Source organism: Mercenaria mercenaria, chromosome 2, assembly GCF_021730395.1.
Source record: "Mercenaria mercenaria strain notata chromosome 2, MADL_Memer_1, whole genome shotgun sequence".
NCBI lineage: Eukaryota > Metazoa > Mollusca > Bivalvia > Venerida > Veneridae > Mercenaria > Mercenaria mercenaria.
Genome location: NC_069362.1, coordinates 80,397,902 through 80,542,080, shown reverse-complemented (window position 1 = coordinate 80,542,080; position 144,179 = coordinate 80,397,902). Strand labels below are relative to the sequence as shown.

Below are 144,179 nucleotides of genomic sequence, written 5' to 3'. Positions count from 1 at the left end.
TTGCGCTTTATATTTTTCAGACAAGAAAATCAGTTCACCAGTGACGAACGCGCATTCACACCAGATGTCGGTACTCATTGTCGCATTAATCAGAGTAGAAAATGATTGGCAAAAACAGTTAAAAGATATTTTTTTGTGAAAATAGCATTAAATAGGAGTGCATGTAAACATTTTTGATTTTGTTTTATAAGTTTCACAATAAAATATTAAAACTTTTATAATACCATGTAATCACTATTCAGAATAAACATGTCATGAACAACGCGTTCTTCTGTGAACTATATGAAAAGGATATATTTCAACGTGTTCGTTTGGTTTTCAGAAGTCGCGTCTATATTCAAAGTTTTCTTCCTAGCACATCTTGTTTTCATATAGTGCAGCTCTTGTCTGCACGAAGAATCTATACTTTATTATTATTTGTCCGGCCTCAAAACCGGTTTTCAATAAATGACTTCGAAAGTCGCTATATATTTCTAGTATTGTCGTAAGATACATTTTGGCAAATACACACTCATCTGCAGGTCTTGACTTCAACTTCGCATGACACTTGTAGCTAGGAAAGACTGTTGTTTATAAAGAAAAGAAGCGAATAAGTATATATTAACGAACAAACTGTATATTTTGAAGATCACTGTGTGGACGATCAGATGCTAAAGGCTTGAACAAAGTCATTACTTTACCAAACTCTGATTAATTACCTTTAACAAGTGCGATTAATTGCAATCAGATAAAATCATACTTAACAAAAAGTGCACTGATTTCAACCCATAAAACTGACGTGAATCGACAGTACAAATTGTCATTGTCTGTGACATTATTAGCACCTCATGTCATGAAATAATTGATGGAACACTATCAGCATTCCGTGCAAAAGCACAGGTTATACCTTGATTGTAGATAAAGCTGAAGAAACTTTCGCCAAGTTAATTGATTATGCGACACTTGAAAATCAGATAATTATAATCTATAAACAGAAGAACGTTGTGGCCTGAATAAACATTTACAAAAATAAATAAGCGTTGTGCCTAGGATCTCTTCCGCTGCGGGTTTGTGTAGTTGTTAATTTCCAGCATCAGATGCGGATTGGCGAATTATTAAAATAAAGGTAAGTATGAAAACTGGAAGCCCTGTTTTCCTTAAAAATGATATTACATGCGGATTTTGTTCTTTGGTGCTCTGGAAAGGACAGTTCTGATAAGTATATAGCTGACCTTTACGGAGTTAGTGTCCTGAAGTTGGTCAGATGCGAAACAACTAATGTCGATCGGGAGGGGGTTGTGTGCAAGACACTGTGCATGGCTGGAATCATGTTTTTTGCCACAAGGCAAAATATGATAGTATTTTGGAAAGTTGGTCCGTATTTTCGCGAACCTAGGTTTCCTGTTAGCTACGAATGTACTACAGAGTCTCATAAATGACAAATATTGTTAATGGATATTAAGAAAGCATACAAACACGGGATAAGTATATGCTTTACTTCTTTCAAATCCCTGTGTTTAGTTGATTTCTGCTGACTCGAAGGAAGACGGTCTTTGGCCGGCTTGCGAAAAGTCCAAAAACTGACATCTGCTACCTTAAGAATTGAATTGAACGTGTCCTCTAAAATTAAGCAAGAGAGTTGTGAAGTTTATGACAAAGAAAACCGTATTGAAAAATCATTTTATATATGTATATATTAAGAATAAAGGAGAACATGCAGACCATATTATCTGAAATATAAACCATTTACGATATTGTACTGTACTTGGTACAGTTCCAACAATAAGAGGAATATTAATAATATATTGTGTATTTTTTTTTGTATATTTTAGAACGAATAGTTCCATGCTAAATTATATTGTTAATTAATTGCACCTCTAAAATGTCAAAGCCATAGATATATTATTGGGTTGCATATAAGATCAGATTCAGTGTCAAGATCACCACTACTCACAATATTGAAAATGAAATTTCGCTCAATAACGTTTCTGTTGAATGATGTAATGAAATGAAACTTTGCCTTGTTCTCGGTACTTCCGAGGGATCTACGTTTCAGATTTTATTTGTCTGCAGGAAGTATAGGAAAACAGAAGCTTCAAATGATATCTGTAATTTTCTTAAATTTTTTAAATCTCTTTAATACCAGAAAGCACTATGTTCAATTCTGTCAATGTGAATTAATTTTTGTTTAATTTGTATAATGCTGAACAAGAAGTGAATAGATCATACCGTCATGGGGTGAAAATGCTGAAGTGATGTTATATATATAGAACCTACTTCTGAAAGCACTGAACATAAACAGGCAAAATAAAAGCAGATTTGGATTGAATGAGTCAGTTTTTACGAGGTTATGGAATGTGAAACGTCCTACACGTCCTTGAGCACACAGTGAAGAGAAATCTTACTTTACAGATGCACGACTGACTCAAATCTAAATTCTATATTATTCCGTCTTTACTTAAAAGAAGTGGACACACATACATTGTCGGATGATTGTCCCATACATTTTTGTGGATCAGACGGTTAATATATTTAGATTAATTAGCTTAAAAATATTATATATCATACATCATTATCATGGTATCATTTTGGACATCGAGTTTTCTGTAGGCCCTATGTAATATTATAGTATTTGAAGTAGTACAAAGGACATTTTATGTAGATATGTGATACAGGCAGTTGGTTAATAGACACCTGATTGGTTTATATTATATGTAGCATACACCTAGTGCTATTATATATCATAAAAGTCAGTGATGAATTAAAAAGTATGGTCGTGACCAAAGTGTAGCTCAAACCCGCGGCCTCCGAGTAGAGCGGTTGACCCTTTAACAACTAAACCACCGCTCCCTCATTCTATTTATTGCAACAATAAACAAAAAATGTAATCCCTGGTATTGCAAGGCCAGGCAATTTATTGTTTTTTTTCGTTATGCACTCTATGATAAGTCCACAAGATATATACCATTTTTTGGTTTCAGGGACAGGGGTAACTCTTAAGTAATAGTGTTAGTTGTCAACAAAAATCATCCCAAAAATCAGTAATTTGATGCGTGTTTGTAAATATGTATCGCATATTTCTACTGCAGTAAATAGGACAGCTTTATTATTGTTTAGACATATTTTTCGACCTAATAGCAAATGAAGTAATAGTTAAACACCCGTACTTTCCATCACTGCGCATTTTACAAAGTTTACATGTCTACATTACTTCTAGCATTTAAATATGTGCGTGAAAAGTAGGATAATCTAGTTATTTCGAGTACTGTCGTATACATGATATATCTGTTTATCAAGACCAATCTCTGTGGATATTTATAATGTTTATTGTCATATAGTATGATTTGAAAGCCTGGAATGATTCATCTAAACTGTCGACTTATCAAAGCAGATTTTAGTTTGATCTTTGTGCTATAAAAGTAGATTGATGTCGTGTTCATTCTCTTGTGGTTTCAAACGGCGCTTGTACAAGAAGACTGATGAAATCTTTGATGTGTCTTTGTTTAACACCATTTTTATCATATATTCCTTTTAACATTACGGTACGTCACGTGCTACATATTTCTTATATCTATTAAGTTTGACCAACCGTTTGGTATTCAGCCATTTTACAGTAGACATTATGCTTTCCTCTTTTAGTGTGTCTGTCGGAACAGTTGTTATACCCTTCTTTAAGTCCTGTTGTTTAAGGATCTGTTTTGATAAAATGTCTTTTCCGCACATGTTTTCGCATATTTACTTCTGTGTTTATGTCAAAACGAACGTTTATTGACATTCATACCAATCACATATGTTCAGAAATACGCAGTTCTCATTTCTACTAAAACGTGAAACAAGATAAATCCCCAATAATGTTATTGATACGATACCGCTTTCTTGCAATAAAAAAATTCGTCATGTAATAATAGAATATTTTCTCGTAAAAATCGAGATGTTTTAAATCTTAGTAACAAAAAAATGATATCGTTATTTTTTCTGAATGAATCTCTTCGGATTTTGTAGTTTGTCGTCAAACTTCCATTTTCTGTTTTGTAAACACCAGATTTAAAATTGCAGTTTTCGTTACATTTGATGATCGAGACTCTTATTCAAATTTAAGCCGTAAAAGTAAAATTTACAAGAAGACGTTTGTAAAACAGAATGTTGCAATTAACATGGAATTTCTGATTAAAAATATATTTGTCTTAATTCACGTCAGTATTCAAAATCAACCTTATTTTACCTATTGATACCTTTAGAATGGTGCATATGTTTCTGGTTTTTGCGAAGAAAAGTGCATAAACTCTGTTGCAGATTTTTTAAATCAAGCAGTAAGGCTTCCATCCCTCAACATGCTACAGAAGAATTTCAAAAGCAGGTATAAAACTGACTCATGCTTTATAACGATAGGGAAAAAGCATTTTATGGTAAAATAACATTTTCTGAACATGTCTGTTTCACATTGATTAAAGTCTAATTTAATATTTGGAAACTATATACGTACGAGTTAGATTGATTTCACCTGAAACAATCATTGTGTTTAATTACTGTAACACTGCAAATTCTGACAAAGCATGGACAGCTATTGATATATATTATGGTGGAATATTTCTGCCAACCACATATCAACTTATTTATGTAGACAGTTCTCTAAAAATGTCACATATCCAGTTATTATCTGACAAGTGGCAAAACTGCGTGTTATCCAGATAATTATGTTGACAGGACAAAACTGCCCATTATCTCTAAGATTCAGCATTGATTACAGTCAGTGTTAAATTCTGTTCATTGGATTAAATGTTTATGAAATTTTACTTTACCCCGAACCGAGTCTGCTATTACTTGGATTAGTTGCATTGTTTGCTTAAAAAAGATCCTCTAACAGATTTTATTGTTTTGTACAGAGAGTACATAGACACAAATCAATGAATTGTCCTTGGCCTTTAAACACTAATTTCGTACGTGTATATCAGGAAAGTCTTGACGTTTTCTGTAGAACCATTGTTTACGTCAGAGAAAAGCCTCATGCTGCGACCAATTTTCCACATAGTGATTTTCTTCTATACAGTACAGAATTTAAATTGACGCTCATGTAAGGAGGGTGTATTTTGTTAATATATTTGAATATGAAACATTGCTCCGAAGGAAATATTTTGAAACGTTTTGTTTCTAAAAATATTAGTTTAACCAAGTACATATAACCGGTATTGACAACGAATCGTGATTATTTGCTTAAATTTTCTAAAAAATAAATATTTATCACAAATCTTGTAGAAAGTTTCACCGTACATATCATACTTGATATGCCGCTAGACATACCGCATGTTTAGTGTTCAACCCGTTTACAGTTGGACACTTCGCTTCCCTCTTTGATTGCGTCTGACGGAAGAGGGGGAGGACTCTATGATAAGCAGTTTTTAAATCCTACCAGGACTGAACTGTTTTGATATTTGTCTTCTGGCCTGTTTCGTCGGGCCCTTAAGGGTGTTTCTCTTGTTGCTCTGTCTTCTGAAAAGGCATTGAGTACATACGTTTTTGGTTCTTAAGGTTTGTTTTTTATATATTTATACCCGAGCATTTTTGTGTTTTACATGCCATGCCTTTTTGTTTCCATTACGTGTGTAAGAGATTCACCTGGAGGGGATTACTTTTATTTACACTGTCCCATGTCTTTGGAACATGGTGGGGGTAAGAGTGAGGTTAGGTGCACCATAAACCGGTTTAAGCTCCCCAGTGGTGTTTTTGCCACTGACCGTTCCAAGGCGGTGCCCCACTGTGTTCCTTTGTTTGTTCGTTTCGTCTTATGTGTTGGCTTTGTGTGCGTGTGTGTTGTTTGTTTTGTCCTTATGTGTTGGCTTTGTGTGTGTGTGTGTGTGTGTGTGTGCGTGTTTGGTGCACGCGTCTGCGTGCTGGGGGTTTCGTTTTGAGGAGGCTACGTTTTTGGTGCGTGGCATTCCCTGTTTGATATTTTTCTTTGTTTTTTTGATATTAGAATAGAAGTAAATTTCACTTTTTTTCTTTTCTCGGTAAAGACGGGAGACACATTTGTCAATGAAAAAGATGAATGCCCCATTGATATACTTTTATGAAACGTTACACTTATCCAGTATAACAGATGTATAAGCCACCAAAATGGAATTAACTTTTTAATATTTAATGAAGTAACGTATGGAACTGAGTATCAAATTGTTTCATAAAGGATTGTAAGTGTTTGAAATGGCAAAAGAAAGATGACATTTGCTGATTAAACCTCTACGTAAATATGTATTAGCTTTCTATCAAGGAAAAGGCATTTGTTATATTCCGAAAATGCTATGCACGAATATCGAGATACAAATCTAATAACCTGTATTGATCAGACGACCAGATAAATGCTTATATGGAAATTCCTTACATATGCCCTACTACATATTATACCTTTTAAGGTAATTGTAACATTGTTCTTACGAGAACAGATTACCTTGTAAAGGAAGATAAAGTCGGCGTCTGTCTGGCCGTTGAAGTGGTGTCTTGATACTATTGACTCGGAAATCCTCGAAATATAGTAGTGATGCTCGACGTATAGTTTGACTTATGTATTTTCAGACACAGAATATAAGCAAAATTACACACGACTTGTGTGCTAAACGGATAAGGCAATATTCCATATTTGCACAAATAGATGTACAAAAAAAACTTGAAGAAGGGTAGGAAAGGCAATGGATGGGGCGGGTACCTGTGGAAGTTGATTTCATAGAGAGGGGTAAAATATTACGTATTGTTCGAGCTTTTTCATCCTTTTCAAGGGACATTTATGAGTACTGTCTGAGATTGTTTTGTTTATATAAACACACAGATTTAGTTTTGAATTTCACAGTTCAGATATCCCTCAGTCTATCACTCTGCAGATAGAATAGGAGTGGGGATGTCAGCCCGTTAACATGTTCTAAGTTCAGTGGCTAACAGAACCTTATGAAGCCTCACAACACTATAATTACAAAATGTACCCTGTATCAAGGTGGTGTCTTGGCGTTTTTACCGCATTTAATGATATCTCTAGTTGTGTCAGTTTTTATTGTCATAAATATTGCTTGAGAAGGACGAAGTACATGTTCATGTTCTGTAACCAGGATGATGATTGAGAAAGGGGAATTACATGTGGAATTATACAGTAAAATTGTTAATATTTTAGCATTTACGTACTGTTTGAGACTAAAAAGATCACCCTGTTATAGTGCAGTAAGCAGACGAAACTTATTTCAATGTTATCAAGGTAAGTATGGTTCTTATAAACGTAATCAATACAGACACAATATTTTTCTTACAGATAGATTTTAATCCAGAGGTGTATTTCATACCACAATGTGATTAAAAAAACCAGTTGCGTGTATCACTGAAACCCCAACAGAAAAAAGAAAACAAAAAGCGTTTAATGATGAATCCTATCTAAAATTCTTTTAAATCCCATACAGTCTAATTGTACAACACACCACGTACATTAAAAACTACTTGCATAAAAGGACCACCTTTTTCAGTTCCTTTTTTCTGTAAAATAACAAATTGTGTTCTCTTTAGAGACCAATTTTGACGTTTACCTTGGCGGTCGCTTAACTATACTTGAAATGTACAGTAATGTAGGCTGTTACAATATATTATACAAAAGAAGAAGTCAATGATTTAAACTATAAATTGTTATTGCTTTAAATCGTTACAATTTTCAAAAAAAAAAAGATAAAAACAAATGCAAATAGATTTGATATTTGAAGTGTTATATCATAACATACACCATGTATTAACAAAAGAAAGGCAAAACTGAAAGCAAAATTCTGGCTATGTGATATCATTAGATTCTCACAAAACGCATTATAGAATATTCCCTGAAAGTATTTGGTAGATAGGTTACGGAAGGAAGACGACAGATATTGGCTCTCAATTACATTTCACAAATTAGCTTGTTTTCCTTGGAGAATTTGACTGACCATTGTAGTAGTCTGGAGTAATCAGTGTATTCCATAGTGTATACAGTTAATTGACACTTCCTGTAAAGACGTCACGTCCTTATTACAATATATTATGCATTCTCATCAACTAACGAAGATTTCACCATTGTCTTTGTCATCTGGTTAATAATTACTGTCTGATGGGATATTGAAGTAAATTGATAAAAGAATTCAGCAGGTGCATTAAGAGTATTTTTGATTTATCAGTATTGAGCCACCGCCCATTGCGAAGACACTTATTATATAAGCGAAACATTAAAGATTCATTTATCAACTGAATGACATTTCATGTTAAAATAATATATGCATTGATCTTTGCGCTGATCCGGTGTAAGATTCAGGCGTTGAAAAGCCTTACGGCTTATGCTCTATTGCTTACATTGTTCCTACAGAGATAATGAATGTGATTTGGTACCACGTGATTTTATTCATAATCGAATGACTATCTGGAACTAACGCAGATGACATTTTTTGCTGCGTTCATGTAAATGAGTTTGTTATGCACTTCATTTCATTGCAAAAGCTTATTTAAGCGTAATAATAGATTTTGTAATTCTATTTTCGTAGAAACAACATTTATTTAACAGAACCGTAACAATTACATGAGGTTTGTAAGGATATGAAATGCTAAATACTCGCTCCATCATACACTTTACATCTTTTCTAACTCCACACTTGCTCTTTGTTTTTATCTCTGTCATATAACAAGTTTAAAAGAAAATATGACACATATCAAACGATTCTGTAAGTTTGATAACACGTAATACCAGTAAAAGCGAACGTAAAGTCATTCAGCTGTTACGGTTATTACAGGGTAGTCCTAAAATCAAAAGGCCATAATCTGCAAATCCTTACTGACTGCAATGGACTTAGAATGTGGGATTGATGTAATTCGTATTATTACACATTCTTGTTTTCAACTCTGTTAAGTTGTAATGCTACATCCGTCAGTAGTTTCCATATCGACATGTAAGCTTCGTATTGGGTTCGAGTCGTCATTAACTGCATACTTAGCGTTGATGGATGCATTGAGTTACAAATATACGTGTACGTACAAGATAGATTCGAATATATGGGAATTCGGTAAGGGAGAACCATGACACCATTTAGAATATTTTTTATTATCTCCCTGATTTTACCTAGTATTACCGTGTCCATATCACAACTCCAACGACAAAGGTCACACAGGAATAACCTATTCAAAGAATGCTGCCTCCCATACAAAACTCAACATAGAGATACGGGTATGTGCAAATGTAAACACGTACACAACAATAGAGCAATTGTTCACATAAACACAAATGGATGCAATAATAAAAACGTTGAAGTACAAAAACATACGTTAAAATAAAAAACAGAATGGCACAGCCTTTGGACGGTTAGTGGAAACATCACCCCTTTTTAGCTAGACTAAACGAAGTATATAGAGAGCTATCGTACTCGAACCGGCTTCGGCGTCCGTCCTCGTTCACACCTTGGTTAAAGTTTTGATGCACTTTCTCTTTTTTCTCTTTATCTCTGTAATTACGTAATGGATTTGCTTCAGATTTAGAATAGTTATTTTCTGATCATCACCCACATCATCTGACAAAGGGCCAGAACTCTTGCACTAATATTTTATGAATTAGTCCCCCTTTTTACTTAGAATTTCAGGTAAAACTGTTGGTGCACTTTCACACTATCTCAGTTACATGTATTGCAAAAACTCCTACATCATCACCCACATGGTACGACATAAGCAATTTTTCATGAATTATGTCCCCTTTTCACATAGAATTTTTAGGTTCATTTTGATACATTTTCACTATATCTCTGTTATTCAGAAGGGATTTGATTCAAACTTTACAAATGTTTGACATCATCACCCACATCATATGACACAAGGGTTATCAACAGTAATTCCTGGATTATGCTCCCTTTTTACATAAAATTTCATACCAAACGGTCTGATTCAAACTTAAAATAGTTCTACCACATCATCACCCGCATCATCACCCACATCATATGACACGAGGGACATAACCCTGGCACCAGTGTTTCATGAATTATGTCCCCTCTTTACTAAGATTTTCAGGTTAATGTTGGTGCACTTCCACTTTATTTATTTTATTTTATTTCTTAATGAATTTGATTAAAACTTTAAATTCAAACATCCACATCATCGTCCTCATCATATGACACAAGGTCCACAACTCTGGCACAAATATCTAGGACTTATGTCCCCTTTTACTTAGAATTTCAGTTGTTGTTTTTTTGGAACCACGTTTAAGGCCCGTTTTTTCATAAATACATCAATACATCATATACACATGTTTATACAATATTATAATTTTAAATGCACTATAGCTAGAAAAAAGGAAAAAAAAAACAAGAAGAGTATGAAAAGGACAATGTAAAGAAAAAAGGTAACGGCTTTGTTAGTAAACATCGTTTGTACATATTACATATTCAATACTGGCATGAAATTTCTCCAATCATTGTTAAAACTATCAAGAGAAGCGTTTTGAAAAGCCCTATACTTTTCGATTTTTAATCTGTTGGACAGTTTTTGTTTAAAGATGCTTTTTTACTTGATGTCTTTTGTTTCTAAAATGATTTTATTCAAACTTAAAACGGTTGTTCGAAAAAGTCACCCGCAGCATATGACACAGTGTTCATGATGCTGGCACCAAAATGCTATAAGTTATGCTCCCTTTTTACTAGAATTTCAGGGTCTAGTTTAGATGCACTTATGCTAACTTATTTGATTTAAACTTGAAATAGTTGTTCCACATTATTAGCCACATGATATGACACACGGTGCATAACTTTTGCAGAAATTTTCTATGAATTATGTCCCTTTTATAATTATTTAATGTTTTGATACAGATCTGTTTCTCAGTTTTTACTAGTAGTACAGGAGAATTACTAAGCTAACTTAGTTTTTACTAAATACACAAACACAGACTTAATCAAGACAGCTCATGTTTAACTAGTAACCTGGTGCAAAAACTCACCCTTTTACTCCTGTCATAAGAATTTTAGCGATGTTGCCGTGAAATTCAGTCGCGTTGCAAACCAGATGATTTGTGCAAAGTTTCTTGAAATTCCTGATGGTGACGGAGTTTTGGTTCACAAAATCATGTTTCAATGTCCCGTTTCAGTACGTCTTGTCAGATCAAAGTTGAGTTCCTCTCTTCCCTAATATCGGGTAGAGCGAATGTACATTATGAAAGAAATAGAATTAACTATGTGGTCCAAATAACAAGAAATAGCAACACTAAAACGATTTGAACACAGTGTCCAGTTTCAGATAAAGCACTGTGTCACTACAGGAATATCATAAAGTTAAGATTTTGAAATTTAAATTTTTAATTAATAATGTAAATTGTTGGATTATGGATTACTCGGTTATAAACATTTATATTTAGAGATAGACAAAATTCAAATGTGAAATTCATAGCCAGAGCATTTTGTTTTTAATTTTGTGGACTTTCGCTACAGTCAGTATCAAATACAGAAGTTAGATTAAATCAGCGGAAGTGAGTAAATTATATTTCAACCCGATACTTCCCGGTCGCGTTGAAAAGTCAGTTTCATTTGAAGCCGGTCCTTAGAACTACAGCGTAGAAGCCTGCCTTGTTTATGCATATACAGAATATGTGGGCGGAGTTCGATCGCCCAATTTTTTATTGCAGTGAAAATCAGTAATGCATCAATCACAGACGCAATTGACGGAAATTCTTAATTTCGCCCCAAATTTAAATATTTGCCATTTTGAATTCAACGAAATGCTTTTGCATTTTGCCAATAATCTTCGTGTTTTTAGCTGTAGTACAAACATAAACCAGTGTGAGAAATGTAAAACTGCGAATTCGATTTTGCATTCCATATGATGCAAGACGCACAATGAATCAGCATATATTTAAATAATCGAGGTTGAAATACTGCAGATTACAGGCGAGACTGAATTTAGGCGAACCTAAATATATTCATGGATACGTTTGACTGATCGTTTTGATAAAAGATCTGATAAGAAGATAAGAGATTGCAATTGATGTATTGCCTAAGGACTTAAGTCAATAAATATTGGATATACGTCATAGTAACGCGTGTTCAAACAAGTATACCCACTTTTGTCTTCCATCTGTGTGTGCACGTAGTTATTTTGTGTTAATCGTGAACTTATTCATGATTTTATTAAACGTTCGTGTGTGGGGGTGGGAGCGTATATAGGAGTGGGCTTGTCGATCGGCCGCTCGGTCGGTCAGTCTGTCGGTACAATGGTTTTCATTTAAATTAATTTTGGCACACAGATGTAACATCATAAAATACAGGTCAAGTTCGACTTTGCCTACAAACCACCATTTCTGACGTAGTTATGGCCTCTTTCCAACTTAAATAGGCGAACTCGTGGTTTCCGGACAATGACTCATGGCATATTTAAATAATTTTTGGTACACAGGTGTAACATAAAATACAGGTCGAGTTCCGCATTGGCTGCAAACCACCAATTTTTGACGTAGTTATGGCCACTTTCAAACTTAAAAAATTGCAAAACTCATGGTTTCTGGACAATATCTAATGAAAGGCTTGACAGATTAAAAAAAAATTGGTACACATGGTAACAGAATAAAATACAGGTCAATGTCGACTTTGCCTAAAGACCACCATTTTTGACGTAGTTATGGCCCCTTTCCAACGTAAAATTTGTTAAACTAATGGTTTCCGGACTCATGAAAGGGTTGACAGATTTAAATAATTTTTTGATACACATGTCTAACATCATCAAATATAGGACAAATTCGATTTTAACATTGGCTACAGACCACGCTATTTCACATAGTTATAAACCATGGCCACGACTATTTTTTTACGCTACTGGTTTCAAATTTTTCACCGTCTAGGTAAACAACTAAAATTGCACCTTGTTGTGGCCATTTCTTTCTTATGGTTGCCATACTTCTGTGACAAGGCCGTATTGTGGGGCGGGGGGGGGGGGGGGGTATTATTCATCACTCCTGTGACAGTTCTAGTTTGTTTTGTTGACCTAATGCAGCATCAACATAACTGTAGTCCTATTACATGGTTTAAATAATAATACTTAAATATGTTTTTTTCAAGTACAATGCTCATTTATGTTAAAAGACGACAGTAACAGCATCATATATCGCATTTAAATATATGCCATCTACTAATTAAATTGCATCGGTCATTTTGTAAATAGTTATAAGGAAAAAAACATATACTTGGCACATTAAATACATTTATTATTTAAAACTTATAATGAGTGGGTAAACATTAAAATCCGTTGACTATTTCAGCTAATGATTACATTTCACACCACTTTGATAACATTTGAATAAGAAATGTATTTCACATATGTGTGTATTACAACACATTTTGCATGGCATTGATCATTCTTAAAATAGCACATGCTACGTTAAATATCAACAAGTGTCTTTACAGCTTCTCGTTAACTGCTGTGTCCCCAAGCTTTTTTTTTTTTTTGATTACGCAGAATCTCATATACATGTAGTGCATATATGGACATTTAAGACTGAAAAATGAAAAGCGCCCATTTATAATTTTCAAATTATTATTTCTTTTCAGTGATTCATTATCTCATTTATACGATACCAAATGCTACTGACATTTGTTTTTCTTAACACAAGTTTTATCATGTTTTATTGGTTTTATTTATGTTAAGAAATGGATGTTAGTGAGTCCCTTTAGTACAGGTACTAAAACAGTTTTTAGATACATTTTACCTTGCGCTCACAATGCTTACTTTCATGTGAAAACATTATGTATGCAAGCACGCAAGCTAATCCTCGTTTTGATCTGGTCAGACAAAGCAGACAACTCAAACTCTGCTACATGGTTATGTCTTCGACTGAGTTTTTTCTTTGGCATGGAGTCTTATGTAACTTACTATTACTGAAAGCTGCATTAAAATTTTAATGTAATTTTAGACGTTTTGTAATATTTAATGTAACCGAATTTGTGATAATGCAATACATACATAAATAAATAATGCATAGTTTGTCCTATGTATACAGTATATCAAATCTAAAAGTATTCAGTTAATGAAATATAATGCTGTGTCTGTCTATACAAAAACATTTAGCGTATTTCTTTCACCGGAAGACAATATGAATCGAGGCCATGAAGTAATGTAACCTGCCAAATTGGTATCCCGGATGAAATTTTGCCACAAATTATTCGCTTATGTTGTGACTGTAAACAGGTAGTGTTAATTGACAAGCAAAAAATATTATACCCCTTGAGGAAATAAGTTACAAAAATGTATTTTCGGGATATCGTGAACAATTACTACATTTTTAAACAACGGACACTATCTAGCCCGAAACGATTGCCTCTTCGTGACTTTGTTTCCTCAACTATCTAAGCCATTCCGTTTTAGAAGAAATTTTCTGTTTTAATCAATCTCTTAGGATGAATATTCTCAACCATCGGAGGGAAACACCGATAATCCATCTTAAATATATCGTCGAGATAACGCGAAGTGTATTAGAAACTGTGATAATATCCGCCTACGTGTCTGGTGATAAGCTTAGTACAAAATCTTGTTCACAACGCCTTGACAAGTGGTTTGCAATAAGTTCCTACAGGAATACCATAAAACTAGGTAGCCAATGCTCGGATCGCAAATACGGCCCACGGGGTCAGTCTCAATGTCACTATTACTTATACATACAGAAACTAGTTCCCTTTCAATAATAGCTTACTTAATATTTGAATGATAAAATAAAATGGAGCTACAAGTAAACATCGTCGCTTATGACATAAAAAGAAAATATTGAAAAAGACGCTAAACCCGAACACACACACACACACACACACACACACACACACACGCAAACACGCATAAATTACAATCAGATCACACGATGCGTACACATATGTTTATTAAATTTTACTTTCAATATTCAACTCGTTTTTAAAAAGTCGAAAAACGAGTTAATAAATAAATATCATTTACTTTCGTAACTCCGCTAAGGTTTAAGAATTTTGCCAAGTTTTCAGACCAGTAATTGGTGTAACCATCTAAATAAATCGTTAAAAGACGTTATTTCTCCATTTGATAATACATCACGCTAAAGAACATTTTCTTAATATAGATAATTCGTTTTGCTCATATTGTGTTTAGTATTTATCCTGGGTTCAATACGAATAAACTGCGAATTGTTAGGTTTGCATCTCCGAGGAATGTATACAATGTTTTGCAGGAGAGGCGAATAAAAACTGGAAATTTCACCCATTAGGATCGGGATATACCCTGGAGCTTTTGTAATATAACTGTATTAATATGCTGAGTATTTCAATGAGCGCAATCAATGTATTACATGAAATTGTTTTCGTGAATGGTTTCCTTAATTGCCCTATTGTAGTTCAAATCAATAACACTGTAATGACACTTCTGTGACAAGGTATATGAACTCCTGCCGGTTATGGGATGCTGTTTGGGGTTATGGCAACAATTCACTTGTATTTGCGTCATTGCTATGGGTGTATCTAAGAACACAAAGCATTGTAATGTCTTATTAAAGACGTTTCAACGGAATAAAGTTGAAAGTTGTATTTACTTCTACTTGGAGAGAGCGATACACTGATATATAATGGAGGCAGAGAACTCGACGAAAAACTAAATTATGGTAGTACGCTTCTAATGATAAATTAGATTTTACACACGAAGCCACATATTGATCATAAAATGCCATGGTCTTCCCCAGAAAGACTGTCTGACGATTATAACAGTAATATTTGGATTAAAAACGAGAGTATATGTATGCATATAAAACACCCCAGTGCATATATGTGTCTATGTAGTCATGGGACGGCCGGGGAAGGTGACAAAGACAACTACGTCAGTTTGAGATAAAATTCTAAAATGGTTTGCGTTTAGGATATATTGGAATATGGCACCTACTAATAGAGAAAGAATATCTTTTTCGTCGAAAGAGTATAACAAACTAAAACCAAATAGTTCACTAAAACGGAGAAATGTTTCAGGCATACGTAAATAGGCGTTATATTCCTGGCATCTCTTTACTGAAAACTTAATATCTTCATTTAGGTGTTCTCTCTTGATTATTTATCTAATGCCAATTTCCTCGTATTGAATATACTGAATAGTCGGAATCAAGATAAGTCGAAATAATTTGCAATTGGATTAATCAAACTGAATAACTGCTTTAATTACCTACCTGTATAAGCTTGTTTCAGTAACCTAAATCTAATATCTCAATAAAATATTCTGCTAGGTGATATCTATTTTATTCTATCTTATTATTTAAGGGCCAAGAACACATAGATTTATCAGTGACACTTTCTCAGCTTTCCGATTCAGGCGTACTACTTTTATAAGTTGAAGTTGTAAAATACAGTGACACTAAACAAATGAAATCTTACTTCACACAGAACATGTGTTTATTCCTCGAGATACTTTTTCTATCCTTTGAGCTGGGAATTCTGTAAAGCTACTCGTGTGCAACCGTAAGTCAAGTGACATTTTTGTAAGAAGAAAAATTAGGTGCGAACAAATATTCGCACGGCCAATACAAGCACGCAACCAATACTGTAGTATAAATATAGCAGACACTGGTCTTAAACAATTATATGTATAAGTTTTATCCATACATTAGTTTTTCCAGAACCGTAAGAGAGTGCATAAGTGTTGAATAGAGTGTTGAATAAGTCCCCTGTTAATCTTTTAATCTTATTTTGTAACAATTACTTTGCCATGTTTCATATTCAACACCTTTACATGTGGGTAATAAACTTTCGGAATGAGAAAAGTGGAGGAATCCTTGATCATAAATTTGATATTCGTCGTAAGAACATTCTTTGTATTTTCTTCTTCAAAGGCCAGACTACTGAGTACATGCGTGGTTCTTTAGTTCCAGTTTCATAGCATTTATATTGTTTGTCATGTATTTTACTTCTGTAACAATCAGTCCGATTACAATAAATTGTAGTGGGGATCAAGGATGAAGTGTACCTTGTCCATGGGATAAATTCAAGATTACTGAACTGTAGCAATGTATTTAACTTCGTGTAATTCCATGTTTAAGCTTCTAAAGTATTATGTAATGATTGCCTTTTTCCTTTCAAGTACAGAGTTATTCCAGATCTCTAAAGATATTTTATATTGATACACGAAATCTCTTACCTGTAGAAGTATTCCGTAGATGATGATTTCATAAGTGTATGTATTAGCTTTCTGATATAAATCAGGTTTCCATTATAATTACGCATTTTCTCTCATTCAAAATCAAATATAGATAATAACGAGTTTTTTAATGGCTTCAGTAGCATTTTCGTGATAACCTAAATGAAATACCAAAGTGAATTTATGAGTAGAATAAACGGACACTTAACATTTTATCCCATCGTATATGAAAGAATTTAGTTTCCATGGGAACAGGAAAAATAACTGTCTTATATCTTGCATTTTTGTATAGTTTCTTAAAAAAATCAAATAATTTTATTTAGGCAGGTGTTATAATGCTTTAAATATTTTATTTAAACGTTTGTAATGCATTTTTAAATTTTCATTTAAACGAATCCCAAAGCTTAAAATAGTTACAGAAGTACTAGAAGTGCTCTTCATTGGACTAAAAGGAAAAAAATAGGCATTACAAATTAACTGTCAAATTCATTTGAAAATGGGCACGATAACAGAATTAGCAATCTTCCCATTAAAATTAGTCCTCGTGTACCATTTTCTTACATTCCACTTGCTTGCCAGTTACAATACCTAAGGCTGCAAACTAATAGTTATATCTCAAAACTGTACAAACATGAAAATATATCGGAAAGAGTCAGCTAAAATAAAATTGGTTCAAAATCACGTACTTTCAATTAGCTATTAATTTTATGCGGTTACTGACACGTAACGTCATGACATCTATGACGTCGTTTTAACGCAGTACCATTTTTTCACATTTATGCATATTTGGCATAAATTGGAGACAGATTAATGCAAAAATCTGAAAGAAATATACGAACACATCTGTCCTAAATATTTTCGCAAATTCTCAATTCCTTCCAGTTTGACATGCTCACATTTAAGTTAAGTGGTCAACTACTTCCTTACAAGTGAAGGTCTGTGTATGAATATGATTTAAAAACTCACTACTTGACAATTACCAAAGTGTTGCTCCACTTAATCTATGTTAGCTATGTGCTTTGTACGGTATTCCGTTATGTATATCTTTGCTTCGCCGTTCTTATGACGATAGTTCGATATCACGATGCGAAGACGTGTAGATACGATATTGAAGTACACCATTAAGATAAAAACGCGAAAATACAATGCAGATAAATGATGTTTTTCAATTGTGAAAACACTACTCACGCCTCCATCTCCTAGTATCGGCTTAAGAGGAATTCTGTTAAAGTTATAATGAATGTTCTCCCTGATCCAATTAGACCAGAAAATATAAGAACGCTGAATCCAATTAAGGGAGACGTTTCACAGTCGCCATTTGACACTTAAAAGCTGTTGTTGTGGTAGAGCAAGCTCTAGCAAGAAAATCGTTTGGAAGCATAAACGGCAATCAACTACAATAATTAATCTTTCACTGAGTCTTTTGGTGGGAGGTAATTAAACAACGATCTCAGATGACAAGGCAATGTAACAACGCGGAATCCAAGCACGAGGAATCTTTTTACAGCCATCACGCGATACTTAAAGAATGCTATGTGTTTATTTCATAAAATTAAATTTCATGTAACACATTTCAAATACACTTTTACTTTTAGTTTTTAGTTTGCAATTCAAACCATAAACTGCAAAGCAGTCTGAAATATGAATAAGAATTGTTAAATGCAAAATACAACAAATGTATATTTCAATTTGCAAATTCAACTGAGAACTACAAATTTTAAAATACATTTTCATCTGCAATTCTAATGGCGATTGTCAGCTCGAATTGCTGCAAACTGCAAACTACTTTCTAAAGATCACTAAACAGGTTATATCGAGAAATAATATAAATGCTTTATATGAATAAAGGACTATAAAGTTATTTAAATACGGTTATATCTCCTGATAAAAATTAAACTCGAGAACATATGTTAAAACAAACTGATATAGAACGTGAATATTATACCACGGGGTGTTTCTTTTGCATTAACATTAATGTTGTTTATCATTTTCAACGATTCCTCTGACCTGAAACTGTCCTTACAACAAATCACGTATTTTCTTTTCTTTTATAATGTAAAATTGTAAAATTTGATGGAAGGCATGGCTTGTTTCTGTTTCAGTGTTAAACTGAATCAATTATTTATACATCGTTGCCACACGACGTTTCACTACATGATCGTTTGTTGTGGGTTTTTTTTACTGTCAGACTGCGGGGCACGCCGTGTGTTTGTGTGTGAGTGCGTTTGTGTGTGCGCGGGACAGGGGTGTAGGCGTTGAGGTTGGCGGGTTTGGGGAGAGGCTTAGGATGTTGTTGGTTGCAAAAAATGTATTTTCAGTTCTTTGTCATATCTTTTTTTCTCTATCTCACTTTGAAAATCTCTGACTATGTTATTGTAAGTATTCCCCGAAGACTTGTTTTCAAGTTCATGTACCTTTTGCTCATATGTAGTTCACTTGCCGCTTTTCGGGACTAACACGTGTGATTTCGGTGGTGAGAGCTAACCGAATGAAATGGCAAATGAATACTAAAATGCAAAAAGGACTTTTCAACTTGTCAACATATTCAATTGCGGCCTGCGGAAGCATCCTGGTGCCAATCAGAATGTTCTTTTAAAATACCGGTATCTCCTAATGCTAACAAGAACTTTCAAACTCATTATGATTCTATAGCTCCTAAGTATGTTTAACGTCTAATTAGTTTTAATATTGTCTAATTAGGACTATATAACTCATAATTAAGCTTTTATCAACACCTAATTAGGACTTGTAAACTCCTTATAACTCGGAATTTATAATTCCTAGTTAGGAATTTATAACTCCTAATAACACTTAAATCAACGCCTTATTAGGGACTTAGAAACTCCTAATTACGACTTTTTAGCTTTAAAACACTACTTTGCATCAGTATAAGGTTTTCTACAAATTTGTACAAATGGGGGCATTTGGCTCCCTTTCAGGGAGCCGCTTGAGCTAAAGACGCTTAAGATAGAGAAAGAGTTTAAAGACTTCTCATGAACTGCTTCATGGATCTTCATTAAACTTGGTCTGCAGCATCATTGTATGGTCTTCCCCCAATTTCTTTCAAATTTGGGCACTCATGCCCCTAGACCTATAAAAATAATTACCTTCTTTTCTTGAGCCGCTCGTCAGTCTTGGTCTGTAGTCTCTCCCAAGGGATGAGAAGAAGAAGTCGTTTATATCTTTAGATCTAGCGATCCCTAATAGAGGCCAAGTGTCCCCATTTCAGACTACAGGCAAAGATTGAGAATAATAGGCGATGGAGGCGTGAGTAGTGCTGCACATTTTATTACCTTTCTTGTATTACTTGATCAAAGCGAGTCTGCTGTTGTTTTGCTTGGTTGAGATCTATGTTTCCAAACGATCTTCTTTAAGATTAAAGCTTCGCTGGACTAAATTTCGAACAGTAATTTAGTCATAAACAGCTACAGGATTCTAGTTTCAGTGTAGCCAAGTAAGTTGATATCTCGGTTGTAGAGTAGTTTATGACATCACTTTTTACCTACTTTCATGGCGATTATAAATGAAAGCCACGACCCTTAAGATTAACGGCCATTATTGCATATACATAAAATGTACTCGCTTTGCAGCTCTAGAACTATATTATCGTATTTAAAACTATAAACCTTCCGAAAGTTCGACTCTTTCACGGTATCCATGTCTAGATTCTAAGGCATATGTAAATAACTGACAATTCAAATTAGCATTATAAAATATTTATTTTGCGATTTTCATACCAAACCTGTACTTATGCCTTGAATTTTTGTAGTATTATCTTTACGTATAATGTTATACTATTTAAAAACAACTTGGCCTTAAATGCAGTACAAACAGTTGCATATAACAAAGGTCACAGATGTTGAGTGAGAGTCTACTTTTCCATGCTTATACCGATTATATAGTAGAACGTTTGCGTCTATCACAAACCTTTTTTTTTACGAAAATAAAATATGCATCAATCACAGACGCACTTGACAGCAATTCTTAATTTCGCCCCGAATTTAAATATTTGCCATTTTGAAGCCATGAGTTGCTTTTGCACTTTGTCATTAATCTTCATTTTTTCATTGTAGTTCAAACAGAAACCAGTGTGAGAAATATTAAATTGCTATTTCGGATTTGCATTCCATATGATGCAAGACGCGCAATGAATCAGCGTACATTTGAATTGAATATTTGATAAACTGGGATCAAAAATACTTCAGAGTAGAATCAAATATGAGAAAAATAACACGAAACTTTGAAGCACTAAACACGTTCCTTTTCCTTCGATTATAAGAACATGTAAAAGATATTTATGCCATCTTTCGTATTAATTATCAAAATCAAATCAACTGATAAAGTAATAAGCGATAGACGTAAATGCCTTGTGGTTGTTGTATTGCAAAAGGCCTTAAGATATCAGACTGGTCTCTTCACATGTCGCATGCAGGGTAGTTAGTACTGTCATCTTTGTTTTTCATCTCTATTTTGCAGCTTTTCCAATTTGTTTCAGGTGAACACTGGATATTTCGTGCAGGTCAAAGCAATTCAGTCTGTTTTTACAAGTGCACTTCTTAGGTTCTTTAAAAGAATTCTGTAAAATCAACAATGTAGAAACGTTAATCATGTGTTGAGTTCTGTCTTCATGTATTTGGTAGATACCAAAAACGTCTCTCATTTGTAGCAGAAATTGTCATAGCGTTATTTTCTATAACAAATTAGTTATTGGCAGTTCCATACAAGCTAATGTTTAGTTTTATTGGATAAATCTCCGCTATAAGCCAGAAACATTTTCTTACAGGAATTGTTGAAACATGCACTGCACCGGGAACAAAGTTTGTCGTTTGTGTCCTTAGTGATAAATGAATTCCCATAGATTTATTTTTATTTTTACTTTTGTTGGGTTTAACGTCACACCGACACAATCATAGGTCATATGGCGACTTTCCAGCTTTGATGATGGAGGAAGACCCCAGGACCTCCGTACATTATTTCATCACGAGCGGGCACCTGGGTAGAACCACCGACCTTCCGCTTCCGTAAGCCAGCTGGATGGCTTCCTCACATGAAGAATTCAACGCCCCGAGTGAGGCTCGAACCCACTTTGATAAGGGACAAGTGATTTGAAGTCAGCCACCTTAACCACTCGGCCACGGAGGCTCCTACGAATTCTCTTAGAAGAAAAACAAACGGGAGTGGGAAATGTGTCTATATTTACGCAATCACATTGATGGCTTAATTGTGTGATATATTAATATACACGTTATATGTTATCAAACACGTTTAACCCGTCCTTATTCTTATATTCTGTGGCATACCAAAAGCCTTTGATAGAATCTTGTCTAAGGGGCTATTATTATCATGACTGTCGGATAACACTGCACAAAGAAATCAGCAAGTCTGTGTTCAGTCCTATTTTTCATAATTTCCTAAACGCTGACGTTCCTCAAGGGTATATGCTTTATTATTAACTCTTTCATACACATCGCTGGTATTGCAGAGAATTTTTCATGAGACCTTTTGCTGACAGTATCTTCGTCAGACATCAACTATATTGAAACTACTTTGAATAATGATCTTAAGCAAACCAGTGAATGGTTCAACAGTGTTAGCTCAGTTTACTTTAACCAAAATAAACTGAGCCGTAACAGCTAGATTAAAGTAACCCTAAAATGACGAAACATGACTACATATTACAGTGCGGAATGGATGCAATCTATTCAATTGCAAAGGAACATCAATCGACATTTTCCGTTGTTAATGTAAGTTTTATATCGTGTGTGTGGGTTCACTAATTACACCATATAAATAGACTATTAATAGTACATTAAAGTCGCTAACTTTCATTTTGACTTATACGAACAAAAACATGTATCATTTTATCAATTGAGATGAATATGAAACAAAAAGATTTTTAGGTTTAATCTTGAAGATAACACTTCTTGCCGCATCACTTTTGTTATTTTGGGTTACCTTACTTTACGAGTTACGGTTCAGTGAACATATGTCAGACTAAGATAATCCCAATTCTCCGGAAAACAAAATATGAAGTTATAACAATTAAGTGTATTTAATACAATAGAAAAAGTGGGAACTCCACAGGTCGCTCAACACAGCAAAAACGAAAATATTGCAGGCTCGGTTTGATTGAGCCTGTTCATGGACGGTAGTGGAAGTGCATGCTACCGTCCACGCCCTCTAGCCCCGGGTTGAGCAGAACTCAAAATTTACACATGTTAAAAGTACAAAAAACAATTTACAGGCATACGCAAATGTATTCATACGGCGGTGTACATGGAACCTTCAATGCTACACTAGTGTGTAATTCCATGAAAAGTGGCGTATGGTCCCCAGTTAAAATAATGGGTTTGCCCTAAACGAGAAAACAATGGGCAGAACTAAACAAACTGGAATTTAGAAAGGGGATCTGAGGTTATGGAGCCTGTATATCACAGGAACTGCCAAAAGACAAAATTAAAAATCAGGCATCATATCCAAGGGGTGATTATACAATACCCAAAGCTATGAAAGCGGGAGTATTAGAACCACCCAGGCCGAAATGGTCATGCTAAGAAACTAAACAGTACCAATAACACAACATAAAAGTCGTGCTGATCGATCTGAGAAGATCGAAATATAACAGCCCTGATTGAATGTACCGGGAGACTTTTTACGGCCGCCACACGGCAGAAGTCAACGTTTGAAAAATGAAGAAAAGGAAAAAGAGAAATAAAATAATTTATTTGTTCAATGTACGAAATACATTACAACGCAAAGAAGTATGATAGATAAATGCATTTTATACAATTCTGTTTTGAACAATATCTGTAGTAAACATACAAGTTCTAGACTTCTAACAATGGCAAATATAGATAATATGATTTAAAAAGAGTTGACAGAAACCTGAATTCAAAAAAGCAAACATACTAACTTGACTTCTATCAAGTTCAGGAATGTTCTAAGCAAATCCGATCTCTTTCAAATAGGATGTGAAAAATTGTGAAGTTCACTTCGAAATATTTAGAATAGTGTATGTTAAACCATACAAAAAGTAAGCAGGATAGTGTCTTTAGATTTTGTCCAATATGACCTCCTCCGAGTAATAAATAAGAAGATATTAAATACCTCCGCTACAATATTAAATGTGAAATAACAATTAATAGCATGTTTTACGAGCATTTCAAGCCTTTCATTTCTTGCAGGTCTGCCTTTGTCTTGAAGATCTGTCTATATCAAATAAATATGGGGTTGACCATAATACAATGAAACCATGGTCACTTGATGAAAAACGTCAATATTGTGTAGGTAGACATCTGGAAATACCTAAGCATCTTTGACACATACGCAGCTTTAAATCCTCCATAGACACTCCGCATTAGTGAAGCTTTTATCTGGCATGAGAATGGCCTTTATTAAGCGGGAAAATGGCACTATATACTGATTTGGACTACATTCGAGGGGACCACAGAGGCATATCCGAAGAATTGCTACCTTTGCAACATAAAGACAAGAATAGCACCTACATGTAATTGTCGCTTTTTCTACATTTAAATAAATATGTTTTTCATAATTTTATTACGCCCACCGTATTCATTCCAAAATTCCAGCTACTACGTTGTGAAATATCTGTTTCTTCTATTTTTAAACATGAGGTGATTAAACTGTGTAGAATATGAATCCATGGAAGCAAAAATGAAACTATTACTATAATAGAACTGCTTAACAATTTGCTAGGGGAGTCGTGATTTTTATTGATTTTTATATATCCTGTTAAACGATTTATTTAAGGAACAAAAAAGACCCACTACATAGAGCAGGTCCCTACTGGAAATGTATATTTTATTTCTTTTCATGAAACTTTGTAATTGCCTCGCTTTAATATAAAAGTATTAAATTAGATTTCAATATAATTTCTAGTTTTACATTTGCAGTTGAATAAATATCGGGATATTTCAACTACACGAAACGAAAGTCAAGTTTTAAAACTGAGCGTGGCTTCGGAATTCATCTATTTTCAATCTAATCTACATGTATTTTGGTTGCAAAATCGAGATAGACAAAGGGAGATAATAATAATAATTCTACAAACTTTGGATTTGTAATTAATGTTGGCAATATTATTTATTTGTCAATGCAGACCTTTGACAATTTAATACAATAGTGCTTATATTCATATTATTCTTAAGGCAAAATTTGTTTATATAATTTATACATATTCTAAAATAACGCTATCTTGGTTACCAGGATAGGAAAATCAAGTCTTAAAGATACTTCCAGTAAAAATATGTCGTGTATCAAAAACTCGGTGAACACAAAGAAGCGTTAATACTCGGTTGATTGAAGTTTTTAACGAATAATTGACAAAAAACTGCAAAACCACCGTTGGTTAATGTATATAACGGATTAGGAAGTTCATACATAAAAGGCCGATGTCAAGATTGACAACACCCAGATAAACCACAAATATCTCGTTAACTTATTGTGGGACAGTGTATAACCTTGTATAACCATATGAACGAGATTACATGCTTAGTTTATCCACTGAGACACAATTTGAAATGATTGAAGCTTTTAATGGAACCTCAAGCTATCTTGATGATATTTTAAATATGGACAACCAATACTTTTCAGAAATGGTGAAATATATTTAACCTAAAGAGTTACAGCTTTACAAGGCCAATACTTCAGATTTAGAAGCGTCATTTCTATATCTAAATTTAAGAATTGTGAATAATAATCTAGAAACGAAAATATATGATAAAAGGGACGATTTAAATTTAGAAATTGTCAACTTTCCCCATCGTGATGGAGATGTCCCTCGAGCAACATCATACGGTGTCTATATTTCACAGCTTATTAGTTTTGCAAGAGCTTGCTCAAAGATAGATGATTCTAATGACAGAAATCTTCATATCACCAAGAAATTGTTGCAACAGGGTTAGCGTTATCATAAGCTACGGAAAGCTTGTAGTAAATTTTACTATTAGAAAAATACAATACGCCCCTTAAAACACTTTTAAAACTTGGACTTACATACCCGGAATACTATGGAGATGTAGTTTATAAAATTCGGAAAATTTAACATACCCCTTATTTTAATCATTTTTTTTTTTATAAAATTGGTTAAAAAGTTTATCAAAAGAGGATACGATGCGAAAATCGTGAAGCACAGTGCATGTTTAGTGATTGACCCCTCTACTGTTAATTGCTACGCTTTCTTATTTGATGGTGCGACGACTAATAAAGTGTAGGACTCCATGATGCTTTTCTCCTAAATCCTACATACAACGGACGGAGGGAGTTGATTTTTGTCTTACAGTTTTCTAAGTCGTGCACTTAAAAGTTAGACTCTTGTTGCTCTGACTTCAGACAAGTTGTTGAGTACATTGGTGTAATTGTATTGCTTTATTTATCTGTTACTTTTGCACTAATGTTAGAGCCTTTCTCAGCGGGGATTTTATTTACATTGTGTTGTTTAACTTGTTAAAAATAGGGTAAATGCGAGGTTGGCATGCCCTAAACGCGTTTAAATCCCCAGTTTCCTTTATTTAGGTTACTGACCGTTCCAAGGCGGTGCCCCTATTATCAACAGGTTGTTTTGTCTGTCTTGTATTTTGTGTTGCGTATGTTTTCTTGTTCGTTGTAAGCGTTTTTCCTCCGCCCCACTCCCCCTTTTGTCCGCTCCTTTCCCTTGCATTTACGCTACCTTTTGCATCTCCTCTCCCTTTACTTTTAGTAAGTTTTCGTGGCTCCTTTTTGTTTTGGTAGCCGAATTCCAAGACGGTACTTGATTGTGCGGGTGCGTTTGTAAGCTTGTGAGTCTACAACGGTGCCCTACTGTTTTCTTATGTGTTGCTTGTTCGTTTTTTTATGTTATTCAGTTGATCGTCGTTGTGTGTTTATCGTTGGTACATGAGTGTCTGTGCTATTGTGGTTTGCGTTGTAGTGCGACTGTTTTTAAAGAACATGGCATTCCCTTGTATATTCGTCCTTGTTCAACTTTCCCCTTCGGATTCCTCACCCAGCCCCGACCCCATTTCGCCCTTTAACACTTCCTTCCTCTTTATCAATATTTAGCTTATATTAATATGTACTTGTTGGATGTTTGAAGCAACCCGTCTGAAATATTTTTCCATTACAGCTTCTTTTTGTTGTGGGCCTACTATGTAAATGCGTGGCTCTGGGGCTGTGATTTTGGTGCTCTGTGCTTCCGAGAAATCTGCCCTTACCTATTATCTTTATCTTTTGTACATGTACGGTGTCAAATATAAAAAAATGTTATTTTTCCGTTTACCAATTATATGCGCGAAAAAAGTTTCGTGTACTAGCCTGAAAAATGAAATAAAACTACATCTCTACCCCACAGAGTACCCAATGTATGTGAAAGCATATATGCACAATAGTTACCAAATGAATTACTAAAACGTTGAACACTCAGTAAAGTTGAAAGTCAGGTCATTTTAAAGAACTTTTGGTACTCTTTGGGGTACAGATGTAGTTTTATTTTAAGAACGTTCAATAAAAGAGAAACAAGCACACAATTTCATATCCTTTTTGTAGGTTAAAAAAAACATTTATAAAAATGTATAAGTATGTAAGAGTACAATGTTCTGATCGTTTGTTTTATACACCTTTGTTAGATCACCAGCAAGGATACTGTATATGATTTGTATCTAAATCGTATTCGTTTAATGCTTCATTGGTAACCCGAGACATTTTGTCACCTGTTTGTTGAGAACGGCGAATAGTTCTGAAATCATTTTCTCTCACAAAAATGCATACCACATAAACTTCAAAATTATAAACACAAGTTACAAGAGTCATTAATTACATATTACATTACATAAACTTTATAATGATATACTGTTCTCATGTATATTACTACATCAAAAGGATCCGCTGAAATACCATACTGGGGAAAAAGACAGGACTGTGCAATTTCAAATAGATCTAATAGCGCTAAATTCATCAATGTTCTCAGAATTTAATGTGACGTAGGTTAAGAACACATAAAAAGATATGGCATTATACGGAGCTAACAAATGGCTACCGATGAAGTTACCATGCAGTATAGGATATAAATTTGTTCGTAATATTCCCGGTTGAGACAACATCATAAACTTACTGAATAGCTTTCCGGTCAGTACTAAAACCTATTGCCCATTTTCACAGTTTTATTTTTATATTTTGACTTATTAGCCAAGTACACGTGTTCAATATAGGTCTGTCATGTAACATGAGCTATGGACCAACGATTTATATAATGAGTTATGTTTAATAACAGATTCCAGGTAACATAGGTTGACAAAACAATCAATCATCTTTAATGAAAAACAATTATTTGCAACAAAAGTGTTCTGCGCTCAAAGAAATTAGGATGTATTCATGCGCAACCAGAATAAAATATTATTAAGCGTTTTCTTTCAAACTATTTTCTGTTTCAGATGCGTCATATTCAAACTTGACTTGATTAATCAGCAAATATATTTATGAACAAATGATATTAAACAGTACCTACACCGACTGCAATAGTGAACACAAGGTTGTAAAAAGAGTTTATATATATGTCGTAATTAATCAACTTGAAGGTTACTAACGTAAAGTACATTCGTCGCCTGAACCCGTAAAAATAAACTTCATTTGGTCTGTTAAAAGACGCTACATTGCGATTTTGAAGGTCAAGTTTATAAACTTCAGGCTGTTATAATACTTGTTGTCTAGTCATTCGAGGAATTTTAGATTGAATGAAATAATTATTATATATCAAAGTACGGTCTGATGTAATTGACAATCACTCACATCTATTGGTACGCGCTGGTTTTTTACCTTATTACATCAAATTATATGATAGGCTGGCAGCTCTTATATTAATTTGCATTGTTAATTCAAATAAAAGCTTGCGGTACAATTTCATAGATTTTAGATTAACCTTTACAACTAGTACCCCATTTTGTAGGTAATATCAATGATTGCAGCGGTTCATGTACAATGTTCTGATAAATTCAATCTTGTGTTTTATTGCAAGTTATTAGATTTCATCGTCTATTCGCCGTGCTATATTACGCGTATTTCTCTAATATAATTCGATAGCCATAAGATGACACTTGGACGCAAAGGGCTTACCTTATTCACTTTTATGTCTTCCTGATCTTGTTTTATTTACAAAATGTCTTAGAGGAAAATGTGATGTATTTAATACACGAGGGATGTTCAGTAATTACGCCTGAAAAGTGCTAATATTTCTTCATATGTCATCAAAAATCGATGAAAGAGTTACATAATGTAAATAAGTACATGTCTAATTGAATCTTTGCTTCGGATATTGTTTTGTACTTCGCTTCAAAATGAATGTTGAACGGAGTTCAGGCAATGTTGTGTGTTCTGAATCGAATATCAAGGCTGAAAGGACAGTGCCCCCGAAGAATTATGCTAATGTTTCACAGATCAGACGCCGTAAACCCGATAAACTCCAGTTACTCCTTGATACGGATCTATGCTTCATATAGTTCAGTGTACCATTTCATTAGTATAACGAGAATTTATATGAATAGTTTTTATTTGTCCATTGAACGTGTAGGATATTCATTCAATGGAGAGAAACATTGAAGGCTTGTATATTGATCAATTTTGTTTGATATGAACGGCGTCACAATGACGCACGACCGCTTTAATAGTCGTGCTGCTGCCGTAATAATGATATAGTATATACTGTTCATATACTGAAATTCGTATTAACTAAGTCAAATTGAATATATCCTACTCTGTAAGATTTTCAAGTTTCAGCAAAGTAGGACCAGCAGCAGTTTCCGGATTTTCATTTAATCTCGTATATTTCGTATTTAGAATGTCACCGTCAATAATACCTGGTACGGTAATGTGCGTATAAAACAATATAATATTATAACATAATATAAGCTATTATTGTCCATTTTCTGCCTCCAGAAATGACGTTTTGTCTGTATTGGATGTTGACTTGCACAAAACAGCACGAGGTTCCACACTACCTGACTCTTGTGGTTTACCTAAGGCGAGCTACAATAAAACATTACACAAACTTTATTAAGTATGACCAACATAATGCCATTAGATTTTTTTCAGAAAGATACCTAAGCTTTGGTTTTATTTGAATACTATTCAAAAACTGTCTTGAAATGTCAAACAAAAGCGAACAGTAAAAGTATAAAATAATAAATACATAAACATTAATTTAATGCTTCATGCAACATTCCTTTCAGAAATAAATACTATATTTTACACACAATTAACTAAACTGTAAGCTGCTACTTAACAGAATGAGATTTTATACAGAGATACGTATCATTTGTTGGTAATTTTTCTATTCCAGAGAATGCGGCATCTGTAGAACAAAAATAAGCAGCCGAACATAGGAGAAATATATGACATGCGCCTATCCTTAAGCACTCCCTAGAAGAATCTACTGATGGTTTATTCAACGTAATGAGCACTGACTACATTTCGAGATATCTTGATAGAGCAAACTTTAATATGTTATTCTGTAACTCGAACAAACGTACATTTCGTGTCATCTTTAAGATCTGCATCCATACTCTATCATGCGTCCTGGCTACACAAGAGCATATACGTTAATAGCCTTATTTGACCAAGTCAAAATTATAAAACATAGAAAAAATAAACATAATTATACAGCTAATATTGTTAAATAAGCATATATATTAACAGCCTTACTAGATCAAGTTAAATGACAAAACATTGAAAAATGAAAAAAATTAAAACAGATATCAGCAGCTTGATATAATAACTGATGAAATAAAGCGTCCCTATACATATGAAGTTACTTTTGGATCTGATAAACTGTTACTTGAACTAACCATTTGAAAAGGATATGACTTTCTTAATTTCCTAGAACTTCCGTTCATATATGAGTGTGCAGCCATTGCACTTGCCAGAGTTCTTGTTCCAAACCTCTCCTCATTCCGCCTGCAACATGATGTTATTGCGTCCTTAAAACCACTCCGATATCTTTTGCTGAAGAAGCAATAAATTATAGGATTCATTCCGCTGTTTGAGGATCCCAGCCATTGGGCAATGGGATTGATAATTTCGTTCACAATTTTCGCAACATTTTTATCTGATGGAACTCCGTACAAGTTAGCTAACCGGATAACATACAACGGTAACCATGAAAATGCAAAAAGAACTACGACAATAGCCAACATTTTTACAGCTTTAACCTTTGACTTATGAACCACTCCTAAACTAGAATTCTTCTCTCCTGGTGCTCGCCGCCGCCAAACTCTTACACCGATAAGCAGGTAACATGCGACGATAAGTACCAAAGGAACCGAATAACAACACAAAAATATTGCTCCAAGAAAATAGTACTTTTTGTTCGCTTCATTCGGCCAGTTTTCATAACACACTGGGAATTCTTGATATTTATTTTTATAAGTTCCAAGCTGGAAGTACACAGCCCATGGGATCATGATTGTAAAGGCAATAATCCATATTACGAGTATAATTATCTTACAAGCCTTTTTACTTATCTTCAGTTCCATCGAATGACATATTGCGAGGTATCTGAAAATAGAATTAAATAGGATATTACAGTTATATAGCTGATTTATTAATTTTGCTGTCAGTGGCGAAATAAATACACTGTACTATAAGTTGCTGTAGCAGCTAGACATGATACATGTGTGTAAGAAAAACTCTTCGTTTTTCTGTAATTTTCAAAGAACAAAATTCAACAACAATATTCGTTTTGCTCCAAATACAACAGCATACTCGTTTTCATTCATATTTCATTTAATGCAACATATTTGCGTAACATTTATGTTATGTATGTGACATATTTTCTTTACCTTAAGTATTACTTCTGCATGTAAAACATATTCTCTGTTAAGTCAAATATCATTTACAAAACATAATAATACATACAGTATGTCATGTTACATAACACTCTAGCTATTATAACACGGTAAAAACCATGCTGGATAATGACTTACAGAAGGAAACAAAGCAATGCATCAAGTCATTAATCAGGATAATACATTCAATGACATTAAAGCATAGAACAATACACTGTTGAGAATAATCATAAAACACTACCAGAGTGAGTAAATCAGGGATAGGCTGTATAGTGAGTCAGGTACCTTTTTGTGTCATTATTTTCTGCTTTGAACATGGATGCGCACTTAAAGTAAATTGTGTTAAGTTGAAAATGTTATAAAACAATCATAAAATTGACATTCAAGTCACAACTGCACGTACCGTTAAATACAGAACTATCAATTCTTCATGTTTTCCGTCACAGAAAGCATGTAATTAATCCAATAATCCTAATTCAGTAATTTAATTAAATTTCAGCAAAACTCGTGTACCGTGTCATTTAACACTTGTTAGTAAAGTAATGTTAGTAATGTTTAGTTTTATATTCATAGTCAAAATATGTTCTATTGTAAATGACATATATTTTGTAGATTAGGAAGTCATAGAATTTATTTGTTGATGGAAATCGATACCACTTCCGCTATATCAGAGTAAAAGGTTTATTTTAAGAAAACTACACTTTTTGTAGTGTTAACATGGAAAATGTTCTTGGCATTCAAGTCACAACTGCACGTAACGTTAAATACAGAACTATCGATTCTTCATGTTTTACGTCACAGAAAGCATGTAATTAATCCAATAATCCTAATTCAGTAATTTAATTAGATTTCAGCAAAACTCTGTATGTATATAATCAATCACTCATTTTCAATATAAGGCAATACCATTCGTATACCGTGTCATTTAACATTTGTTAGTAATGTTTAGTTTTATATTCAAAGTCAAAATATGTTCTATTGTAAATGACATATATTTTGTACATCAGGAAGTCATAGAATTTATTTGTTGATGGAAATCAATATCACTTCCGCTATATCAGAGTAAAAGGTTTATTTTAAGAAAACTACACTTTTTGTAGTGTTAACATGGAGAATGTTCTTGGCCATGAAATTGACATTACGAAAGAAACTTCCCTGTGAGTAATGTAAATTTGTCTTTTAATATAAAGCCCAAATCCACAAAACTAGTCGAATATTTTACGGCTATGTTACAGTTTATCTGAAAAGATTTTATAAACAATACCTATCAACAGCGATAGCAGCCAGCGTATTTACAGAGGCACAGACGGACACGCCCTGGAGATATGGCGTAGCTTTACACATAAACCATCCAAAATGCCAACCTGAAATTAAGAAAGAAAATCATAACATGGCATCCTCTTGAAAGAGATTCCACGACAGTGTAATGTAAGCGAAACATTTCTGTCTATATCTAAATACTTATGAATTGTATATTTAATGGTTATGTCAGGTTTCATATCCGAAATATTTGATTTAACTTTTTCCGGCGACTGAAAATGGAAATCTTATGTTTCCATTTTATATCGGTACTCCAAACATGGACTCAAAATTTAGTAAAAGCAGAAGTTCTATATATGCATAATGACTTTTATACGACGAAGCGAAGGCTCCTCAGCGCTATGGGAAGAAAATTCTTGCAATCGGAGAAATATACTGATAAAAAGTATATTAAGCCTAAATCTAGATATATGTAGTATGTGTTACAGCCCTGCTAGGCTTTTCACTACTCTTTCCGTGCTACAAAACTATTTTTATACAAAAATTGTGCCATTTTGAGTTAATTACGTGTTTAAATGATGTGTATGAATAATTAAGTCAATTCTTCAACTCCAATGTTTCGTGGAATAACTAGGATAACTATTATATGTGGGTCAAGTGTCGACAAAGAATATGCACGTTTTACAAATGCATGCTTTTGACTGACAAATGGAAGAAGTAAATGTACAAAAATTATATAATATAAATGATTTTGTTACAATGTGCTTTAAATTTGCTATCGATTAATGCGTCAGACATATTAAACAATATGAAATTATTGTAACAAAAACTTGCGTAGCTTATCATAAACGCATGCTTTTTTCTTTTTCTCTGGTTAACTCTTTAGTACTTTGGCGTGTAAGCCTGTAACGTTTATTCATAGAAAGTCATTTCTTATTAAATGTTCTACCAATACTCATTAGTAGTAGTCTTGCGAGAGAAGTTTTTCATGAATAAAAATTCAATTTAGGGCAAAGAAATCTATGTCTTAATTACAAACCTGATATAGATGGAATTTGAAACGCAATGCTATTCCAAATATATATATATATATATCTATTCATATTAAAGAAGAAACACTCGAGGAAATATTAAACATAGTTAGATTTCGCTATGTTATAGATTCATGGCCTCTTTTTCTCCGGAAAAAAAAACTTCTTTAGTCTTCCGTAGTATATTCTCCTATAAGGCTAAACGTCTTTTGTCTCCCGCGAATTACATTTGCGGTTTGGCAACAATGTGAGAGATTCCGTGATATATTTAATTTGAAATAGTCTGGCTTTATTGTACGTAAAATTAGAAGCCAAATAGTTTTCCAATGGTATTTTTTCTTAACAAGTCTGTAAAGTGGAGTCATTTGAAAAGTGATTACAGATATCAATTTGTAGACAAATCCGCTTTCTTTGTACACCATAGCATGCAGATACTATGGAAGTTTCAAGCCGAGTTATATTTACACCCAGAAAAGAATAACTTAACAAAACCTAGTGTTGAAATAATACTCAGGTTTGGCGGTAGCAATATCTTTAGTAATAGATATATATCTATATATAATGTTTCTTATTTATGATATATCAATCAGTCATCATTAATCAGTTCTAATGAATTCAGCCAAGCAGCTACTTTTAACCTTAGTGCTGTTTTAATAAACGTTCTGATCATAACGTTTCTATCAATTTCAATGATGCATTTTTATGACAAAAACATAATAATTATCAATTGTATGAGGAAGACCCTAAAATATTGTGGTATTAAGCAGTAAATTTAAACAACATACAATGGCGATGGATTGCTTAAATCAGCTATAGGTTATATTACTATTTTTAATCGAACTGCTTCCATACCGAAGCAAGTTTTTAGTCAGAAGAACTGTGATGTTCAAGCAAATTAGATCTAAACTTAAATTTCATAAACACCAATACTTGCATCTATTCTGTCTTTTTTGAGATACACGGAAGGCTACAGACAAGTATCCCTAAAAACACCATCTACATTATTTCTAATTATCCTTATGTTGAACCCTACCATTTCTGTCATACGAAGTCCTCCTATGGTTATGACATTTTCGCCGCTCTATTGTGGGATTCTTTTAATTGTTTTTATTAAATAACTATTAATTATTAGGCCCTTAAACACATCATTTGCCTCCTACAATAATACAAAGGCCTCCTCTATAACAGTGCCAATATCTATATCAGTTAGCGGTCCCGGACCGAAAAGTGATATAGATATAAAGCCCGCATTTTAAGGAATTTGATTGGCTAATTAGACAGGGCCAAATAATGATAAAGATTCACAGCTGGAAGTTCGGAAACGGCAGCCATTTTGTCTTTAAAATCAGTAAACGTTGACAGTTTGACATTCTGTTTGTATTAGTACTTTAATACACGGACAAAGTAAAACAGAAACATCGGTTTATTTTCAAAATGCACTGTGATATATATTTTGATTACTTTACTTAATATTTCCATACAAATGGTTAAAACATGTGTATTTTAGAGTTTTTCTTTCAAATTGTTACAATTAATAAATTGAGTGTTTAAATTTTGAATCCTTTATATATATGTAGTTATTTAATAGAAATGTCAATAAATAAGCGAATAGATATTGGCTCTTTTATTTGTCCTCGGGACAGTCGTATTGACCCTCGGCCTTCGGCCAATACGACTGCCCTCAGACAAATAACAGGGCCAATGTCAAATCACTTATTTATTAACATATAAGTACGAATTGAATAAAAAACTAGTTACAGTTCAACTTCATTTGTAGCAAAATAACGGTGGCTTATAATTGAAATACGGCGCAATTAACCAGCACAGACGAACACACATAGTAGAATAAGCAATTTGTCTTTCTCGTATGAAAATATTCTATACTCAAAGAATAGGTATTTGAAATGATTTCCCTTACCAATTGTTAAAAATCAAACAGGTCCTTTTGTACTTGTAGTGCATTTAAGTTTCTAGGCATAAATGAACGAAATAGCATTAATTTTATTCCCAATATTGCACAGTAAGTGAGTGAGTTTATCATTGCCCTAGACTTGGAACTATTCAATTCTATCCAGTCAAACTGTATTGGCTAATTTTGGGAACGTTCGCTTTTTTTCAATTAGTTTGTAGAAATTAATCTGCAAAGACCATAATATGATCATATAAGACTGCCTGACTGAATTTTGTGTTTGATTACAAAGCACATTGGATTACATTAAAATAATTATGCAAGGGTTAATATCAAATAGGAAAAGGCAAGTTCCAGTAGCAGTGTATATAAATTAAAATATGCACACATATACATAGATAACGTAAAACTGTATAAATGGACAAATTAGGGAGCACACTGGGCCACCGCCATGGGACGGTCAGTGGCAAAAACAGCACCGGAAATATTTGAACACCAAACTACTCTTAATCTGTTATAGTGAGAAAAAGATTTTTTAACAGTTATCTCTTACACACGTAATGGTTGAAGGGCGGAAATGTAGTCATGGAAATACAAATACATTTTAATGCCTGACCATTCATATTTATTAATGTTCTCTTTGGCGTAATACACGCTGGAGCATTGTTGGTTGTGTTTGTAAAATACCCACCCCATACCGCTCCCAAAACCCCAAAAATATCAGATGTTTATTTTTGTCTAAACTAATTTGTTTTTAACATACATTTAATATGAACAAAATGCATGTCTAAGGAAAGCAATGAATAGAATATTTGTATTGCATATGTCACAGATTTGCATAGATAATCATAAGTTTATCCACAACTTATAAAAAGTGCATATTTGTAAGAGCATTATCTTCTCGCCCATGTCTATTATAACTGAAGTAAATGATTCTTTGAAGCTTCACATGGTTTCGAAACATGTAGTTTGGTTAAGATTGTTGAAATATCTCAGTATCTGTATTGTTTCAAATGGGTATGTAAAACTACAAATTATATAGAAATAAAAAGAAATACTAACCTGTTTAAAGGGGCATACATGCAATAAAAACATTAAAAGAACAATTTTGAAAGGCTGTAACTCTTATGTACAGAACTGTTTTTATACTATTACAATATATGGATTCTGAAATTAAATTGCTTATATAGTTTCTTCAGTGGGATTGACCCTTTAAGACCATTAATGCCTAATTTTTGCAAGCGAATTCATGCAGACACGTTATGATGATTTATGTTCACATTCTTTCTAAAATAAAACGTTTATTGGCAGTTTTCCTTCTGTGCGAAACAAAAACTCCCTTTGTGGACCTTGTGTCAGAATAGTAAAAAACAGTTGAGCATATGTTTAGAAGTAGAAACTTCATTTCGATGTGAATGAGCTAAAAATATGTATATGTAAATATAAATTAAAGTATCTCCAAATAATCACTAAAAAGACTGAATACAGAAAGATTCAAGTTCACTTTAAAGACTGAACATGAATTAGAAAATGGAGAGTGGTATAATTATGTCCGCTGGCGTTTCTTAAAACCCAAACATTCACTGGGATATACTTTTCATTCAAATTAAATACCAACATGTGACTGTCTGGTTGCCATTACAGAGAATTCCACAGTACTTGTACATTTCTATATTATTAGCATGAAACCTTTTTTTTTAAATTTCTAGTCTATTTTCTACTACATAGTTTGAACTATAAATGTCCCTGACAAATGTGTCTATATGCAGTATTTATTATACCGAACATATCCATTTGTCTACAGTCTTAAATGATTTAATAAAAAGGATGTAAGTGACAATAATAAGAAAACAATAGAAATAATTATTATGAGTGATGAAGTGGTAGTGTCCTGATCTGGGAGTCAAAGATTCGAGGACCGGAAGGTTTAGCGCAGTCTACATATCCCTTAGCAACAAAATTCATAATATCCAATAATTAAAGCCTCGGTCTGACTGAGCCTGTTTATCAACACCGCTCGCGCCTTATGTCATCGCAATAAGCGGATTTGTACATATCGGAAATCCATTGAGCCAAAATATCTATAAATGCTAGAAACAAAAGTTTTCTTCTTTGATGCTACAATATCAAATTATTATTCGTAAGCAACGTTTTTCACTTCTCATAGCTAGTTAGAACGGAAGCCCGTGCTGCATAAAATGAGTTAGTTTTAAGGCTCACAGAACTGACATTTAATTAGTTTGTTAGTTCCTAATCAATGAATTATAACAGGCACTATCTTCATCAATCTTGCCATAGATGAAGAGGACTATTACAGGAATTCGCATTTACTTCGACAAATGTTGAAAAACCCTAATTGTTTATTTCCGTTAACTATGATGCTTACTTAGGAAAAAGAGGACATACTGTAAGTCTAGGCAGCGATAATAAATCGTTTATTTCTTTGACTGAGTAGACAGAGAAATCTTTAACATTGTCCTGTGAAATAATTAAGATTGAGAGATGAGATCTCGTGCAATTTGAAAGAACATCACACTGTCATCAAATTCTCTTCCATCAATTAAAATTTCCTTTTAAGCTCACGATTACGCTAGAAAGATCGATTGATTTATTTTTGTAATGGGTACATAATACATGGCTCAACATGTTGAATAAAACAACATGTGAAGTAATTAAATATTAATCACAACATGAAAATTATAGCAATGTCTTGCTTTGTACAATTATAAAAATCAAATTAAATGATGTAGGAGATGGCGTTTAATGGTAACCTTAAAAACAGTAACATATTCGATCTTAGTATATATTTCAAACACCGCTTACTATTAAACATGTTATAACTGACTTTGTGGACTTCGCTTTACAGCGCAGTGCATACTCTAATGTTCAATCTTTGAAAGAGTTGTTTGAAAAAGTGTCAGTCAGCAATTTGTTATCCTTTTTAAAGCAGATAGGCATTTATCACAAAATTCGAACATCATTTATTCTTATTCACATATTTTATAATATTATTGATAGCCACTGATATTCTAACCCTTTATATGTATATACATTTTTACGTAAATATTTTTAGAGATGCTTAACAATTTACGTTTTCAATACAACTCGGCGATATATGACCTTTTTGTGAATTAAGGTTATCAAAATATAGAATTCCATAAAATAGAAACTTTAGCTAATCTAATCTCGTCAAAAGACCCATACTATTCTATACTCGGTAATTATTGATCTAATACTTTGATTTCAGAGCAGTCGTCAGGGTTTACTAAATATTAATTGACTTCCGCACTTTCATATTTCTAGTTCAAGGTCTTCCAGAGTTTTTCGCCTGTATTTAGGTTTGTTTCAATATTTTTACAGTATTTATTTGTATTCTAATTAGAATCATATGATTTTTTTTATAATTCTTTAAAATGATAACAAATATGTAATGTTTAAGGGTAAATGCCACAGTTGCTTTTATTTCATATTTCTGTTTTTGATTCTCTGTCAGTTAACACAGTTTAAAGAAGAAATTCTGTCTGTAAGAAAATTTTGCCCCATGTCAATATAAAGACTGTGGCAAATGTCCTGATGAACATGACAAAATGATACAGCAATGTCCTGGTCTTTCCCATGTGCCGAATGTCTTTAAACCTTGTATACTGACTGCAAATGAAGCATGGAACAGAAATATAAATTAAAATTGCCTTGATTTGAATTATCTGCCCTTGAAAATTGATTTCTTTAGTATTTTCTGATTTTCAAAGACAGATAATTCAAGATCAAACCTGGGCACCTATGATTTTTATTACATATTTCCGTTTTAAACATGCCTCTTATAGTCAGTACACAAAGTTTAAAGAAATTCTGTTCGCAGGAAAATTTTTGCCTATATACATATAAGTAAATGTGGCATTTACCCATAAAGTTTTCACTCAAATGAAAAAGGCTTTATATGAACCCCCAGAAATAAACAGAAATATTCTTTGGTTGCAAATCTATACACTAAAACCTTGTCCATGTATATACCTCGTTCAGATAACGCTTACAAACTAAAAATGGTACGAATAATTTTTTATGCTCCTTGCTGTGATGATTCGAAATGTCAGCCTCTTAATTTAAGCAATTAGGAACATTTCATTGTGTCATGAAGTAGCAGATAAAGTGCAAATTGCGATAATCAGTGTCAGTAACAGTGATAACATTTTTCCCGAGAACAATTTCTGTTACAAAAAAGCGTGTAATAATTGGGCCGTAGTTTGATTATATACTGAATGCGTTGAGGCTGCAGAATGATTTATGTAGACAAGAAAAGAATTGTTTAATTTGTTTCATTACGTCTGCAACACCACTGCAACGTTCTGTGTGAGATTACAGTATTTCTAAATAGATAGTGGGATCGGGCGGATTACGTTGTTTACGCATTAGATCAGTAATAACTAGATCACTTCTACCTTCTGTAATTCAAAGAAAAGAGCAATATTATACTGGAGTACAAAAGTAAACCTCAATTCAAGGAAAAAATAAATAGTGTCAATTAGATACAGTTTAACATTGCACTACAGCGAGAAGATTATATTGACTCAATATTCAAATTAGTTTGGCATCAGTCCTTAGAGTCCACCAAAACAAATATCTCTACTATAAAATTCTCTTGAATAGCACTTTCTTGAAACATTTACAATATCTTTTATCCCTGACTCTGTAGAGAAAATGGTTTTCTGAGAAAATATCAGTGTCAGTATGAAGAAAGAAATTAACAATTTTATTACAGATTATTTGATCTCAACAGACTTTGTAAGCCTATATTCAGAGTAAAAAGTAATATATAAGCTTTTTAAGGTAGCACATGTTCCCAGATAATTGGTAACCTTTGAAACCATAAAGATATTCATTCTCCCCGTTTTATCAGTAAAAAAAACTTGAAATTAGTTCCCTGACAAAGAAAACAATATGCATCTGTAATAAATGATGGACTTGAAAATTTCAGACATGGAGTATTTTTATTTTTAAAATTTTAAAGTTATTCTCTTTTAAGCTAAATATTATATATCATTTAAAGTATATAATCTGATAAATTTTAAGAAGTAGTTTCAATTTTAATTTCCTTATATGTTTGACCTTGTCTATGTACTTAAGTTTATACATCGAACATGTAAACATACATGCACATATACATACGCTCTCATAGGATTACAGTATGAGATCATGTAAACATACATGCACATATCTATACGCTGTCATAGGACTACGGTATGAGATCATGTAAACATATATACACATATACATACACTGTCATAGGATTACGGTATGAAATGGCTGGATTCTTTGAACGTAACTTTTCAGATAGAGTATTTATGCTTGTTTTTCATTAATATGCACAAAAAAGAAGATAAAATATTTGCAGATATATTGGCATCCTGTTGACCTTTGTGCTTTAGTTTATCTCATCTATATATATTTAGAATAACACAAAATGATAAGCGCGCAGACGCGGACATATTACATCTAAAATTTGACAAGAAGTAATGGATGAGGTTAGAGGTTTAATCCGAAATATGAACACATCAAGAATCATAATGTCATTTACGTAAAACTGAATTTGTTATACTAGTATACTTTTACTTTTCACACATATAAGACTGCTTCAATATGTGTAAATGTTGAGTTCTGCTCAACCCGGGGCTGGAGGGCGTAGATTTCCACTGCCGTCCATGAACAGACTCAGCTAAACTGAGCTGCAACATTTTCGTTTATGTCGTTTTGGGCGACCTGTTTCTTGAGTATTATCTAAAATGTATGATCTTTAATCCTTCAGATGCAAGCAGACTTTGCATATAAGCTACTGAGCATTGTCCCTTCGTGAACTGCAAAACAAATCGTATAAGGGGAAGCTGCGGTCGAACGCTTTAAATCAATTGTCCCGTTACACATTAGGTTTGAAACACCATTAACAGCTATCAAATGTAAAAATTAAGCTTTGCATTTGAGATACTTGATTCGATCGCTTTATTGAAGGACGTTCCTGGACGAGTGGTTCAGTTCGCTCAATTAGACAAATTTCCCCTGAAAACGGTAAGCTCGAAACCCGACAAGATACTCAGAATGTTTTCATGTAAAGCTGCCAAAGAGCTGTCTTATGCAAGAACGATGATGTTTGTCCTACCCTTCAGGAAATATTGTCTAGAGGCGTACCAGGGGGGTCTTAATCTATATTCTAAGTCTTAAAAATGCAACAGCAGCAACAATCTATTATACTTCTTCTATACGTCTTTCAATTTCATTTATCAGATCAGAATAACACTTCGATAAAATACTGGCGTTATACATTTGCACAAGTACTATTATTATCTTAATATGAATCTACCAAAGAGTTCTATTAGTGGAATGATTTATCGTTTTTATATAAAAAACATTGTTTTCGCTAACCACGTCTGTAAAATTGAAAAGGTCTTGTCTCGTGCACTTTGATAGATTAACATCGGGTCACTAGTTTCAATATTTCTAACGGATTTGGTAACAAGGTCCATTATATTTATTTATTTTGCTTTTGCTTCTATGTAGACTTATATGGATATTTAACTAGAACTGTTTGTTAAACATTACATAAGACTGTTTATCTGTGAGCAAAATGTCATTGAGGTTTTTGAAATTGATATTTGTTTATTCGGTATGCAAGTAAAATTGGTACGTCTGGTACCTCAGGGTTAGGTCCACGTTTTGAAAGCAAAATTCAAACAACACCAAATCATATCAAGGCAGTCTATATCCCCCGCGGCTGTTATGGATAGTGAAAGGGTTGATGGTATTTGGAGGAAACATTGACGTTGTAAAATATATTTTATAGTCCACGAATGACGACATCACTGAATTTGAAAATCCTTCAAGGGGTTTAGGAGACACAGAGCGGACACAAAATGAGAGGCTCAAACGTTTGACCCTGACCTTGAGTCAGCATGGCTGACCCATGAGTTCAGTATGTCGTCTTGATGAGGTGATCATTTGACCCAAATTTCATGAAAATCCTTCAAGGGGTTTAGGAGATACAGAACAGACACATTCCTAGATTAAAAAGCATGAAATTTTATGTATATTAATATTTAAAAATGATTGTAAATTTACTAATGTCTGCATTGAATTCCGGAAAGTTGCCACACCTTCGAACAACTCAACGCCTTTTAAAAACTCGCTGTTTTCAAAGAAATGTGATATATCTTCGTTTTGATGCATTGCAATAATGTTTATATGCTGAAATTTACGTAACTTGGTTAAATGTAGTTTTCATCAATAGTTATCTTATGGCATTCTTGTTAAAGGTGGCAACTGTTAGAGAATATCTTAAGTATCCAGTCCAGTCGCACAGGACAGACCACTCCAACATGTTTTAAACAGGTAGATTGTTGGTAAAGTTGTTGTTCGTTGACCAAATATTAATGATATAATTCATGACGTCATACGTATGTTTGTATACATTGTATGTTTGCCTGAAGAAGTATTTTAATACGAAACGCGTTGCAAACTTGAGTTGTATTTTTCCTTAACCATATAATGATGTAATTCTAACTCTTAAAACAGTAAACAGTCTTTATAACATATAATTATTGTGTATATAAAATGAATGCTATATGTACGCGTATTAATACAATTTTTTAAGTTTTAAATCTTGTTTTGTGTTTCTAAATTGACATTATTCACCTTACTAACCTTTGATCAGCTTTACAGCTTAAATGTTATGCATGTTCTGGTGGAAAACACTGTATTACTTTTTTCAACTCGAAACGGTACACGTTATTTATTTCGGAAGACCGAATATACTTCATGACCTACTTCAGTTTCATTCCAGTTCAGTGTCTCATAGCTAGCATCATGCCATTAGATACCAATATATATCTTATTCAATTGTTACAAACGGTACATAATATGTTTTTTAAAAGAAAAAATTAACAGTTCAGATAGTACAATAGTCTCAAATGTTAATAATGAAACGACGTGCTGTGATTGCTTTCAAACAAGTTATGAAATATAAACAAAATATAAACATGCGTTTATATGTAATACGTTTATACTAACAGAAATAACAACATAAGAAACAAACGTAGCCAATTTATAGGCTAATAATGTCCGATCTAATACTTCATTGCCGGATTTGAGTTAGTTGACAATACAGATGACTTTAAGTGGTCTCTGGTTTCCCGTACTTAGACTCAGTTTTATTATCTGGTTCTTTGGGATCGTGGAGTTCATTCAATGTAAATGGATAATAAATTCCGCTTAAGCCGGTGCTAGGGGTCGTGAGAGGTGTTGCACATTTCTTAACCTCTCAAGAGCATACTCAATCAAACCGTGTGTGCTATTATTTTTTGTCTTGTTGCGTTATATGCTTCCAAAAGGATCGTCCTATATATTTTATTGAGCTTGTATATCCTTAACATACAAACAGGAAGCTTCTAACACTAACCTCAGTCTTTAGTTCATGAGAGACACTTGCTTATCTAATAATTGACGCATATCAGATAATGTTCATTCCATTAGTGTTGACATCTCACTTAAATGCTATCTGATGTATTCTACTAATCAAGTAGAAACAACGGAAACATAAACAGAGAACTTAATGATATGAACCATAAAGTAGCGATTCATTAAACTACTTGGGAGTACAAACTAAATGGAAGCACAAATTAACAATAAACAAGCTTTGATTCCGTAAATCATCTATCAGGCGATCAGAAATATTCAGTAAAGTACAAACTTTGGTTGTCCTCGAGTAACAAGTAGGACAAGGGTTTAACCATTCATATTTAGTACTTGTTTACCCTTTAATATTAATCATACATAGATTATATAAATGTCTATATATAACATCTTATATCATATCGACTATATGAAGGAACAACATTGTTCTTTTAAGGTGATAGAAAAGTACACAAACCCTTTTCTGTTTGTGTTGGACCTGTTCATTCTTTGGAATTTTGTGTATTTAAAATAATATATCAGAAGACTATATTATCAAAACAACATGAACGTATTTAATATATTTCATATTTGAAAACATATTTAGGCTCTATTCAACCCATTTAAGTTAAAAAAAATCAAACCTTCAGTCTAGGTTTTCAGGGAATTATATTTTTAAACCGCTTTTTCAAATGGCTATTACCAGAGTTTTCATCTGTGGTTGCTGTCATATCTATTTGTGACAAATTAACCTTTGTTATTATATATAATTGTTTGACACTCAAAAAACAGAAAGAATGTCTTTAAAACAAATTAGTAATCAGACTTGATATGAATTTACGCACTGGAAAACTGAAAAAAAGACCCAAACAGTTCCATTCCAGAGCTTTACCATCTGGGTTACAGAGTCAGTTGGAGACGCTATTCAATGTTTCTCACTATGGCTTTAATTTTCATTGAATACAACATGGAAATTGTTGGGTGAAAATATAAGAAAAAAAAACAGTTATCAGATGGAAAATGAGTTTTCTATTTCTTATACCCTCAGTTGTATAAATATTTAAGATAATGAAAGCTACAACAAAAGGCAAACTGCTTCGCCAGTCACAATTATAGCAAGGTGCCTGATATATTCCACAGAGATGTTTTCATATCTCTCCTGATGCCTACTTCATGTAGTGTACATATAACGTTTCAAATGGTACCAGAATTAGTGCCCAAGCAAACATTGGGAAAATTTCAGCTAGAATTGCGTAATCAATTTTTCAACTGTCAACAAATACTTTATAGAGCTTTTTCAGAGTACAGAATGATTTATTTGTTCTTTAGAATAAACATGTGTAATTTCTGTCTCTATTATGTCTAACGCACAGGAACTTTTCCGCTGAGATTAAAAGTTGTATTGACAAGAGCAAACTGTTGCCCTGATTAAACAGACACACTTATAAGAGAACGTTGAACTCTATGATAAGTTTCTACCACATTAATTTTTGATGTGAAATATATCAAGCACTGTATCAAATTCCTGCATTTTCGTAATTGAACAGCACTGATTTTTGTAATAAAAACAGAAACATCTTATTAAAATTAATTACGGACTTGAAGGATTTTTTAATTAATTTCAAAGCCATTATAGCAGAAAATGCTCTGTCAAAATCCATGTCGTTTTTTACGCAATTACTGAATGATGTATAAATTAACAACCTTAAATTTTCACCAATATTGTGGCTAATTTAATATTGTGGCTAATTTAGTGACAGGCTAATGTTGTAATCGAAGTAAAGAATATATAGTTGAAAATGGGTATCTCGAATTCAAATGGATAGAGCGTTTTCAGGGGCGTAGCGTGATCAATTTAGATGTTACTCAAGGGGAGAGTATGGGAGGAGGAATCCCCTCCTCCGGCGGGGTCCGGGGAGCCTCCCCGTGGAAATTTTAGAGCAAATTTTTGGTGACTTTTCTAACCAAAACTATGCTTCTTTAGTTTAGAACAAAATATTCACAAACGGCTCGGATTTTAAAAAAAAGGTCTATATAAGTTGATAAACGTTACAAATCGGGGTCGGGGAGAGGAGTGGGGCTGACATTTTGGAAGGACTTGGACTAGGCAGGACGAAATTTGTTATTCACAAATTAACAACATGAGTTCTGTTTCCAAACTTATTTGTTGTATACAAAATTTGCATTCACTATACATTTTATATGGAAAGACAAATGCGTTAATTTTCATAAAAACAACATTAGAGTAATAATATCAATGACGACCCTTTCCGCGAGATTGCACGCGTAAACTGACGTCCTTCACCAAAAACATGAACAGAATGGTCACGTTTCAAAAATTATTTCAAAATTAGACGCCAAAACTTTGAAAAAGAACATTTAGTTATAGCTTTAACTAATTTTTCTGGTGTCACAGATCACAGAACACGACTGTATGAATTTTCACTGGAGTTGAAATATTTCAAACAAAAACCAGGAATTGTATTTTTATCGGAAGGCGAATTATATTTGAACGTGGGCGGGCGTTTTTGACTGTTCTGTTATAGGATGGCGGAAAGATCAATATCTTGACCTTTATTTTGATTTTCTGATACTCCTAGAAAGAAAATCAGTTATTTTTGTAGCAAGCTATCGTTAAATGTAAATATAAGAATTGAATGCTATTTTTTGTGTGTTCATATGGGTATGAACCACACTGGAAGGCCAAGAATCGCTTGATCGATTCATGAAATTGCAGGAAGTCCCAATGTGCTTTATACCCATATATACGCACATAAAATAGCATTCAATTCTTAAATAAAGTGCTCATGCGTTCATATATGCAAATTACCTTGTAGTAAATACTCTAAAATGGCTATAAACTGATCAGACTGCTGAGGACAAACTTTGACTTATGCACAATTTCAAAACAGACAAAATGATGAAGCTACTTCAACAGATTCGTTTTTCATTCTTCAACTAAATTTACGGTAAATTCTCTTTTAATTATTGCAGTTACAGGTAAATGTTGTAAGCATTATATTGATTTCTAGACCAAGTTATTGTTTGCCATCTGTTGCATGTTTTTGATATCACAATCGCTTTCCTTTCAAAACTTACAATTTCCATGAAATTATCACTTCATTATTGGAAACCATCAAGTAAATAATGATACAGAGACAAGTCTTGTGACAGGTGTTTAGGCAGGTGTTTAGGCTGAAATATAAAATCTATATCACGAAACAATAATAAAGGAATTGTCAAGGCGATATTAGTAATTAAATATTTGCAGGTTTTGAGTATTTATTACACAGATAGATAGACAGATTGATAGTTTTTTTCAATCAAAAGGCAATATGCACATATGTATATCCTAGGTTTCTAAATTATTTTCTGGTATTTATAACATGTGAAAATGTTTAGTTCTGCTCAACTTGGAGCTAGAGGGCTTGCACTTCCACTACCGTCAATCAAACCGAACCTGCAACATTTTCATTTATGTCGTGTTGGGCGGCCTGTGGATTTCCACTTTTTTATTTTAAAGAAATCGAGGTATTACCGTATTTCAAACGTATTGAGGTGTAGGATGTATACTTATTTCATACGTTAAATAATTTTGATTGATGTATTTTTTCTGCAATAAATTTTGGGAGATGAGTGTAAGGTTATAAGAAGAAGGCGGCTGCAATTGAAATTTGGCTTCTTTATACTACCCCCTCCCTCGACGGAGTGATGTAGGGTTGAGTAGGTGCTTTGCAGTATAATGACCCGGAAATATGTAGTCATAACGGTATGTTTTCCAAGTAGAAATTAATGAATTGATAGTTTATATGACTGAAATTGAGTGTTATACTATGGCAATGTGGATAACAAAGTCTAAATGTTAATTTATGAATCTGTTCTTTTTGCTCTCGTTGATTCTCTTTGATTATGGGATAGATAACTTATTTTTGTTTAGGAAATAATGCTTGGGAATTGATAGTTGTTACAGACACGGTTGCTTATCCTTCCAAATTTTACTAGTGATGGACAATTGCCATTAGGAAGATCGTTCTTATGGTCATACCAGCTATAGTATATATGCATCTGAAATCATATATATATTTAGAAGTTTCAATGTATTTAGATTTAAATATGTATTTACAATAACAAGTGCAAGTGGAGCAAGAAAAAAACAACAAAATATATAAATTTTGATCGAAATTTTGATAAAAGAGCAACAGCAATCTGCCGTCACAAAACTTATTAATCATTGACCAAGACAACAACATACTCGTATGCTATGACATTGTCCCTACCCCCATATCCACTCCAGATCAGTTTTATATTGCTTCTACGGAGTTTTTAGCCTTTTTTAAATGTTACTCAGCCGAGTAACTGAGTACACGCTACTTTACTTTTACTTCTATATAACCGAAATTCGACTTTAGTTCTGCCCATTGTTTTCTCGTTTGGGGCAAACCCTTTACTTTATCTGGGGACCAAACGCCGCTCTTCATGGAATTACACTCCTCAACACGTGTATCATTGAAGGTTCCATGTTCAGCGCCGTTTGAATACATCTGCGGATGTCTCTAAATTGCTTTTTGTACTTTTAGCATGTGTAATATTGAGTTCTGTCAACCCGGGGCTAGAGGGCGTGGACGGTAGAATGCATTTCCACTACCGTCCATGAACAGGCTCAATCAAACCGAGCCTGCAACATTTTCGTTTTTGTTGTGTTGAGCGACCTGTGAAGTTTCCACTTTTCTCTATTTTAAATGAGTTTGTGTACGTTTTTTCGGGATATGAAAGTGCATTGGAGAAATTTGCGAGGCACTTTCAAATCCCGAAAACAGGTACACAAAATATCATTTAGAGTTTTAACTTTATTTGAGGTAAGGAATACTGACAGAATCGTTTGATTCGTAACAGTGTGAGAAAAATTTTGGGAAAAGTTTTCAAAAGTATATATTTTTTTCTTCTCCTTTCCATTCGATAATATGAGACTTCCATCTTTTATGGATTTATTTAATTTTTAGATTCGAGCCCTTATAATATATATAAATAATGCCATTACTTCCTGAGATAGTTTAACGTGGATATCGTGAGTGAATTAAACAACTTGGCGTTTAATTTCAATAGGATTGGAGGGACAAATTATCTGTTCGGGGCAACATACTTACTGCTTTTAATAAAATTATATCACATTAATTAACAGCTGAACGAAATAGAAAACCATTGTTTCGGTTTATGTTATGTTAATTGGGAAAATGACATAAGATACATGTCAGTATAAACAGGATGTAAAGCTATAAATAATACAATACAGTAACATTGTTTCAATTTGCCCTTATAACGATATCACGATATTAAACGACTGGTATAATATTACGATGTCCTACCTTACCCGACAGGTCATACCTTTAACACTCTTGATATAAACATGTCTTTGAATTCGGTCAAGATTAAATAAGAAGTTTGAACCTAACCTTAATATTTATCTGGTAAAAGATAAAAAGAAAACAGAGCTCATTCGATTAGTGTTGTCATTACACGTAATTGCAGTTTGCTGTGCCGTGAGATTATAAAAATACACAGCTCAATGAAATGAGCCATGAAATATCAATTTATTCAATATACTGTGACTTATGCTTTCCCGTAAATGTTCTGTAAATTTATAAATCGCAAATTTAATTAACATTATCGGGAAGGGTCTTACTAGAATAAGTAACGTCAAATAAAATATTTTCTCAGAATCATGGAATATGTTTTCAGTCTCAGCAATACATGTATTATTATGATATTATACCTGATTTATATATATAGCGCCCTTTTCATGATAAACAATTTTAAAGGCGCTTCACAGAACGCAGAGGCAGTCACTCAGGGCTCAAATTTCATGACACAGAGCGATCTGACAAGAGGGATATAGCGAGAGAAAGCCTCCAGAACAGAGAGAGAGAAATCGTTTTTAGATACAGGTCTGTCCAGCTAACTTAGCCTAGCCCTTTTTGAAAAGACAGCCTGGAACAAAAGAAAACAACATTAAATTATACTTCAAACGCTTTTTCTACAGTATAGATCAAAACTGAATTGATAAGACTATATTTTTTTTCCTGGATTTAAAGATATTTTAAAAACAACTTCATGTTAAATGGAACGTTAACTACAATTTAACGTGAGTGGATCTGTTTGCCTTTTCTTTTAAGATATTGAAAAGATCTGCATTCTGATATTTATTTCAATTTTCTGATTCTCGTGGAAGGCAAACCACTTATTTTGGTAGCAAGCAACTGTAAAAAAGATTAGCTATGAATGTTGTTTTTGTGCGCGTTTTGACTAGTAGAAACCACATTAGGACATACAAAGATTGCTAGCGCGAGTCCAAATGCAGTTTATACATGTATAAATGCATCTTAAATACTTACTGACAAATTTATAACTGTTGACCTCCTGTTGTTCTTATTTTTTATGTGATCTGAATTATTAACTGAAAAAAATCATTATTGTCATCGCAAAAGTGCATGTAATATTTCGACTGATACTTAAACGGTCTAAGTTATTCAGGCTTTGTTATTGGCAGAGGGTTGGTTTTGTCTGACTGATATAGACCAGTTCAGTCCAATTATAACTAAGCGACGCGACTGATATTTATTAAGGCGCTAAATGCCAAGTTTAGATATGATGCTGTCACGGTTAACGTAACGTTTTCAGTTTAGTTTTCAGGTACTGTTGGTCATGCCCGCAAGTGAGGTATAATAGGTCTTTTAAATAAAAGAATAAGGATCACATCAAATATTCCTGTACCTGATACATGTGACTATATCTACCCATTTTCTGTAAAATGCAGTACCAGTAAATAAGTCTGTAACGGTCAATGTTAAAATACATTTGATGGCTTTTCTGTCAGCTTTTACACTCTTAATGAATATTTATTGCACATATTATAAGTATAATCTCTGTAGCATTAAGAACACCAATTGTAAACAGTATATCAAGCTCTCGTGAAATGATACTGCTCGATTCGAAAGACAGTATGCTTTAAGAAGATGCAGTCGGTGATACCTCGTTGGCCGAGCGGCCACTGTATTCGCATTTTCCTTTTTCGTCGGGAGTTCGATTTCACAGACCCGTAAAAACTGTATTTTATATCTTTTTTCTTCAATATGATTAAATGAAGACAAAACGAGTAAGTTATTCTAGTTCTAACTTGTTCACTAACTTATATGTGTCACTATTATGTACCGCACCATATTATGGCGTTTTTAGCAATATATAAATAAACAATCAGTAGCACTCTCGTATATATAAAATGTATAGTTGGCTTGATGGCGCAGTAGGTTGAGTGGGTGGATATGCATTCATTTTGCAGTGATAGTGTTGACGGTTCGAACCTTGCATCCGTTCAACATTTTAAGTTTGCATTACATACTTTGTTCAAGTTTGTTTTTCTCTGGTTTCATTGTTTTGTTTCTTGTGTTCGTATAAAATGCGTAGGAACTAAATCAATCGATACTGGAAATATGACCAGGCAATGCTTTTATTAAAGTGAAATGTATGATTGTTATAAAATTAAAAAAAAAAAAACTTTAAACATATCACATAAGATCATATTAAACGCGGAGTGTATTTAAACATGATTACGTGTCAATAGTGGCATATATAAGTTAGTGAACAAGTTAGAACTAGATTTGTCTTCGTTGAATCTTATTCAAGAAAAAGAAATTTAATACAGATTTAAAAAAAAATATTTTTTTTACGGGTCTTGGAATCGAACTTCCGACGAAAAAGTATAATACGAATACCGTAACCGCTCGGCCAACGAGGAATTACTGACTATGTACTGACTTCGTTTTGTTATTGTTTTGTTTGTTTACATTTCAAAACGCCATAATACTGTAGGATACCTATATATGCGCTCTATTGATTATGATGTTTAGTGCTATTTTCTCTCACGATGTTTGTAAGGTGCTAAGTGAACGGAATTCCGTTCTTTTTTTATAAACTTGGAAACCATTTTAAAATCTCACACCAGGATGTGTGGGTTAGTCGCTTTCAATATATACTGTCAGTGATCATAAGGGTATGCCATCATACCTGTTTTAAGATATGGACAGGATAATTGTATTAACTGGTATTAAAGTCTGAGTACCAAGAACTGAAACAAATGCAATATTTTTATATACAAAATGGCTTACAGTGAGATGCACACAGATGTAATCACCGCTTCAACAATTCAACAATGCATTATTTATGATGTGTTTAAATTTTTTATATGAAAATGCAACACTAAAGTGTTTGTTTTCTACAGTGTCACCCCTTGAAAACCAACTTGGACTTCTAAGAATATCTTGCTGATTATCTTCCGGCAACATCGGAATGTATCCTCGTTTGGCTTAAACTCCCAAGGGGGATGCCTTAACAACAAGGCCACGGGTAGTTAGTGATCAGCCTTATGATTTTGATATAACATGTTGATGATGGCAAAATTATTCCTAACCTATATCCTCTACGTGACGTCTACACTACTTTATTGTGACCTTTTTGATATAAAAAATATTTAAACGCGTTTATATTGCTGTTTTGATATTTTGATCAGTTATATAGTACTCGATTGTTACTTTTTTGACATGTTCAGTGCAATGGCAACGAAATTTCATTATATTAAAGCGGTTACAAAATTTCGGAATTTCTCTGTTGATGTCAATTACATCAATCGAAAAGAGACAATAATGGGGATTTAAGTCAATGAAGTGATCCACTGACGTCAACTGCATGTTTACAATATTCCTGTCTATAACTAAAAAAAAAAAAGAAAGGGTCATGCTGACGCTAGGACGCTCATCTAAATTCAACAAAAACTAAGAAAGGTTTTTTGTTCATTGAAGAAATTCTTCAGTCAATTAAGTTAAAAGCTGGCCAGAGGAATCAGAGTAGTCCATGTAGCTATATAGGGAAAACTAACCCGAAATAAAATTGTGACGAACTAAGATGCCCTGAACAGTTTTGTTGGGGTCGCCCAATAAAACAATCTGAGAAATTATTTTGAAATTTGTAAATCTGTATCTGACGACGAGAAGTTTGTTTAAACGTTTTCACTATATAAACGTATATTAACAAGTGAACATTTTGGCCTTGCTTTCCAGGGAATCGGAATAGATTAACAATGTTGGCTGAAAGTCATCTAAAGAAAATTTGTGACAAAAAACTTTAAAATCGGACAACAATGAATGATATTTAAAGCTTCTACAATATGCATGCTATCTAGCGACCGCGTGTTTTGGTAAATCAAAATAATATTAACCATCTTGATAAAGGATTACCCAAGGAACAAGATGATGAAATTATCTTAGGTTAGGGGCAACATTTTCTGACAGGACATTTTAATGTTACAACTATAAACATATAGCGAAACTAGAGCTTCTTTTGAGAAAAGCGCATGTCTCCCACAACTGCCTAATCATTTAGTGATTCAAAGTGGTTTGGGTGAATGGTTCCGATCAGTAATTTTTGGGATGTCTGAATGGTTTGGATGAGTGGTTCCGATCAGTAATTTTTGGGAGGTCTGGTTGTTTAGATGAGTGATTCAGTAATTCAAGGGCCATAATTCAAAAGTGCCTCGGCCGATTTGGCTAGTTATCGAACTTGGCCGAGGACTTATTGGCAAACACATTTTCTTCAAGTTTGGTGAAGATCAAATGAGAAATGTTCGACTTAAAGTGCGGACAAGCTTTATGACAGACAGAACACACAGAGACAGACAGACAAACAGACAGGAGTAAACCATATGTCTCCCACACCACTGTATGGTGGGAGACATAACTAGCGGAATTCGAATAATTAGAATCCTTTTTATAGCGGGTCACTTAAAAAAACTTCCTGTGGAGTTTCTTTTAATTGAACCTGCTGTTCTTTACGAAAAACTGTTTCTAAAATGTTTCTCACTATAAATTTTTAAATAACGAGAATTATTTAACAGTATTTGAAGAAAGGACACTAAAATTGTTTTAAAATTTTATGAATGGTTAAGGGGTTTCTGATAGCAAGAAAAAGTTCAGCAAAGGTTCATTTGTCTTAAAATATTATAAAATCTTGCCAGCTGTTTCTTGCACAAACATTTTAATTTTTTCTGGGAAAAGTGAACACGCCTCCTGGTGGACATGTTTTAACGAGCCATAATAATTAAAAAAAACTTGGTGGAAGGCCACTCAAGAAACTTATTTAAAATTAGACAAGTCGATCCGAAAAATTCCTGTTTTAGCCCTGGCGTCCATCTGTGCAATTAAGCAGAACAGTTGAATTATCAAGGCTAATTGTCAAAAGCTTTTAACATCCATTTCAGAAAAGATATCAGGCGTATGACGAGCGATCATATTAGCTCATCCCGATCAATTCTTGCTAAAATAGCTTATTGGCGAAACTGTTGCTGTCACGCGCATATTTAAAATTATTACTAACTAAAAGACAGATTTAATGACTGCAGTGTATGCGATTTTTGTTTATCTTTAAGGCGGCGTCATAAAAGTTAACACTCCTCGATGTATCGCGGCATAACATCAAATTATATAAGTGTTGAAGATTAACAATAGAAAGACTCACGATTGATATCAAATTGTACACCTATTATAATTATGACGGAGCAAAACATAAAGAATTCTGGTATATCTGTACGACCTACGCATTTGTTTGAAAGTATGTCAAATAAAGCTTAAAATGTTTCAAAATGAAGTAAATAATCCATATGGTAGAGACTTACCCTATGCCTTCTTTACACAAGAGAAACAATCTGTTTATATAGTGAAATTGAGTGAACACCGTTTGTTAAATTAAATCCTAATCCTGTCCATGTTATATCAGTGTAAAGGAAAAGTAACCTATCTATGTTAAATACTATGCATGATAAGTCAGTCATGCAACTATGCATAAGTCAGTCATGCATCTAACAGTCCTGAAATTGATTTCTTTGATTTTCTCATATTTCTAGATATTTTCCCCATATTTTTACGGATATATATGTGGGTAGTAGAGATTGTTTGCTTTCAGCAGTAGCCTTTTCAACATATTTCACCTTGTGAAATTCTGTGGGTTTTGACTTTTAAAAAAAAAAGTATGTTTGTTGACAAATTTCACCACAGAAAATGTCACACTTTCTCCAGGGCATTAACTTGATCTTTACATAGTTTTCTATTCAGGTTGCTAATCCATGTGGCAATTATGCATGCTTTTTCACTGCCTAGAGGTAAAAAGTTCATAGTTTGCATGAGGTTCTAAGTCAATAGCCACATAAGTCTACCATAAAGTCTTAGAGGAGTTGTCTCCATCTTTTCCAAATATTTTACCCGGGATAATTTTTTTTCAGCTCAAATAACTCTTTTTCAGAAAATGGTATTTTAATTTTTTTTCAGTCTACGTACTTTGATGCAGTTAACTACACATATATCTAAAATAGATAGTTCCTACTTGAAGTTTGTATTTTTAGATACACTGCCTACATATGGCGAACGCACATTTTTGTCATAAATAGCTTGGAATGTCCAATGACATTGTTTTAATTTTTTACTAACGATTCTGTATTTGTGTTTTTCTTGTATCTGTATTTCCTTTTCAAGCTGTACATACGTAAGCTCTTCAGTGATTTAAAAAATAATTGTAATTACAAAGACGTAATTCAAGCAATTAAGAACATTTCAATGTGCCATGAAGAAGCAGATAAAGTGAAAATTACAATAATGTTCAAAACACTAAGTGTCAATTATAGAGATATCATCCTCCCCGAGAACAATTTTCTGTTACAAAAGCGCATGTAATTCTTCGACTGCAGTCTGATTATATCTTAATAATCCTTTGCTGAGAGCTGTCAGGCTGCAGAATGATTTATCTGCACACAAGAAAAGAATTGTTTAATTTCTTTCATTACGTCTGCAACATTGCGAAGTTCTGTCTGAGATTACAGGATTTATGTACAGATTGAGCTTAAGGTCTGATTGAGTAGCTCACGCTTCAGTTATTACTTGGTGACTTTTCCATACACTGTTCAAAGATATTTGTAACACTAGAGTTCAATAAGTCATGGCCGTAAAACTTAGAACCGTACTTAAGTTCAATATTGTTATTATTTCTAGGCATTTGTACGTACGTATAAAGCGGTGGATGAGATGCTACTTTCTCATTAACAGATTCAACTCAATTCAATTTGGTTCTAGAATTCGAAAGACAATAGGTAAGGGTAGATTTCTCGGAAGCACAGAGCACCACAAACACAGCCTCAGAGCCACGCATTTGCAAAGTAGGCCCACAACAAAATTTTGAGTTGTTTGTGTAGATAAAACATACCAATAGTTGGCCTTCCTATTTAATATTTAAAAAACACACATCAGGAACCTTTTTTTAAAATAAATGTTACTTACATTATCTTTAGGTACATTGACAATGCTAAAAAACACAAAAGTGTTTGATTCAAGAAAAACACTGCAGTTGAACAAGCATGATAAACAATTATTTCATGTTGAAAACGATGCTTAAATGTATTACTTCGCGCCATTTCCCAGTCTATGACGTCATTATCTCACGCGACCAAATACCAAAACAGAAGTAACAATGACGCTAAAGAGGAGTGGTGGTCTAGTACTTTTTTGTCAATCGCTTAAACCCGATGACAGGATTTGAGGCCACTAAAGGTAGTACTGTTTGTTTCTACCGAGGAGGCGGACTCAGTTGTGGTTTGAATAAGCTTCAAAGCGTTCATCACATCACATAATCCAGCTAATATAAAATAGTATGCTAGAGAAAAACCCATTCAGCTGTACTGTATATTTTACCTAAAATAAGTAACAGAAATAGTATAGTATGTAGGGTGCCGCTCACTTACACATGATAAAATATTCACGACAGTATGTGTTGCAATATAAAAACAAAACATAATGTAAAGATGCTGGGTTTTTATTTTCCATATCTTTATAGCGTTCATATTCTGCTGGGAAGTGATATAGCTATATAATAAAAATGCGGGAATTATTAGAAACTTAAAATTCAGTTTAACTAAAACATGACAGAAAATTATGATATAATGTAGCTATAGAGAGGAGATTTCACATCTTTATGTTCTTTAAATAGGGTAAAGTATCCCGGCATTTTTATAAAGTACATGTTCTTAGATGATTGCTTTGTTTAAAGATAATGCAGCTATTTATCTTCATTGTTTTACTATAAGCAAAGGCAGAAGTCAACCCTCTGTCTACAGAAATAATATTTATATTTAATAATTGACTAAGAAATTATAGACGTAGAGGATTTTTCATTAATAAAATTATTAGTGTTACTGTAGAAGAATTCAAAATTTATTCAGTTCAATGGTAATAAAACAAATTTATTGTGAAAATTAATTCAAAATGTTCGTTCAGTTATCAAATATATAGTGAACGATCAATATAACGAGACTCGGTAATTTGCATTTTCGGAGTTAATCTTTTTTGTCAGATAATATGAATATTTACTGATATAATTTACGCATAAATTGTCTTTTTTTTCAGTTTCGATTCCACCGCATAATATAGACATCAATAGTCATTTTTACATCTTCGATGTGAATTATTGAAAATGTAATAGTTTTTGAACTTGACGGGGAAATAGATTGAATAAAATCTGGAAAGTAGATCCCTCGGAAGCACCGAAAACAAGGCAGACAGTGAAAATTGCAGACTCGGTTTGATTGAAGGTTTGTGCATAATTAATCAGCTTTAAACTAAGTAGTCGTTATATTACTATATTTACCTTTGATTCTTTTTTACGAATTCACAGTTTATTTAAGAATGCACAACTGATTTACAAACCTTTTTGACCAAATTGTTAATATACGTTGCTAGCGGGAATTGAACTCGGTACTCTTTGACTCACCGTACTGTTCTAAAGAAAAAAGCATATGAGCCGTGCCATGGGAAAACCAACATAGTGGGTTTGCAACCAGCATGGACCCAGGATCCATGCTGTCCGCTAACAGTTTCTCTAATTACAATAGGCTTTGAAAGCGAACAGCATGGATCATGACCAGACTGCGCGGATGCGAAGGCTGGTCTGGATCCATGCTGATCGCAAACCCACTATGTTGGTTTTCTCATGCCGCGGCTCATATGTTAAATGATCAATGTTAATGTTACTCTTTAGTGTAATTAATAACATAACGGACTCCAATGCAAAAAAGATAAATAAAATAATATAAGGTCCAAACATTGTTGTTGTTGCTACTATGAGTTAATCTACCAAACGACCAGGATATATACTAGCGATGATTTCATATTCAAGCAGTGGATTTCAAAATGGTCAAATTTAATAAATTGTGTTTATGCAATGAATGGGTTCTGCTTTGAAAATAAGAATATAAGTATGTTTTGTTATTATTGTTTACAGAAAAAAATAACGTGGTTTCAGTTAGAGAAACCACTCATAACTGTGGATGCGGTCGGCCCATTCGTGCATCATGTCACGAATGGAGTTATTCGTGTTTTTTCCTGTACCACCTGGTGGTGATTTCACCGTTTCAAGAGAAGATACTTTATTCAGACCTGTACGCGTCACATCGTCTACAATTCGCATTGTTCATATTTATAGAGTTAACGTGAAAATAAGCATTATATAAAGGAAATATTACAAACAGAAATTAATAAATGGATATAATCAAACAAATATAATAGGATTATTATAATAGTAGCTCGATCTGGGATGCTGCATTTGGCTCGAGTGGATTTTGACAGATCCGTTATCACGAGGCGCGCAAGCGCCGAGAGTGATCCAACCTTCAAAAATCCACGAGAACCGAATATAAATCCCAGATCTAGCTATTAATTTAATGACCCTATTATTATATAACTCCATCGTTTTGTTTGTTGTTTTGTTATTGAACGAAATCTTTAATGTTTATCGATGCTGAAATGGAACTTACTATATAGTGAAGTTTTTATATGGGCTATTTAATGCATAGTGATGAAAGCAGCCCTGCAATATACAATACAAAAGGTACAATACGGAACTTTTTCTGCCTGTTCATATTTACTTGTGAAATACAAATAAAATCTGGAAAGTAGATCCCTCGGAAGCACCGAGAACAAAGCAAACAGTTAAAATTGCAGACTCGGTTTGATTGAGTCTGTTCATGAGCAGTAATGGAAAATGCAACACTGCCCACGCCCCCTAGCACCGGCTTAAGCAGTATTCAATCTTCAAATATAAATGAATTAAAATCAATGATCCCGCAGGAGCAGAAAATATAACAACACTGAGATGAAGTCGGGGCGACTTTTTACGGCCGCCACACAGCACTTAACACCCGCTGTTGTGAAGTAAATAAAATCTGGAAAGTAGATCCCTCGGAAGCACCGAGAACAAGCCGATTTTTTTACAGAATTTATATAGGTATATAATAAAATTGTTTTATATAGTAGAGCTTCTAAAACATATCTGGCTAACTGAATTAATTCTCCTTTGTTATTTGTATTCAAAAGTTGTATTAACTTATATTCTGATGAAGTTCTATAATAATAAACTTTAAAATAAAAATAGTCATGGTCATTGAATTTTCTTTGCTTATTTTGCCCTCGTTGTGTTATATTTCAACGTGCCTGTGTATTTATGTGTGAATATAAAGTCAGGTATGTGTGTATATAAAGTCATTTATGTTTGTATATAATGTCACGTATGTGTGTATATAAAGTCATTTATGTGTGTATATAAAGTCACGTATGTGTGTATATAAAGTCACCTATGTGTGTATATAAAGTCATTTATGTGTTTATATAAAGTCATGTATGTGTGTATATGAAAGCATGTAAGCGTATATATAAAGTCATTTATGTGTATATATAGAGTAATGTATGTGTGTATATAGAGTCTTGTATGTGTGTATATTAAGTCATTTATGTGTGCATATAAAGTAAGTTATACATCCATGCATATAGTGACGTTTGGTTAGGTTTGAGGGAACTGCGTTCTTCCTCTTCATTCCTTGTTTCTCATTAATATGCGTCATAAAAAATAGAAAATATTTGGAGATGTATATCCTTTTGACCCATGCACGTAATTTTATCTCATCTATACACATTTAGACTAACACAAAATGATAAGCGCACAGACGCTGACATATTATATCTTAAATTTGACAAGATGATATTGATGAGGTTAGGTTCTTACGTATCCCCACATCAACTATCCAAATCATAACTAGAAATATTGGACTTAATCTGGCTAATCTGCTATAAGCAAACATTAGTTTCTGTTCATTGTTACGCTCACACTGTATTTATTTTCGTTGTTAAAACATGTTTAATAAGCGATAACAATTCTACGCAGGTCTGCATTAGTAAGAAATTCGCATTTAATGTCATTTTATTATTAAACAAATTCTGTGCTGACTATAGTGCACAACTGATTATGTCGGCAAAATGTACCATTGTTCAATATCACTATTTCGAAGGTGCTACATGTCCATTTTGTAATAATCAGGAACATTGAACAAAGATTGAGTCTAAACACATGTCCCATCAGCACATTCCAGTCGAATGGAATCGAATAAATGGTATGATGTAGGTCGCTAAACCTACCTCATAAAACACCAGTACTGATCCTTCAGTTTCTAAATTACGGATTAGTTTTAAGTATGACTAAGCATCTTTTGCAACACAAGTAAATACAGACGGTATAGTTTTTTCGTAATACAGACATATGTAATTGATGAATCAGAAAAAAAGACAAAAATAGAAATAAACTAGATATGTGTCCACAGGACACAGGTGCCCCCCCCCCCCCCCCCCTCCTGCCACTGTAACATGGTTTAATGACTCAGGTTAAACAATTTTTTAAGATACAACATTCCTGTAAAGTTTTGTGACTCTACGACAAATACTTTTGGAGCTACAGATCAGCTCACGCGGAAAACCCATTCTACTCGATCCTCGGAGGATGGCCAAAACGAGTACCAAGGCTCCGACTCGAAGTTTCTTCGAGTCAGCCATTTTCTGTCTAGGAATTTCGCTATCTGACTCCGAGGATTTATGCGAAGCCACTCGAAAGAAATCCTCGAAGTGACTCGAGATGAAATCCAATTAACGGAATACACACCTACATTTGTATATTGGTTTCTTTTTTTTCCGAGTCACTTGACGGAATTCCTTCGGGTGACTCCGAGACGAATAATTAGTTACCTATACAAATTTAAATGAGCTTTCGAGTTACTTCGAGGACAAATTTCAGATTACTCGGAGCAAGGTTATAATATTTTACATAGTGATACGCGAAATAACACAATATCTGTAAATACAAATAATACTGAATTGTAAATAAAAATTATACTGACGTATTTTTATCTTACTTTAAGATAAACCAAATTTTTCTGTTTACCTATGATATTTTATTACTTTTTGAGTGGATACGGCAGTGGTATTTTTTATCCTGTTTATAATTCCTTCCAAATGAATGAAAGAAAGACCACTTTCATGATGAAAATTAATCATTTCTCCTATAATTTTCATTTATTAATAAAAGTCACTTTTCTTTCACGGCCATTATCTTAACGTTTATCTAGTATTATATAGTTTCTAATTTATTCAATTTAACATCAGTTTATTTCTAAATTTAATTAGCACTGTCAGAAACTATTTCAATATTATATTTAACAAATCACTATTCTTTAACGGCAGTTATTTGAAATTCTGTTTACTTTTAATTTACTTTTCTAGCGGGCGTAATTGTAAAGTTTATCTAGTTATAAAGTGTTCATAATTTAGTGCATTTTCATGACTTTATTTCTAAATTTAAAGTCAGAAATAATTTCTATATCATCATACAATAAAGCAGTTACCTTTAACGGCGCTCATTTGGAAATTTGTTTAATTATATATGATAAATAATTTATTCCGTTCTACATAAATTTACTTCTTAATCTAATTCGCATGTATTTCAATATCATACTTAAACAATTCACTTTTAGCGGATGTTATTTTAAAGTTTATCTAGTTATAAATTATTTTTAATTTAGTGCATAAATTATAAATAATTACACGACATTTTTCCTAAATTTAATTCGCAAAGTCAGAAATTATTTAAATATCAAAATTTAACAAATCACTTTCCTTTAACGGCGGTGATTTCAAAGTTTGTTTAATTTCGTATGATTAATAATTTAATTCATTATAAATAAATATACTTCTTAATCTAATTCGCAGCCCGCCCGCTTAGCTCAGTAGGTAAGAGCGTTGATCTACGGATCGCGGGATCGTGAGTTCGATCCTCGGGCGGGCCGCATGTTCTCCGTGACTATTTGATAAACGACATTGTGTCTGAAATCATTTGTCCTCCACCTCTGATTCATGTGGGGAAGTTGGCAGTTACTTGCGGAGAACAGGTTTGTACTGGTACAGAATCCAGGAACACTGGCTAGGTTAACTGTTGAAAAATGGCGTTAAACCCAAAACAAACAAACAATAATCTAATTCGCATGGTCAGAAACTATTTCAATATCAAAATTCACAACAGTTTCATACATTCAAATAAAAATTTAAAAAAAACAAGCTAATTATGTAAAAACAATCCGTAAGTAAGGAAATACTGCCTCGAAGTGTCTTCAAATCATCTCGCGGCACTCGATATGACCAATTTATTGTTTATTACAGGCTCGGAGTCGCGCGGAGTGGCCATTAAATACCGGAAATCATTAGTGTTACCTGTATATTTTCGACCCGGAGTTCCGTCAAGTAATTTCTCGGAGTGACTCGACGAAATTCCGCTAAAGTAATAAAACTATAACAGTCGGTACTCCGAGTCAAAATTAGGCAATACTCGGAGAAATTCCTCGCTATGCAAGATTTTTCCTTCGAGGAAAAACAGAAAGTGGGTTTTCCGCGTGAGCTGATCTGTACGTACGTGCGACAAAACATTAAATCAGCAATTTTTTCCTAGGTCAGGGGCCATAACTCCTACAATACTGAATGAATCAGGACGCAAAACCCCAGGTTCACAACTGCACATTCTGACCAACATTCCTGTAATCTCTGGTGACTCTAGGTCAGATACGTTTGGAGCTACGCGCAACACAACATTAAAATCACCAATGTTTTACTAAGTCAGGGGCCATAACTCCTACAAGACTGAATGAATCCGGACGCGAAACCCCAGGTTCACAACTGCACATGCTGACCAAAATTCCTGTAAACTTTGGTGACTCTAGGTCAAATATTTTTGGAGCTAGGCGCGACACAACATTAAAATGACCAATTTTTTACTAAGCCAGGGGCCATAACTCCTACACGACCGAATGAATCCGGACGCGAAACCCCAGGTGCACAACTATACATGCTAACCAACATTCCTGTAAAGTTTTGTGACTCTACGTGAAATACTTTTGGAGCTAGGCGCGACACAACACTAAAATGACCATTTTTTACAAAGTCAGGGACCATAACTCCTACAGGACTGAATGAATCCGGACGCGAAACCCCAAGTACACAACTACACATGCTGACCAACATTCCTGTAAAGTTTTGTGACTCTATGTCATATACTTTTGGAGCTAGGCGCGACACAACATTCTCGGAAGGACGGACGGGCGGACGGACGGACGGACAAGAGCAAATCTATATGCCCCCAACACGCATGGACTAACTGAAATTAAAAGCGGCGTATGGGCCCCAGTAATTTGAAACATAACAGAATTGCCCTACAAAACTTGATAGAATAGAATTAAAGCATTGATGCTATCGGCCATATCATAAATTATAACAGAATTTGAAAAACTTGACCGGACTGCTGACTTCACATCACGTGACCCTCAACACAGAAGGTTTGAAAATCACAAACCATGTTACCAAATATTAAATAGATAGTTATTGATAACTTAAAATCGGAAAATTGGAACAAAAACGTATCAGGTCACTTTTAATTCTAATATTTGTTTTATTTTTATACATGGCTAATTTTAAATAGTTTCTCCATAAGCGCTGCAAGGGTGAAGCTTCAGATGATGTTGACCTTTTCATGTAAGACACTCGGTCAAATCTTGTGGACCTACCTATGTATGTGCCATACCTGAAACAAATCCCCGCAGTGACACCGGGAACTCTTTAGAAGGTAGAACGTCGGCATATGACCTTTCTTTTCAACAGTCTTTCAAACAACGTCGAGAGTTAGTCGACGTCGAAAGATAGTCGATATTCAATTCCATTCATCTTCTGAGCACCGTTGATATACAATACTGATGCCGACTAATATATAGCGATCGTTACTTTTATCTTAATAGAGATCCAGCGTTGGAAAGATTTATCGTTATAATGTAACAAACATGGTTCTCACAGAGTCTGTAAAACTGAAAAGGTCTTGTCTAAAACGGTTTGATAGATTAACAACAGGTCATTTCTGTCAATAGTTGTTAAATGCTGAAGTTTATCTATTCATTCGTTACTGCATCTGCCTTGATTTATACATATATTAACGTAGAACTACGCATTTGATAAAAAGAGTCTACCGTTGTATTGGAATGTCATCTCATTTTCTATAGGGGGCTCCGTGGTCGAGTGGTTAAGGTCGCTGACTTCAAATCACTTGCCCCTCATCGATCACTCAGGGCGTTGAATTCTTCATGTGAGGAAGTCATCCAGCTGGCTTACGGAAGGTCAGTGGTTCTACCCTGGTACCCGCTCGTGATAAAATAATGCACGGAGGGGCACCTGAGGTCTTCCTCCACCATCAAAGCTGGAAGTCGCCATATGACCTATAATTGTGTCGGTGCGACGTTAAACCCAACAAAACAAACAAACATTTTCTATAATCGGAAGTTTATTATATTTTTTCTGTTTGTACATGCATCATTTTTATAACAAAATTGATATAATTATAACCTTTCTATTCCGCAATATGAATCTTCATTTCCTTTTACCTGAATCTCATGACTCAATACGTATGTTTTTTTTATCCCCATTAAATACACAGCTGATTAAAAATTAAATGTTGTTTTTGTCACCCAAAATTGAAAATATATAAACGAACCCTCCTTGCCTTTGATCAATTTAACGACATGCACAAACAATAGCTATAAAATTGAATGTTTGTTCTAGTTGAGATCAGTTTATTACATTTTAATACTTTTAATGGTACATGTCATTTAACCAATCGAAAGATAAGGAAAACTTCGTGATCTGATGCGTTTGCATCCCCATCTAGTTTCACATAAAAGCTCCATGCACTAAAAAGAGACCAATTTATGTTTAATTTATAGCCTTCTCCGTCCTTACATAGTGCATTGAGTACAAGCAGTTGTAGATGACGCACGTTGCATGCAAACATTTACATTTAGACAAAATTAGTACAAAACAGAAAATAAAACACATACATGTCGTCATTATTATTGCAATATTTATATCATGTAGAAACAGAAAATAAAACACATACATGTCGTCATTATTATAGCAATATTTATATCATGTAGATTAGAGTAATCAAAGATGTTTTGTGTTTATCACACATTTTAATGTTAACGTTAATCATCTGATTTACCTCAAACCAAAAATATTCTTATAAAAGGGTTATGTTTATAATATGAATACATACTCGCCTCGAAATTGTTGTTAAAACGGTATACTGATATAAACTTCAAATTTCATATGATAAACATTAAAGTAAAGTAACAAGAATGATATAATCGATGAGTACAATTACAGCTCATGGATTGTTATCTAGATATTAATGACGACGTGAGTCGAAATGATTTCACTCGACACTGAAGTTTCCGTTGTATTTATAGAGTAGACAAGACCATGACAGTGTACTTCCTTCGATTTGTATCTGCTATGAAAGATTTGTATCTGCTATGAAATTTGCCTAAGTTCAATTGATTGATGTTCCGCCACGATCATCAACCACCGACTTATAAAGAAAAGTTTTCACTTACATAATTATGAATGATATCTTAGTACTGGTACCGGATTACGTAACACCGAGTAGCTGAGATTCTTTAAATCTGCTATAAAAATTATTGTGCAGAAGAAAATGCGTTGTTTATTAGAGAATACCATTGTTTGTATACTGTGTTACCACGGTTATAATTCGTCCAAATTGTTCAGATGGTCGCAGTTATCCGTTGTGTAAATAATTTAAATGCAGATAATTGATAATTCATCTGTTTCCAATAACGCTGGTGGATGAAATGAAGGTAAACCCATTTAGAACAGCTATATGTGGAACGATATAGCAACATTTACGTTATTGATATACAGGCTAAAATCCGTACTAACAGACGAATTCCGTCGGAAATACGTAAGCTATTATGACTTATTGGTATCCTTTACTCTGCCTGTTAATCTTATTTACGTGTCTCTTTCTTATATCTTGTTTTTCAATTATAATTTACGTTTGCTCATGTTTACACAGTAGTTGTGCACATCCAGAGGCGTATTAGTTTGGTATCGTTGGATTCGGCTCCAAACGCTCTACAACATGCACTTACTTATACGCGTGTAGCTTTAACATGAAGACGGTAAATGGCTGTGCCACAAACGTCTAACTCACCCTTTTAACGTTCCAGTCAGATCTTTAAACTCGTTTTTGCTCTTGCTCAAAACGAAAAAAAAAATTAAGTTATACGCTTCTGGAATTAAGGTGACGACATGTACACATTTCTAGTCCAAATTGGTTCTTTTTATTTCCGAAGTACACAATTTGATAATAGGAAGCTGCTTAAACTATCTTTTTAGGTTCAGGGAGGTATTCGCTTATCAAATAATTGACACATAAAGATAATGTCCATTCCATTAGTGTTGACATCTTACTTAAATGCTATCTGCTGTTTCCTACTAATCTAGTAGTAACTACGGACATAAAGTGGGAACTTAATGATTCATTAAACGTCACTGGAAATGATACAAGGAGTACAAGCTATTTTAGGGAGACACGAGCTCTGTCAGCAGTCACACTACTACAACTGTTTTGTTTAGAACACAGCAAACCTCTTATTGATCGCGATCATATTGAATATGTAAAGTATATGCGCGCTGGGGAAAATATTTCATGATGGACCTGTGAATTCTTTATTTATGGGTGAAACAGGTCTCATAAGCGTTAATACGACTAGCTTCTACTGATTATAAAACATACCGTACGATTTGTTGTGATTTAACTGTTGTTGTTCTTTTAGTAGTTCAACCGCCACCCTTGTTTAAGAGCAACATTTAAAAAACACGTTTTTTTTTCATCCTCAAGTAATAAGTAAGTAGACTCGCCCAGTTTAATCAATCTAGACGCATAATCTAACTCTATACATAGAGCGCCTACTTCACCCGATTTACATTCGGAACATTTTCACGCGTTTCGGGCTTTATCGTATGTTCAACATGTGATTTTTGAACCGTTCAAAGATGTTGGAAATGTTTGTCTCATTGTTTATTTTTTTTTAAATAAAACTGTTACTGCTTTCATTGTCTACCACTTTTTTTCCACCCTTGCCTGAAAAAACAGTAATGAGTTTGTACACTGTTCAGACAATTGTGCTCTGTTGAAATTTAACCAAACACAAGTTTACCTGTATAAACAGAAAGCATGATATGTCACCATGCGCGGGGGGGGGGGGGGGGGGGGACCGGGGGTCCGGAACCCCTCTGGAAAATCTTTAAAAAAGGAAAGAAGACAAGAAGGAAAGAAAATGTTTTTCGAAAAAGGCAACATTAGGACTGCATGTAAAGTATATGCGGCTGCTGCTACATACGACCCCGACATTCATATTATTTATCTAAAAGAAACTAAAAATGTTACCTTCAAGAAAGCTTGATTTTATCATTTTCCCAAATTTAACAGGTTAGTCCATAAAACTGTCCCAGAATGCAAAAAATGAAGTGCTAAATTTCAAAATTTCCAGGGTGTGAGGGGGGGGCAGGGGATCGGACCCCCTCTGAGAAAATTGGCTGTGTCCGTGCATGGTCACTATGCCTGTCCAGTACTGGACATTATGGTAAACGCTTCTTTCCTGCACAAATGACAGTTTCGCAACTTCTGTCCGGTTTGTACAAATTTCTGGCCGCGATAAACCATTTGACTGGGGGGTTCGTTTTGAGGAGGCTGCGCTTTTGGTGCGTGGCACTCCCTGTTTGATATTTTTCTTTGTTTTTGTTTTATTTGGAGTAAAGCAGATACGTTGATTATCCCTATTAAGCTTTAAACGTGCAGGAGGTTTATTAGTTTAGCTTCTATTTCATCAAAGTGTATGCCTTAAAATCGTACTTTCCTACCTATTAGATGAAACAACATATTTACAAAAAACTTTAACGCAGCATTTTCCACGTCTTTGGTATGACGTGGCCGGAGATCGAACCAATAACCTCCCGCACTCGGAGCGGACCTATCGAGGCGGTGAAACTGTCGGTTAAATTCAATCCTTCGATTATACTGCAACGTAAAAGGCGGACAATTTCTAGTCACAACACTATTGGTTCATAACTAACTAATAAAAGAAGTAAAATTTGTAAATTTCATGCATAAATACAGAACAGCTTTAAACATCATACTGAAAGCTTTAGTGAATAATTATATTTAATCGATTTTAGTATTCCAATTCACTCACTTATTTGATAGAGTTGAGAAGTTCATCCGCGAATTTACAGCTTCGGCCCCTTTCCGATCACGCCATTACTTCCTAACAACGCCAATGAGTGATGCATTATGATAAAAGCAAATTAGATATCGTCCGCGAATTAAATAACATGGCGTTTAGTTTTATCAGGATACAGGGGACTAATTAGGTGCTCAGAACTGACATGTTTACTGCTTTTATAAATATTCTGTTGGGTCAACAATAATCTCGTTGTCAGAAAATAATTACACTGATTCTAATTGGTCGAAACAGAATTCACGGTGTTCAGGAAACATATTAATAAGTTCAAGTACATGTAGAAAAATTGAGATTCGAGACACAAGACGGAAATAACGGTTTGCTTATTTGATTGATCGAACGGTTGAGAATAAAAGCTATCTGGATCAGCATATATGTAATATATGTGTTGCCTTGTACAGAACACTTGTTGAGCGGGCCTGTTTTTGTACTGAGAACGATTTTTCAAAACATTCTGGAATGCTTGATTTTTCGACTAACAAGTATATTACGAAAAACGAGCATCATTACCTCGTTAATAAACGATCTTTTCATTCAATGTAGCAGAGCAAGGAGGCGTGAGCCTAGTTTCTCATTTCATTAACACATAAACAGACACGATTAAACCGAGTTTGCTTTTATTTTACTTGGTGGCGTTCCATGCTTCTAAGGATGTTCTTATAGATTTCATATAATGTACCATAAATACCTAACAAATACCAATGGAATGGAAAAATACACAACTTCAACATTATGTATGAGTACATACAAAAAAGACTATACGTCCAAGCGAATCAAGCAGTTGACAACACCTAGCAATCAATGTTGTTTGTGAAAAGATATTATCTCATATTTTACGTTACAAAGTCAAACAAATTAAAGTAATTCATTCAGCTCCTACGCTATAAACATTAATGAACCAGTCTGAAATGATTAGATTGAATATTTGAATAAATACCTCACGCAAAATGGTGACGAGAGCTAACACAAACAAAACGCTCATCAAATAATTGACAAACACACGTGTAATAACAAGATTTCCTTACACAATTTAGTATATTAAATTGTCTATATTATGCCAAAATTTCATATTTATAAAACGGTATCTACTGAATGTATCAATGTAATGTGTCTTAGGTAATTAATATTACATAGGGTAATGAATAAATCTATATCCTTAAAAATACAACTGCAATGGGCAGATTTTTACCAGGTCACGGTTACTGCATGGCATTTATTTGCGAATGCAACTCTATATACACAGTGAAAATTCTTATTTAGTCAAGTTAAATACATTTCATGATGGGTTTTCTTACCGTTTTTTTTAAAGTTTAATGATAGTAATATTTAGTTGATGTCCATATAACAAACCTTATAACTAGCCACATTCTTAATTAAAATCCGTCAGTACAAAAATAATTAAACGTATTAGTTTAAATGACCAAATTAGAATAAGTGATAACATATTGAATTTTACACCTTTGAAACGGTCATTACGGTAGTACTTTAGGGACTGAAAATGGCGCAGTGTGAACCGGAATGTCGGTGCACTCTGACTTCAACGTCATGTAACAGCATCAATATGGTGGATGGCAAGATATTAAATTGTTTTCAGATAGATTCCGGGGTACTGATGGGTTTACCATACAACTTAAACTTTTAAATTTATGGAAGATCTGATAATTCAAAATGCTATAATGTACAAAACAATAAGATCAAAAAACGGCTGCCGAGTGCCTTCAGACATAATGGGAAAATGCCATTGACCTATTATGGTACCAGGTGTGCCGTTATAGCAAGAACCTACAACTAAGCCGTATATTAGTCTTTTAAGGGCCGTTTCGAATTTGTTCAAGTAGTAAAACATAAATTTACATTACATTAGTGTAGTCGTGTAGTCATTAGCAGCAATTTATTTTACATACTAAATGGACATTGCGTACCCGATTCAAAAGTGAAAACATGAAATCTGTATATATATGTGATAGGGCCTAAAATTGTTATGTTTTTATGACCTTGGAGACTTTTTAACAAAATGTTGCAAAACTGCCCTTTTATGCTTAAAACATGGTCAGTAATGTTAGAAATCAACTTACTAATGCTCTAAAGGCATAACCCCCTTATGTGTATTCATTTTTGACACAAAAATAATTTCCTAAAAGTCCAACTTAATTACCGCCCCTCCCCCCTCTCCGTCGCCACCACAAAAAAAAATACCGACCTACCTACCCTATTTTTTTAGCAAGTTACCGGAAACAAACAATCTTTTAGGCCTAACTATATGAAATAAAATTTAGAACGCATTGATAAAAATCGTAAAATATGTACTAAAAATGTGTTAGAAAAACGTTTTATACCTTTGAAATACCATGGTAATTCATTTTATAAAATTTAATGAAACTGTAGTTGTAATCTTGAAACTTAGGCAAAAATGTTCTAAAAGGATTTATTAAGAGGAAATTATACTAAAACCCCTTTCTAGGTAATTAGTTTTAGATATTTAGATAAGGTAGTAAACAACATTGCTAATTATCTTTAATGTAATTAAGATCACATAAAATTCACCAGCCAGTTTATATGCTTAAGAATTCGCAGGAAAAACAAAGTGCTCAACATCCAGTAGACATTCTCATAGAATACATAATATTTATTTACTTGCCAGATGTGAAAATATACGAAAACAGTTTTAAATATAGACCTGGTATTTGTCATACTTATCAATCAAATGAGGTTCTGTTAAATTAAGTTTCGTATGGATACAATAAAATTATCAGAAACGTTGCATTTATGTAAATTAAATATTCCCCGAGAAGAAATCAAACAGTTTTAGTAGTATTTTGGACGTAATTAAGTTCTTTTCACAGAAGACACTACGAAATCAAATTACCTATTCGACAAAAACTTGCTATTCATTATTCCGTATAAGTGATCAGATAAAAACGTGTTTCCAATTGAACATGCCATAATTTAGAATACTGTCAAGGCTCTTCCTAGAATCAAATATTTATAATTAATAAAAAGATTTGTATCGTTTCTCACGTAAATCTCAGATTAATTAGCACAGACTCAGTAAAAGAACAAGCTTGTTTTAATCATTCCTACAAAAGCACTAATGCAAGTCTTTTGCAAATGTATAGAGTATATTTATTTGTTTCAGTGCAAGGTTGAAATTTCACCGAGTGAACACCATATGCAATAAAATGTAAATTATAGTGTTCACGAGTGAAATATATTTGGGTCTTATGTAAAATAGACAAATTTTCTTTTATCTTATGATTTTCAATAATGCTTTTCTACGCGCGAAACGGCATATGCATGTCCTCATGATGTCATAATGTTGTAACTTCACGAAATCTATGTTGAAATGTTGTCAAATAGTTCTTATGAAGTGTCCAGATTTCTTTTACATTTTATTACAGTAGAGCGTATGTACTTGTGTTCATGTAGGTATTTGTATACATGATATCTTTATTGAATTATATTTTACAAGGAAAGTAAAGATATCACTTATATTTTACAGGTATACTTCAGTATTGCACTGTAAAGCATAAGATAAAATACAATAGGACTCTACCAGACAAAGCATGTTACCCTATCTTGCTTAGGCAGACAGGTTAAAAAAATGTGAATTGCCTTCCCATGCCTGTAACTGCCTTGCATTTCATATAACAGAAAATATATCAGGTATCGCCTTTAAAAATACAATAAGATAAATTGCTTCACAAATACGTATTTCTGGAGAAATATTTTAGTTAATGTGGTACCCGGCCTAATCTGAAATATCAGAAGCAATCTCTGTACGATAATATCCTCTTGGAGAAAATGTTGTCATTTAGTTTTGTGATTTGGCGGCACTTCTAGTAGCCTATGTGCATATCGAATACATACTACTGCCCGTTAAGATTTTGCATTATTGAATTGTTTTCAATAGGCGTATAACTGAAGTAAGAACTGTCAGTTAACTATAAAATGGAAGAGCTGTGACCTAAAATCTTCAATTCCGTCCATTCCTTTGAGCCCATAAATGTCTAGTAGAAGAAAATACACTATTACTAAACATACGATTATAAAGATATGTTTTAAAGTTTGACTGATTATCTAATATTTGTTCGGTTATTTGATACTGATTTCCTTTGGACCTTCTGCTGTCATATATTTTTCTAGAAACTCCTGAAGTTACTCCAGGAGCAAATCCAATTAGATGTAACAAGTCCATAAATTTCTTTGCACCATGTCAGGAATAACATAAATTTTGTGTGAAATTTACTTCTCCCCACCGAAAACTGTACGATAATTCTTTGGAAGTATTGACCAGATATAATATGTATATATACTTGCACTAATATTAAATGTGCAATGAAATGCTTTAAAGGATAGCACAGTGGAGTATTTGCAATGGCTTGCATGTGAATTTTAACGTTAAACTAGAGATTGTATGGAAACGAATGTCTTCCGCCTCTTACCACGAAGAAATCATAAAATGTTACAAATTAACGGCCATAACTCCAGCGAAAATCATTAAACCATAACAATTAAACAATATACACAACTGGGCTTGGTAATGATAACTCCTATGAAGATTTGTGTAATTCCAACCGGTGGTATAGAGGTTGAAGCACAGATCAAAGAATTCGACAAATCAAGGATTATGGCGCCGCTGAAAATCAATTAACCTGAACATGATGATAATATGCACTACTACCTTTCACAGTTACTTGTGAGGTTTGGTGAAATTCAGCCTAACTGTATACAGGAAGTAGAGTGAACACTGTGAAATATGGCATATCAAGAGCCATAACAGAAAAACACTGAACCGGAAAATGCCGATAATATGTGTAACTAGGCTTAGCTCCCCAGTGGTGTTTTTGCCACTGACCATTCCAAGGCGGTGTCCCCCCTTTATTTGTTCGTTTTGTCCTCGTGTGTTTGTTTTGTATGCAGTGTGTGTGTGTGTGTGCATATCTGCGTGCTGTAAGTTTCTTTTTGGGGAGGTTGCGTTTTTGGAACATGGCATTCCTTGTTTGATATTTATCGTTATTTTTTTTTTCACTTATCACTCCTGTAAGATTTGGTGGAAATCCTCCCAATAACATAAGAAGGTGGCAAAAACATCATCAACTTTGAAATATCAAGCTCGGAATCTACCGACGGTATGCACAATTAGGCCTGGCTATGTTCAATCTTGCTAAGTTTGGAGAAAATCCGTGGTGACTTAGTAGTTGCGTAGACAAACTTTGTGACATACAGACAGACAGACAGCCAGACAGAGAGACGGACAAACTGACATGTCTCCCCAGCTACACATTAGAGACATACATTATTATAGACATTCAAGATATATACATTTGAATTGATGGTTGTATGCTGTGAATTGAATTTATTTCTGATCTTTTTTTTTTCAATGGTTCCGTAGATTTGAAGAATAAAATCAATCTAATATGATGAAATTTTATGACATCAGTACGGTTGATGCCTAAAGGATACTGGTACTGATATTATATTTTCTAACGTCATTCCTTTAACCTAGCATGCTTCCTTTGGCTTTATTGGAAACAACAATCTCAATATTCCTCAGGGGAAAATCAGCTAAATGACAATTTTCTTAACGTTCCAAAGATCAGAAGACACCTTTTTCAGTAATGGTAATAAGAAATAATTCTAGTTATATCTTTATATTCTTGGTCAGATGTTTGCCCAATTTATCTAAGCGATGAAGTTTACTTTCATAAATGTTCAGAATTTTTTCATCGTCTATGGAATGCAAAAAAAAAATCAAAAACATTTTGTTACTTTATTTGATGTATGTTTTTGAAGTAATTCGTGAAATACAACTAAACCCTTCATATTGTACATTACATATTTTGCTGTTTGACATTCGTATTGGACAGTTTTTGTAGATCTGGGGCCTATTTCAAAAACGTTCAGAAGTTTCATCCTAAGTTCACTTCTAAGTATGAATTTTCAAAACACATATCTTTCAAAGAGAATGACTTGTTTCATTGATAAAAGGTGTCAATCATTCAATGTCATGACAGATCTCAGCTCAGATGCTAAGAATGGGCAAACAGTTTAAATAAATCTACTTAAAATGATGTTTGTGAAACACCTTGCACATAAATTCTAATTTTGTCCTAAGTAAGCTTCGTGAAACGGCCCCGTAATACGTGTGTTTTTATACTGTACCTCTACCTAGAAGACACAAAAACAGTACAAAAGAAATTGAATTAATATTAGAACATTTAAATTCGAAATACACCTTCAATACTATTATAGTGTATTGTTGCACTTCACATTTGAACATGAAATTCTACAGATGTACAAATGTTTTTACAGCTAACATTTAATAAATCTCTGGGTATACGTATATAAATGTCATCTGAGGAATCAACTATTATACTTATAGCAAACTCCTGTCATGTAGTTACTTGTGAAGGCAAACACGGTATAATATAGGCAGTACGATTAACGCATAAGTTGAAACTTAATTTCTCAGCTCATGTCTTGTGAATCATCATGCTTTTAGTTAGATAATGATAATACGGTAAACTTCACATATAAAGCACACAGTTATAACGCATGTTTGGTTATAAAGAAAAATTTCAAATGTCTCTAGATTCTATATTACTCTTCTTTGTTATATGTGAAATAAAATTGTTACTGGCGAATTACAAGATATAAGGAACACATGTACATGTCAAAATTCTAAGAATTACATTAAACTAGATTCTATCTTTATTCTCATTTATATACATACATCATCTAAAGCATTATAACACATTCACAAATATCATATGTATATAACCGCTCAAATTTTGAGCTATATGAGATTAGTATTTCAGTCAATAATACATGAATTCTGACCATTAAGAATATTGAACATATCATTAAATTTTAAATAAATGAATAAAAATTACATCTATATTAAGTCTAACTATTTACAGACTTAAAAGATAGAAAACCAGTGCTAATCCATATTTAAAAACTGCCATAAAAGAACCATATGTAAAACACTGAAGACTGTAAATCGGGGCCCTAACGCGCATATAAAAAATAGTTTTCAAAAATCGAATATCACTCTTGACCAGGTCAAGAATGAACTGATTAGCACTGATTGTCTACATTAGTATAAAATGGACATGACACATAATACTAAAAAACTACAATACATTATTTACAAAGTAAAAATTGTCGTCTTCGTAAAATTGAAAAACAGGTTTTGGCACATTGTCTAATCAAGTCTTTATGGGAAAACAACAATATAAACTGATCGGTTTTCGATAAGTTTGGAAACTCAGAATTACACTCGGTTGCTTTTGAGAACAATATATCTCTCAAATCACTGTAAACATGGCATTCAAGGATGACATGGAATTCATTTTCAACAGTATTACTTTGACAGAATGGACATGTTCTATTTTCCTCCCTGAGTCCTTCATATCGTCCAGTTTCAATACGAATGGGTGCAACACCCAGTCTAAATTTACTGAAAGCAGAGCGGTGTGACAAAGGCATTGTAAGAGTACAATATTCTTCTACACTGTAGTTAGACTTTAAAAATTTATATAATCTAAGTTTATTGCGTCCTCGACCTGATGGACCGATATCATTATTAATTCTGTTTAACCAGCTATTCATATAACATTCATATGTCGCCTCTTCAACCATAAGGGCGAATGAACGAGGTATACTATTTTCTAAAGAGCAATACATATTCATATCATTTTCTTTAAAATAAGAAGTTACATTGTATATCCAATTTTTACATGAACGACCAGATTTGCCGTATGACCAAAGTGCCACCCTTTTGTTGAACCTCGACCCCTCCATACATGCTAACTTAGACCAGTGTAGGGAGACACTTTTCCATTGTCGGACTAATGGCGGCTTCCAGGCCATTTCACCAGAAATACCATCATTCGGTGAATATTTTCCAACACCAAGGAAGAAACGAACAGCCCGGTGATGAACAGCATCGATGCAAGAGTAAGATCGATATCCCCATAGCGGTGCACTATAGCTAATAACAGGCCATACAACTGTGTCATAAAGTTTGGTGTACACATGATATGGAAGACCTCCAATAGATTTACATTTGGCAATCAACAAACCCAAGGCTCGACTGGCACTCTGAGCAACAGACTTTACAGTTATATTTAGATCAAGATGTTCTTGTAAAACAACACCCAGGTAAGTATATCTATCAACAATAGAAAGTTGATTTAAACCACACATAAAAGTAAACGATGTGCATGGCGTTGAATTAGGTCTAAAGTGAACTATATTACTTTTATTACAATTTACAACCATATCATTTGTTTTACACCAATCGTTTAAACCATTAATTAAAACTTGTAAATCTTCAGCAGTTTCAGATAACAAAACGATATCATCGGCGTACAACATTATACATACTTTTTCGTTTTCTAAAGACACACCAACGTCAAGTGACTTAAGATATAATGTCAAATCATCAATAAACAAATTAAAAAGTAAAGGGGACAGTATACAACCTTGGCGAAGGCCACATTTTACATCAAACCATTCAGTTTCAAAAGCATTTACTCGTACACATGACATAACACATGAATACAGTGATTTAATAGCTTTTAACATTTTACCAGCAATACCAATATTTTCTAGACGTTTCCATAAAATGGTTCTATTTATAGTATCATATGCCTTTCTAAAATCAATAAAGGCGCAAAAAGTATCTTTATGTATCTTCTTTCTGCTATCAATTATATTTGTTAATGATAAAATTTGGTCTATTGTGCTTCTGCCTTTTCTAAAGCCATTTTGTTCATCGCTTACCTTTCGGTTTTCCTCAGACCATTTACTTAATCTGTTGTTTAAAACATTGCAATATACTTTATACATGGATGAAGATAACGAAATACCTCTGTATGACAAAGGATCTCTTTTATCCGATGACGATGATTTGGGGATAGGTTTTATAACGCATTTACCCCATAAAGAGGGAATTATACCGTTATCAAAACATATATTGAATAAAACATGAAGGAAAGAAACACATGCATCATTGTTTAATACTTCGACTGGAATATTGTCGATACCATTAGCTTTACCCTTGTTAACAGATAACAATGCATTTTTAACATCCAACAAACTTATGTGACTATTAAAACTAATATCATCTGCATTCAAATCCACGTTAACATTACTATTATCAATGTGATCTAGTGAGGCCTTTGATGTTTGGAAAAGACAGCTAAAGTCATGTTTCCACTTTTTTAAAACGGTATCCAAATCATGTGAAACAGATCCATCTGACGTGACGACTTCCATTGGTATCCCGTTACTTGTAGAGCAATTTACCCCAATCTTTCCGATAGATTTCCAAAAATTGGACGAATCAACGTTACACTCCTGTAACAATTGTGTTTGTATTGAATACCAATGGAAACGCTTAGCTCTCTGGACCATTCGGTCAAAATCCCTGCGTTTTACAATATAAGATGACTTTAAAACTTTCTTACTGCTAATATTATCACAAGATAACCAAGCCTTTTCTGCTAAACAAACTTCGTTCCATATATCTGTCAGTTTATCAGACCACCAAGGCTTTCCTGGCCGTCGTTTTTTATTATTAGACCCGTATTTAATAATCTTACACGGTAATCTATCAGACATACTTCGTTGCACTAAGTTACACCAATCATTGTAAACATCATCAATATCTGACTGTGTTCTAAAGCTACATTCAAGTTTAGATATAGTATAATTTACATCTTGCAAAGTACTAAACATAAAATCATTTGGCACATTACTAACATCAACCTTTTTAAAACTAGACACATTACGAGTGTTCATATTAGTCGATTCAATATAAGTATCCACAACAACATTCCAAAGTAATAATGAGTGGTCAGGAAAAGAACTAGATGCAACATCTGAGATAATACCAGCTTCATTGATTAACTCAGACACTCGCTTAACATTAAATTGTTCAAATGATGATAACTTATCATGACTGACAAAACAATAGTCCACAACAGAATTACCTTTTGAAGATACTGATGTAAAGTCATTACACACATTATTTCGACCATTAAGCATGCACATGTTAACATTTATTAGAAAGTCTAAAAATATTTCTCCATATCTGTTTATATTAAAATCAATAATTTCTCGGTGAATAATATCATCTACACCTCGTATGAAGTCGTCATTGTCGCCACATCTACTGTTAAAATCGCCACATACATACATAATTCCATCATCCTTATACTGATAAATCAAAGATAATAGAGTATCATAGAACTTATTAACGTCAAACCATCTAGATGAGTGTTCCGGTGGCAAGTAACACACGCAGGGCAAAATTGAAAAATTACTGTATTTGTGTCGTAACTTTAACAATAAGATACCTTCACACGAATTGTCACAGACTGTTATATTACAATCGTCAACTAAAGAGTTTGATACAAAGAAACCAACTCCGCCGGAACCAGTTCTGGCGTTTCTGTGGATCTGTGTTCTGTTATGCCCGAACCAAGTGAAACCATTAAGATGTAACACTTCGCTTCCAGTTAGATGACTTTCGGCTATACCTAAAATATCTATATTAAAGTTAAAAACACATGACGATCTTAAAACATAATTATCTGAATTAGAGTTCGTTTTCCATCCTCTCACATTCCAAAACCCGGCTCTTATCTATCTGCGGCCGCGGTTATAGCCACCAGAGCGTCCCCGATAAGAGCCGTGCCTTGGACCATCACGATCCCTGTGACCATGATAATCCGGATGACGAGAATCATCCCAGCTATCACGACGGTCGTCGTGATCACTTCTCCCGTTTACACGACGATCCCTGTTGTCCGAGCGGTAACGGTTAGAGTTCCGATTGTCATGACCCAAGTCACGATTGTCACGGCTAGAGTCACGACGCTCATCGCTATTGCGATTGACTATTCGGGATCCCCTCATTGTAAGCTGATCCGACTTAAGCACATTAAGAATAGTGGCAAAGTTTCGACTATTCTTTCGCTGTTCTGGGCAAGATCATGATTGACATAAACTTTTGAGTACTGACTGACATGCCTAAGATCTGGTTTAGCTTTCATAACAGTCTGTTTGTCCTCCTTAGACTTGAACGTTGCTATAACGACACCAGGTTTAGACTCAGTATGTGATTTCTTACGCTCGGCCTTTGACACCGTGATACTTGACAATTTCAAACCGTCTCTCACTAGGGCGTTCACTTTCGATGCCGTGCTCTCACTCGCAGTCTCAGGTAAGTTTCGAATTACTACATTTAAAGTCCTATCCGTGGTAGCATGTTGAGTATCAGGAAGAACAGGGAGGCCCATGGAAGACAAACTGTTTATCTGCCCCCGTATTGCAGCTAAGTCATCTGCTAAATCAGATTTGATAGTCTTTGAGAATTGCTCAAACTTGGTGTCCAACTTCTGATCAACACTACGTTTAACTCTCTCCAGCTCACTGTTCACCCGTTTGTCAAGAAGTTGTGAGACCTTGTTAGCAATCCGGGAATCAAGAGTTTTCTCAAACTGATCAAACCGGTCATTCAGCCCTAAGTACATCATATTAACATCCGACAAAAGTTTATCGAACATCTGTTGGAGTGTAGGTGTGGCGCTGACATGCACATCCGCCTTGTCGACTACAATCTTCCTTTGATCGGGTTCAGGTGGAGATTCTCTTGAATCCTTATACAAAGTTCTCCTGGCTTTAATAGCAGAGCGATCCTCTAGAACAACAAAAGGCGAGTCTCCTCTCGCCTTCTTGGCTGTTGTATCACAGGTGCCGGACACGGAAAGGTTACGTTTGCGACTACCGATGGCAGGTGTTGCCACTTTAGTAATACCCTGAGAGGACATGATAGAATCCACATAGTCAGCTGCCTCTGAAACCGTCTTTTCAGCCATTTTATGCTTAGTCATTTATATGGTTAGGCGAGCTAAATATGCCGAGCGAATAATACACAAATACCACAGTGAACCCTTGTTTTACAAAGCGCGTCAATTGCCCGTAACGCCTTGCGATAATTTTCCAATATTAAACAGCTGATCAACTGTCAAACAATCACTGTCTCTTCTCATGCGTGACGAAATTTTGGCTATACCGGGTTTTTTACACTATGTCCACGGGTAATTAATATTCAAAGTATTTGATCGATACTATAAATAGTATCAATCGATTCACAAAAAGTAATAAATCAGCTCAAAACCAGCCGGCTAATACGACAAAGTTTAAAATTTCACAGTTTAAAACAGTACCTCTATATATAATCCACATATATTCCAATACAATTTATTACAAAATCCCTATCCAACACTATATAAATTCAAATTTTATCTCTCACAGATTGTCAACAAACTGTCCACCATTGACCGGAAGCTCCATGACTATGACCGGTTATATACACCAACAATTCATAATAAAAAATGTGTATATGGATTTTACAGAACCCTTGTGTTTCTTATGTATGCTTGTTAATGGTCGACAGTTTTTGCAACACATTGAGACAAACAAATTTAAGTTATGCCAATGGCATTTGAAAATAGAAGAATTATGTGAGACAAATCTGCAGTGTAATGTATCTCAGCAAGCTATCTTATTTCAAAAGATTTTGGAAATTAACACTTTTGCATCAGCATGAACGACATATAGATTGAAATTTATATGTCATTACAGAATAATTGCTAATAATATATATATATATGTTGCTCTACAATATGTAGTTCCTTCCTCATAATGAATAATTTTAATTGTCTACATTTTCAACGAGTTCGCTATAACTGGAGTTTTATTATAAAGTTTTAGTCATTTAGATACTATCTCCTATGTTCATCTGAGTACGCAATGACATATTTCGTTTGTAATATTTTGTTCAAATCAGAAGTCCTCTGCGAAAATATACAGTGTAGGAAATGTGTCTTAGCATTAAATGTTTAAAATATCTCTTACATCTCCGACTGATGAGTGATGACTGAGCTACAGCTTTGATACATAAAGCGGCATTATTCCTGGAAATCACTCTACACAAGCAAGTCATTTCTTGCTTAAACAATGATTAAATATTTATTTTGATATAAATCAGTTCTGATTGTAATTATTTCTGCCATGACAAATATTTACGTTTCTTGATGAAACCATCAGCAACAAAGAATATGACGTTATACATGATGCTTTGTCAAGGTTATTTCGCCGCAGTACACTTTTACAAAATGCACGTTAACGTTTGTTTAATTGAAATAATCTGCATTAATGTAAGTAAAGTGAAAAGTAAAATCTTAATACTTTTTGTTTATATACATGCATGAATTTTACGTTTCTAATTATGATATTAAACACTAGTTGACAGCAAGTGATGAATGACATTTCAATTAGTTTGCACCTGCATAACTGTAATAAAGTACACAATGTTTTAAATATCTGTTAAATAGTTTTTTTAACAGATGTTGAAAAAAAACATAATATAAATACAGAAACCATGTGCATTATACAGAAACCATGTGCATTATTTCATAAATCAAGTGTCTACTATTTTATCTTTACGAATTATTACTCCTCCACGTTATGAATCAAGTTGTGTTTTCTGAATAAATGTTAATGACATCGTCTACAAGATGATGCAAATTTACAGACTAACATAAATATTGAATTGTTGTATATTCAAATAAAACTAAAGAACATTCTTGACGTTTTCACTTTCAACTTTTGTTTTCTCCTTTTACAAAACAATTTTAATAAAGCCAACTGATACATCGGAATGAATTTTTCAAACTCGGTCCTCCTAATATACGATTCACACCTTACATTTCATCATTTTACGGGTGATATGACTATCAACACATTCTACGAGTAATATGAGTATGAACAACATGTTTAAGATGATGAGATGACGTAAATAGGCAATCTATAAAAAATACATGTAAAAATGTCGTTGTTTATATTTCTTTATGACCCAGAAACATTCCAATATCAATTTACTCTTAGTATGGAAGTTCCATTGATGACAATAACCAGCATTAAATATTTGTACATAATTTCATTGTCTTTTGTATAATAATACAATAATTACCAAAAATTTAAATATATTCCAATTATACTTAATATGCTGACTATGTTTTCGCGTATTGTATCCATTTTATAGGAAAGAAAATACGTTATCGTTGAACTAAATTTTCTGACCAATAAATATCTTTAAGGAGGTATGTTACCTTGTTACCAGGGTAAATTTAATTAGTTGAACCGCAGCAATTTTTTGTATTTCATGTAATATGATGTAACTGCTACAATCTCAAGTTCATTTATCTCAGTCCCTTCAAGTTCAATTTTTATCTAGGTTTGAAGAATAACCCTGCAAAGGTATTTTATATTGAAAGACGAAGGAAAATACGGATATTTAACACTTTTCAGTGTATTTTAGTTTCATTGATATCCGTATAATTGCATAATTGATAATTTTACTGGTATGCGCGTTAGCTTTCTAATATAAGCTTAAAATGTATATGTCGCGGGGCTCGTGTTTCCATGGTAACGCATTTTCTCTCATTTTTAAACAACTATGTACACAAACGGGGTTTTTCGACGGTTTTAGTGCCATTCTGTTAATGCCCAACATGGAATATTTGGGTAATATTATTAGCAAAATACCAACCACCCTATTTTTCTTAAAGTTTAAACAGAGATGTTTAAAATAGCTTATATCTTGCTTTTTGTCGTAATTTCTTATAAAAAAATATTGAATAAAATTATCTTTCTTATAAGTGTAGCTTTAAAACATATTATTTCTAACGTAAGTTATATTTTCGTATTATTTGCATTTATTCAAACAAATTTCACAGCTTAAAATAGTTACAGCAGTACCCTTCGTCTGGCATTTTTCATGGAAAAATCGTTCAGCATGCTGCTATTATTCTTATGGATATTGTTGAAATGAAAATAAAAAGCCGAAGCTGTGTTCCTTAAATAGACCGGTGTCAACGCTTTTGAATTTTACATTTAGATATATAGGTCACGGGCTTCGTTTCCATGGTAACATCAATTCAATTGAAGAAACCACAATTTTCTACTGAAATTTGAACAATTTTAGATCTTAGTTTTAGTATATAAGTAACAAATTATCAACGGAAACTGAAATATAGGTATTACAAATCAAACTGCTAGTTTTTTTTATTTGAAAACGGCCGTAACAAGTAACCTTTCACTCAACTATATTCCAAATAACACTGGTTACCATCATCCATTTTCTTACATTCCGCATAAGATTTCAATATAATTACATAAAAGAAGCAAAATATTGATTATTATTCAGAGTAAAAAAACTCATAAACAATATTTTAGCAAATAATGGTTGTTTGAAAATAGTTCAAATAAAGAAAATGCACAGAATTACGTACTTTCAAATTAAGAGCTATTAATTTTGCGCGGTAACTGACACGTAACGTCATGACGTCAATGACATCATTTTAAGGCAACATTGTTTTGAAGCGTTTCTGCGGCAATTAATTCATAATTTCTGCATTATTAAACCATAAAGTATCAGTTCGGAGACAGGTTCATGATTTGTTTTCTGAAGAATGGATAAACAAACACATTTAGTTTGTCGTAAACGTCGTCGTAAATTGTCACGTTAGCTTCCGGTTGGACATGCGCACATACAAATATTAAGGTAACCTACCTCCTTCAGAAAGGATGATCGGTGCAATTTCAGGCATGGTAATATTTTGTAATCTCAGATTTTGTTCTTTTATACGACAAAGACAAAAAATAACAGTCTAAGAAAATACATTCTTCGCCCCCAGTCCACGCACTTTTTTTAAATTTTATATGTCATTTTTAAATTAATGACGTATCAAATATTTTTTCCCGAAAGAAACCACAAGTTTTGGTAAATTTAGTAATACACATGAAGTTTATGTGGAGGAAAAAGTAGGTAACTAGGTTGTTGTGGGGCTTTCACAGCAAAACACATGACCTCGAAACAGTGTAAATGTGTATATTTAAACAATGTTTATAAAATAAAAGTAAAACATTGTCGAAGCTGAAATGCAGATCTGTTTATTTGATCTTTAAATGTTAATGTGCCTCAGGCTTTTGAAAATTACTTATTTACACCCCCTAAAATCAAATAGCAAATTTGCTTCCTTCAGTAAGATAAGGTCGCTTCAAACCAGTTCTTACATCGTTAATTGACAGCATACCGCCTAACTTGCTTCATAATTGCATATACTGAACATGTTTGCCAGAATATAGGAAACATTTTGACTGTAATAAGTTACGAACGGGAGACTTTTTGAGATCATTAAAACCATCTTTTCCGACACTTTGAAGCTGGTAGCTTAAGAAGTGAATAAAGAATTGTTGGCATTACAAAGTACATTCACTTTTATGATATATTTAAAGTTACATAAAGCTAAATCTTGGAGATACACAACATTCGTAAACTCTTTTCCGATCAATATAATTTCTTGAAGCTTGTATGATGTTTATTTAAAAGGCGAGTTTAACATTACGTTTTTGCTCCATATTATGACATAACTACATATTTTACCTTAAGAAGCAGAATATGTATTTAGTCATACATTTGTATATGCAGTTCCAAGTAAAATATTGTCTTTAGGGGGTAAGGATACTAGCTTTTTATTCAAAAGGACCACCTCTATTTTTCTGGTCCTTTGGGATGACAGAGTTCATTTAAATTATTAATATAATTTCGGTCAACTTCAGTAGGTGTTAGGGGGCGTGTGATTTATCTTATTACTCCATCCAATCTGACTAAAGTACTTGATCTTCTAAACGAAGATCTGAGAATGACCCATTCACATTCGTCTTCTGAATATTTTGGATTTCCAATATTGCTATTTTTATTTTCGCAAATCTATTTTTATTTGAACCAATCAGATGACTTGTTCGAATGTCAAAGAGTAAGAAAAATGTGCAGTCAATCCAGGGCTCGAACCCGGGACCCCTCGCTTACACAGCAAGTGGCCTACCTACGGAGCTAACCAGCTATCTGACACAGTACGACATAAGAATTGTAAATATCAAAAATCAAGGCTAACTATAGATTTGCAAAATGTTGTAGGTTAAGTTCTGATTGGCTAGCGAAAGGGTCGTCAGAATGAGGCCATCAATAGCTCGTTCTCAGATCCTAAGCGTAGCGTAATAGGAGATGTACCTCAGTTAGATTGTTACTCCATCAACAGTTTCAATCAAAATATATTGTTTGGTTGATTAAATTTGATGCTTCGAATGGATCTTAGTTAAGACAATTTTACTTTCCTAGTTAACTTATGCCTTTGTGAGTTGATTTTAACGCACTGTACATATAAAACAAGAACAGCTCAGATGTTGATGTGTACTCATTTAAAATATGGTGATCATCAACACAAATTCATTCAAACGTAGTATATGAAAGCGGTGGACAGTTAAACACAAGATAATTATTAGGCCTATGTTACGTTCTCCAAACCTGAACTCTCCAAGAAAGTTTTTATGAACAGAAAATTACTCCGCGTCCGTATTTGACACGCTCAAGAAAAAGTACATATATAACTTTCTCCCATTGAAAATCGCACAATTAAGCTTTTTTCAGGACTAAAGGCGATCTTATTGTGTCAAGCACCCTGTCAAATAAAATCGAGTTTACGACCAGTTGAAAACCTTACTATACTCGCTAGACAGCTAGTTGAATGATGTAGAAGAACAAAGACGCTGTGAAGTTCAATGATTTCCTATCATTAAGCTAGTCTTCGTGGATCTATACATCTCATTTTGCTGACAGACTGACTTTATTGAATTAGAGCGTTTACCGAAATGAACATTCTTCCGTAGTTTTATATCATGATAAGTTATAACAAAAAACATTTGCTAGTTATCTCTAAATGCGGAAGATTCACAATTTTGAAATTACTGTGCTCACTTAACTCTTCTTTGTAAACATCAGAGCCAGCATAGAGTACATTAACAGCTAAATGTGGAAGAGCTACCTTCTAAATCTGTTAAAATGTGTATTAAATTTAAGTGTTTTTCTGTGCTCAAGACCCTAAAACTTATAAGAAAATATTACTAATTGTTCGGACGTTATTATGACAAGCGTTTCCAGGCAGAAAAAAAATCATTCAATGTTATTACTACCTCGGGCAATTACATATTCTTTTCATGGCGGACAGCATCATAATTTCAACCTATTATTAATGAGTATGAGGACAGACCTCTTGTTGCGCACGGGATAAGACATTGTACATCCCAGATTATTATCATCATCAATGCCACGTAAATCAATTGCACTTCTGTTCGCACACGTTTTTATTTATAATGTAAATGATTCGTTTACTTAATGCTGTCATCAGTCATGGAAACGTGGTATTTAGGCAGACTAACACGATATCGTACTGGTTTCTGTAATGAAACGGTGAAATGGTAACAATTTTAAAATAAGAATAGCAAAAATAATCCCTATTAAATTGTCTTCATGTACAATTCTTAAATTTCTGTTATATCTGCAATTGATTAATTTGACACATACCTGCCCTTTTTAAATGTGGCATTTAACAACAGGTACTGTGTGTGTTTATATAAATTTGATAAAGCATTTCTGAACAAATAATATTCATCTTTAATCCCATTACACAGACTTGTGTACAGTGTTTTAACTAAACACGTCAAATAAATTCTAACTAAAGAAGAGCTAAATCACAATGATACTGTGACGAAGAGTGAATGTCATACATAATGCGCCGCTTTACATTTTCTGTTTAGAAATGTGTGCTGTTACAAAGAGTGTTATAACAGAAACGGTTCAGATAAGTATCCATTGAATGTAATACAGCCTATTTTAATGAAATACCAATCGTCCACATTGAATGATTTTTTTTATTATGTACTAGTTCTTTACAGCAAATACTATTACTAAACTGACAAATATGCCAAAGTAATTCGCTTTGCTAACTACAAGCATTGAGAACAGCATTGAAAGTGAAATGATGGTGAAAACTTTCATGCTTTTAGGAAGTTTCGTTAACTAATTAAACTTCATTTGTTAGCAACAACATTGGAAATGTATATTTCTTTTTCAAAACTGTCTTGTAATAAACAGTTCAAACATTTGTTTTCATTCCTTTTTCAGCGTAAATGTTGACAGTGGTAGTTCAAACATCCCACCAGTCAATTCTAGAATTTATTACAGTGATATATTATTTTGAAACAATATGAAAACGTCCGACAACTTCCCATTTCGTCAAATACAATGGATGTCGACTGGGTCAATAAATTGTCAAAGCATCCTTCAGATAATTACCGGCCCTTTAATGCATACCAATGAAAACTTGGATACAAAAAAATAGGACCGAAATGATGCACAACGTTTGAAAATGTATAGGCATTAGCAATCTACACTGATATTTTTACATGCTTGGGAAGTATTGAGAAAACTTTCAAAAAATGATAGCTAAATATAGTAAAATAATGGTAAGTTTTTAATTGGAGCTATGTTCATAAGTTATAAATGTACTGCAGAGGTATGGTCTTGAAGACAGTGAAGTACTTTTCATCTGACCGGAACAAGTGATGGAGACGTAAATGGTGTATTTGAAAATGTTTATCTCGCACCATTTATAAAGTACAAATGTACGTTGAATTACAACCTACATCATTATCTTCATTTCACATATTTTGTTTAGGGTTCTTTCTTTTTTCTAATAATTCTGGAAAGTGTAATACATCAAATGCATTGAATGAAACATCCATGCTGCTGTACTGGCATATTTCTAATTCCTAAAAGATGCCAAAACTTACATGCAATGCTTGGAAATCAACAAAAGCTACATGTAGGTTTTCGTTTTTTAATTCATGAAGCTAATTATAAATTTTGAATAACACTTGCAGTATATTTTTCTTCAGGGATCAAATTTTAACCTTAAAATGATCTTACATGGAGGTTTACTTTTATTCGGTTTCAACAGTTAAGCAGTTCATACAAGTCACATGTATCATGTTGAAACTATTGTTTTATGTTCTCTTATGCACATACGTTAATTTGTTTAAGATTTCTATTTACTGACATCTAGGATTATTTTTTGTATCTTTGATCTCAGCATATAACTTGCCAAGAAAAGCCAGAAATATCCAGGATAGATATAGCTGTAGTTCCTTGCCGACATCCGCAAGGAATGAGATTTCCACTTTCCAATGCATTAATTACCAATTACATAACGATGTCTTATTTAAGAACTCGTACATTTTACGGGTGTTATAATAAAAATCATTATTGATTAATATGGTAAAAAATGTATATTTTTCAATATTATACAGAATCGATTCAAGATCTAGTAAACATTGGAATCGTGGAGAATATTTCCTGATTACATCAAAACAATCCGTCTTAGGGAAAACACATGATTGATATATCAGTCATTTACTGCGTAAAATTGCGAGGGGGACTTTGATTGCAGTAATTTAAAGATGCAAACTTAATTTAACACTTCACGAGGCAGAACGTTCAGTTAGGGACCATTTATAATTCCCGGTGTTTATATATTTTAGAATTAAGACAACCTGGATGTAGGCTTTAATGTTTCAAAGAGGAAGGCTCTTAAACGACAATTCACATAATATTTTAATGAAATTACAGTTAAATTGTAGTAGAAATGTTCTTAAATGGTACTGATTTCTCTGATTTTCGAAATAAATAGATTTACTTTGAAATCCGAGGTAGCTGTACAACTCTTTTTATTATCGATGGAGCTAGGGTTTAGCAGCTTCTAAATTATTGTATCTTTTAACTTGTATATTGTTGATGGGTATAGTAAGTACCCTATATGATTTATCTTTCTATTAGAATATCAATGCACAGGTGGAACAATTTACAACATGAGGCACTGTTGGCATCCGGTACGCTCAATGTTACAGGAATTGGTGTGCATCATAAACTGGTATAAATTCCCAACTGGTGTTTTGCAGCTGAACTTTCCCAGTCGTTGCCATGTTGCGTTCCTTTATTTGTTTGCTTTGTCCTTTTTGTCTAATTGTGTACACTGTAATGCATTTTTTTTGTGTAAATGGTAATCGATTGCAAATTATAACATAAACTTCTGTTTCGGTTTGTTGAGGCTGCTTTGTTCGAACGTATCAATTTCTGTTGGATAGTTGGCCTGAATTCATCAACGTCCAAAGTCGTAAACTTAGATCTTTCCACAGATTTTATTAGTGCCTTGTGTTGGCTCCTCGTACATGGACCTGATATATATTTTAGGTCCTTTGGAATCATGCATAACATTCATTTTACTGTAATAAAATTCCGCTTAAGCCGGCGGCTCTAGGAGACGTGAGAGGTATTGCACATTTTACTGTGATAGAATTCCGCTTAAGCCGGTGGCTCTAGGAGACGTGAGAGGTATTGCACATTTTACTGTGATAGAATTCCGCTTAAGCCGGTGGCTCTAGGAGACGTGAGAGGTATTGCACATTTTACTGTGATAGAATTCCGCTTAAGCCGGCGGCTCTAGGAGACGTGAGAGGTATTGCACATTTTATTACCTGTCATGAACCGAGTCTGCTATTGTGTTTCTGTTTCTTTGTTGCTTTCTCTGCTTCCCAGATTTTATTTAAAACGGCAATTACTCGATTTCAATTTGAAATTCTAGCAGCTACAGAAAGCACGTTCAGGCAAAGTATCATTGCAAAATATGCTGATTTAGCAATGATAGTACAAAACGAAAATTTACACTTTAGATTTAGACATTGATGAAAAATATTGGTCTCTGTCCTATTTTGTGTACTTTTAAATCATCTACCTTATAGTGTCTTTACGAGCTCCGCAGTTCAGAGTACGTATCCAAATATTATGGTATTTTTCATGTTATACCGGCTTACATGGAGTTCCTGCTTTTTACAGAATATCAGTAAATGTGTTTACAACTATACATGACTGTATACACATTAGACATTACTGTTTTCTGAAGACCTAGTGATTAACGGATCTCGTGTGTTTCTCACATTTGTGCTGACCACTAGAACGTGAAAATTTAATTTAACCATTCCTCCACAACATCCAAGCTAGACTTACAGCTTCGTCAATTTACTTATGCAAATTGTAAAGTCTGCAAACTAAATGAATCGCCGCCGATTTATAATTGGCTCAATATATTTTACTAACAAAACTAATCAATCATGCAGAACCCATGCGCTGCCACTATATCTTATTTACTCAGACATACCTTCCAACAAAAACTATATTTTTATCTAAAATTCCGACCAAGCATAGGCTTGTTTAGAAATAATCAGACAATATTCGAAGTACCAAATGCTCTGTTGCGACAGACAATTTTTACGCACAGAACTTTGAGAAAATTTTAATGGTCTTAATAAATAATAAATCGCAATGATCACATAAATCAGTTGCGAGGCCAGTGCTAAAAAGATTAAAGTTTAGGCGTAAATCAAACTTATTAATTAGCCTGAATTAATAACATACTGAGTAATATTTGAATGGCATAATGAGACGCTTAAAACTTTAAGGGGGTTATACATTGTCAAAAATATCAAAGTAATGCAAATACACGTTTGTCCTAAACTAGAGTTTACTATTAACATTGATTTAGTGTGTCTGATCGTTTGACATAGTCTTAATTTAATTCTTTATGTTTATGTCGTTTTTTAAGTCATTTGTAGTTTTTTTTTACACAGCATATCATAACTGAGGGACATCTTGATTTGAACAAGCTGCTTGTGTGACGCCGCGTTTTCAAGATATGTCTAATAAGTTATGATGCACTCTCAGCCTTTTAAACGTTTCGCAGTAGGTAACTTACAAAAATGTAGATTAAATTAGGGTTTGTAAACAGTTTTGGGTAGTTTATTGATACGCTATGTGTTACAGCTTCCATATTCAAATTATCAAACACATTACCACTTGTTCTACCAAGTAGTTCTATGTTATCTCATTTTTATTATTGTATTGTATTTTGATACGGTCAAGTGTCAGAATGCTCGGACTTTTGAATGTGATTTACAGATTGAAAATGATTTCATAAGATTTGAATTTGAGGTTACCTAAACAACATGCTTAATTATGCACACTCTACAAAACTATATTTGAACACAATAAGTCTCCCCGTACATTCAATCAGGGCTGTTATATTTCGATCTTCTCAGATCGTTCAGCACGACTTTTATGTCGTGTTATTGGTATTGTTTAGTTTCTCAACATGACCATTTCGGCCTGGGTGGTTCCAATACTCCCGCTTTCATAGCCTTGGGTATTGTATAATCGCACCTTGGATATGGTGCCTGCTTTTTAATTTTGTCTTTTGGCAGTTCCTGTGAACCTCAGATCCCCTTCCTAAATTCCAGTTTGTTTAGTTCTGCCCATTGTTTTCTCGTTTGGGGCAAACCCTTTACTTTATTTGGGGACCAAACGCCGCTCTTCATGGAATTACACGCCTCAACACCTGTATCATTGAAGGCTCCATGTTCACCGCCGTTTGAATACATCTGCGGATTTCTCTAAATTGCTTTTTGTACTTCTAGCATGTGTAAATATTGAGTTCTGCTCAACCCGGGGCTAGAGGGCGTGGACGGTAGCATGCATTTCCACTACCGTCTATGAACAGGCTCAATCAAACCGAGCCTGTAACATTTTCGTTACTGTCATGTTGAGCGACCTGTGAAGTTTCCACTTTTCTCTATTTTGATGTTAAAAGTCTATTACTCGATGAGCACTTTAATAAGCGGGGAAGTTACAGGCATGACAAATATAAAAATGTTTATTAACAAGTTTTTAACTAAAAAAATATTGATTTCAATAAGTTACAAGCATCAAGTAACTATAAATAAGAAAGAAAAAATTAACCTTCTCGTTAACTCAAGGAAAATTAAAAATATTGTTACAATGACCTTATTGTTTAGAGTTATGAAACCAGAACTGCACAGTTACAAGATCAGCAATTTCCACAGAGGTTTCGGCTGTCTAACTGTCGCCTGTTACACAAATGTTATTCATATTCATTGAAGCAAAATAAGAGAAATTTTACTACTCGTTATATCTGACATTTTCAATTTATATCTAGCGAAGGTTTTGCAATAATAATTATAGTTTATTGGCATGTTTTTCTCGCTTCACTGCTTGTATGATGAAATAATCAAAATCTGGAATTGTTATATTTTGCATATTTGAAATGTATGTTTAACCTTTAGCCTGATGGCGGCAAGTGAATCTGCCTATGCGACCAGTGCAGACCAAGATCAGCCTGCACAGCCATGGTCTGCACTGTTCGCTATTCAGTCAGTAAATTTTCATTAAACATCCCTTTGTATAAGTGGTACTGCCCAAATTGAATAATGGACCGGTCCATTTTGGAAATTTAGCAGGCTAAAGATTAATACTTATTATTTGCAAATATATGTTTACAAAATGGGCACAAACATTAAAAACAAATATGACCGATTCATAAATGACATTCCATCACTGCTTTAAAATAATTTTAGAATATTTGCATGCAACTAGAATCGTATAGAATAATATGTTTCCAAAATATCAAAAGCTTTCTTGACCTTATTGCTATCGGCTTAATGTGAAATATATGTAAGTTAAGTTTACAGGCTCAACCTACTATATTTGGTTTTTCAAATTGGCATGTTTGTTTATTTTCATTTTAAGAATTTAACAACTGTATGTGAAAGCCATGTTGTGATACTAGATTGATTTGAATCACAGGAGGTTATACATGCTATTTTATCTTAATTTGACGGGTTTCGCTGTAGTTTTCTTATCAAGAGGTGTTTGGTATTGTCAATTATCATGCAAATAGTATTGCATTTAGCGGAATTTTATGCGATAAAACGCATGATTAGACAAAATACGAAATGATTCGCCCACGAGACAAAGTCCCCTAATGTCATCGATTTTAAAGTATTGTGGAAAGCAAAGATTCGTTTGACTTACATATTATTTCCACGTTTTTCAGTGGAGGAGTTGTGTTTCCGCTGTTTGTTTTTGTCAAAGTTTTAAGAATTAATTTTTTTATAGGCATTGTCCCTTTAAATCTTAGACACTGAAAATAAATCATCCTTAATGACGTCTTACTGTAATAACATTAAACATATGTATATTTTCACTATTTCCAAGAAAATAGAAATGGTTTGCATAAAAGCATAACCACAATTTTGTTAAGGTCAAACCCATACAGCAATGTAGAATGTACGAGCTGTCTAAAAAATATTACAACAACGCATTATGTCAACATTTTTCAAAGTGTGTATATATCTAAGTAGGCTTGATTCATTCTAATATCACGTTTCTAAATTTCAAATGAGTGAAATTATAAGTTGTTGAATAGTGCTTGTTCATGCACATGAATAAAGAAACATGCCGCGGAACACCGGAAATTCGTCGAATTCCTTGTAGAGAAAGGAATGTCTCCTATAGATACCCTAAAGTAGTTTCAGCCTGTTGTGAGGAGGACTAGTTGTGAGGTATCAAAATATTTCGCAAACAGAAGAGGCAGCGCATAGTTTCTATGGGACATTCAGAAACCGCACCCCGTGGATGAAAGGAAAGCGGCGATGACAGCAGGATGATACAAGACGTCATAAATGCCGAAAGTAGGGATGCAGCAACTGTATAGAGTTCAGTGACTACTTACCAACGTGCAAATGATTTATCTGTGTTACACGTTAAAGGTTCTACGGCCACCAAACGTGCATTGAGTACACTGGAAGGCATTTTTAGAAAGACATTATTATGCATGTATTACGACGTGTGCCGGTTACCGTTGCGTTCTTGTCTTCAACTGGATTATAAATCACAATTCAGGAACTATATAAAGCAATTTTTCTGTGTGGTTTTCAAAATACCGTGTTAAATGATTTTGAAATCTCTTGAATGTAGGCAAAGTACTTCATTTGTTAATATGTCAAATGCGCTCTTAAACTAGTTGTGGTTCTTCCCTTCTCTTCAGGTTTCAGCAATGAAGGTGTATTTATTATTATGTGAGTGTACCTGATCGATGGTTGTTTTGCTGATTTAGTCTTGTGAATGTATTGCAAACTATTTAGGAACATTGCTGATAAAAGAGCACATAAATCGGTAAAATTCGGTGACTCTGTTGGGCCGGTTGCTATCATGTTGTATATATAATTATGTATTATAGTGTAATTGATCACGCACACGTCACAAATTTACTTACTAACTAACTAACTTACTTACTTACTTACTTACTTACTTACACTGGCTACTTTAAAAAGTCTGTGAAAAACACATTTTGACAACACATTGTATACCGTCTGTTTATCCTACAAATCCTTTAATTAATATTTTTCCTTATTTGGGTTTGCACCTGTGTTTTGACATTTAAAAGCAAGGCATCATTTACAACAAAGAACGTATTGTATTTTTAAGGATGATCAATGCAGCGAGAACCAATAACATTTCAGAAAGAACTTTAAATTCTACTCTACAACAAATGGTCTCACAGCTGAATTATTCATGACTAGACATTAGCTATAAGCTGCGCATATTCTGCACATTTAAATGATTTGAATAGTGAAATCTGAAACCGTTGTCCTCCTGGAATAACGTAATCGGTTGTTTCTATGGAATTTCTTATTGAAGAAGCAATTTGATCCTTGGTCTTCTAGAAAAGACGAACATCAGAAAATAAAGAAATAATTACTGTCCTCAAGGGTCATCTCAATATAATATTCCAGTGTTCAACGCTCATACGCATTTATTGATTTAGTCTTGAAATCGAACCATAAAATACGTTTGTCGTTGTAGATGTAATTCTTGCAACCAGTGTCACATGAACTTTAACACTTAAGTGCTTGCCCGGACAGTGCCCGCTTAAATTAGTGTACAGCTTCAGAAAGGAAAACTTCAGATTTTTACAGCATCCTTATATGGAGTCCTTTATGATACATTTCTTAAGAGTTTTTCGCAAAGGACATACGGTGGCAGCAATGTCTTAGTAAAAATACATTTCTTGTCTGCGTTTTTCTCAGACATTCTCATCAGTATGCTCACTTGGAGAAACCGGCATGTGTCATTTTACCTCAGCGTTGCTATTCCATTTGTATATATTAAAACATTTTCTAGAAATTAATGAAAGTTATGAACCTTTCATAATTTTCTATGTACTTCCTTTCAATCGCCCAATCGCCTTTGATCTCGGAGTATGAAATGTACTAAGTAATTGAAGTCAAGTAGTGTTTGGTACATTCAGGCACGTAATATTTCGATCCAGTTGCCCTTTAGCTTTATTTTAATAGTATCGTGTTCTTGATATTATATCGGTTTTTGAATGCCTCTTATTGACGTCTTGTGAAATTGTGGAACTATTTAATACTTAATAAGCAAACATGGAAATAAGACACGAGTAATTTGGATACCAGCTGCCTTGTTCGAATATGCAATGTAACGTGAGTTACGGGGGATTACTCATATGATAACTTGTCAACGACTACTTGATTTATGGATAGTCATTTCATTTATAACAGTATACAAAATATTGGTTTGTTCACCTGTCGAAAATGCTGTATATTTGTAGTCAAAGTTGAATTGCCGTCGCATTTGTTTTCTCAACATCCTGCTCAGTTACAAGTCCATTCTATGAAATGGGTAATTGCATGAAAATGTGCTGTCTGCAATTAGATTCAAAGCATCAAGTAGTAAGTGTAGTTTCACAGTTGAGTATATGACAATTAATCCCCTATTTCTGAAAATCGATATTAAATAGTAATTAATTTTTATGCCGAAAGCATCATGTCGACATCCGTTTTGCACTAGAGGAAGATAATGTATCTATTTCTTTAATAATTAAATCTGTAATGGTTACAATGATTGATTCTACATACAGCGTTGACATTTTTCGTCCTTTTCTTGATAAATTAATCCACACTAGAGCTCCACAGAAACCTGAATTAGGTTGCTTGAGAGGGGTTGCATTTATCCACACAATGTTATTAATACCAGAGCGCCGCAGAAGTCTGCATTATGCGCCGTGAGAGGAGTTGCATTTATCATAAGCTCTAGAATCAAACCGAGTCTACCACTGTTTTTGCCTGGTAGTGTTCTGTGCTTTCAAAAGATCGTTTTATAGATTTGATTATTGTAATGTCTTGTAATTTAATTTTACGCTTAAATACGGGACAGCTGTAGCGCAAATTGCTTGTAGTTATTACTCTAATTGGATTTATCGGGTTTTCAATACACGCGATTTGAAAGCTTGATGGTATTGGTTAAGTCATTTTTTCAGTCATAAACATATTAGAAACGTTCGCATTAATTATGATGTTCTTAAAATCAAAAAGAAGAAACATTTCCAAGTTTTACATTATGGAAGTTTCATTTATGCTTTTAGAGCAATTAAAACCTGTTAATGAAATGAACGATTAATCGAGCCTTAAAATAGTTCTGCACGTTAATATCAAATTTTTTCTACAATGTAGAATTTGATTAAACCCTGAATTTTCAAAACTTCAGAATATACTTAGAAAATTTGGCAAATAAAAAAGATAGTGTCGTGTGCTTGATTTTTTGCTAGACTGATTTGAAAAATTGGGACATCATGCAAGTTTTCATAATGGGAGTCTATGGGAAGATCACAATTTTCGTAACGTTTGTAGATTTTAATGAAACTTCTCACAGTCGTTAATAAGCTGGTTTTAAGCCATTCTTTTAAATTATTTAACGTGTCAGATGTTTTAATATCACATTTTAACTTTAGAAAGACAGTTACATTGCCATAGTAATAAATTTACTCACGGGTTGCCATTGATTCGTAAAATGATTTTCATTTCCGTACGCTGAATCCAGGCTTTATTCTACGTTATCCGGATAAATGACGTTACGCCATCACTTCCGGTTTATCAAACGTGCAGAACTACCTTAAACTGTGGTACCAAGTTTTGATAATGCATATTTTCATTGTTTAACTTTGTTAGAAGCTTGCATATTGCCTATAGAAGTACTTCTTAAACGATTTTACTGACATAACTTTAATGTATGTTTAAATCGACATGTACAACTTTAACGTTTTTCAGTAACAACGCAATTTAGCGAGAGTTTTGAATAATGATATCACTTCAGACTTGTATGTTTAAGTTCTGATCGTTCTTTCTTCTGCCGTCGAATTTTTTACTGTATATGTAAACTGATCAATAAAATCTGTAAAAAGATCCTTTAGAAGCATAGAATGCAACCAAGAAGAATAATAGCAGACTCGGTTTGATTGAGTCTGTTCATGAGAGGTAATGAAATGTGCAACACCACTCACGCCCCCTAACACCGGCTTAAGCGGAACACATATGTTGAATGGACTCCATGATCCCAAAGGACCAGAAAATATAACAACACTGAAAATCTTTTACAAGATATTGAAATTTTGTTGAAAAATCCAAAGCTCATGACAATTACTATAGACCTAAAATGGGCAGAACCGCAAATCTGTTTCCACGAGTTTTCTTTACAAGCATTTTAGACAGTGTGTAGCATCAGCGTCGTTAACAGAAAAACTCAAATTAATGTTTGTCGAAAACAGCAAATAAACACGTCTCCAACTAGAAAAGCCTCAGGTAATTTTGCTTTCTGTATTTTTTTTTTATAATACTGCTTTGAATTTAGTTTATTACACATCGTTATGATACAGATTTGTTGATTTCTTTTACTGTTTTCAATTACTCTATGTTCTTTGCTTATACTTCAACTGACAAAGATAAATCAAGAAAGGGCTTTCCTGCATTTTTGTTTGATTTGCTTGTTTTACTCCATTGGTTACGTTGCGTAGTTTTCTTGCAGATGTACAATGTATGTTGGTATGTTTGTAAGACTGGTATAGAACGTGATGTTTTCTTAGCGGATTTTGTTTTTGTTTCTGTATATTATGTTTGTATGTATGCGCTAATCACTACAATAAACCAAAGATGAATGCAAAGCGTAATTCTGATGAAAGTTTATGGGAATGAAACAGTGATTCCTTTTGAAATTATTACTCCTGTTCAAACTTTGTAAATGTGTTACTGTACTAGTTAGAATATGATGACATGTAAATGAGCACTGTCTTGAAAGATCATATATCAAATAATTTATGAATTTTCGAACATGTTTGTAAATCAGCCATGAAGTTTTTGCGCTGTTAAAATATATAAAATATATGATGTTGTTGCATCACCTCAAAGTGTTCGTACTTCAATCAGCAGTATTCAATATACCTTCGTATTTTTACTTGAATTATACAGAGTTGATTACAGAACGCTTCGGTTGATTGTACCTTTGTGCTAATGACCGGATGTTGTCGATTTTATCAATGTGTTAGTTATATTTGAAACTGCTGCCAAGAATAAGATAATTTGGACACTTCTGCTGTCGCGTTCAGGCTTTGATGATAACATTGTTTTGCTCCTTGTCAATGAGAATATAATCTTATGTGCATTTTCTAGTCAGATTAATTTCTTTCACGTATCTAACTATTCCAAATATATTATAGGAATAAATCAGAACAGATATAGTGGGATGAATTTACCATTATACGTTGATATTCTAATAGAATCAAGATACCTCAATATCAAATAATGAAAAATCCGAGCGGCTTTCTCGTTTTGCAAAGTCTCTTTAATCTTATGAAGTACAAAATTACTATACACCGCTGAATTATTCATAAACATTTATAAGAGAAATAATGCCTTTCATATTCCCTTAATCGTCTCTATACATTTTTGAAATCATATTTTCTAACGGCATTTTACAGTATTAATTTTCAGCGATTTTGCAAAATTGACAATTATTTTGGAAGAACAGCTGAGGTTAATTGTTGTAAATCCTGGTTAAAGATTGCACATAAGTAAAACAAGATGAGTTTCTCAATTCAACAGAATGTCTTTATAACCGTATAAATAAAATTATTTTCTTCATAAAAATAATTGAAAAATTAATATGTCAAATTAAAATACGGACTAATTAACATTGAAAGTCCTGTCTTTATATTTTGATAAATTGTTTCACTTTTCCGTCAGATCTCTTATATCTGCATAAGTCACAGAGGTCGTGTAACTGTTTTACACCGAATATATGACTATATTTAACACGCTATTTCATGTTTATCAGTGATTGGACTCGGTGCTCTATTTCTCTTCGTCAGTATTTATCAGAGATCCATTGAAACGACCGTATTCTCATGAGCACAAGAGAAAGAATAAAACATGTTTTTAAAGATAAAAGGTTTTTATTGGCGTTGTTTTGATCGGTAATCGAAAAAAAATATAGAAGAATCCTCTTAATGAGCTACATGTAGCACTGCACGTAAATGCCCCCCACTGAGAGAAAAGACACCTTACAATATATTACATTCGGCAGCAACTAGAAACTGAAAGGAATCAAAGAAATATTCTTCAGCAAGGCTTGAAGTACATGGGAAGTTATGTCAGTCACTGAGAGGGTTTCGATCATGTTCAGAAACCTGCCTGCGACCAAACTGCGACGGTCTTTGGTAGCTCTTGAACAGTGCTGAGATCGTTGTGTTACACGTCTTGAGTGAACTTACGTTGTCATGGTTAAACGTTTGGCTCTCCAGTAGTTTAACAGTTGCACGCACAACATTGTGTGAATAGCGGGAAAAACCGTACAACGGTCGTGCTTTGATCGGTAATCGAAAAAAAATAGAAGACTCCTCTTAATGAGCTACATGTAACACTGCACGTAAATGCCCCCCGCTGAGAGAAATGACACCTTACAATATATTACATTCGGCAGCAACTAGAAACTGAAAGGAATCAAAGAAATATTCTTCAGCAAGGCTTGAAGTACATGGGAAGTTATGTCAGTCACTGAGAAGGTTTCGATCATGTTCAGAAACCTGCTTGCGACCAAACTGCGACGGTCTTTGGTAGGTCTTGAACAGTGCTGAGATCGTTGTGTTACACGTCTTGAGTGAACTTACGTTGTCATGGTTAAACGTTTGGCTCTCCAGTAGTTTAACAGTTGCACTCACAACATTCTGTGAATAGTGGGAAAAACCGTACAACGGTCGTGCTTTTAATCTTTACTTTTTCAAAAGATGATTTAACACTTATTAATATAATCCAAAACATTTTTGAAAGCATAGATCATAGCAAAGTAAAGTGAGTAAGTGAGTGAGTGAGCTGCATTATATCACAGAGAAAAATATATGTTTGAAACGTACATTAAAAAAAACAAAAAACTTTTTAATAACCCTGATGTAAAAATATAGATCTAAATATTATCACAATATAAGTTCAATACGTAAGAATATAGCTAGCAGTAAGTGTGAATATATATATTTCATGTTCAGATTTTATGATAGTCGCCTGTCTGTTTTAAAATACAAAATTTTGTCGACAAAAATTGTTTAAAACAACTCTTTCAAAGACTGAACGTCAAAGTATGTTCTATGTTGTTGAGGGATGTCAACACAGTCGATTAAAATACACTTTATAGTAAGTGGTGCTTGATATGGTATACATTCTGGTTAATGTTCTTTATTCGGAAGATAAGAATGAGTCAAATGGTCTTGGCATATCCTACAACGAGATAGAACAAATTCCTCTATGGACCAGAACTGTTCTATTGGTGTCATTCACATATAGTAGGGAGGAAGTTGTTCTTTCTCGGTGTCGATTAGGTCATACCCATTTGACTCATTCTTATCTTACGAACAAAAAAGATCAACCTGAATGCCATGTCAAACACAGCTTTATATTAAACATATTTAATCGACTATGTGGACTTCGCTCCACAGATCAGTACATTCTTGAAAGTGCTGTTTGAAAAAGTTCAATCGGCAATATTAAAGCAGACAGGCATTTATCACAAAATCTGAACATCATATATTTCTATTTACATGTCTTGCAATATTATGATATTTAGTACATTATATGTTTATACTTTTTACATTAATGATTTTAGATCTGCTTAACAATTTACATTTTCAATAGAACTTCTTCTCGGGGATATATGACCTTTTTGTGTCGACCCACCGTAAATTCCAACTCACTCGCTCACTCATTTTTTAAAAACATGCCGACGGTGTTTCATACAAAGCTGTAAACGACCCTTTAGCACTTTGCAGAGCTAAGATTTCTTGAAAGCAAGTTTATTCACCGTAATCACTCATTTTTTGCTATTTTAGGATTCCGGTCGCAATTACTTGCAACGCCTTAATAAATTCCATTAAAGTAATTGTAAAAATTATTGGTTTCAAGATCCAATTATTCGGTTTATCAGCGATAGACTAATTGATTATATCCCAGATAAAGTTCGAGACATAGTTAAATCGATTTTACGGGTATCTTAGGCTGGTAATAACTTCACAAATTTACATTTTCTATTAGATTTTCTGTTATTACTGCAGTGTCAAATACATTTTGTATATGAGCACAATACTCGAATGCATGAAATATGACACCAGTAAATTGAGGAAATATTCTCAGCCACCTGCCTTGACAGAATATACAATGGATTTTGAGTAATGTAGTGATTAATCATTTAATTACTTGTCAACGACTGCCAGGTTTACGGACAATATTGTGTTACATTTTAAGTTGTTACCATATTTACATGCACCCGCAAAATCTCTCATCGCACTTGAACTCAGTGTTGTTGCATTTGCTTGTCCATTGGGATCATGAGTGTCATTTAATGCAGTTGAACACTGTAATTTAACTTAGGCCGGTGCTAATGAACGTTAGGAGGAATGCTCTTTTTACTGTCTCTCAAGAATATACGATAAGTTACATCAAGTTCAGACAAATACCATTTTTAGGACTATACATAATTGTCATATCTCCCACCTTTGAATACAAAAAAGAGAACTTTTTAGATGGGATCTTACACTGCTTTACCTTCCACGTGTTAATCGAACTTCAATTTTGCACACAGTCTTTGTTTTACAATAATTGCCTCTAGGGGCACAAACAATATTTTTCTTGCAGATGTACGATGTTGATGTGATGTACTTCTATAACATCTAGCTTTGACATTTACTAGTTTTTCAGTCGGCGGAATAAACGTCGGATATGTTTGCTACTGCAAGACGTGTTTGAATTAATAAAGTAATCATAACACAATGTCCAATGTATTCAAACTCTTTACTTGTCCGTGTTGCGCAACTTACTGTTAAAGTGATTGTATTCATAATTTATAGTTCGATAACGGGTATAGCTCTGTTCAATATTCTAACTGTATTTATGTCTGAAAACTAACGACATCAGATATTTCTTTGATGCTCAACTGCTTTGCTGTTATGAAAGTAGACTATGTGATAAAGCAACTGCGTATATAAAATACTCATTGTTTCCTCGCGGATGTACAATGTTGGTGTGTTTTATTTTATATAATTATGTATTTCCACAAGAAAAAGCATAGTTATAAAATGGTTTCGCTTTCTGAATCGAGCATCTTTTACTATGTTAAATAATTTATTATTAAACAGAAGATTTAGGGAAAAAAAATTTTTACCAACACAATAGCTTTTTTTACATGTCACATTGTTGTCCTTTGCATGTATGAGAAGGATATCTGCTTTGCTTACACAATTTTCACGGTTTCGTCGCATTCAATCTACTGACAAAACATTTAATTAGAAAAAAATAAATCACTCGAGAGGTGTAGATGCGATGTACAGATTCGGACAAGAAATTATAGGAATCAGCTCACTGAATTGAAAAGAAGTCCATAAATTATATAAGTCATTCACGTTAAAAAATATGTGTTCTGGTCAATGATGAGTTAGTTAATACTGTATTGTCGTCATATCGTGAACCCAGTGAGGTTCTAACATAGGCTTTGCGTGTTGAGCGACCGAAACCTGAACCGCTCGACAGTTGCACCCTATTTTATTGGTACGTCCGCTAACAAATAGAATCTCCAGAGTTACTTTTACGGAATCTGCCGACAATCCATTACCTTATTTTTACTATGCATACTGCACTTTGTTTACTCCTAAATGAATTGACAAGATGTTATGTTTATACGTATATGCTAACAATTTAAATCAACGTATGTTTTGTTCTACTGTGGAAGTTCCACTTCTGTATCTGCACAATTATTTACGTAATAACTTGAACACATTTGATTTATATGGTATTGTAGATAAAGTCTTTTTATGTGCCTGTTTCATTATTTTCTTTATAACTCATGTCCCCGAAGATTTCTTGCATGATTACTGGTTCGTCTTGAAAAAAAGTATCAATATCAAGCAGGAGAAATAAAATGATATTACATGAAAAGCCTTTTCTGTTACTTCAAGATTTATAAATGAGCTCTGCGTAACAGGCGCCAGTTAGGGAAATGAGTACTTACTATTAAAATTTCTTTAAGTAGCCTTGGGAATATTTTAGGTGATTTTTTACTGTTGAATATATTTCATATAACCGTTTGGCAGCTTGAGGATAAAATAATTCTTACAATAATAAGCCGTTCTGTTTAATACATAGGCGCTCTGCCAATATGACAGCTATACATGAAAAAAAAAATATCTTAAACTCATTCCTTGTTTTCACCGGCAACCAATGCAAGTCATACAATGCTTGTTTCGACAAATAAATTTTCTCCAGTTAAGGACAAGTTCTGCACATATGTTTTGAATACACCTTACGCATCTCCCCGTTACCTACACCATACAATATGACATCGCAGTAATCCGGATGTGAAATAACTAAAGACAAAACCATAATTTCAGTGGCTGCTTTGGTTAAATATTCAAATGTTCTTAATTTGTAGGTAATTCAACATGGCTGTACGACATTTGCGAGATACATGATCTTTAAAGTTCAAGGTTTGGTCATGAAATGCACCAAGATGTCTAATTGTGCTTTCACATTTGATATCATCACCAGCAATGTTAATAGAATTTATTTGTAAAACATTTGTTCAATTGAGGTCTGCTACCAAACACAATAAATTCTAGTTTTTGAAGTGTTCATTTAAGAAATAATAAGTTCCCAAACGTGATTTATCGTAAAATAACCCGAGTTTTGAGTTCTTATACGTAAGAATATATCATGAAGGCCGTAGGCCTGAGTGATATATTGTTTCGCATAAGAACGAAAAATTCGAGTTTTTCTACGATAAATCACACTTGGGAACTTATTATTTCGATTCTAACACGACATTCTAGTATCAACAATGTTAGCACAAGAGGGTCATGATGACCCTGAATCGCTCACCTGAGTAATATGAGCTACATGTTTCAAATGACAAACTGATGATTTTTAGAAAAATTTTCGGAAGATTTTCCGATGTACAATCAAGTAACCCCTGGGGCGGGGCCAATTTTACCCCGGGGGTCATGATTTGAACAAAGTTTGTAGAAGTCTACTAGGCAATATTACATATCAAATATCTAAGATCTAGGCCTTCTGGTTTATTTTAAGCAAATTTATGAAGATTTCTCTATGTACAATCAAGTAACCCCTGGGGGTCAAGATTTAAACAAATTTTGTAGAGTTCCACTAGGCAATGCAACATGTCAAATATCTAAGCTCTAGGCCTTCTGGTTTATTTTTAATAAATTTTGAAGATTTTTCTATGTACAATCAAGTAACCCCATGGGGTGGGGACAATTTGAATCCGGGGGTCATGATTTGAACAAATTTTGTAGAGGTCCACTAGGCAATGCTACATATCAAATATCTAAGCTCTAGGGCTTCCGGTTTTTGAGAAGAAGATTTTTTAAGATTTTCCTATGTAAAATCAAGTGACCCCTAAGGCAGGGTCAATTTTGACCCCGAGGGTCATGATTTGAACATATTTTGTAGAGGTCCACTAGGCAATGCTACAAGTCAAATATCTAAGATCTAGGCCTTCTGGTTTATTTTAAGAATTTTTTTAAAGAATTTCCTATGTGAAATCAAGTGACCCCTAGGGCGGGGTAAATTTTGAGCCGGGGGACATGATTTGAACAAATTTTATAGAGACCCACTGGGCAATGCTACAAGTGAAATATCTAAGATCTAGGCTTTCTAGTTTATTTTTAGAAAATGTTTGAAGATTTTCCTATGTACAATCAAGTGACCCCTTGGGCGGGGTCAATTTTGACTCGGGGTCATGATTTGAACAAATGTTGTAGAGGTCCACTAGGCAATGTTACATGTGAAATATCTAAGCTCTAGGCTTTCGGGTTTATTCTTAGAACATTGTTGAAGATTTTCCTATGAAAAATTAAGTGACCCCTGGGGCGGGGTCAATTTTGACCCCGGGGTCATGATTTGAACAATATTAGTAGAGGTCCACTAGGCAATGCTACATATCAAATATCTAAGCTCTAGGGCTTCCGGGTTTTGAGAAGAAGATATTTTAAGATTTTCCTATGTAAAATCAAGTGACCCCTAAGGCAGGGTCAATTTTGACCCCGATGGTCATGATTTGAACATATTTTGTAGAGGTCCACTAGGCAATGCTACATATCAAATATCTAAGCTCTAGGCCTTCTGGTTTATTTTTAGATTTTTTTTGAAGATTTTCCTATGTAAAATCAAGTGACCCCTGGGGCGGGGTCAGTTTTGACCCCGGGGTCATGATTTGAACACCTTTAGTAGAGGTCCACTAGGCAAAGCTACCTGTCAAATATCTAAGCTCTCTTCTGGTTTTTGAGAAGAAGATTTTTTTAAGATTTTCCTATGTAAAATCAAGTGACCTCTGGGGCAGGTTCAATTTTGACCACGGGGTCATGATTTGAACAACTTTGGTGGAGGTCCACTAGGCAATGCTTCACACCAAATATCTAAGCTATAGGCTTCTGGTTTTTGAGAAGAAGATTTTTAAAGCTTTTCCTTTCGGTTGCCATGGCAACCAGAGTTCTGCATGGAATTCAATTCTTTGAAAAATTTTGAAAGGGAGCCACCCAAGGATCATTCCTGTGAAGTTTGGTGTAATTCTGCCCAGTGGTTTTCAAGAAGAAGATTTTTTTAAAAATTGTTGACGCACGACGCACGACGGACGACGGACATCAAGCGGTCACAATAGCTCACCTTGTCACTTCGTCACAGGTGAGCTAAAAATGGTAACTACTTTTTACAACCGTGCTACGCACCTGAATCGGATGGCTTCATTGCACGCGAGTGGTTTATTGCAGAATAACCCAAGATAAATTTTGCTCTACATGTATGTAGGTTATTTGCTGGTCGTGTTAGAATTTCAGTTAGTTTCTATTCATCCAGTCATTGATTTTAAGTGCGCACCGTTCGAGATCTCCGACCGCTTGTGATTCTACAGAAGCAGATGTGGGACGAAAGCTTTTATTTGCTATACGATCATCAGCAAAACCATAGAGTGATATGGATTTGGAAATTACATCAAAACGAATTCCAGCCTAGGTGAGATACAGCCACGGACCAAGGCAACTGCCTTTGGGCACACTGCATTTAAGATGGCGGGCGGTCTGATGAATATGCATTGTTGATAGTAACCTTACAAATACGAGGCCTTACGTAGGAGTCTACCCATTGTAGAGCTGTTTCACAGACACCATACTGTGCTTTTGGGACATCTAAACGGCATTGTAACTAAAAATACAAACTTAAAGTAGGCACTATCTATTTTAGATATATATGTAGCTGACTGCATCAAAGTACACAGTCTGAAAAATATTTTAGATATCATTTTCTGAAAAAGAGTTATTTGAGCCTAGGTTAAATATCTGGAGAAAATGAAAAGACAACTCTGCTAAAACTTTATTGTCTATGTACATAGTGTCTCAGGCAAAGCATGCACATTTTACCTCTATGCACGAAAAAATCATGCATAATTAGCAGCAACTACTGTAAAGATCAGCACTGAAAAAAAATATGTAAAGTTCAAATCATTTACTGCCCTGGGGGAAAGTATGACATTTTTATGATGAAATTTGTCAACAAACAGACGATTTATTAAATGTTAAAACCAATAGAATTTCACAAGGTAAAATTTGTTGCGAACGCTATTGCTGGAAAGAGAATGATTTCTGCTACCCGTATATATGCACTAAAGTATGGGAAAATATCTAGAAATATGAGAAAATCAATGAAAACCATTTCAGGACTGTTAGATGCATGACTGTGTTATCATTTATAGCAGGTAACACAGAAAGCTTACTTTTCTTTTGCACTGGTTTAACATGGACAGAATTATGATTGTCAAACGGTGTTCACTCAACAATTTCACTCTATAAACAGATTGTTTCCCATGTGTAAAGAGGGCATAGGGTAAGTCTCTACATCTAGCATAATGTCGTGGTCGACAGTGTCAAATACCGCACTTAAGTCTATTGCAATAAGGGTCGTGACTTCCTGTTTCTACATACCACTTAGAAGATCATTAACCAACAGAAGCAACGCAGATTCACATGAGTGATATTTCCTATATGCAGACTGGTTTTTAGGCAAAAAATCTGTTTTGACTTACATATTTGTTTAAGCTGTAAATAATATCTTTCTCAATAAGTTGTGACAGAAATGATAAATTACTCACAGGACGATAATTGGAAAGCTCTAGTTCAAGACCTGCCTTTTTTAGCAAAGGTCTAACAACAGCTTGTTTGTTCTTCACAGGAAAAACACCTTGTTGTAATGAGAGATTCATCAATGTAGTGATACTAGGAAGACGTGCGTCTGTAGACATGTGATTTCCGAATACGTGTTGGCAAGTACCTAGATCTGTAGACATAATATTCAAGTCACTAATGAGTTTATTTCGCTTCATCTTGAGCCAATTCAGTAAATTTATCTAAATTTTGTACATCCCTTACTTGGGGTTAAAAGTTTTGGTATTTACTTATGGATTGGGGTATTTTTGAGATTTTTGCCATGAAGAAGTCAGCAAATTTTTCGGCAACTGAGTTATTACTCTCCCCAGGCTGTTGGTTTTCAGATTCGGTACCAGTTAGCTCAGATACTAATCCATAAGAGTCTTCAAATCACCTTTAGCATTCTCTGTCTTTTCAATGAGTGTGTTTATCTTTTGACGTTTGATTTCAAAATTGTATTCCTTTCTTACTGCTTTATACGACTCAAACTGCTCTGTTTTACAGAACGTCTCTATGTACGCTCAGAATATACTAACTTGTTGTTTTAGATGTTGCAAATTTTCATTGAACCATGGTTTGGGTGCTCTTTGAATTATAGTTTTCTCTTTTACAGGAGCGTGCTTATTCAGGACATGTTCTATTTCCGATTTAAACTCATTCACGAACTTGTTGATATTCTGTGAATCAACGTTTATTGCATTTAGGTCACTAGAAAATTCTGATTCGTTTAAAGTTTGAAGTTTCTAAAAGATACGCTCCTATTAGTAATAGTCTCTTTTTAACATCTAAGAGAACCTTAACAACACAGTGATCAGATAAAACTGGTCCAGACTCACATTTCCCTACATGGACACCACTCAGTGACTCAGTTATGACTAGACCCAAGCTATGTCCTCATGATGAGTACTGAAATTAATATGTTGTTCCTGACCCATTGCCACTAGGGAGTCCTTGATGTTAGTAACAACACTTTTGTCATTGTAAATATGCAAATTGAAATCACCCATTATAAGTAAGTTTTCATAATGTGGTAAAATATTTTCGATGAAGTCAAAGGACTCAACAACGAACTGGTTACCAGTCGGTTTGTCCACACACCGATGGACCTGGCATGCTACATGTCTGGGGACAAACCTCCTCCGAGTCCCCTGCAGTTCTGCCTGAGTCTGCAAAGTGCTCATTTACCGTGTGGCGTCATCTGGGAGGCAATGGGTTTGTCTGCAGAGAGGCTATGTACTTGGAGGGAAGGCTTACGCATCGGCTTCTTTTTCACCAGGCGGAGGCTGAATGCGGAAGGTTACAAGCGCACAACACACAGCACACCACACTTGACGCAAGGTTGTATTAAACGTTCTGAATTATCTTTCAAAACTATTTTGAACCATACACTTGATATTGCTTAAATGAACTAAACACTCTGGTACTGTTGACTAGATATTTGTAATGTATGGAGAATTCTAAAATATATGACTTTTAACAGTATTATCCATTGTCTTAGATATACAATGGAAACAAAATAGCAACCTAAAATTCTCAAACTCTTTGTTTATTAAATGTTGAATACATGGCAACTTATTTTTTATTATTTTATATTTGTTTGAATTTTGAGCTTTCATGTGTCATCCTGAGTTCACAATTACTTTCATAACATTATTCTTACATAGTCAAACAGTCATGATATAATATAACGTAATATAATTTCCATTGTGTGTCTTATCACAGCTTGCAACTGATGCAGATAATATGATCAGTTCTCATTCTTCTAACATAAAACCTGGGGCCTCAATTGTTCAGAAAAAAGAAAATCAGTTTTTAAGTTTCTAAATTGCATGAAGAATTAGCTGTTTCCTCTGAAACAAAACAGTTTTTCTTAAACCCTGTTTAAATCTCCTGAACAGGGAAAGAACGGTAACAAAACAACGGGGTACAACATCAATACGGCAGTTATTATTGTAATTAAGGCACCTGCGTATGCATCAATTAATTTTGACATTAGAGAGAATACTCGATTACTTCAATACTTCTATTATAGAAGTAAACGATTGCACTAATTGTAGCTTCTTGAATAAAAGAAGATGTCATAAAGTCTCAAAATAGGCTTGATCGCATGGCCGCACGCCAATACTATTTTTGTGCAACTACTGACATTACATAGTTCAGGTACGACAAAACGCGTTTATGTCAGCTACATATGAGGTTGACGTGAAAAGCTACATGTCGCCATGTCAAAACAGTGTGCAAACTGTTTCAGTAACCATGACTAAAAGTTTTTAACTTATATAATAAATGCTTCCAAATAATATGTTCGACATGTTTTCTTGAAAACTCACGACAGCATTAATGAAGTTCGTTCTCCCGCGTTGAACATAGGACTTTGTTGTAATTTAGTTTAAATGAAAATTAAATAAAGAATATTAAAATATTCACTTATCTATGTTAGATGGTAAATATATACTATGCACATATGTCGCTAAATTATTTTATCATTACATATCAACTTAATGTAGAATATGCTCATCAACTTAAGAAAACAACTACTGACTATTCATGTAGAAACAGTCGTTTGTTAAAACGACCAGGTTTTAAGTTGCACATTTGCGGGAATACTCATAGAGTGAGGCGATTACTGACGATGATGAAATCCATTCTCTGACTTATGGGTCTTATTGAGTCACAAGAATACTTATAGTATTTTATTAAGCCTGATGAAAGAAATTTATCCACATGGCACACGTGATATCGATCGAGGCTTATTTCACTTTTCACAAGTCGATAAATACTTGTATTGACTAAACTTAAATAATTCTTTTCTTTGTATCCGTTTTCTTGAGTTACTAGCGAACTCCTGTGAAACGGTACGAATTACGGAATAATCCGAGGCGGGTGAGAGGGGTCAAACGTAATTTGCTGCGAGTTTTGCGAAATAGTTCCTTAAATTTTGTAAAACTACGTCACACTGTCATATCGTCACGGTGGTAGGACATCACTGATGTCGGTCAAATATCTGCCATTGACTCCGCTTACACATCTATATAACATTTTTTAACATTTATCATAAGACTTTGTATTTCTACTAATGGAATGGACTATAAAATATAGATATACTTGTAAAGTAATATACTATGAACATGAAGAAAATAAACCAAATACAATCTAGGGGCTAAAGTTTTTGATTTGAAAAAAGTGGACAGTTTGTGCCTGATTGATGACTGACACGCTGTTAAAGTAATTAGGTTGCTACGCAATTATTTTACAGTTGCTAATTCTAAGCACGGCGGAATTATTAAATGAATAAACTGACGAATAAATTTACTGTAAGCTTTGATATTAAACAGCTAAATCTTAAGTTAGTCAAACGTTGTGACTGAACACGGATCAGCGTAACTTTGGTTTTTCGTAAACAAGATTGTAACTCTTTTGCTTTGAAAGACCAGTAGCCGATGTTGAATAAGACTAAGTTTATCTGGATATATTTTATACTCTTATAATTATAATTTTATTTCTATATTCTTAGTTCTCTGATATTTAATGATAAACAGCCAAGAGAGGGCGAAATATACTAAAAGCGTTCATTTTAAACGTTTAGCATTATCTTATATATTTTTTAAATGTTGATCAAGTCTATAAAAATATTAACTATTATGATAATTATTTTTTCAGCCTGAGGAAAATCATTTCAGCTTCCTGAATTACGTATTTTGATGAATCTACATAAAATATTTAAAAAGAAAAAAAAAATCTTCACACTACATAGATAATTTTTATCTACTAATGGTAATTCATAGAAAGGCGAATTGTTCAAAAATGTTGGCAAGAATGTTTCAAATATATTTTATATTTTTTTAAGTGAACGATCAATACTTTAAAGAAAGAACATGTTGTGGATTCTAAATTTAAATGTAGTTTTGGCTTCAATAATAAATACGAAGTGATATATAATTTGATGTGCAACTGATCATATAGTATATCAAACTTATACGCACATAGTATATCAAACTAATACGCACATAGTATATGTAATCAACTAACAGAGAAAACCTGTTTTTGCAGAAAAATGTATACACATACGTTTTCCAATGTATATAAAATACCATAAATATCCAAGTAACTGTTCTGTTGTACATATATTTTGACTTCAAATAAATATATGTTTTCTACGGCGATGTATCAAAATTACACGTTTTTAATACACTATTGTTTTCCGTTACCATGAAGAATATCCAACACTCATAAATTCAAGTCATTCAGAATAATTTCAAATGAGCTTATTGTAAACGTAACGACTGTTTATTCATAGATAAAACTCATTTATTACTGACTTATCGTTGAAAGGACGTATTTAAGATTGAAAATACATACGTGTTACTGTAGGATATGGAGACTTCTTAACTATTTTGTTACGATAAATGTCAGACAATTCGTGTAATGTGTTTACAGCTAAAACGCACGCATAATAATCAAATAATCACATAAAAAGACTGATCTAAATATTTGTTGTTACTTTTTGCATTTTTACAAAAGTATTTAACCAAGACTTTAAAGTTATTCTTGAATAGCAGCACAAATATTTAATGAACTGTATTATGTTGTTCCGTATTAATTTTGGCTTGACTTTATTAAGTAAAATATGACACACTTCGTTATATTTTTACGGAATACAAATGTACATTATTGTATGTGTCGCATAATAATTATGCATTACATTTTTTCGTAATATGTTGAAATGGTTCCGAAATGTTTTAAACACTTTATGTATTTTTGTATAAACATACAGCTGGCAATGGATTACATTTCATATGGAGGAAGAGATATTAATGCCAAAAAAAAGCATTTTAAGTACAGGCATTTTCTACGTATTAATTCTACCTAGCGCATAACGCTATTTATCAAAGTTAAAGAATTGCACCTTTATATAACAGTATATTCTGTTCTTTAGAAGAAATCCAATTTAATACTAAAGACATACATACCTGTGTATATATTAGACAGCAATGTCATAGGTAGACATATCAGCGCCACCATAATGTCCGCTATAGCGAGGTTTACGATGAAGTAGTTGGTTACAGTATGCATACTCTGATTTCTGACCACCACAGCGACGACCATCACGTTTCCGACGATTGCAAACAGCATGATGGTCGTATAAGCCAGGGAGTAAATTATCACCATATACATAGGGTGACGTAATAAATCATAATATTCCTGGTCAGCGGCACTTCCGGTCACATTTTGTACAGCTGTTACATTAGAAGTCTTCTCAAGCTCAGGAAAGCTGTAACTTACGTTATGACTCATTATTAAAGTCTCCAACTTAGATTAAAATAATAATCTTATTAAAACACAGAATATAGAAATGTTATCACTAAATAAGTGTTTAAGATATACTGTCGTTGTGTTCTGGTTTTCAGCACCGTGTGTAGAAACTAGATTTGTATCAATTTTAATATAACTGTTCCATTTGTAAGACAAAAACAACTGTAAAGTCAAAAACTGTATATAAATAAATAGAGTAGAATTACAAGAATATCCAAGTAATTTTTTCCTGTTATTCAGAATAATCTAGAACGTTGTACAGAAAAAATACTTAACTGAAATAAAGAGGAAATATTGAAATATATACCACTACATTCTCTTATTTTGGCAGACGAATATGTTTGATATAATTTCCTTTCTATCCTTGACGTGAAACATTTCGGGAAAAAAAATGATTGATGTCTGGATGAGTTTTGCTAAATATCAATCAAGCTTCAAACACTAAATCTTTACTGCTATATACCAAAGATGACACTAGAGAAAACCAACACTACCGATTACGTCGAATTTTTCATAGCTCCTCGTATCAAAAGTTTTTAGTATCTCCAGCAGATAATGTTTTGTCACAAATCAGATTCTGCCATTACCATAAATCGAGTCCCTGATGAATGTTTAGACTTGCAAATTTATCAATAAATTGTGTGCATTGTCCAACAAAGCATTAAAGAACAATTTTATCTTCAGCCATCCCTGGCAATAAATATCATCCCGCGCGTTCGTAAATGCAATTGTGTTAGACCACGCGAGTTGAAAATGAGATATCGGTTAACTCTCTTCTCTCTTTTCAGCCTCGTCTCTGTAGTCATAACGTCTTGCAGAAATAACTAGTTTGATAGATACTGCAATAAAAGGATAAAAGGCAGTCACGACAAAAACGTTGATATTAAAATTGGACTTCGTTACATTTTCAATACCAAGATATTATTTGTTGCAAGTAGGACGTACAAGGACAATATAAAGCTGAAAAGCAACAGAGGAAACCATATGTAGAATCAGCGCATTTTTTACAACACTCCTTCAGAACAGCAGTTTTGTACAATTCGGCAATGTTGTACACTTTAAGACTAAGTAGGAAACCATTAGAATGTGTTGAATCTGAATATTTTTAACTTCTCTTTATCGCCCATGAAACGGGACGTACTATGAGAACATACGCGGTTGTGGGCGGTCGAACGAGCAAAAGTTGTCCTCTGTCTAAATCCAATCTCACCAGACTTGGTTATAATGTAGAGATTTACCCTAAGCCTTCTTTACGCAAGGGAAACAATCTAATTATATGGTGAAATTGTTGAGTGAACACCGTTTCTTAATCCTAATACTGTCCGTGTTATATCAGTGCAAATGAAAAGTAACCTATCTATGATAAATGCCACGTATGATTACACAGTTATGCATCTAACAGTCTTTAAATTAATTTCTTTGATTTTCTCATATTTCTAGATATTTTTCCCATACTTTGACGCATATGTATGGGTAGTTGAGATTGTTCTCTTTCCAGCAGTAGTCTTTTCAACATATTTCACCTTGTGAAATTCTGTGGGTTTTGAAATCGTCTGTTTGTTGACAAATTTCACCACAAAAAAATGTCCCTACTTTCCCCAGGGCAATCAATTATTTGATCTTTACATAGTTTTGTATTCAGGTTGCTAATTCATGTGGCAAGTATGCATGCTTTTTTCATGATTAGAGGTAAAAAGCGGGTAGTTTGCATAAGGTACTAGGTCAATTGTCACCTAAGCCTATCATAAAGTCTTTGTGGAGTTGTCTCCATTTTTTCCAAATATTTCATCCGGGATCATTTTTTTCAGCTCAAATAACTCTTTTTCAGGAAATGATATTTTAATAATTTTTTCAGTCCTCGTATTCTGATGCAGGTAACTTCACATACATATAATATAGATAGCTCCTACTTGAAGTTTGTATTTTCAGTTACAATGCCTATATAATGATTATGTATATAATATCTCGTCGGAAGAATATAACGAAATAGTGTCTATCATGAGTAACTCAAGTTCGAAATCTAAAAGTATTCGCTCCATAACTTGAGTATTTCGTTTTACCAAATTTGATCATTATGGGCATAATGTCTTGGACAAGTTTGTTAACAAGCTGGATCTTGTTTGTTAACAAGTTGTCCGCTCTGTCGTCAGTTGTTCTTATCACACATTCACTATACAGCGTCTAAATGGTTATATATATAGGTGATATTATATTTAGGAGCATAATATCTCGGCCTAGTTCTGTAACTAGCTTGGTCGACAACATGGCACTTGAATTTCTCAAAAAGTGCGACGCAAGCAGTTTTTATCCAATGTTAATCACATTTAGTGAGAATGTTTATGGTCATGATATCTTGGCCAAGTTTGATTACCAGGTAGATAGTCATTGTCGCTCTTCAACTATGGCATAGGCAAAGTTAAAAAATTGAATATCAAAAGTAAATTACGCACGTATATTTTGATAGAAGGGCACTCTTGTTTGTTTATGGATTTGCAGAGAGTAGAAGAAATGGTTTAAATGGTTTAAAGACTTAAAGATGATTACATCTTGCAACAAAATAATATTTGAAATGCAATTTATTTACAATTTTTATCCAGGTTTGAAGTACATGGCCCTTCAAAGGTATTTCATATTGAAAGAAATATGGATATTTATTTAACTTCGGTATCACGGTTATCCGTAGAAGTATGCGTAGTTATTTGTCGCGGGGTTAGTGTTGCAATGGTAACACATTTTCTCCCATTTTTAAACAACTATGTATGATAACGGGGTGCCATCGTGTTAATGACCAAAATGAAATATTAGGATAATATTATTAGCAGAATAACAAACACTTAACATGGTACCCTATTTATCTTAACGTTTAAAGTTACCATGGCAACAGAGATGTTTAAAATGTCCCCCGCTTAGCTCAGTAGGTAGAGCGTTGGTCTACGGATCGCGGGGTCGTGAGTTCGATCCTCGGACAGGGCGTATGTTCTCCGTGACTATTTGATAAACGACATTGTGTCTGAAATCATTAGTCTTCCACCTCTGATTCATGTGGGGAAGTTGGCAGTTACTTGCGGAGAACAGGTTTGTACTGGTACAGAATCCAGGAACACTGGTTAGGTTAACTGCCCGCCGTTACAACACTGAAACACTGTTGAATAACGGCGTTAAACCCAAAACAAACAAAATCTATTATCTTGCTTTTAATAATAATTTCTCAGAAAAAAATTAAATAAATTTATCTTTCTCGTTTAATTTAGCTTCAAAACATTTATTTCTAAAGTAAGCCATATGTTCGTTTTATTTGCATGTATTTAAACAAATTTCAAAGCTTGAAACACTTACAGCAGTTCTCCTCGTCTGACGTTTTTATTGAAAAATCATTATGTTTGCAATTATTATTCTCATGGATAGACGCTGATAAAAAGCTGCAGCTATGTGCCTTAAATTGACATGTATCAACGCCTTTGAATTTTACATTTAAATATATATGTCACGGGGTTCGTTTCCATGGTAACATAAATTTTATTCAAGAAATCACTATTTTCTACAGCAATTTTAGAGCATAATTGTGATACATAAGTACCAAAATATCAATGGAAACGGAAAAAACAGGTATTATAAATCAAACTGCCCAATTCTTATTTGTAAATGGCCGTAATAAGTAACCTTTCACCCAAGTATATTCCCAATAACATCAGTTACCATCATCCATTCATAACATTTCAAATTAAGTACAAAGATTATTATTCAAAGCGAAGGACTCATATGAAATAGTTCGGCAAATTATGGCTGCTTAAAAATAGCTCAGATTAAAACAATGCTCAGAAGTACATACTTTCAAGATAAAAGCTATTAATTTTGCGCGGTAACTGATACGTAACATCATGACGTCGATGACAACAATGTTTTGTAGGGTGTCTGTGGTAATTTATTCGTTATATCAGCATTACTAAACCATTAAGCATCTGATCAGAGGAAGGCTAATTAATTTTTTCAGAGAAAAATTTACAAATACGTTTAGTTTGTCGTAAACGTTGTCAAAAAACCTCAAGTTAGCTTCCTGTTTGGCATGCGTACATACATATGTTAAAGTATACTTCCTGCTTGTTTGAATATGTAATTGAAATTCGAGTGTGCGGAATTGAAGGACAAATAAACAGCTATATAACGTTATACGCCATCCTATTATCCCAAAAATAAATTGATTTTCCAGCTCTGCGTTTCCAATATTGAAATATATTGCTTGTAGTCTGAGAAATAAAAAATGTCTTTTTTCTTTAATAAGTTTGCTCTTTTGCATCTTACTGTCATTTTAAACGGCATGAATCAATTTTCCTCTCAAGCATTCTTCATGTTGGTGCCAATTAAACATTCGGCATGCCCTAGTATTTCTCAAGTATTAATTTCAGGAAGGCAGTGGCTACGATTACGGTACCGTAATCCTAGCCTCCGGTTCTAGGATTACGGAAGTTCCGTATTCCTAGACAACCCTATGAGGATAGGCTAGGATTACGGAAGTATTTTAAGATGCATAAAGTATATGGTAGGACACGCATAAATGATGTTGTAAACTTACTTATTTCACTTAGTTTTTCATGCCTGTCTTATTATTTCGTGTTTTCTATTCGCCGTTTTGGGGTAGTATAATCTTAATGGCGGCGCGCGGAAATATATTAGAAATATGAGTGTCAAAGTTATAGATTAAAAAAAAATTCTATACTTTGAATTTTATGATGTATAACCATATTGTAAAGACCATTTGTGTTGACTTGATGAAAAAAATGCAGGTAAATACGACACATAGATAATTCTATATTTCCGCGCACCGCCATTAAGATTATAATAACCCAAAACGGCCGATCGATAGCACGAAATATAAGTGAAATTAAGTGAAATGAGTAAGTTTACAATGTCATTTATGCATGTCCTAACATAAATTTGATGCCTCTTAAAATACTTCCGTAATCCTAGCCTATCCTCATAGGGTTGTCTAGGAATACGGAACTTCCGTAATCCTAGAACCGGAGGCTAGGATTACGGTACCGTAATCGTAGCCACTGCCTTTCAGGAAGCCCATATATTACTCTGTGAGAAAAAGTAATCCAAAATTGCATTTATTGCATGACAAATGAATTTTTACCACAGTAAGCACTATGTCTAATTTTGCAATGCTTAAGACAATATGCATTTAGTATGAAATTCAAACTTAGGAGAATTTGAATAAGCACCATTTTCCACAACTGATAAAATCATCCTGGTGCCCGATTTTAAATATGTGCCTCTCTATGCGTTTAATGTGCTCAATGTTAAAATCAATTGAGCCGCGCCATGAGAAAAACCAACATAGTGGCTTTGCGACCAGCATGGATCCAAACCAGCCTGCGGATCCATGCTGGTCGCACACCCACTATGTTGGTTTTCCCATGGCACGGCTCAATTATGTCTCCTCTTTATACGTTTATTTTCAACGCAGAATGTTATATTTATGTATCCTAACAATTTTAATGACAAAATGAATATATACATTTCACATGTTGAAGTTGTTTCAGAATATGTTACAGCATAGCAGCATGTAAGTCTGTTCACTGAATTTAACAATAGAAGAATATCAAAATTGAAATCTGATCGAGATCGATTTCTTGTGACATCTAACGGAAGCAATCTTCCGTTTCATTACTGTATATTAGAACATGAGAGAATTGTCTCGGGGAAACGCTTTCTGACTCCGTCTATATGCCTCATGGTGTGATAGGAAATTTAAATAACTTGTCTTTCTTTACCGGAATAAATAGTCTCGAAATCTCTTTTGCTTAGAATTTAGCGTTTTCTTAGCTAGACAAAAGTATATTTTGACAGAATATCAAATGTTCGACAATTTTGAAGTACGTTATCTACTCATTTTACTACTTCAAGCATTTTTTGAAGTCACAGAAATTCGCTTAATTTCTAAAACTACAAACTAACGAAAAACATAGGAAGAAAATGACAATAAAAACAGAATCAAGTCTATGCCATGTCTTGTAGAACAACAGCATCTGATAATTACTTAAGTAAATCATATTTCACTGCAAAAATCAAATTAAACTCTATCAGATCCTCTGTTTGCACTATTTCTGTGTGTGTATTGCACGAGACATAATCGTTTCATGATCAGTTTGCCAAGTACATTGTAATTTGAATATTCATCAATGCAGGAAAAGACAACTCTTGACAAAAGACATGACCTTGACTTGGAGGGTCTGGATCTTGTGAGGGACACAGTTTCTTTCTATAATGAATGTTTGTGGCAGGGGCCCGTTTAATTGGGATAAAGTTTGAACTTCTGTTTGAACTCCTGATATATTTAAGCAGAAGACTTTCCAAAATCGATCATGGGCGGTAAAGTGCGTCCTCAACAGGTGCACACAACACTTCCCGATACGGATTTTTTTTTTTGGGCCAAAATATCTCGATTCAGTTAGTAATCTTGCGATTGATTAATTGATAACGCATAGATATGGAATTGACGTATGGTTTAAAGTACCTGCATGTGTCTCCTGTTTATCACTGACGATTGCATTTTTCAAAAAAGCCTTCCGATTAACAGGGCACAAAGCACTTCACAGAAATACTTCCCCATCAACCAAACCATATTTTATCACATAAAAAGAGTTTTCGTGCATTTCTAACGAATCAGCCTTGAAGGGTGTTCCAGTATGGTAAACAGAGGTCACTGATACCTTGAATAGTTATCGGAATATAAACTTCAAGACATCAGTAAATTAAGATTTCACCTGCCCTTTTCACCAGCTGAACTGATGCACTTCCCGCCTCACTGGCCGTGCGACATCGTGCAAATTGCTGGTGTTGAACTTGACACGAAGTACTTTTGATAAACTTTCAATGTACTTTGACGCATGGTACTTCAGTTGCCAAACTAGCAAAAGCTAGTATTTAGCAACGAAGATTTATGTCATTAATATCCAGGATCGAATTGAAGCATTTCATTTACTTTGCACATATTATGTTTTTGTAACATTTACTCCTTCTTTTTCAGGTCACAATGGAAACACCTGACATATCAAAGCCAGACACTCAGGGGCCATCGTTATGTAAACATATGACGCAATCTGACTAAAGTACTTGATCTTCTAAACGAAGATCTGAGAACGACCCATTCACATTCGTCTTCTGTATATTTTGGATTTCCAGTATTGCTATTTTTATTTTATCCAATCAGACCACTTGTTCGAATGTCAAAGAGTAAGAAAAATGTGCAGTCATTCCAGGGCTCGAACCCGGGACCCCTCGCTTATAAAGCAAGTGGCCTACCTACTGAGCTAACCGGCTATCTGATACATTATGACATAAGAATTATAAATATCAAAAGTCAAGGCTACAGGAAGATTTGCAAGATGTTGTAAGTTAGGCTCTGGTTGGCTAGCGAAAGGGTCGTCAGAACGAGGCAATGAATAGGTCGTTCTCAGATCCTATGCGTAGCGTAATAGGATAAGTACTTTAGTCAGATTGACATATGACGTATCTGTGGACAGATTAAGCTGCATATAATATGTTTTCCCCCGGAATAAATCGTACATGTGTACCAGTTGTGGTACAAAGCTTTCGTTTGATATTGGTCAAAAATATCACAATGAAAGAAAGAACAAAACCCGCTGTTTGTGGATACGTCAGTGAAAAATGTCAGAAATAAAGACCACAAAAGTTACCATTCTTTGAGATTCACACCTGAAAGTATACGGCAGTTTGTACAGACACCGTTTTAAATAGTTAACTGTTACGTGCAAACACTGCCGCACGTCGACAAATAATTTGTATTAAAACAAATCTGACCTATTGAAACACGTGAAATTAATGCATGGTGCCTCTAAGGAAGCATTTCCTCCTTGCAATGGAAAAATGTATAGAAACTGAGAAAAATAAAGTTTAAAAGTAGAAGCCGTTTGAAATGAAGTGTTGTATTTTTCAACGGCGAGATCGTTATTTTGTCATGGAGAGCTTAAATTTGTAGATGAAATTGAAGATAATTTTGCTTGACTAGGTACCCTATAAAACAATTGTGATTTTCTTTTATAAAAACTTTTTTTGTCTCGTCTGCCTGTGTTGAAGTGTCAGTGTTGCGTCTCCTTTCTTCTAAAACTACTTGACAGATTTTGAAAAAATAACAGTTAAAAAACTTGTATGAAATGTTGTTGATAGACATGCTCCTAACGGTTAAAACTTCACAGCAATGAATGATATAAAGTGTAAATATATCCCCTTTTTCCGGTCAACGAAACTTTCATGGATTATATTAAAACATTGCCGCTGTATGATTTTTGTGATATTTTCACTTTGCACATGTTATGTTTTTGTAACATTTACTCCTTCTTTTTCAGGTCACAATGGAAACACCTGACATATCAAAGCCAGACACTCAGGGGTCATCGTTATGTAAACATATGACGTATCTGTGGACAGATTAAGCTGCATATAATATGTTTTCCCCCGGAATAAATCGTACATGTGTACCAGTTGTGGTACAAAGCTTTCGTTTGATATTGGTCAAAAATGTCACAATGAAAGAAAGAACAAAACCCGCTGTTTGTGGATACGTCAGTGAAAAATGTCAGAAATAAAGACCACAAAAGTTACCATTCTTTGAGATTCACACCTGAAAGTATACGGCAGTTTGTACAGACACCGTTTTAAATAATTAACTGTTACGTGCAAACACTGCTGCACGCCGACAAATAATTTGTATTAAAACAAATCTGACCTGTTGAAACACGTGAAATTAATGCATGGTGCCTCTAAGGAAGCATTTCCTCCTTGCAATGGAAAAATGTATAGAAACTGAGAAAAATAATGTTTAAAAGTAGAAGCCGTTTGAAATGAAGTGTTGTATTTTTCAACGGCGAGGTCGTCGTTATTTTGTCATGGAGAGCTTAAATTTGTAGATGAAATTGAAGATAATTTTGCTTGACTAGGTACCCTATAAAACAACTGTGATTTTCTTTTATAAAAACTTTTTTTGTCTCGTCAGCCTGTGTTGAAGTGTCAGTGTTGCATCTCCTTTCTTCTAAAACTACTTGACAGATTTTGAAAAAATAACAGTTAAAAAACTTGTATGAAATGTTGTTGATAGACATGCTCCTAACGGTTAAAACTTCACAGCAATGAATGATATAAAGTGTAAATATATCCCCTTTTTCCGGTCAACGAAACTTTCATGGATTATATTAAAACATTGCCGCTGTATGATTTTTGTGATATTTTAATAAAACTTTACAGTTATGAGTGTAGTTAAGCAAATCCTTAATATTTTCCAGATTGATGGTTTTCTTTTCCAACAGCCATGACGTTTAAGACACCTGTCAAAAACGCCTGATGCATTTGCAGCCATAGAAGCCCCACTTGCCCTTAAGGAATGCGTTCCCAGCTTAAGATTAGGAGAAAATATCTTATGCGTTTTCACAATAATTTATTTCGCTCTTGTATAACTTAACTTTTTATCTTGTTAGAAGAGTGAAGATTTTCCTTTTAATCTAAAAAGCAGGTTTAAAAGAAAATCTTCTGAAGTTTCTGACAAGTGAGTTGCTGCCATTTGCAACATTAAGTACGGACAAGCAACAGAAGAACCTTTGGTAATGAATACTTCTTTTCCAGATCTCTATATATATATATATCGATCGGTCTTAATTTTGTTTTGTATTTTGACAATAAAATTAAATTCTATATATATACATAACGTATTGCTAATTTCCTTAAACCTGAGGAAACCTGTATACCAAAGTAAAAATATTGATTGATCTCTCTATTATAGAACATCTGTGGAATTTTCGTACAAAGATCATAAGGTTTTAAACATTTCAATATCAACCACATCTTTCTTAGAAAACATGATTTACTTGCCTCTAAAGTTAAGGACACATTTTTGTGTTTTTACTAGTTGCCCAAGACAAGTGATGGTTTTACTTTCAAAACAAACAGGAAACAAGATGTTCAGTTAATATCACACTGAAGAAGAAAAATATCTTTATTTATTTATTTATTTGGGTTTTACGGCGCACCAACACAGTATAGATTATATGGCGCCAAACAGGACTACAAATTTTGGTTCCACATCTCATTTACATCGAAATAAAAACATGAGGTATGGAATCAAAATTTGCATACCTCCTGGAATCACAGAGTTACAACAAAACCAAGTGTTAAGACCCTATTAGTCGCCTCTTACGATCATGCAAGGGTAAGGCAGTGGTTCCATTTCTTTTCATACACAGATCGTCCCAGAACCACATGGAATAATGTAAAAAGCAAAAACTAATTACAAATTAGAAGAAAAAAGATTAAAGTAGTTTCCCTAAACATTTTACTGCATACAGTTTAGTCAGTCTGTGTAGTTTTGTAGTTATCCAGTTTGTCGTATTCATTTTGCCCAGATCAAGCAATTTCACGTTTTTCGGGTCATTCAGATAAAAAATATGTTGAAACGTAATTGTCTTTCAAACATTCTGACAAAGAATTCTAATGATCAAGTTGAAAAAGTGGCCTCTCAACTTCTATGATTTGAGCTAATGACCCAGCTTTTTCCCAAGTGTTTCAGAAAAAAACAACTAGATTTTAAATAGACAAATATTCCTAACAAGTCTTGTGACGATCGGGTAGAAAATGTGGCCGCTACAGTAGGAACAAGGTTTTTTTCCATGGTTTCACCTTAAGTAATCAAGTTTTGAACTCGACATTGTTTCATAGAGACAAACATTTTACAAAGTTTCATAAAGGTGAAGAGAAAATAAAGTGTTAACAAGACTGTCCTAATTAATTGACCTAGTCACCTAGTTTTTGAACTTTTGACCCCATATAACCCAGTTACACACTCTTCCGAGATTTTATAGAGGGTAATATTCTTGCAAAGTTGCATTAATTTTAAAAAATTTGACCTCTCGTGAGTTAACAGTCAAATTGTTGATGACGGACGACTTAACGACGGACATAGGGTGATCAAAATTGCTCATTTGCGCACACAGTGCTCAGGTAAACAAAAATGCTCTTGTGATCTTATATAAAGAGCAAACATTCAGATACAAAAATGTTTGTACTCTTGGCCTTTACTGAAGGCAGAGCATCAGAAGAAACTGCCTTAAGGGCCTCTTATCATAAATTTTAGTATGTATAATATTATCATAAGTAGTGAGATTTACCCTTATAATTGTTGCAATTGATCACATCTCAAAACCATAATCCGAATTTCTAGTTTAGTAGCTCAATTGAGCTAACAAAGTACTATCCATATAAAGAATATCGCCCAGGTAGCATGATGTATTTTTAAATGAAGTAATAAGATCTGTCTAATTATAAAAAGGCTGCGTATAACGTTGAAACAAATATGCGACAAGGAGTGCATAATTTGTTCCCATCGGTATACCAGTTACAATTACTTGGTACTCCGGTGTGTGAACAAACGAGGACTTTCATGTTTTGGATTTTAATAAATGTAACGATAATGTAACGAAAACATTTACTCAGCAAGGGAACTGTCATTATAAATATTGCATAACTAATTTCCCAAGTTCACATTTTGTATATAATGATCTAAAAACACTTCTGCGATAAGGTATTATATTCTTCCTACTGGAGTGCTTTGTACATGGCAACAATTTTCTACTGCATTGTGCAAAGTTATAAAACATTTTATTAAAGGGACTAAGTTCTTTTGACAAATGTCCTCTTGCCTGTTTCGTCGGACCCTAATAGTCGTTCTGCCGATGTTCTTTCTTCTACAAAGGCATTGAGTACACGCGTTTTTTCTTTAGTTTAAAAGGTTTAATAAATCTGCAACAGCTTTAAAATGTGTTTTACATGCCACTCTTTCTGTTGCCATGGCGCATGTTTTATATTCATCTGGCACGGTATTAACACTTTGGACCATGATTCGAGTTAAGAGTGAGGTTGATTGCACACCGACAACCAGTTTAAAGTCAGTTTTTCACGCAGTAATGAAGAATGACCTCGACCGAAATCGTTTCACTTCTTATCAATCTGAATAAATGAGCAGCATATGATCTTTCAAGTCTTTGCTGCCAGGGCGATAACTTAACGGAAGATTTGAGCAATTTTGTTGCCGATTTTTAAATGTTGTGCTGTTAGCACTCTTATTTCTTTGAAGTTATTGAATACTTTCTTTTGTCAATGATTTAAGAGCGAGCTTGTCTCAATAGGGAATTAATTTATTTACACTACCTTGTCTAACTAGTTCAAAATAGGAGAGATCGCCGTGACGTCACGCATTAACACCTGTTTATCTGGTGGTGGACTAAACAAATGTTTTTACAGCGTTTGTGTATGGGATCTGAATTTTTAATTTTTATAACTTTTTCGCTAATTTAAGGATTTTAAAATTCAAAAAGTTTTGAAATGTTTACGATTTTCAAATTTTTCATTTAAATATCTTTTTAAAATGAAAAACCATTTTAAATGACACTGTAAGTTAAGCGTTCATAATTAATCCATTTTATTTCGAAATAATAATTAAAAGTAATCAATTAATTGCTTGTTTCATATCCTTTCCATTGATAAAAAATTATTGATATCATATTTGTTTTAAGAAAGTTAAAGCCATTAGAAAAACATCTCTGTTTACAAAAAAAAAAAAACATGGACGCTCGGCATCTGCCCACCCGACCTTTGTCTTATCAGTTCTAAAAATAAAAATTACAACGGATTTGTATACAAACACGATCTCTCCTATAGGACAAGTGTGGGGTTGGCATGTCACGAACATGTTAACTCCCCACTCTCCCAGTTTCCTTTACTTAATTTTTAATAATAAAACATCTTCTTTTAAGAGAGAAATGTGTCTTCTCTGGCATTTTGTGTCATGTTTGATGGTTCGACTAAATTTTCCTCTTAAATATTCTTCATTTCAATGCCAGTTCAAAATTCAGCAGGCCCCAGTGTTGCTCGAGAACCAATTTAAGAAAAAAGAAAAATATTTAACGATGGAATAGAAAAATATCAAAATTGTATTTTCAGGTTCTAAAACCTAAGAATGAATGCCACAAAATACATCAAAAACGTCATCTTTACAGCGGTGAGGCAGATAAATTTCATATCATTGACATATTGTCTATAAGAACAATTAGGAAAACAACCTTAAACCCGATATGAAGGCAGGTTGTATAATTATGCAGTATTCTTTTTTTTGAATGATTATGCAGTATTTTTTTTTCAATATTGCAGTGTTAGAATTATGCATGCAACTTTGATATGACTTGTGCATTGCATATCTCGTCAATGCAAGCAAGTTCATAGACACGTTATCAAATTTACATAAATCTTCTCTACATGTTAACATTGCTTGACTTAGAACGTGTTGTTGAAAATGCTGTTCCTGGAATATAGCTAAATAGTTTTGAGATCACTAATTCTTTATTGAAGACACAATTCAAAATGAAAGATACCTTAAAAAAATTAAATACACCATACGAACTGACAGAACTAAATTTCGTCCTCACTTCTGTTTTTTACTAATGTAGGCAACTGGAGGAAATGAAGAAATACATAACATGAACTATACACTTTAACTGGGTTACACAACAAATCTACTCTATGAAAATGTCCTTGACAATCTATCTTCAGTGGTAAACTGTAAAGGAAGTACCCGTAGTTTATTCAATCTTCTTTAAGACCGTTGATATAAAACCGTCCAACATTTCTTAATTTTTGGCCTATACTAGTGTCTACATGAACCAGTATTAAGCCGATTGATGGCATTAACGCACAGAGTGTACACTATTAAACCTAGTACCGTATGTTAAACCTAACCCTAACATTTAGTTAGTATGTTTTACATCCAATACGTGCGTACATCCAATAGGGGAGATTTAATGTTGGTGTACCATTTATCAAAAATGAAAATGTGTTTGGTTTTACGGCGCACCAACACAGTTTAGGTCATATGGCGCCGAACAGGAAAGATGATTTCGGCTAACCTCGGGTGTTACAAATTTCAAAGCAACACCCGGAGTCAAAACCACCTCACCTGCTGGAGCTAAGAGATACATAGACTCCAATCATTCCGACCCATTTAGTCGCCTCTTACGATCACGCAGGGTTGAACGGTGGCTGCAATTCTGGCCCCTAAACCCTTAAGGGGAATCCCTCATGTTACATACAAATACCATATGAATTTAATAATTTCAGTTTAATGAACTAAAATATGTCTGTCTCTATGTAAACTAATAGGACACATGAAATGTTTTAAACATCAATTTAAATATCTAAGATGATTATAATGTAAAATGGTACTTATAGGCTGCAATTGCAGTCAAAAACTGCACAGATCACAACTTCGCAAGTTTACAAGACAGTTTGGCATTTTAAGTACATCACGTAATACTATGCAACTTATCTGTTAGGTAGTGAATACAATTTGCGGAATAGAAGATGAAATATTGTAATAGCCATTAGGTTAATCGACAGAGAACAAAGCTGAAATGACGACCGAGATTAAATGAAAGCTGCTTTGAAATGTCAGTCATATAAATAAAACTAGTCCCGAATTAGTATTGCATTTGTGTGTGTTTGAGCTGTTCAGATGTGAAATACATCGACCAGTTACGATTTACGGAACATGAGCGACATCTGAAAGCAAAAAACCAACAACACAGGTTTAGTAACGTCTTAGATAAGAGAAAAAGTCACATTTTACTTGCATTTTGAGGGCTGACCGACCAGTTTCCGTCAGCCTCATGCGAACACAGCTACTGCCACATTTGAACAACAAATAAAAAAGAGAAACGAAACTAATATTCCAGAATTTGACGTAAGTTAGAAGTTCTTTCTGTCAAGTATTTATAGAAGTGTCAAAACATAAACTACACGCCCCCACCCCCCACTCCCATTACCTCTACCGTTACGCGCAGTTCGTCCAGTTTACGTCATACCTTAAAAGTTCCATAAAGCTTATCATTTTATGATAGAAAAAGATAAAGCAGCTTTCTAAACAGTTATTATAAATAATTAAATGTCTTTCAATATTACTTATGAATTTATAGTTAAAGCCATAAAGGGAGATGGTGATAACAGAATCTTTTTAAAGTTTAAAAATACTTTTAATTAGTCATTTTGATGGAAGATATATATTTCTCATCGTAAACAAGAGGACCATGATGGTCCTGAATCGCTCACCTGTTCCCACATGACCCAGTTTTGAGTATGACGTCGTTTTTTCTGTTATTTGACATAGTGACCTAGCTTTTGAGCTAATGTGACCCAGTTTTGAACTTGACCTAGATATCATCAAGATAAAAATTCTGACCAATTTTCATGAAGATCCATTGAAAAATATGGCCTCTAGAGAGGTCACAAGGTTTTTCTATTATTTGACCTATTGACCTAGTTTTCGAAAGTACGTGACCCTGTTTTGAACTTGACCTAGATATCATCAAGGTGAACATTCTCACTAATTTTCAGGAAGATCTCATGGAAAAATATGGCCTCTAGAGAGGTCACAAGGTTTTTCTATTTTTATACTTACTGGCCTAGTTTTTGACCGCGAGTGACCCAGTTTCGAAATCGATATAGATATCACCAAGATGAATATTCAGACCAATTTTTGACCGCAGTTGACCCAGTTTCAAACTTGACCTAGATATAATCAAGATAAACATTCAGACCAACTTTCATACAGATCCCATGAAAAATATGGCCTCTAAAGAGGTCACAAGGTTTTTCTATTTTTATACTTACTGGCCTAGTTTTTGACCGCGAGTGACCCAGTTTCGAAATCGATCTAGATATCATTAAGATGAATATTTAGACCAATTTTTGACCGCAGTTGACCCAGTTTCAAACTTGATCTAGATATAATCAAGATAAACATTCAGATCAATTTTCATACAGATCCCATGAAAAGTATGGCCTCTAGAGAGGTCACAATGTTTTTCTATTTTAAGACCTACTGACCTAGTTTTTGACCGCAGTTGACCCAGTTTCAAACTTGACCTATATATCATCAAGATAAACAGTCAGACCAATTTTCATACAGATCCCATGAAAAATATGGCCTTTAGAGAGGTCACAAGGTTTTTTCATTATTTGACCTACTGACCTATTTTTTGAAGGCACGTGACCCACTTTCGAAGTTGACCTAGATATCATCAAGATGAACAATCTGACCAATTTTTATGAAGATCCATTCACAAGTATGGCCTCTAGAGAGGTCACAAGTTTTTTCTATTTTTAAACCTACTGACCTAGTTTGTGACCGCACGTGATCCAGTTTCGAACTTGACCTAGATATCATCAAGATGAACATTCAAACCAACTTTCATACAGATACCATGAAAAATATGCCCTTTAGAGAGGTCACAATGTTTTTCTATTATTTGACATACTGACCTAGTTTTTTAAGGCACATAACCTAGTTTCAAAGCTGACCTAGATATCATCAAGATAAACATTCTGACCAATTTTCATGAAGATCTTATGAAAAATGTGGCCTCTAGAGAGGTCACAAGGTTTTTCTATTTTTAGACCTACTGACCTAGTTTTTGACCGCATGTGACCCAATTTCGAACCTGTCCTAGATATCATCAAGTTGAACATTCTGACCAATTTTCATAAAGACCCCATGAAAAATGTGACCTCTAGAGTGGTCACAAGCAAAATTTTACGCACGGACGCGCGCACGGACGGACGGACGACGGACGCTGCGCGATCACAAAAGCTCACCTTGTCACTTTGTGACAGGTGAGCTAAAAATCATAAATTTGATAAAAAGAAGAATGCATGGAGTGTTGTTTTCGTTCGAACCAAGTATCGGTTAGTTCCGGCCCACGACATTCATCTTGAACGCATATTCATAAAAATGGTTTTGTTTTTCTGCTGTAAGCCCTTGATTATTGTGCACGGATATTATTATATCTTTCGTAAAGCGTTACCATAGTTACATTACGTTATTAGGAAACGCCGTTTGTGAAAAGATCCTTAGGAAGCAGAGAAGGCAACCAAACATCATTATTAGCACTCGGTCTGATCGAGTCTGTTTATGAGAGGTAATCCAATGTGCAACACCCCTCGCCCCCCCCCGCCACACCCCCTACAGGACCAGAAAATATTACAACACGGAGTCCATGTACGGGGAGACTCGCTACTGGACTTTGTTAGTGGTTGTAATTGTTTCAGTTTAATATCAAAACATCTCCGTTCAAATTGCTTAGGTACAAAACATAGTATATGTCGTTTCTGTTTTGCTGCTCCTTATTAATACCAGTTTATCAAGACAGGTAGTGTTAAATAGTTTAAAATATTTGCATATTACAAATATGGAGAATGCATCAACTGAAATTATTTTTTCTCTGTGATTAATTTTTCAATATCCTATCCTTTGTAATGAAATCTATTCATTTGAAGAGAAACAATCAATAGATTAATCATCATTAACCTGTTTTGTAATCATTAGCTTTAAGTACCCATTAATTTGAAATGTTGCAATAGATGTAAACACCCATAATGATTTATATTTTCTGCGAACTGTTAATTCAAGTGGGTGCAGGAACAATCGCTAAATCATAATTCCCAATTGTGTCATTGCACTTTTACAGTGTTGCTTGAGCATATTTATATAAATCATAAACTTGTGTCAGAAACAGGATTACCCAATCAATAAGCCAAACGAATTATGAAATATTCAAAAGGTTAAAAAATTTTGTTGTTGTTTGACATCTCATTAAACTATATGAATATCATTTAGACTTGCTTGTGTTTTATTACAAAGATAAATGATACATAGACTTAACAAGTAATGTCAAACATTAAAAATTTAATATTTGTATAAATGTGATTTCCTGTGAAAACTTTACCTAATAACTGGGGAAAGTAACCACATTAGGCAAGCAAATTTTGGAGACATATCATGAAATGATGAAAAAAATGATACTTAGAACACTGCGCTTAAAATACGTGAAACTTTAGCGGCAAGACATTTTATTTTTTACACAAGAAAGCGTATACACCTGGATATTTCTCTTCTTTTATTGACATGCGTATTTGAAAAAAGACGTTCAACTTGACTAAATTGGTTTGGAAACCGAATCTACGTAGATCAAAACACCTTGATTATGTTGTAATCTGTCTTCTTCCGCTTTACACATTTTCCCCATGGATAAGGAAAGTGTTGTAATAAGCTAAATGACCAGAATGTTATACGACGATTTATTTAGTGACTTTATTTATAGTGGTACATGTACAACATTTTATCATAGCACGTTTGTATTGGCTGAACAAGTTTCTGTGCTCCTTGTTCGAATGAATAAGTGACAAAAATAAATCTTAAAGAATATTTCTTGGAAACAAAAACTAAATATATCACATTTTATCATGCCAATTTTAACTTGAAAATTGTTACAGAGGATGTAAGTGTCATTTGAATTAATGTTTTATGATGACTGCAAAATAATTATTTCGAGAATAAGATCAATTTTCTTGTTAAGTGATGATGCTCATTGCATTTATACTGTAAAATAGCCCGTAATGTCATATTACAACATCCGTTGAAATAAATATAAAGAAAAGCAATTATTTTCTTAGAAAAGCATATCATTTTCTTAAGAAAGACATTTAACTGGAGCATTTTCAGAGTTTATTGTCTTTATTAGCTGGAGCATTTTCAGAGTTTATTGTTATCTTCCTTTTATATAACATTCGTTAAACCTCTGTTGAAATACAGTAAAACTGCTTGCCAATGAGAATGTTTTTCTACCAACACTAAATATGCGTTGAAAGTATTAACTCAATTAGGCATTTAATTTTTTTTTTTAAGTTTCGATATGTTTGTAATTCTATAAAGTATCTACTTTTCCGGTGCCATTACGAGTATTTTCGAACGTTTAAAAATCTGTATTCAATACTCCTAGTCATACGGCCAGGTTGGAAACAGGCTTGCAGTTTCTTGGTAAGTGTGATAAGGTTGAAATGTAAGACGGACAACGGACAGCTATTGACTCCAAAAGCAACAAGTAAAACAACGTTCTCAAGTTGTCGAAGTAGATGAAAAAGTATCAGTCCAATAAGAAGTAATCTCCAAATTATTCATTAATTCAAAACTAGTCTAGGTTATTCATTTAATGCACCGATTAATATATACTGAAATTCGTTTCGGTCCATATTCCTTCACAAATTGTATGCATCTTTTCATCGCACTTTGGAGCCACCATTATTCTTTACACGTTGAATGCTCTTGTGATAGCAAAGTCCCGAGAGTTTCTACAGATACTAAAACACAAAATTGATTTGTTATACCTACAATAAAACAACTAAATATATAGGTACAAATTAACAGCAATTGACGTATTTTGCCAGTTAACTGTTTGGATATTCATTTATAGAGAAGCGTTTATTCCTCGAGTCTAGTTAGGAAATTAAACAGTCAGTATATGTAAATATACTGGATGTGAATGACACATCAAGTTACCACGTGTTAGTGGTCCAATAAAAATGTACTGATACTGTTTAAGTTGTCGTTTCTACTTTGAAAACGTGGAAGGTCATATGGCCTATGTCTTCGTTACCAGTTAGAGCTAGCTATGTTGACTAATATTTACTTATTCACGTCTGGATGAACACTGGCAAAATCGTTATTTACCAAAACTTTAACATGAAATATATCATATATAACATGATAGCGAAAGAAATTAAAAGCAGCATTAAATATTCGTAAAATCCATTCTAGTGTAAATAGAGTGCACTAGTGTAATAGCACACCATTTCAAAGCGTCTGAAATATTTACTTGGATACTTGCAAATAATGACAAATATATATGGAAATGAATTGGTACAAAATTCCACTTTCATTATACACTTGCGTTGTTCCTTTGTGCAATACGATATACGCAAGCATAACAAACCCCTTAAAAGGCCATGAATCAGTCTGCTTTGCAATTTACTGAGGTCATGTACTGCACTTTCAGGATGTAATTTGATAAAGTACTTTAACCAGACACATCTAAAGGCATAATCGTTTCCTTGCTTAACCCAAGCAGTTCAACCTGTGCTACTTTCCAGAAGGAAAGAAATAGAGTTCATATTACAGGACAAAGATCAAACAGAAATTTGCAGAGAAAAAAATGAAAAATTTGAATAGAAAGAGCTTTTGAAATCATACATAAGACCTTTTTAATTCTTTGATTTAGGAACCGAAAGGGTGACATAGCCGTAGGAGGAAGAACAGAAATAAAATTATTTTTCCGAAGAAAAAGGAAGTTATAATAGATTTTGCGTAACTTAAAAAGCAAATCAAACAGTATTCAGGATACAACCTTCTTTCTGTATTCAAGCAATTATTTTCCATTTAAGGAATTTATAGCAAGTTTTAAAATATGATTGTAGAAATTATACTATACCCCTAGCCAAAACATTTTCCTAATTGCATGATTATAGAATGCCTTATGCATTATTAAGGAGTATGATAACCTTAACTCATAAGCAACCTATGCACATTCTGTGAAATAGGAATACAATACTATTGTAGGCGGTGCGTTACTTTCTTTTGTGTTTTTTTTTTTGTATATCATTTACAAAACTTAGCTCACACTAAAACAACAACTTAGTTATCATGAAATTAGGTTGCAAAACTCTACGTTATGTTTCTATCTAGCATTTTAGATCGTATCTGTACTGCACTCACAAAATTATTTGAAAGCGTTTGATAATATTTTTATAAAAATCGTTAGGTATCACAAGACTTTCCCAAAAGACATTTTAAAAGTCACTGACACTTAAACATGTTTATTAACCAGCTCAAAATGTTTGGTTAACAAGGACACCCTTTTGTGAAGGGACTTTTCGGCCCAACATAGCTACCTGAAATAATAATGTGTTCGTTTTTGCTTTCAAGGTAACATATTCCACTGTTATAACATATCAGGTCTGCCTTTTTTATAGGAAAAAATAATTCTAGTATCATATTTCACTGGTATAACCGATCTTTCCTTAAACATTTCAGACGTTACTGTAATAAAAATAACATCATATTTTGCTGTTTAAAACAGAACAGATATGCTGCTTAAATACTGCAGAATTTACTTGCAAGCTGCAGTACATCTGTAATTTTGTTAATTTATGTACACTAATTAAAGAATCATTTTCTTTTTAGAGCATATCAGTTTCGGATAGCTGGTTCTTTTCTACTTTGCCAATACGGATTGCATATCCTTTCCGCAGCCTTAACGTACTAAAACGTATTAGCGTCTGATGGCCCTTTCACGCTTCCGTAGAAACAACATTTATTACACGAAACTTATTTTGAAAATATTTTTGAAATGTCTAGGTCTGCAGCTTTCAAATACGGTTATATCTTACATCTGAGGCATATACTGACACTCTCAGACAACATCAAAAATGACATTTTGAGCGATTTGATGAAGTTGCAAACTTATCAATGTACCCTTGGTCCGTTACGGACCCATGTGGGATTTGTGTTTATCCAGAGCTCAAATACTTTTTCATAGATTAAAGGCTTACATGCTGTACTAAAGCCCAGGTAATTCCAATTCGTAATAAAGTGCTGAAAATTGGCTCCCCAATAGCAAAAAAAAAAAAAAAGTCCACGCGCATACATTTAGACGGGGCGACCCCTGCGCGTGACCCCTGACTATCTACGAATCAAAATGCGGCTTTCGTTTTCAAGTTTAGCATTTCTACTTTCATTTTATTTACTTCCGGAAATAGCTGAAGGTTATTTTCTGTGTTGTCAAAAACATACATATACCTGGCGAGGTTGCATGAATATGTGCTGGCCTTCCTAAGGATATGAACTTCTCTGTACCAAATTGAATCCTCAAGCCTGGTATGGTTTTATTTTCAGCCAAGTTCGTTTTAGTTTCGCATAAAAAGCAGATCGATGCCTCCAGTCTTTAAAGTAGGTAGATTAAACTTACAGTGTTACCACAATTACCGTTATAGCCTCTGATATCTTTTAATGTCAGCTTTGCATACAATTTTGAAATCCGCATCATTTTTTAGACGTAATAAATATGGACGACATAAAATATTCTTTTAAAGTTTAATATCAAACAGGGCGTATCTACATTTGTTCATTGTTCATAATCGCTGTAAGCGTTTTAGCTTGATCAATCAATCAATCAAAGCTACTTATACCACTTTTTCTTTACAACATTCAAAACGACCTACACCTCTTTAACTTTATCTGCACATTTGAACAGTTTATATACATTAATCATTAATTTATTAAAAACCAATGTAACCCTATATTAAAACCAGATAATCAAAGTAACCCTGTATTGCTCACGTGAGTAACACGATTATTACTAGGTACTTTACGAAAAAAAATATTTTGATGTAAGGAAAGCTTAAGCCCTGCTATTTTTGGGCATCATAAAATGAAAATTTACCTTCACATATGAATAATTTTCTTAGTTGATACAAGTGTCGGTAAACATTGACTGTCATCACCTTTCTTCTCCGGAAGTCACAACAGGAGCTTGCTCGACGTTAGAGGTTTTTAATCACAGAAATCTTTATATAACTAAATTGTTATTACAATATCATAAACTACAGAAGGCTGTCACTAAATTTTACCACATACTTTTTCAACATCGTAGTTTCGTGTTTTCGTTATCTTGGTTTCGACGTTTTTAAATTGCAGTTTTGCTATTTTGAATTTTCGACATTGTAATATCGTACTTCCGTTGTTTCGACCTTGCAATATGCGGCGACGGCCTTAACCAGTGACCGCAGAATTTCTTCTGATAATGCCCTTGAGCGGCGATTCCGTAAAGTTAACAATAAAATAAAAATAAAAATGCCTTATGAGAAGATGATGGAAGTTGTGACGGTTTTTATACTGTTAAAGGAATTTGTGTTTAAATGCAGTATGCCATATAGACACTGTAAGACTTATAATATGCAAATCAATTCCCAAATAAGAAAACCAATACTCGGTCTACTTTCTTTAAGTTTTACATTCAATGTTCGTAATTGCAAAATAAACAAGAGCGGCAGACTGTCACAAAATACGCCCGCCATCGAACTTGGCCTAATTCAAGGACCATAATCCAAGAGTGCCAGGGGCGATTTGGCTGGTTATCGAATTTGGCTGAGATATATTGTATTATGCCCACAAACATTATCTGCAAGTTTGGTGAAGTTCGGATAAAAACTGTTCGACTTAGAGAGCGGACAAGACTAAATTCGCAGATTTCGAGTAATTCAAAGGCCAAATTCCAAGAGTGCCTAGGGCGATTTGGCTGGTTATCGAATTTGGCCGAGGTATTATGCACACAAAGATTGTCACCAAGTTTGGTGAAGATCGGATGAAAACTGTTCGACTTAGAGAGTGGACAAGGCTAATTCGCAGTTTTTCGAGTAATTCAAGGGCGGTAATCCGAAGTGCCTAAATGCGATTTGGCTGGTTATCAAACTTGGCTGTGATATTATGCCCACAAAGATTGTCACCAAGCTTGGTGAAGATCGGATAAAAACTGTTTGACTTAGAGGGTGGACAAGGCTATATTTGCAGATTTTGAGTAATTCAAGGGCCATAACTCAAGAGTGCTTGGGGCGATTTTGTTGGTTATCAAAATTGGCCTAGATATTATGGTCACAAACATTGTCAGCAAGTTTGATGAACATCGGATGAAAACTGTTCGACTTGGAGAGCGGACATGCTTTTGGACGCCGACCACCCGCCGCCCGCCCGCCCGCCTCGGGTGTTCACATTAAACGCCCCGCTCTTTCAGAGACGGGCATATTAAAAGAGTGCCAGACTGTCACAATATACACCCGTCATCGAACTTGACCTAATGCAAGGGCCATAATCCAAGAGTGCCTGGGACGATTTGGCTGGTTAAAGACCTTGGCCGAGATTTTATGCCCACAAACATTGTCAACAAGTTTAGTGAAGATCGGATGAAAACTGTTCGACTTAAAGAGCGGACAGGGCTTAATTTTCAAATTTTCGAATAATTATTATATTATTATTATACCAGATTTATATAGCACCCTTTTCATGATAAACACGTTCAAAGGCGCTTCACATATAGCAAACGCAGCCACACAGGGCGCAAAATTCATCCTCTACTAGTACAGAAACAGAGCGATTTGACCAAAGGGACAGAGTGAGATAAAGCCCCCAGAACAGACAGAGAGAACAGAGAGAGATACAGGCCTGTCCGGCTTACTTAGCTTAGCTCTTTGCGAATAGACAGTCTGATTCTTTAACGTGCCCGGTGTATAGCACCGGTACACGCGGAGCCGTCTTTCCTGGGAAGAACCAGTACAGGCCTCTTAGTCAGGTGGGAGACACTCAAGAGCATCTCAGAAATTTCCAGTTCCTGGACCGGGATTCGAATCCCGGACCTCTGGATTGGCAGTCAAGCGTGTTACCACTAGACCACCGGCCCACCTTCAAGGGCCATAATCCAAGAGTGCATGGGGCAATTTGGCTGATTATCAAATTGGGCCGAGATATTAAGCCCACAAACATTGTCAGCAAGTTTGGTGAAATTCGAAATTCGGATGAAAACTTTGCGACTTAGAGAGTGGATAAGGCTAAATTCGCAGTTTTTCGAGTAATTCAAGGGCCATATTCCAATAGTGCCTGAGGCGATTTTGCTGATTATCAAACTTTGCCGAGATATTATACCCACAAACATTGTCAGCAAGTTTGGTGAAGATCGGATGAAAAGTGTTTGACTAGAGTGCGGACATGCTTTGAACGCCGACCGCCACGGGTGTTCACATGATAATACGCCCCGCACTTGCAGAGACGGGCATATAAAAAGAATGTCAGAAATCTTAAAAACATGAGCACCTGTTTATAGGGAATCGCAAATTAGTAAACAAAAAATTATCGTCAGCATCTCTAATAACATGTAAATGTATTAAGCAAATGGAAACAAAAAAATCGGAACATTACTATAAATAAACCCGCTTTGATCAAGCATTTAGGGTGTCCTCACCACTGGAAAGGTTTACAAGACGGCCTAGCAAACAAACGATGTTTTGAAGACATCTTTATCCGGACGTTTTCTGTTCTCGTCGTCTGTGACAAGAAAAGACGTGCTTTTGATGTAATTTTACCTTGAAATTAAGTCTATTTATACCGTAAAATTCTAATATTTGTTTTGCTAAGCTGCAATTATATTTTAAGCATAATATACTATTTTAGCATTCGGAAAAATAATAAAACAAAATACTTAGCGATTTATCATTATTATTCAATATTAATTATATAGTAAACATTACATCATACGATAATATTGTATGGGGTAACAAGTAACGCTAACTTATAGCTTTAATATAAATTTGAAGATTTATGGCCACTTCAGGTTTGGGCAGAGAGTGCCGGATCAACTGTCAAATCGTAGTCGTCCGAGACAAGAACCAGCGAGCCTAGAACTGGGAGTGCCAATCGGAGCAATTATCCATAAAAACTAGCGAACCTGCAATAGTTTGACAGGGAATGCCGAAGCAACGGTCCGAACCTGCAGTAGGCAAAATAAACAAATGGCAAAACCTGTTGCGAATTAGGCAAGCTTTTATTGTAATCCACCGTCAAATATGCAATTTGACTTGAAACCAGTCAAGTCAAAAATTTGGCAAGTGCAACAATAAACTACGCAAACTAGGCAAAGCTGGCAAGCGCAACAGTAAACTAAGCAAGCTAGGATTGCCAGATCACTTGGGCAAAAGCTAGAAACGCAAACAGAATTGCAGGCTTACAGATAAAAACATATCTAACCACGATTAAAATTACGCTATGTATAATTACTATAAATACACCAGTCCTAAGTGCCCGTAATTCGACGGGAATGAGGCCTGGGCCTAAACATCGATATAGGAGAAATTACGATAGGCAGACACAATGCAAGACCAAATAAAGAAATAACTTTATGTATAAGCAGTTAGGTTTTATGACTCGCGTGTTCAACCCTCGGCTGACAGAATTTTCCGGAAGTGACATTTAATAAAATGAAGTGTTACATATAAATATAGAACAATTTCGTTAACAGAATAATTTTCATTTCCATACAACTTCTCAAAGACTGTAATGAACAGTTCAATCACATGAGAAGGTGATTAACAGTTGTAGAGTTTTTATGAAAATGCACATCACGAAGAATTCAAAATGACATTAAGTGCAAGTAAAACCAAGCAACCACTGTAGTAGAATCCTTTCCAGTAAAAAAAATCAATTAATGTGCAAAACACAACATAAACTATAGACGTTTATCATGCCGTATAACAAAAAAAAAGGACAAATATCAAACAGGGAATGCCACGTACCAAAAACGCAGCCTCCCCAAAACGAAACCCACTGCACGCAGACGTGCACACCACAAACACACACACACACACACACACACACACACACACACACACACACAAAGCCAACACACGAGGACAAAGAGAACAAACAAAGGAACACAGTTGGGCACCGCCTTAGAACGGTCAGTGGTCATTTAGTGAGTTTATATATCCTTATATATTCTATCCCCTGCAGAGGGCGAAGGGTTATAGATCTTGCGTGGTCCGTCCGGCTACGTGTGAGTCCGTGTTTCGCTCGCATTGAAAATGCTAATTATTAAAAAGAAAAAAAAAACAACATTTTACTTAAAGCCACCAAACCTCATATAAGTATTATGGCCTTTGCTCACATTTGTTATTATCCCCTGTGACCCAGCAAAAGCAGTTTTCCCTGTATTTATTCATTAGTTATTTCATTAGTACTTTATCACAATTGTTTGCTTTTATTTCATTTAGTACGGGAAAATGATCAAATAAAATGATGGCAAACTATTTGATATATTTCAGGTAACACGTTTTAGTTGTATTGAAGTTTTTGAGAAGTGTATGAAAATGAAGAAACTCATTATTTTGGACTCATTAATTTGATTAATTACTGGATCTTGCTTTTCGATCATAAATAAATGAGTGAGTTAGTGAGTTGGGTTTTACGGCGAATCGACACAAAATGGTCATATATCGCCGAGAAGTCATATTGCAAACGCCAACTGTAAAGCATAAACATTGATGTAAGAATGTAAAGCATACCTAAAAACATCCATGTAAAAATGTAAAGAACACTATGAATAATGTAAAACATATCTAAAAACATCCATGTAAAAATGTAAAGCATATCTAAAATCAGTTATGTAAAAATATATATGAGTGTGTGTTAAAATATCAGCTGCAAACATAATAATATTGCAAGATGTAAATTAAAATATGAAATGTTAGATTTTTTGATATATTCCTGTCTGCTTTAGAAACGATAAAATATTTCCGACTGAAACGTTTTCAAATAACTCTTTCAAAGATTGAACGTCATAATATGTACTACGTTGTGTAGCAAAATCCACACAGTCGATTAGAATATATTTAATAGTTAGCGGTGTTTGACATGGTACACATTCGGGTTGATCTTCTTTATTCAAAAGATAAGAATGGGTCAAACGGGTATGACCTATTCGACAGCGAGAAAGAACAACTTCCTCCCTGCGAACGGATCTGTTCCCTTGGTGCCATTCCCCTAGAGTAGGTTTAATATCATGAAGTTTATTGAATGAAGCATTGTTCCATCACGATTGCCAATAAATGAAATTAAGATAAAATGCATGCATCTTTACAAATTATATCAGCATGAAATAAATGCCTAATCTGGTTATCCGTTAGATTATCTTTGGAATTCACATTTCAAAAAACATCTAACATTTTTCAAAAATAAGGACATAAATAAAACGTCTCTAAAAAGACGTATAAAAGAAAAGGTGAACGAACCGTTCCAAAACAACCATAGCAGATGACACAGACGCCAGTGATGTCCCAGCAACCAAACATACGTCTTTTGCTTGCTGGAAGAGTACTCACTGACAGGGACTTCAGGTGGTTTCATTGCTTGTCATCCTAATACTAACTATAGATAAAACAGGCACCAATTTGTCTTAATTACAAATATTCTTAATTACAACAGTGCACTAAAACGTAATACTTAAGCGTCTATAATGTAATCCGCTCATTTGATAGATTTTAAAGTAATATTCAGTCTTTGGATTAAAAAGAACAACTTTAAATGGGTCAGTCACTAAAAATATTGCTCGGGAAGCGTCGTCATCTACTGATGCTTATTTTTGCCTATCAACTGTTGAATACAGCTGCTTTAAGTTTATAATAAAGCTCTTAATATTACCAATTGGCTAATTTCTAACAATAATAGCACTCCAACGAAAATTATTGACAAGAGGTTTTATAAAAACGGTATGCAAATGTCTTATAACGAAAAATATGACAGTTTTGTAGGTCAAAAATGTATTTGATTACTTTTAAATGAACGAATCTTAAGTTTACAAAATATATTACAAAAATGTATCTACATTAAATAATTATACTTAAACAGTAGAACAATTATCGTTTATTTATTTTGTCGCTAAACTCCTAGGGTTCGGTATTGTTATCCACGAGCATCTGTTGATTTGTACCAAGGATGAATTGTATTCTCCTTGCACAATATTTTTCCGCAGATAAAGTATCATATTCTGAAGCGTTAAGACGTGCTAACACTCAAATAAGCGATATGGGTATTCTGCCAAATGTAAAACGAGACAGCCATTTCGGGCCAGAAGCAATATTTAATAACTCTTACATAAACAGACTTGTTCCAATAGCTTATAGACATATCCCTTATTCTGTCGAAGTAAATGTTTATGACGTCTCGATGTCGTACAGTTTTAATCTGTGTCAAAAGTTCACATAATGAACAAACTTTGCTCCAGGCGTACAATGCATCGGGCTTGTAAAATATACTATTGCAATGTGGTAATAGAGACTACTACAATATGTTGCGTATTTCATTCTTAACGTATTAAGGAATAGAGACGTCTATAATATATTGTGTAAATACAAAAAGTGTAGATTTTAATATTCTTTGTGTTATAGGTCAAAAGTTACGGTTGACTGGCATGAATGGCAGTACAATATTTTATTATAAAAATAATAATACATTTATGATATCCTGAAGTTTTTTCTTTTACTCTTAGAATCTAAAAATGTGTTATAAATACGTAATATCTATGATTATGCAACTGCTTTTACAGCTGTTTTACGTGTTCAAACAACTACTTACTCCACTTTTGTAAAAATGATGACAAGCACACACAGAGACAAAGCAAACACAAGAAGACAAAACTAACAAATAAAGGAACACATTGGGGTTCCGACGTGGAACTGTCAGTGGCAAAAATACCATCGTGCAGTTTAAACAGATTTATGGTGCGAACCTAACCTCAGTTTTATCCCCACCATGTTCGAAAGTCAAAGGATAGTGAAATAAAACCTCTTGTAAATTTATATGAAAAGCATACCTAAAGAACCAAATACGCAGGTACTCAATGTTTTTGCAGAAGACGGGGAATCAAGAGAAGCCCATCCTTAAGCTCGGCCAAACAGGCCACAAGACAGATATCAAAAGAGCTCAGTCCCGCGAGGATATACAAGCTACCTATCATGTAGCCTCCTTCCGTTAATTCTTATAATTTCACAGCCGAATTGGCAATATATTTAAGAAACGCAGATGTATGTTATCTTATAGGATAGAAAACACTGTAAGTTACCGACCATAAAAACTTTTTATTGACTAATATAGTAATATTAGGACTTTTTCATAGCTGTATGGGTGCGTTTTCACGATTGTTGCATGAAATTTAGTTCTACACCAAAATTAAAAAATTGCTTTTAAATTTTGTCTTGTCGTATATCATGATGACATTGACATTTACTAGTAGTTACAGTAAATGAAATGAATATTGCAGAGTCGCATGTATTAACATTGAAATTTAAAAAACTGAATTCCGAACAGATCAATCAGTGTATTTTCTACTAAGCGAATCATTTCATCTTTCTTCATGACACTGTAGTCATCAGTCATTAACAATGTTATACGTGCCATAAACTAACAGTCGTGTCATTAAGATCTTGTTTAGTATTAAGACACATTTACTCCATCAATTCCTAGTCTGCGTATCATTTTTGACTTTTTTTAAAAAGTAGTTTGTCTAATTTTCTTCTTATTTATTTGGGTTTTTACGGCGCACCGACACAGTATAGGTTATATGTCGCCAAACAGGACTACACATTTTGGTTTCACATCTCATTTACTTTGAAATAAAAACATGAGGTATGGAATCAAAATTTGCATACCTGCTGGATCACAGAGTT

At 34.0% G+C, this 144,179-nt stretch overlaps 1 protein-coding gene across 1 annotated transcript; it reads right to left on the bottom strand.

The window, feature by feature from the left end:
* Window positions 1–26,916: 26,916 nt before the first annotated feature.
* On the bottom strand, window positions 26,917–114,738 carry LOC123564402 (neuropeptide SIFamide receptor-like). The gene is made up of 4 exons (XM_045357953.2): window positions 113,627–114,738; window positions 33,208–33,307; window positions 30,945–31,653; window positions 26,917–30,126 (listed from the first exon to the last, which is right to left on the bottom strand). Exons 1-4 carry the CDS (start codon window positions 113,949–113,951, stop codon window positions 30,013–30,015), a joined length of 1,248 nt encoding a protein of 415 aa, XP_045213888.1. The 5' UTR covers window positions 113,952–114,738; the 3' UTR covers window positions 26,917–30,012.
* Window positions 114,739–144,179: the final 29,441 nt, after the last annotated feature.

What these genes read in the sequence shown, in the direction of transcription:
- LOC123564402 (XM_045357953.2), bottom strand. Translation starts at nt 113,951, where the DNA reads ATGAGTCATAACGTAAGTTACAGCTTTCCTGAGCTTGAGAAGACTTCT. An exon ending in GCTGTCTAATATATACACAG is followed by an intron (nt 33,308 to 113,626) that starts GTATGTATGTCT and finishes TCTTAATTTCAG; the next exon opens with GTTGGCATTTTGGATGGTTT. An exon ending in GCTGCTATCGCTGTTGATAG is followed by an intron (nt 31,654 to 33,207) that starts GTATTGTTTATA and finishes TTCTATTTTCAG; the next exon opens with ATACCTCGCAATATGTCATT.